This window comes from Pagrus pagrus (genome assembly GCF_965226575.1).
Source record: "Pagrus pagrus genome assembly, chromosome: 10".
In the NCBI taxonomy this organism is placed as follows: Eukaryota; Metazoa; Chordata; class Actinopteri; order Spariformes; family Sparidae; genus Pagrus; species Pagrus pagrus.
Window position 1 is genome coordinate 15,405,814 of NC_140194.1, and position 108,847 is coordinate 15,514,660.

Sequence of the window (108,847 nt, forward strand, 5' to 3'; positions counted from 1 at the left end):
GAAATTAAGAGAAAGTGCAGTGGCATAAAAGGGTTGTTCAAAGTTGTAGCATGAAGCCAAATGATGCTTTTATGACTTTCTGCTCTGGTGCTCAAAAGTGCTGTTCATTAGAAAGCAGAGCAGGAAAGACTGCAGCAGAAAGCTTTACAGAAAACGCTGCAATATTATGATACATAATCAGTGAGAGTGCCATCATTTTTATAATGCATGACAAGCACGACTAGGCTGACACCTGGAAGGTGATGGCTATATCTTTAATCTGAATTTCAATGAATTTGCATTTGATTTATAGGGGCTCAGTCAGGTTTCCTCTTATAATTAGAAATAGACAATGAGGAATATTTTTCACCTGCATGATCATATCCATTACTGGTTTGTTATGTGAATGATCATGTGGCTTAACAAGGATATTTTGCAGGTAATATTTACAAGCCAGGGAGACCAAGTGTTTACTCCTCATCTCATTGCAAACAGCAGCTGCTCAGGATCCTCATGCTCACAACACTGAATGTAGCTGCATTTCTGTGTGCAGACTTTTCACAAACAAACCACCTCACAATAGTATCATTACAATGGCTTTGCCAAACACACTGAAAAGTGCTTATTTTGCTAAATATCCTGTGCAGGAGCATATTTTGCCTATTCTCCTTTTATAGATTTGAGAAAGGATGTTTATTTTCTTATTTACAACACAATATCATTTGAAAAGTGCACAGTACATTGAAAGCCAAGGGGAAAAAAATCAGTAAAAGCCATTCTAAGAATAAGTAATGGTTTCAAGGTAAATCCTAAAGATACAAACCAAGGCCACATTGTAATTTCAGTCCATGTGCAGCCTGCTCAGGAGAATAATTAGATTGGAGGGATCATAAGAAAGGTCTTACCAATAGAATTGATTTTGGTTCCACAGAGCCATCACTGTGACACTGTGAGAAAGCAGCTGTCAACAGGTGCAGCCTCTGCAGACAGCTGCATTATTTGAATAATTCCATCTTTTAATTTTCCTCAGCAACAATGATTCATCTGTTCTCTTCTGAGGGGTCTTGGTGAAACACAACTGAGTCCCAGTGATTTGGTGTCTGATATGCAGTGAGACTGGTAAACTGCATTTACAATATTACTACCATCTTTTATGTACAAATGCAAGGCACATTAAACCAGTGGTTCTCAACTGGTCTCAACTCAGGAGGACCCAGATTTTCCCAACAACATTAACTTGCAATCCACTTTTAGGCTATAGAGTTAAAACCAAGCTAATTTATTCTTCAAAAATAGGCTGGGAAACACACATACAATGACATCATCACCTTTTTAAACATAAAAATTACCCATATTTTCATCCCTGTATTCACACACACTGTGAACCATACAGAATGAGTCTGTGACCAACTTTTGGATTGTGATCACACAGAAATAAATTGATCCATCCATTTATTTATACATTGTCTTTGTTCACTTGTTTTGCACAGTCACGGGAAAACATAGACAAAACAAGATGGTACTGTCGTCATCAAAAGAATCACATAAGTTGGTCATATGTTTAGATGAAAGTTAAGTCTTACATTTTTGTGCCTGGTTCTCCAGAGGTGAAGTCAACAGTCACTGAAAAAAATCCTCCAAGAGATGAAACTTTTACAACTGCAGTCTCACCTGTCAGTCAAGCAGTAGGAGGTTGAGGGCCTTGCTTACTGTAAGAGCACCTCAGTGGTGGTAATAAGCGCTGCTTCTCCACTTTCCTCACCCAGATTTATCCTTGACAGATAATAATTCAAACATTTAATTCAACATTATAGACATTTCCTTTGTATTTGCTGGAATAATCGTTCGATAGGATACTAGCTTGCTAAAACAACCACATTCCTACACACTCACTTTGGGGAAATTTAGATTATGTGCTCAGTAAATGATGATATTTTTGGGTCCTGTGGCTCTTTGGCCATTTAGCCTGATGTCTATTAGCCCCTGTGTGACTCATTTTAACAGTATATGAGTTAATATTTAAATACCAGCTCAGCGACAATAATGGCAGGAAGGATTATTATATCAGCGCTTGTGTGTTGGTGAGATAATCATTTGAGAAGCCTCCTGGATTATCCTCCAATGTCACACAGTAGACCTTGGTGATCTGCACACAGGATTAGAACTTAATCTTCTTATTAAACTGTCATTCACATTTTATATAAAGTTGCAAACGTTCTGCAAAATAAGCCAGTCTTTATTAGGAATGTCAAATAGCAGCTGCTTTCTGCATAATTTGTTCGTGGACTGTACATCCCTTTATCCTATTTGTCTAGAAGCACAAATAAATGATCAATAATTGAACAATCTCTTGTCTGATGTTATGATTCCAAGTAACACTTTGACACTTTTCATGCACATTTTAGTTTTCATACATTAAGTGTATTACTGCAAGAAAAGTAATCAATATTTAAAAAATATCCCTGAGCATTAAGTGTAAATGTTTCACTCAGTGTAACAATTTAGAATTGACTCCACATCACAGCTCCTCAATTGATTTCTCTTGAACACCTTTATAGGTAGAATATTGAGTGAACAGAACATTGAATGGCTTCTGGGTAAAGGTAAAAGGAAATCCATGCATGCAGGAGGGAGATAATGAAATAGAGTGAAGTCAGACCCTTAAGGCACGTGCCAGTGACTCGTTCTGGGTCCCATGACAATAAAGATTTTCCCCTTTAATTGAAATCTGGTTATTCTCTAGTCATGATGGACAACTTCTTAAATACAGCCAATGTCTCTTCTCTTGCTGTTACCTTCTCCGACACAGCAGTCGCTGCTCCTCTGACTCCGCTGTAGAGGCCACTCTACTTTGAAAGCAATGTTTTACTTTATGCAATTTTTTTTTTAGATATCGTTATCTCGAGATCTTAAGTTAATTATTTGGTAATCTCGTCAAAACACGCTTTGTTATCTCCAGATAACAAAAAAAATCAAGCCGTTATCACACAAAAAGGTTGTTTCCTCGTATTACTTGTAATGTTTATCAGAGATCTAGGCTGCCATGCCAGCATACATAGATGGTATCTACTGTAGCAACTGATTTAAGCTTAAAATGTCAGATCAAGCATTGCCCATTATTGGCCAATTCATCAGACTGAACTTCAATGTTACTTATTTATATACATATTTTATTATACAATTTAAACACCCATCAATATGGGTCATCTAATTCTAATTAAGTCTACTTAAACTTAAAAAGCAAGCTTTAATAACAAAGCCAAAGTCCAAATTATAAAAAACAAAATGCAAGCAATAAAAAAACTGGCAACAAAAAGGCAGACAGAAGAGAATCCAAGAAAAGCAAAAGAGTGATACAAAAAACTGAGAACAAACCAGAATGACACCGGGAACAAAAGCAAGAACATGGGTGACATACGAGGAGTAAACACAGACCGGGGAAAAAGACACAGGAAACACAGACGCATCAAGACTGAAGGAAAAACACAGACTTAAATACACAGGGGCTGATTAATTAATTAAACACAGGGGAGCAGGAAAAGGGGCAGGAAAAAAGACATAGACAGGAAGCAGAAAGTAAAACAAGACACATGAGCATCTACAAAATTAATCGGGAAACAATGAGGATAAATCCCATAACCATGGCAAATTCCTCCTATATGCCAACTACTGGACAGTAACACATCTGCTTTAAGTTGACAATAATTTGCCATAATGTAAATACCCTCATATCAAAGCACTAAGAAAACTCCCAAGTCCTTTCCAACGAGCAGTGTGCATATGTCATAGTCCACTCAATCTTATGAAATCGATTTCTTGTGAAAAATTATCTCATTATTTTCAGAAATTGGCCTTTCATTTTCTTGAGATTATAAGATACATTTATCTCAAGATTTTTAAAAAATGCAAGCACAGCCATTGATGTGGGGCTTTCACTTTATCTCGTGGCTCTTTGGGGCCTGACCAAGGATGGGAACCACTTGACTAAACCGATCCAAGTATACAGTGGTTAAGACTGCTTCAACTCAGCAAACATTATTACAGAGATGCTAAATTATGCATTGTTGCATAATAAAGAGTTTAATAATATCATAATAAAGCAATGCTTCTACTACAGCAGCCATTTCTTTCCCTGGAGAAACTGTATTTTTGCTTTTGATACTTTTAAGTACATTTTGCTGATAATTACCAATGAACTATGGAACTGGCTGAGTAAATATTTGATCATCTGTGATTGGCTGCTTTTTGCCCATGAGGAACACTGTGGTTTTGTTCTCACTCTGTCGGACCACATATCTTTTAACACAATAACACTACTTGTTTACATAATTGGAACACAAGCACCTGCTTTAAAAATGAGGAAATCATTTGTCCAGAAGACTTGAGGACCTGCCTTTCACTTTGACGTTGTTTGCCTTAAAAAATGCCATCTGCTTTAGTCAGAATGAGCTTTGTCTTGAGAAATATCCGAACAAATCTTCATGTGATCTACACTAACCTACTATCAGTCATATCACTGAGAAATTAGGTCCCCAGTTGCTCCAAGCATGCATAAATAATGATAATGACTTACAGGCGCTTTGATGAGTAACCATCCCTACATTTTGGTGGTCAAAGTGCCCTTGAAAATAACAAGGGTGTCTGAAAAATGGCTTTCTTGGAGCAATTTGTGCCCTGTTCCTTAGTTGGAACCATACAGCTCATTATGCATTTTGCAGCTTGGTGACCTTAAATTGCATTGTTGCTGTAATGTGTCTGATTAATCTATTTCAGTGTTACAAATGCCTTAGAGTGCAAGAAATAGAATGCTAAATTAGTTTGAGATTAGGTTTTTGTAATAGGTTTCACATCAGGGGCATGTCTACGTTTTTGCAGAAACCCCCAGCTCATTTAACACTTCCATCACGGCCAACAGTTCATGAGGTGGAGAGAGATTTGTGGTAAATTGTGGAGTTTGTGGAACAGCCCATTTAGCCCCGGGGATTTCCTTTGAATGTACTTTCAACTCCAAATGAGAGACACTTCTCTGGTCTAAAACCAAGCTTGGAAATCCACCCATTAAAACAATTGTTTGCACTGGCTTGGTCGCATTTTCAAGAAGTTCTCATTTGACCGTGAATGTTCTGAAAGGTACACAGGGATCGTCCTTTTCCGTGTCAGAGATAGATGTTCTGGCAAATCCATCATGTGTCTCTGGCTGTCAGACGGGGGGAAAAACAATTAAAGGTTTCACACGCAGGTCGAGCTGCTCCGATAGTCAATGAAGCCGCCTGCGTGGGCCTGAGGAGGATAGATTCATTAGGAAATGCCAGTGAAGGAGGGATGCATGGAAGACAATTAAATGACCCACAGTATATGAGGTTGAGGACTCGAGGGACTAAAAAGACGAAGGGGAAAGACAACTGATATGATAAACAAGAGTACAGAAGAAAGTTTTCTCTGCTCACAGTCATTTTTAAGCAATTAAAACAACATGGGGCAAAAGAGAAAAGGACAGACACTAAAATTGAAGCCACTGTGGTGAGAGAAGGTCACACAGGCAACAGGAGGTCCAGGGGAGCTTCAGTAAACAAACCAAAAATGTGAGCTAAAGCTAGCCCTGGGGTTTTGGCATGCATCCCAAAAGTCAACAGTCAGACACACAGACATAACTATACATTCATTTGCATGCAGACTGACAACACAAACACATTCTTGGCATTTGGCCAAGCCATAGACAATTTATGGCCACTGATGCTGCTGTCATTCTGGTGCATGCCCGTAATAGTCCGTGCAGTCAATCAGTTACCATGAATCACATGCTCAGACCATTAATGCTGCTTGTCAGTGGTGTCTGCGATGCAATCAAGAAAGTGGGCTGTATTGAATCACGGGGCATATTGTTCACTAACAATACTTTGCATGGCATTGATTTCAGCCAATATTCTTTAAACCCTCGGGCACTGGGATGTGGCTCATTGATGAGACACTTCATCAGGGGAAAAAAGGTCAGTTCAAGTGATTGATACCCTCTTTTATGAGCGGTAATACAGACGGTATTACTTGTGCATTTTGAATGCTCAATCTCAATGACATTTGCTCCGACTGGGCCATAAAAAGCCAATATAAGAGTGAGACTGAGTAATAACATACTTATTTTTGTGTGTTTGAATGTTACGCATCTATAAAACATGCCATGCTATCTTATATGCAATGGCAGCAGAGGCAAGAGCCCTTGGGGTCAATGTGGAAGCTCTTTGAGCTGTTGTTTATGGCTGGTGAGTGAGAGGAGAGGAGCCGCCACCCTCGGGTAGCCGGAGTATGGATTATTTGTTGAAACATCGATCCACACAGTGTGGCTGTATCACACTGTGTCATTATTGCAGCTCACCTTCTGTTCTTTGAGGAGTGAATTCAAATAAGTTGCCAGATTTGAATTGCAAAGTTTAGAAAAGTAAATTCAGGAATGCCCTTTTTTAACTACCTACCTGTGTGACTGTGTGATGGCACTGTCAGTCTTGCAGTCAGTCACCAAACTGACATCAAAGAACTAGTGGCGACAAAGGCCAACTGTTCGGCTTACGGTTTTTGCACTGTTTTTTGCTCACGTTAGCAGGTGCTGTGGATGCTTCAGCTGCGCTGCTTAAGTAGCCACTGACACTCACTGTCGTCAACCTCAGTTTCAACAGGCTTGCTTAAAAAATGATCCTCCTGCGTCCCACTCCTCTTCCCAATTGTTCTCATTTGGAGTCCCATAGATGCTCACCGATGGCCTGGCATTGGTCTACAGCCACCCGTCAGGACAGTGTGTCACTGCCTTTGAGTGAAAAATTTCAACAGCTATAGGAAGGATAAACTTTTGTGGTCCCCAGGTTTAGATTGAAATGGCTCGACAACTATTGGATAGATTGCCCTGAAATTTAGCAGATAACCCCGGATGATGATTTGTGATAACTGTGGTGATCCCCTGACTTTTTATTCACTAGCGTTGTTATCAGGTTTACCTTTTAATTTGTCTAATACTTTTGTGTTTGGCTAAATATAACACTAATGACCGCAGTCTCAGCCGTAATCTGGGTTAGCAAATGTTAGCATGCTTACATGCTAAACTAAGATGGTGAACATTTCAAGTGCTAAACATCAGCATGTTAATTTTGTCATTTATGTATTTTGCCATGCTGACTCAAAGCATTGCTGTACCTTGGTATAGCCATTAATGCATTGTGGGTAATGTAGGCACCATGTTTTGAAAAACAGGACACTGGTCTAACATTGCACTCACAGAACACTGTTGGATTCATTATGGAAAAACAAATGATTAAAATCGATACAGCAGGAACCAGAGATACCGCCTTTTTCATTCCATGCATTCTTCTTCCCTTTCAAAACCTGGAGCCTATGTTACCCACAATGCAAATTAGCTACTGAGTGACATCACTGGAGGCAATTTATGAGATTACATGTAGCTTCCGCTGATGCCACAAAAGGCTTTATGCTACTTACATATGCAGTAATGTTCCCCAAGAAATGTAAACACGTTTTAATATTTACAATTGGTGGAGTTACCCTTTAACTGAAACTAGGAAGGAGTCAGTTCTATAAAGTGGCAAGGTGATATCCATATACTTTCTGACTGTAGGCACTGAAGTAGCAATTTCATTTTATTTCCATATGCATATCTCTCATCCTGTTCTGCTTACAGTGGCAAATTCACTTCTCAGCATGATACTGAAGGATCCATGCATAGCTAATGCTCAACGGTAAATTACATTAATTGTTTTAAACCCTCACATATCAGCACAATTATACCTGTCTCAGCAGAGCTGGCAAATGTATTATTGACCAAAATGTTCACTAGTTAAATGATATCCTTCTGCAGCAGGAGGGGAGCAGGGAAATAGATGAACAGGAGGAGAACAGATTTTCCACCTGGTCCACTCAAGTGTGATAAACTTTCCTCTCATCCCCGCTCTGGTCTGTCACTATGTTCAGTTTATCAGACTGACAAGATACATGACTGGCTGTCAGGTTCATACTGGAGCCTCATCCTCACTCAGAAGTGCTGTCTTGCAAAATCAGCAGACTGAGTATCAGTTGTTCCTCAGAAGGACCCTTGATGAGCAAAACTTCTGTGCTGTTTTATCTATGAGAGCTCAACAGCCCTTTTATTGTCTTCCTGGAAGCCCTTGAAATACAGCAAGCTGTACAGTATGTTTGAAGCCTTTCTCAAACTCTGAAAACACAGTGAATCGTCACTAACTCTACCACTCTATTGGGCTTTAAAGCCTCTTTTTAGCCTCATCGTTTTGGTTTTGAGGCATGCACACATTTTCTTTCCACTCTAATCTACTCCATCACTTCTGCTTTCCCACGCTGCCAAAATCCTCATAAATTCTGACATCACCTTATCTTACAATGATCTTTTTTCCCACTTTCCTTAAGTCATAAGCCTTGTATTGACCAATCAAGCACCTCCAAATCACCAAAACTAGTTCCAGGATGTTCTGCAGGTTCAACTGAGAGGTTCACGGACGAACATGAAGACGCAGCTGCATTTATCAAACTGAAGCTCCAGTGGTCTTTCTCAGGAGTTGGTGGAGACCAAAATGGAGCTAAAAGGAGAATGAATATTAGTAATTTTTCAACATTCAGTCTTTTTTTGGGAAAAAAAACAGGATACCCCAGCTTCAATGCATTGTATTCTACTTTCTTGTGTTACCTTTAAGTACATCAGTACTTACAACGTCACTATATTTCTGTTATGGCAGTGGGAGTTCAGCCTCAGCAGACTGACACAGTTAGTAGCTAAAGAGATGATATTGCCTCGGGAGTTTGTAGAGACCAAACACAGAACTAAAATATTTGTTCCTATTGCCTATTAAAGTGGATGTGTAAAAAGGAAACTGAATTTCACAAGTTTGTCATATCAACTGGTGATATATCAATGTTGTGTTCACACCTTTTTTCTGCTGCCCCCAAGAGGTTGCAAGTTTATGTACAAGCTGTGCAATAATTAGCATATAATCTTCTTTTTTTTGTGAGAAAACTGCATGAATGCACACAGTCTCAGTGGAAATTCTAATAAATTCCAGTTTATGAGTGGGGAATGGTTTATGCATCGTTTTTGTGAGTACACATCATTTTTGCATCTGGTTCCAGATGTAATGGACTCTGCAGTCTGAAAAACAGATCCTGTCATCCTGAAACTCTAAACGTCCTCCGCACATTAACTGTTGATGGTGTGAGCTCCACACTCTCGTCAAGTAAAGGGGAAGTTGATGACTTTGCACTGCCTGTAATATTGCATAATCCTTACATTGTGACCCTTTTTACTCTGTGTTGGGCCATTCGCCTCCGACTGTTTTAATTTATGCCTGGGCCTTAAATCGCTATTGAACATTACGGAGGCCAAGTGGTGCAAGCAATAACATGAATAATCCATTGGCAGTTCCTGTTAGACGGATGGAGCATGAGACCTCAATCACCATTATACTCAGGGGGAGTGAAACCAGGCGGTAGTCGCATTAGCCTTTCCCCCTAAAAACTGAATATTCTTTGCATATTGAAGCTGTAAACATCTATCTTACTGAGGGTGTTGCTTGAAGGTATTCAATAATATTGTATTCTCATTTTATGGGAGAAATAAATTGACCTCTAGTGTTTTTTGTGCAGGGCTTTGTTGTATCTACTCTGCATCATAACGCTGAGTTTCAGATGTAAAAGTTGCAAAGGGATCATTCCTTCTTGAAATACAGAAAACTCAATGCATTAAGCTATCTGCAAGAAAAGTGAATACATCCATCAGCTTCTTAGAAAAGGGGCCATTTTAAATTCATCATGCAGATCTATTGTCTATTCCAGGCACGTCTGTCAATCTGCCTGTGAAATGAAGAGCCAGAGGCTACTGACCCAGACACATCATCTCCTTTTGGGCCATCTAACAACACTTTCTGAAGACTTCACACTCACACAATAACATCCTATTTGCAGCTTGCTGCTGCCTTCTAAGACATGGATCATATTCGGAGTTTGTGTGGAGTGAGTGGGCAACATGTTTATGCAGAGTGGTCATGATAGCTGAAGCAAAAGACTTCATCAGAATACAAAAATATAAAAGTGTAAGAACATTCCACGGTAAACCTTAAAGGAGGAATTTTCAAGTTCATTTTGGGTTACCTTTAGAAGAGGTTTTCATGCTTCAATGCTCATAAAACCCATCCGCAATGTCCAGTGTGGCAGCACTGTTTTCTCCCCGTCTGAGATGCTCTGTTTCAGCTCCTGTGTCTTTACCCAGTCTGCTCTAAATGGTCAGCTCACACACGCATGAGTGAGAATCTCTCACCGTGTCTCCAGTGAGCTCTGTCGTGATTTCAACTTCCTGTTCACTTCACTTCTACTGTGAGTAAAGGCACAATTCTGCGCGTGAGTGCGACAAAGAGTGACATGCTGACGCAGTGTGGTGTCAAGAAGTCACGGAAATAAAGTCGCGACTAGTGACAAGGCGTTTCAGACACTTCAGGAACAGTGTTTTCTTTGGGTTTTCGTTGACGCGGACTTTGGCCTTCTTAACTTTCAAGATCTTTTACATGCACAAGAAGCTACACAAGGAAGGAAAGGAAAAAAACTAAAAAGCATAGTAGGTGTCCTTTAAAGTAAATTCAGTCAAATAATTTCATCAGACCAGAATAAGGATTAGCCTTATTACAAAGGAAAACCCAAACCTTATCACATACTTTGAAGCTGTGTTGCATTTAAAATAATGACTTTCTCAATTAAACCTTATCACAAGCACACGCACAGTATTTGAGATAGTACATAGGCACCATCAGAATGCTTTTGATAAAATATTTATTTCCCATTCATTTGAAATACATTTGAATGTCTATGCTGGCTTTTCAGTATAACGCTAATATAACCGATATGATTTTGTTTTGTTACAATTCTTGATTGCTCAAATCAATAGTGCAAATTTTTGATAAACCTGTCATCTGGAGGCAGATTTCCTGATACTAGCTGGTTTGATTGAAAACTAACTGCTCCCCGTTACCTTTGTTCCAGTTTTAGGAAAACCTGTTGATATTGGTAAATACTAAAATACAAAAACAACGTACAGTAAACAATGCTTTGAAAAGTCCCACACCACAGTATGTGAAACGAAAGGAAAGTGCTTCCTGACACACATCCAACAATAATAAATACTGATCAGAATCTATAAGTTTAAAGTATTCTTAAAGAGCATTTGTTCCGTTCGGTAAAAAACAGGAAGAGAATTCCTGGAGAACTGACAAGTACCTGAAAATAACAACCACATTTTTTCATGATATACTGCAGTGACAAAAACACTATTACAAAGCCTGAATGCAAAATTATATTAAAACAACTCTAATAAAATACTCTCAATAAGAACAGCATATTGAAGTACCATGCTGCATTTCTTTTTTTCCCCAAAGACCTTTAACAATTGTACAAAGTGATGGCAGGTTCTGCAAAACAACAACATGACTGTTTGGACTACAGAAAGTGTCCCTCTCATCAGCTAGACAGCTAGACTAGATCAGATCAGATCAGATTGCAAACCGTATAAATGTAGTGAATCTGACAAACTGTTATCATTTCACTGTGTCCACATTAATCAGCAACTGAAAAGACAACAGACAGTGAACATCCGCAGGAACATCAGACCGCTTTTCAAGGTAAAACAGCATATTTGATGACCCATTAGCTTCTGTTAGACAACAGCTAACGTTAGCATTCAACCATTTACTACTAACTGGAAAACATTCATTTAAGCCTGGAAGTGAAACACACTGGATGTAATCGGTAATGTAAGCTAGGAAGTGGTTGAATGCTTACGTTAGCTAATGGGTTATCAAAAACTATGTAGTGTTACCTCAAAGTATGGCTCAATTTCTCTCCAGATTTTCATTGTCCAACAACTTTCAGTTTCTATCCAATTCGGGAAGTGATGAAATGACAACAATATGTCAGATTCCCGAGGTTTATACAATCTATATAAAGTCCAAAATCTCAACAGGGCAAAGTGGATTCAGTGCATTTTCCACCACTGTGAGAAAGCATCTGTGACCTGATTGTGTTCATTGGACAGAATTGTACAAACATTGGCTGTACTTAAAAAAAAAAAAATCTGTTCCACAGATGACCCCTCCCTATTTCCACAGTCGTGATGTGCAGTTTGTAAACAGATGATTGTTCAGTGTTGACCTGAGTCTGTTAATCATCCAGCTCATTGTCTCCACAGGAGTGTCTTAAATCCAAATCACTAATCAGACACTAATCATGGAATGATATTAGAGTGATGTGCTGATCATCTCCTCAGTGTGGCGTCTTGTTGAACAGACGCGATGCTCTGTTTTAACTTCTTGGTAAACAGGTGACTGGCTCTTCCACAGTAGCTGTTTGTGGTGGTCTGTAGTGACGCTTCCAGTGGCAAAAGCAGCGAAGTCTCCATGTTCTCACCGAACGGGTGCTGTGATGAAGAGGAAAATGAGCAGGTATTATATTTCTGATTTTTGAGATCAGAATTTATTACATGCGGTGTATCTCTAATGGCTGCACACACATACATTTCAGATACTCTCCTTCTGCTGAAATTACTCAAGAAATACTCAAAACATGCTTTTAAAACAAAATCCAGCAGAAGTGTGTGTTTACACACCTGTTACATCGTATGAGAGCCATGAAAGGACGTTAAGAACTGCATTCAAATCACATGAATTAAGTGCCACATTTATCACTGTCAGTTCAAGACAATAACAGTCTGCATTTGATTCATATCTGTCAATTCTGAGTGTGTTTGCATGATGAATATCTATGACCACAACTATACACGAATGGACTCAGTAAGGTGTGACAGTATTGGGGAGCTTGAGCCGCAGCTTTCCAGATATGCTTCATTATTGTGTGCTTTTGTGTTACGAAGTGAACAGCAAAGATAAAACTTCCAGCTCTCCAGCCACTTTATATTTGCAGCCAGGGCTTTGGTCACATACAGTATGTAAATACATTTTGTACAGTGAATAATGCCGGCTATTTGTTTATATATTGAGGCGCACCACTCTTTTACTGCTCTTGTAAATAAGAAATCACTATTTTACAGCATCTCATTTGACTCCGGCTTGGCCAAGCATTAGGTCACTCAAAGCACACTTTCTTTATTATCTTTCATATACTGCAGAAAGCAATAAAGCACCATTAACAGCCTCCTATCGATTTTTATGTGGATGCTGCTGGTGCGTTGTCCACACAGCCATCATGATGCCTCAAACTAGCATCAGCACTAAAAATTTTACAACTCTTCTGTGGGCTTGGCTGGGTAATGGTAGTGCCCTTTATTGCAAGCTCCTCTGCTGGCTGGGAGAGCCTGCCTTGGGAGCCGGGCTGACTAAGGAGCTCTTGGTGGGATGGAAATGAGAGTTTCCTCCAGAATTGCCTGCTCTAGGCTTTAGGATGCCGTCCTCAAAGGAGTGAGTGGGAACAAAGTAGGAGGGGGCCCGAGGAGCTGGAGCAACAGGAAGCGCAGATAAAAGCTTCAACAAAATATAGCTTAAAACAACAAAGGATGAGATGTTCTTCAGTAAGAGCAGGCTCTTTTTTTTCTAATGAGCTAATTGTATTACAAAGATCTGGATCTTACCGGGCGTGGAAATCTCCAGGCACCTCACGGTCTGACACCAAGAGCTACGATGCGGTTATAAAACGACTATGGCTTGATGGATCAGAATTTTTTATTTTTTATATTTTAAAACAGCTTATTTGTAATAATCCATGCCTAAAATAAACAGATGAATTTACTTTCAATATCTTTGCTCACACTAAGCCATCCTCACAAAAAAGTCAAGGAATAGACTATCTTAAAACGTAGACACGATCCACATCTTTTCACCTTCTAATTGGTGCAGCTGTAAGGAAAGTGCAGCCTGGTCTTACAAAATTGTTACAGGTGATAATGGGTTTTAAATTTCTGACTATTGACTTTTCTGCACCCAGACATCTTTAAGAGAGAATCACGATGCGTCTACGAATGGATTTTTTTCCTCTGCCTCTATATCTTACATTTATCTGCTTAATACAGGACTTGTTATGCTTACTAATGTCAAACCACAGCACTCCTCTACCTCCTATAATCTGGTGGAGTCTAATATATGCTGTCTTGGATGCTGTATGTGCGTTTGTGCTGTCTGAGAGACTGATGGAGGCACGAGGGCCGAGTGCCCCATAATGAAGCCTGCTCGTTTACCTAATGGCTGAGAACATTGCCCGCACTGATAGTGGCCAGGCTGGGCCCTGTGGCGGTAATGGATGGAGACCAGCTAATGAAGCTTCCCTTGCTCCCCCGATTGCTGCCTGCATGTTGACCAGTGTGCTGAAATCAACACGAGCAGATCGAAGGCGAGCAACCTGCGCAAGCAGAGAGAGAGCTCTCCGGATGACTTGCTCGCTCGCTGATGACGGATGCGTAGTGGATTTTTAAGCTGTAAAAGCTGAAACGCATTTAGAGTAAATCTGACAGATGTCATACTTTTTAAATCCAAGTTCTTTCTTCATTTTCGAGTGCCAGCAATGCACTGGCAAGTGCTCCGAAGGGTGTCATTCCAACTTAAGGATGCTACAATTCTGATAATGTTTAGATTTCACAGAAGGTGTAAAAGAGACAGCCAGACTTCACCAGCTGTTCCAACAAAGTGAAATCAGGCCTTTGCACAAACCCAAGAGGAGGATATCAAAGGATGACGTTGATTCTATATTTTTCTCACCGTCAAAAAATCCACTGAAAAAAATAAAACCAAAAATGATTTTCTCCTGCTAACCACTGGCTGTATGTAAAGATGGATGACATAACAGCTCCCCAAAAGTGAAGCCAAGCTGTAGAAGGGGTCACAAACCCCATCTCATCCATGTAAATAGGTGACAGCATCCAGACTAAAAGAAAGATGTTTTTATGTCTGACTTTCATCATGCTGATGCATGTTAAAGTGTTCATTATTCTAATAAGTTAAACTGTAATTATGTTATTTGAGACTATAAAAAGGGGGGTTTGATTTTATGACTGACAGCTGAACCCCGCTCACAACTGTGTCAGGCAGGCATTTTTGTAAAGTGGAAAGGAAGTTGAAACACTCTATGCTTCCTAAAACTAATCTATGTGTGTCAATTCTGATATATCTAATTTCTTCATCGTTGATTATTGTTGTCCCAAAACAATTGAAAGCGCATCAATGAGAAATACAATTGTGCTGACTGACATGTTTCCTCCTTATGACGACCAAGGGCACTGTAGTTTATTTTGAGTCAGTCCCACAGACACCATCCTGCTACTGTAAAGACTGACTAAAGCACCAAGTCTGCAGCAGAAAATAGTAGATCAGATACACTATTTACTCCTTCTCCAGTAATATTTGCTAAATAACTACACAGCCCAGGTGTTTTAGGAAATTAATTAGTGTTTTTAAAAACCTATTTTAGAAGATTTACGCTTTCAGTGGGGAGGAATGGACTCAGCTGGCTGCCGCAGACAGGCTGGGGAAGTTAGAAAGTATTGAGAGACGTAATAGCGCATTGTTGGTTTTGGTCTTTCCATTGGATTTGATTTGTGGACAGTTACAAAAACAGCCTTATCCTTTAAGTAGGCATTGGTGTTTTCTTTCAAATGTAACTTTGTTATATTGAAAAGCAGCTATTTTCAGAAGTAAAGACTGATCCTAGAATTTCAGTTTTGGACAGATTTTTTGTTAATGATTCTTGTTTACGCGGCACTGATACATTATGATGCTGATATTTTGACACTCCACAATTGGTCATGTTCTCAAATTTTTTTTAGAATTAACGCCTTAAATTATAAAAATGCATCAACTCTGAAACAAATTTTAGCCTTTTCCTTGACAACATCTCAAGTAGAGTGGGGCTGGTTGGTTCAGGAGAGCTAAGACAGGATGACGGAAATGTTTAACAGACTATTGATTAAGCACTGGTGGACGGAAGCATCCATGAGAGAAAAGCAATGGCCTGGAGTGCCTATTGATAATGTAATGACTAGCAAATGTTTCTCCAAATAGTCTGGTCTGCCTACACAACTGCCCTCTAAAGAAACAGAAGCACCCGAGAGAAAGTCTATAAAAATGATCACTCCTCACTGGAATAAACAAACCTTAGTTTGCCTTGCATTAAGTTTTCCAGTTGGCTGATGCTGGAATACTCACAACAAAAACTTTTGGAAGAATAAATATACTCTATTCTATTCAGAAACATTTGGCAAAATATGGTGACTATTAACAAATAAGAACCCTTGAGTAAAGACACATTTCTGACTTTACTGTAGAGGCTCAGAGAAACCACAGATTTTCGGTGAAAGAAGCTGGCTCTACCTTTTGGATGGCCTCGTAGACAGCTCGAAATGCTGGCTGCTTGTCATCATGGTAAACTCCCCTGTTACCATGGAGAATGAAAACGCCTTCTTGCTCAGCCTGTTGACAGTTGCTGCCATAGATGCAGTGGTCTGGACGGTAGTTCCACTGGCAGGGGAACACATACAGGCTTTCTGTAACAGAGCAAGAGGCATGGATGGGTTGATGGTAAATGTACCAAAGAACAATCATCTACAGTGAAGCCTTGTTTGTCTCATACATAACATACCATTCCTGACTACAATAATGCTGTATATGCCGTGTCACAGACCTGGGTTGTGGTGAAATATGATGTTAAGAAGGTCCTGGTCACCCCACGTGATATTGAGTTTATACTTTTGGAGAAGGGGCATCAGAATTTCCTCCCATCGCAGTGCAACTGTTGTCATGTCATTCTAGAAGGAAATACACAACATTCACAAGAGGATTCATGTAATTTGTATTAGGAAACCATAAACCTGCAAATTTTGGAAAAAATTATGCCTTTGTCACAACGTTACATCAACTTACAGAAACGGTTGTCTCCCAATTGAGGATGCTCATTGTGATGGTTTAGAAAGAATTACAAGAGTGACCTCAGCTGGTGAATATTGGTGGTGCAGCTACTCAACTATTTAACCATGTCTAAATCTCACACATCTCTAAATGTTTCAGTCATTAACTGAATGTAAAGATGTTTGTATTTAATATAACAGCATATCAGTCCATAGATGTTTATTATTCTTTACAACGCTGTTGATTGACATGACCTACCAACACTGACATGGCCCAAATGAAATGTTTAGTTATGTTTCCATCAGCACTGTGCCATGCTTTTCTCAAACATTTCTGTGGAACTATGAAAAAAATAAGACCTTAATAAATATCTTTTACATGTTGGATCTTTCTCACAAGGGGCATTAAGTTATAGTGTATTATAAAAGGGCAAGATGAAGTACACTTTTTTTAGCACATGGCAACAGCCTGACAGTAGTTAAAATACCGCAGACCCACATAAGAAAAAGAAAAGACTACCGAAACAATACCTTAAAAAATTTCTCCCTGAGGCGTGTCATGTTCATGAGCATGACCCCTGAGTTGATGCCCGTTTTGCCGTAGTAAGGGTGGCGGGCAAAACGGTTGTACCAGCCGATGCGTGGCTCCTCGTGCTCTGGAGCCATGGCAGCTAATTGGCTCGAATTGAACTGAGAAAGGAGGGCCCAGATGTCCTCTACCGGCCGCAGAAAAAGGATATCCGTGTCTACATAGAGCAAAGAATCGACCTCCTTCAGGATCAGCTGGAAAACAGAGCACAAAGAACTTATGAGCACATTTTTCAAAAGCTTAATTGTTACACGTTATATGGATGATGGATGACTCTAGACCTACCGGCAGGAAGAGCCTCTGAGAGGCACAAGGTTTGAAGAGCTTTTTCCACTCCTTAGCATTCTCCTTGGGAAAAGTAATCGGGTAGATGGTGAAGTTAAATTTGGTCTGAACTGTCCTGGGCCAGGAGTCCAGCTTTAAGAAAAGATAAGCACAAAGAAAAATATTAACAATATCTACATGTAAGTTTATAACTTAAAAAAAAAATAAAAAATGGGAAAAATGCTGTATCAAACTAAGTCTTTACTGTAAAAACATGCCTGAAACTGTGGAAAGCCAGAAAATGAATACGCTGATATATGAAAGTACTTACAGCATTTCTAAAGCTGACATGTAGCTCATCTTCAGCAAAGATGTAAAAGTGCAGAGGCTTTTTGCTTAAGAGAACAGCAGACTTCAACATGGTGAGAGTCTCCTCTAACCGGGGGCCACAGGCCACCACAGCCAGGTGACTTCTCCCATCACTGTGTTCCTTGACTGCTGAGCCTGACTTCTCTCTAAGAGCCAAGACAAAGCAAAATGAATCAGTAACCAACACTGGCTTTTATTCTAACAACAACATGGATACATTGACGAGTGCAGGAAAGAATAAAGTACAGAAGATATCAGCAGGCTCAGTGTCTGGTACTCAGCCCTGTAGGGTCAGAACTGTCATTAGGGTTTAATGAAAAGATGTAGAAGAGGACAATCACTCATGCTTCATGCTGCCTCCAAGCGCTCCTTGTAAACTATTACCTTTTAAATCATGAATATGACCATTTTGACCAAAAGAAATCTGTTTATTGCGTCTAGTCTGATTTTGCCAGCACAGGTTAAACTTTCAGACTCAAGACAGCCCAGAGACCTCTAACATCATTCTCCGCCCATGGGTGTGTTACTGTATGCAGGATAAGAGGTCGTAAAAAAGTTAGAAGATTCTGGCATGTTGTATATATGTGCATGTCGAGTATAAGTATATATAAGTATAAGTATATAAGTATAACAGACATTCAAGGTTAAAATATACTGTGAAACAAAGTATTTTTTCATCTTATTGATTTTTGAGAACTCAGGAGTAGTCACAAGGTTCACTGTGAATGCAGCGGCAGGCCCATCATTTACTGTGAACTGTGGACTTGGGAAGGAGGTGAAAGTTTTAAGATGAAGTCAACTGATTATTAAAGAGCAGAGGTATCTTTTTTATAGAGATGCACAAAATCAGTCATACCTAAGAGGTGATTCCAATAAGCAGTTCACTCCACAAACATCAGCAGGCAGTCTCCAATATGGATTCCAGTAAGAAACTGACACTGATTTACACCTGACAGAATAAAAACATGATCTTTTGGATCCTCAACGTTGAATTAATCTTTTGTGAAACATGTTTTGGGATTATGGTTACTTGTTAGATCTGTCCTGAAATGCCTCCTACAGTTAGTTGTTTAACAGATGGCGGTCCTTTAAATCCAGCTAAAAGCTAATGAGGCACAGAATTACTCAGGTTAGCAGTAACGTTAATGGTTAATCAATTATCTAGCTTAATACAGTAGACTGCTAACAGGTGGTAGCTAAAAGATTTGGACAAGATAGCATTAACACATTTGAACACACAACATTTTAAACAATGGACAAACAAAACGCATATTATATTATATATGTGCATTAAATAACATGTATCCAGCTATGGTTAAATTCCTATCAGCCCGGTAGCTAACATAAGCTAACATTAGCTTGTCATTTTGGTCCGACATCACAGGCTCACTAAACTTCATAGCAACTTCAAATGAGGCTAAAGCTAACTGCTAGGTTACATAACTAATGCGCTCAGTCGTGGAATGAAATTAATGCTACGTGACAGATAAACTAGCTAGCTAAGCTACCTGTCAAGCCCTTCGCGGTCTCGGAGGCCTGCCAGTCCTGGGCGTTTCCTGAGAAGGTGCCCGCTGTCATGACCGCTCCTGTCGGGTATCCCCTGTTCTCTCAGGCTCCAGTCGTCTCCCTCCTCCAAGGTGGAGGCTAGTTGATTGCACACATACAACAGTGAAAAGAAGGTGAAAACCGTGCACAGGAGAAATGCGTGGAGATAGCATCGCATTTTGTGTCTCGAGTTTTATGCGCTAACTTAACATGTTTGTTGATCTGAGCTAACGTGACCATCTGATGCCACAGCTAAGTCATCTATCTCATAAATCAAGTCAGAAAGTAAGCCGAAGAGCACAGTTGGTGTTTACAGTTCACCGCCCCACCCATTCCTATAACACGTGTTGGGTTTTGATCCACCATCTGTCACTACTACAGTGTGTACACACCTGACAGCTAGTTAATCCCTTAAAGTTACTCACTACTCAAGTAACTTTAACTAAGTACTTTTGTCCTTTAACTCAAGTTGTAATTTTAATTGATTTGAAAAGTACTTTTACTTAAATGTGGCTACTCTACCCACCTCTGTAGGTAGATAATAATCCGCAGGCCTTTATGTACCAAACATGAATATATCAATGGATTATAATTACAGATGTGTATGCAGCACTTTAATGTTGGAGCTGTTGATGGTTAAATCTATAACAATGCATTTTATCCCAAAAGTGGCCGTGATTTCTTTGGAAAGTCTTAATTTACATCAGAGGTAGACCGATTATCTGGGTAGATATTCAGCACTTTTCAGATTTATTGGTAGTGATGATGTATTTTTGTAGGCTAACCCGGAAGTCTGCATCGCCCTGGTTCCTGCATCAAAAAGCCTATGGGATTTTTGAATTGGATTTTGGATTATCGCCGAAATTAAGCTCTGTGGTCAAACACATGTGTATGACACTTACAGGCTTTGTTCAGCAAGATAATGTTCACAGATGAACACCACTTTTGTGATTTTTGAAGCCTAAATTAAATTGCTGTAAGTAAAAAGCTGATGTTAGGCTATGCTGGGGTCGCTTGACTTAAACGTCACCGGCACTAAGCATCTTGCTACACAATTATACACGTTTTCTATAAATTGATCAACCAACAAGTTGTAAAGTCAGAGTTCCAATGGTTTGAAACCAAAGTCAGCCTGTAAAGACGGACTAGGGAGCAGATGACCCTTAGTGTTCGGTGTGATGATGTTAAATGTCCTTGACAACATCTGTAGTCTCATTTAGCCACCTGTTAGCAGCCGCCGTTTTTTAAGACACGTAAGCGCTTTATAATTAGATTGCAGGACATTTAATGATGTAACATGTAAATATCTTGAGCCTGTGGTAACCACAGATCTTATTTTAGACATATAACTGAAAATCTATTCAAAACACTCAGACTTTGAGACGAGGGAACTGGATGTGCAAAAATGCTAACTGATTTCCGGGTTTTAGGACTACAAACTAATTATTAAATGTACCAAATAACCATTATGGAGAGGTTTAGGTTTATTCTATCATTGGTTGTTTTGACACAAAGACTTTCATTTTTACTGCAAATGAAGATTGGTCCCAAATATCTGTTTTCAGTCTCCTTGATTTCTAATGATCGTTATCGGCCCTGAAAATGCCACATTGGTCAACCCCTAAAATACAACATACCTGGCTGTAAGAAAATGTAATGAAGTAAAAAGTGCAATATAAAGTAGCAGGTGGTAAACTCAAGTACATCAAAGCTGTATGTTGAATATATGTGAGTAAATATAAAAAGTTACTTTCCGCAAGGGCTGCACAATTAATCGAATATCATCAAAATCACAATGTGACCAAGCACAATATGTAAATTGAAGAAACTGCAATTTTTTGATTAAGGTCAAATATGTGACGAAAAAGCACAATATTGAAGTACTACAGTACTGCAGAGATGCCCTGGCCTACAACCCAACATGTCACATTGTCATGATTTTAATAGATTTTAGTAAAAATGAAAACTGTGATTTAAAGATAATCATTCCAACTAATCATGTAAACTATAGCAATCATAATATCTGTCAAAATAATCATTCTACCATATTTTCTATCATATCCTGCAGCCCTACTTTCCACCACTGTTGTAAGGAAGCATACAGTATAGTGAAGCATGTGCACATAAGTAACTGATTTAGTCATTTAAATGCCCAGACTTTTGTCTTTTCATGTCATTCCTTGGTGGAACATAACAGTCATGATGTGAAAAAAGACAAATCCAAAGAAACAATCCATTAATAACTATAGAGATGTTAAAACAAATCATTTGTAAACACACCTTGTGTCTTACAAACTGTTCTGTTCACAATAAATAAATAAATAAATAAAACATATCAAAGTATCTACAACTTATTTTATTCAACATTATTTTACAATATAAACCATTCTATTGTTTAAATCATGCTTAACTCTACCAAGTGAAGGAGAAGCATAGTTAGAATAATTATTCAATAATTTTACTCAAATGTTAGACAGTAAAACAATTAACGGCATCTAATGGCATAAAATGAGAGCTGTAACCGACAGTGTTATGATTGACTGATAATGTTATGGAAATAATGCTAAAAAAAAATGTTATCATGAACGTAGGATGCCATTAAGTGCAAATAACGATAACAAAATTCAAGGATAAACTACAATTCTGAGATGACTTCTTCATATTTTCTTTCGTAATGTGTCATTTATTCTGTGCAGCAATGGCCTGTGCGGTGTGACGCTGATGTAACACTGAAGTGTTAAAACACATGTGGCACAGTCCACATCCGGGATTTAATGCTACAGTTCCTCTTTTCAGTTCATCACGATAGATCCTGCTGCAGCAGTTCTTTGAGTTGAGCATACAGCATACGTCCCGACTCCTGAAATCTTTACCATCATGGGAAGGCAGTGAAAGGTACAACCCCGAGTAGAAGTGAATGCTATCATATCGGCATTTATAGTATTATTAAAGAAACGTGCATGTTGAAGTTTAATCTCTGGTCGAGGCTGTTGAGAGTGCAGTAAAACAGGTTGTGCAGACTGGAAGTGTGAAGGTTAGTGAGTCTTTCCGTTAACCAATGAGCCTTCCCCGTGAGGCCAGGAGCATCTCGAGACGACTCATTCAGTGTTTTCAGAACTCGAGCCACTCTGACTGTGTTGGTCTGCTGAGGCAGCGCTTGGTGGAGTGGACATGGGTTTGGCTTTCTCCTTAAAGTCTGTGATTATTACAGTTAAGTCTCCAACTGTGACCTCTAGATGCTGGGCACTGCTCCTGTCGATGTTTTTTAACCTGGGCCTGGAGAAGACAAGCAGACAGACACAAGATTTGAAAACTGCTTGGAGGGACACTAAACATTTCAGTGGTTGCAAAACCCAAAGCCCCCCTGAATGTGATGAATTCATTACCTCAACTTTTTATGGCTTTTCTTTTTCAGCGATGGATCTTTATCACTTTTGTCTTTCTCCGATTTTTCTTTCTTGTCCTTTTTGGGGTGTGCGGATGGTGCAAATTGCTGATTTACTTGCTGTGCAACCAGCTGAGAAACAGGCCGTGGTTTTCTGAAAAACATGACAAAAAAGTTATTGGACTTGAGTTACATTCATACCTGAAGGACTGTGAAACTATTTCATGAAACCAGTAGCAGGGGGTTTACAATTACTTTCTCCTTTTGATTCAGTAGCACTGGTGAGAGGTATCAGACTGACTCCTGTTGGTTTTGGTTCAGAGCTCTCCATAATCAAAAGTACAGTTCAGTGGAAATAGTGAAGTCTATGTTAATTCAGGACTTCTCTGCTCTTCTATGCTGGCAAGTGATGAGGTTTGTACGGGATCTTTTGAGAAATGCACAACTCCCCTGTGCAGCCACAAATTAGCAAATAAAGGTATTTTGTGAAATCCTTCCCAGCAGATGGGAAAGATTTTTTTTACACCAAAATCTATTGTGAAGTGATAAAGATACTTTCCAGCGATTCATCAACTTCATATGGTCAACATGTACCAGTATAAGCATAATCACTTCACAAAATAATGTGGTATAATGTATATAGGGTTACTCTCAATTACATCTCTATGAACACCGTCATGAAGGGTCTCATGTTAGCATTTAAAGAGGTGCTGATTCAACTCTATGGTAGTTCTGGTGGCTGATTGTGATACTATTGATTCTACAGTTTTATACAGAGGAGTGTTTCTAATATTTAGTCTACCCTAACCTCAATGATATAAATAGGTTGGACAAGATATTAAAAACAAACTTGGTATAATGCTATAATACAATTAACAAACAGTACAGATGGCAAAGAGCCGCCTGGCTCTCGCTGCCGGGGACAGGCGCTGTTTTCTTGGCGGAAGTGTGACGAAGAGTCGGAAGAACAGACGGGATGACAGCGACTTTTCCACCTACAAGTTCTGCATTTTTTCCACATAAAAAGATGCCATAGACACCACCTGCTACCACATTACTGTTGTTTGGTCTTATAACTTTGCTTTAGAGGGTTGAAGTGTCGGCCATTTCTTTTTTATTGTGAGCATCCAGTGAAGGACCTGTGTGGTTGTCAGACGGAACGGCATCAAAACGGCACAACCCTGTCCCGCGCTGCCGGCTTACCCTTACACACAGACGTCAATTTGCCTCTATTGCCGTTTGTTACTGCCTCCACTGGCGGATTCCACCTCTGTAACTTTGACCCGGACGCTGAGGCGGAAGAAGAGTACAATATTCCCGCCTTGAAAAGGAAGTGTGAATGGTCCCCAAGCTCCCAGTCCGAAACCACTAGCTGCAAGGCTAACTAGCTAAGGACAGCTACAGTTAGCAGCAGTTAGCGGGTACTCTGGTGATTAAAATACCCCTATTTGTTTCGAGTATGAATTTCACAGGTGGCCTGTAGAGTGGTGTAGCGATGATGTATTTTTGTAGGCTTACCTTGAAGTTAGCCCTGGTTCCCTCGTCAAAAAGCTTGTGGGCTTTTTTTAATTTCACTAAATTACCCTGTGGCAAACACAACTTTTATACTTACAAGAATTGTTCAGCAAGATAATCTTCACAGATGAACACCACTTTTGTGATTTTCAAAGCGTAAATTAGTTCGCTAGAAGTAAAAAGCTAATGCTAGGCTATAAACAGACTACACATCACCACCACATCGCCACCACTAAGCGTCTTACTACACAAAGACTATACACGTTTTCTGTAAACTGATCAACCTACAAGTCGTAAAGTCAGAGTTAGAATAACTTGCAACTAAGTCGGCCTGTAAAGGCGGACTCGCGAGTAGATGAGTTTCCATGTTGGGCGTGATAACGTTTACTGTCCCTGACAACATCTTTAGCCTCATTTAGCCACTTGTTAGCAACTGCGTTTTTTAAGACACGTAAGCACTTTATAATTAAACTGTGGAACATTTAATGATGGATTGTATGTTGTAGAATACAAATGTGTAAATATCTTAAGCCTGTGGTAACCACAGACCATATTTCTGGCATATAACCGAAAATCAATTAGAAAGCCTAATAGACTTTGAGATAAGGGAACCGGATGTGCAAACCAGACCACTCTATTCTTACATACTGCACCTTTAAACCCTATACTCCCAAAGCCTCCAAAGGCCAGGAATGAAACTGTAGAGTGGCTAAATCCTTTATCAATGTTTAGTTTCTTTATCGAGGACCCACAAAACTACAAAATGTCCACAAAGTTGAATCAACAAAAAACAATAACCCCTTGATGAAGCCAGGATTTAAACCTGCCTCTACTTTATGTATCGTGCAGCTGACATTGAAATAGTTCTGTGTGTGCTGTGATTGTTAAAACAAATTAACAGCCACAGTGATTCGTACCGAGTTGACGTCCCCTTCCTGACATCACACATCAAGCACTTGAACGCCTCAGCGCTGTTCTTGAACGTGCAGACGCTACAGTCCCAGTACCCGTCATCGGAGGAGGGCTTCGACTGCCGCTTCGGCCTTCAGACAAAAACAAAACAAAAACACTGTCACAACGGCACGTTTTCAACGATTGTAAAGAAACCCTGTTAGATAAAGATTTCCAGAGCAGGAAAGAGAGGACTCTGAAAGATATGTTCCGCTCAGAAGTCACTGCGGATCGGGGAGCTTTCGGTTTACACAGGCGGCTGCCCCGGATTGAAGCAGCAGCCAGCCGCCATGAACACTTCAGTGAAACGGCTTCAACCATTGAGCCAGCTTTCTGTTAGCAAACGGCCCGATAAAGTCTTCATTCAAAGGCACAGGCGATAGTTTTTACCTTGTGGGGCTCTTCTTGTCTCCCATTTTGAGAAACTTGGACTCAGCGGAGTTGAAAAGGAGCAGTGTTACAGGTGAAAACACGCATTTAGCTGCTACTCAGCTGTCGTGGAAACTCCTGTCGAAGGACGAACACGTGACGCGGCGTCACCCAATCACCTTTAATGTAATCACAACAGAGGCGGCCGTGAATGTGACACAACGAGCGTTAAAGGCGCTTTGTACGTTCACAGCATGGCATCAGACAGCACAGGTCCCATGAGGACTGGGGAAGGATCAGTGTACACACATGCAGTTTATACATCTACCAATTCATCCACATATGGAGGATGAGTTGACATGTGCATAGAGATTTATGGGCAGTTTCTTTGTTGTTTGTTTGAAGACTCGATTAAATGCATTCACTCAAGTACTATACAAGATTTGAAAGTAAAAACAAGTTTTTTTTACCTGTGTATTTCTATTTTACTAGATTTTAAAGTAAAAAAAAAAAAAAAAAAAGCATAGAAACATCGGCTAGCCTACTGTATTTATTATGTGTCTCTGAACTGTGTCACATTATATTTGGGGACCAAAAATATTCACAAAACACAAAATAAACACGATAAATGATACAATATTATAAGATATTAATACAAACTCGGAACTATTTATTTGATACGTTTCTATTATAAAATAAGTCGTCCTTAGTGGGAATAGACCTGTTTGAAGCTAGGAAGGTGGCTACTTAAAGACTTCCGAAAATATAAACAAAGTAAAAGTTTGTTTATTCTGCTTATTCAGTCATGAAAATCAATCATGATGTTTTTCTTCCCCTTTCATCTTTCTCTTCTCTTTAAATGTATCCCCCAAAACTGCTTGAAATATACAACATGAATTATAATACTGTGATATAAATGCTGTCTAATAAGTACTTTTTTTTACTCCATCTTAATTCTACATTTTTATTTGCGTTATTGCTACTTTTATTGATCTTTTATTATCTTTCACTACTAACCCACATGTTAAGTTGTCATTACCATCAGTCGCCACCAGGGGGAGGCAGCGCATTGTTCCCCGGAAGCATGGTCAGCGAAGAAGAGAGCAGACAGGAAATTAAACAGGAAAGAGAAGAAGCAGCCAGGAAAACACTGGTGGTGTGGTTTATTTTGCTTTTATATTATTCTGTTTTCACTTGCACATTTTTTTAATGCAAGTATAAGTGTTTTTTGGCTATTGGAGAAATATGTCAAACGCGCCGTGCGGCCAGGAGGACTCAAATCAGTATTAGGTGAATGATTTTCTTGTGCCATGATGCTATTTAGCTAGGGTTGCTAATAACAGTGCTAATACCGTGAAAGTTTCTAATCCAGTTATAACAGCGTTTTAAATATCAGCTAAACGCTCGTCACTCGTTAAAACTCAGAGCTGTGAATCATTTATATGAAGTCTGTAGATACTTGGAAACTTTGGATATTTTAAATTAAAAATGTATAATTGAGTTCTGTCTTTACTTGCAGTGGTCCCCGTTTGGGGAAGTTAAGTATAGTAATGGCAGGTGACAGAATTCTGGCTTAAATAAATGAAAATCCAAAGGAATAAGAAAATAAGCAAGTGAAGGAATGAAATTAATAATAAATGAAGCAAATAACAAGCAAAACGCCACGGCAAGAAGTTATGGTGGAGGTGGAGTTGAGGGTGGGCTGTGGTATAGAAATGTTCCTGAACTGAGGTCAGACTTCTTGTGTGTTTGCCATGTGTGTGTTGGAAAGCTGTTTTTTCCTGTGTGTTTGGGTATGTGTCAAATAAAGAAGACTATGCTCTTTCCTTCTTATAGGTTCATCATTCTCTACGGGGACATCTTGAGCATACCAGACAGGGAACCAACAGCATTCCTTCAACAGTAAGTGGAAACAACTCAGAATTCATCATGGTTGGAAAATAAATCTCACATGTTGCATCAAGCCATTGCTGCACTGGATGATACACTGACTGCCCATTTTTTTCTGGCTCAGCTAGTAGAAAGTCTGGTCTGCTACTACAACCACGTAACAAAGCATTATTCAGTAAGCGCAGGCTTTTGTTGTGGGCCGTTCCCCCTCCAAACACATCTATTCAATCCTCCTCCAGCTCATATAAAGCTTTGTTGCCCCAATGCCCAATCTAAAGATGACATCATAGTTACAGCATACTTTACACTCATTGTCTGACCAACACACTCTTTTTTAATTTTTATTCTTTTTATTTTGCAGTGGCATATCGACATGGTCGGGTATCGGTTAGAGATGCATATGAAGATCACTTCTCAGGAATGGATGCAAGAGATTCAAGAGAGGTAAGCAAGGATGTTGTTTTGCATGGTTGAAATAAATTAGTTTGACTTAGCCCCCTTGTTAATTAGCGGGAAGAACTGATTAGTTAATAGTCTTTGTTAGCTTTTTATGACCATGGATGGTAGTAATAATATAATGAATTCACTTCTTTTTCTTTTGTAAGTCACAGTTCAAGGGGGATGTTGATGTTATATCCATTGACACATGACACTTTTTATGTCAGTATGTTTCATTTTGTCGTGGACGCTATTTTTGCTCTCTTAGTTTGGCTAAATTATGTTGAAAAACAATGAATTGTGTTCTACACTACTATGAACCAAGCTGTTCATTGAGCTGTTGAACAGGGTGACCAGTATCTTAAGTCTTTACTGGACTAGGGCTGCATTAAATTATCAAAATCTTGCAGAGAAAATAACTTGTAACATCATATCATCACATCGCACTACGGACAACTCCATGTCTGTTGTCATTGGTTGGGATTGGGATATTGAACTTTACGGTTTAAAATGGGGGTACTTCCAAACATTCTTCCTACAAATTTAAACCTGTGAAGAACGGCTATATTTGTAAACATTTAGTGTTTTGTTTCTGAAATGTCATCTACTCTGAGCTCTGGAGCTTAATCCAAAACTTTGCTATTGCTGAATTGTGTCATTTCAGGTGAAAGTCCATCGAGTCGTCAATATTGTTGAAAAGAGGAATCCTATTCCTCGGCCAGGGGTAGAATACGACAGAGGCTATGATGATGACCAGTGGTATGGTGGTCCTCGAAATTACCCGGGCGCAAGAGAATCTCACGGCGAAGATGGTTACCCGCCTAGTGATCGAAGATACTATGAGGACAGCCACAGTTATCGCAGAAGTTCTCCACCCCCACGAAATGTAAGACAAGCTTGGAATGCATAGTTTGTAAAATATGTTCTGTTTCACAGGTTTGACAACAATGTGTAAAAACAAATCATAGTTAAAGTGTTGAAGAAACTCTTCACTTTTAGTAACCCACATAGCAAAATAGCAAAACAATGTGTTTCTCCGACCTAAGTATGCCATAAAGTAAATAGAATGGCAAAGTGCAGTTTAATTGAGTTAAAGGGGCCCCGTGGAGATTTTTTCGTAAACAAATAATAGTTATGTTTACTATATTATTCACCAAAACTGATGCAGATTCTTATGGTGTGTTACAACTACCAGTCAGTCAGTCACATATTGTGAAACCATGCATCTGCGTTCGCGTGTGTGCAAGAGATTAATGAAACAGGGACCCACTCATGGAAAGCTGCCTTCATAGTCTACTGCAGGTCAAAAACTCCACAGAAAACCTTTAAGATTGATGTAATTGTGATTTTGTTTTCAGGAGGGCCCGTACTCCCAACAGTCTTACAGCAGAGACGATTTGAGGCATCAGTTAGGCTCAAGGTAAATCGTTTTTATTTGTCATATCTTTCTTATGTTAGATCGTCTGTTGCTCCACTGGATCTTTATGTAATTCAACAAACTGACCACTAGGTGGAGGCAGAGTTCAGTCTTTTTAAAAGTGAATATTACTCGCTTGGTAGAGATTTAATGATCCTCACAGTGAGTGGCATTCATCGCATGGAATATAATTGGAATAAAATGGGTTAGTCAAGCTCTCACTTTAAATGATTTTTAAAAATTCTGTACCTCCACCAGATAGTAAAGAATATACCATCTTTACGTTGTTGCTTTTGCAAATACCTTGTCAGAAAGGAACGTTTTGACAAATATATTTAGGAAGCATATTTCAATTTTCTGTGACCACACAGCTCTTAAGGTAACTCCACACAGGTCAGCTAACAGATGCTCATCCCCCCCTGGCCACTTCAACATACCAACAGTTTACAGGCCCAGGCTCCGCTTTCCAGGAGTCATACCAGGCTAGAGAGAGGGACAAAGGGCACTAGTGTCTACTCACTCTGCCAAATAACCACTCCACCCCTTACCCCACCCTGAGAGGAAAAACAGCTGGACCACTCCCTCTTCAGTCAAACACCCACACACTTCTCAGATATTCTGAGCAGTGTGTGTCTTGTGTCTAGTTTGGTCCTGTCTGCATTAAATTTATATTTTTAGTTGATATCACAAATTACTCTTACATTTTTCTGCTGTGGTAATGCGATATTGGAAGTCAGTAGCGTTTTGGTCAAATCATTTAGAGTGTGTGAAAAGCGTTCCTATTAAAAAGCATTTTACATGCCAAAAATGTACATTTAGATTGATAAGATACCTATGGATGCATTATTCATAAACATGCATCAAGAATACGCATTTTCTAACTTAACTATGACCTGTGAATGAATTTGCATATGCTTCGGTAGGCATTCTGAGGTGGCGATCACACTTTATTGATGAAGTGTTTGGGACACTGCATTTGAACTTCACGATCCATCTCAAAGTTGTTACTGCTTCAGTTTTTTGATGCTCACCCTGGCAAATTGACAATTTAGATTTATCTGAATATATTAGTTGTTGGCAGAGTACATAGAGGTGACACTGACTCACAACTTTTTGATCAAAGTTTTGATCCTAACAAACCTTAAATAACATTTTCTTAAAGTTGAAGAAATTATCTTTGCAGAATGACAAAACTTGTATGTATTAGGACAAGGGTCTGTGTAAAGGAAACATATAGATGGAATTATGCACTAAAAGACTGTAACTTCTGCAGACACCCACCTGATATGACTTCATATTAACTTTAGATGAACTATTTTTACACAGAAGGAGATCTGTGGATTAACTAACTTGGAAGCACATTAGGAACTGATCTTTCAATAGACGGTACTAACAGGAAGAATGGTTCCAATGACCAAACAGTGTTTTTCTGTGCATGTGGGCAGCTGACTGTTGTTTCCAGACATCAATTTCACCCATGTAATAATGCTTCTTTGGGTCAGAGAGTTTATGCTTCAGTTTCTCCTGCAAATATGCAGCTGATTCCCTCTCCCCTCATTCTATGTGTCCAACACTGCACGAAGAAGAAACTCTGAAAGGCCAAGTGACCTAGCTTCGACCCCTACGTACAAAGACTTCCTAGTTCACTGTACAACTATAAATAAAGCTTAAGGGGTTTGGGATAACAACAAACTGTTCAGAAACTTGATAATAATTAAGTTCTACAGTGGCGTCTTGGTAACAAAAGCTTGGATCAATGTTTCCGTGCTCCCTTGTGGAGGTTTTCTTCCCAGATTATGAAATTAGTGCCCAATGTGTTTCTTTTAGCACTCTGATTGAACCGTCCATAGCTGCCATGTAGCTTTGGATTATATTTTTAAATAGAAGGACACAGGGTGTGTCTTGCTTTTGTGAACTGACTTTTTAAATCCATTCATTAAATTGTGTTGTCATAACAAGCCAGCCCTTTTTTGTAGCTATCGAATAAAGCAAAGTTAATGCAGTGGGTATTATTCGTCATTATTTTTAGTTTGTTTTGTCTCTTGGGACCCACATTTATTTTTAGGCTTCATGACTCACCAAATTATTGCATCGCTCTGCTAATATCTTTGTTTAGTCACTGATACAAGAGTATATTTCATGCAGTATATCTCGGCTTTGCCAATACAGCATGGCGGTTTAAATGTGTGTAATTTTTGGGTAAGTTTCGGATAAATGCTTAGTTTGCTGTTAGTTTTTTTCCTGTATGTATGGCTATTCAGCGATGGCAAATTCAGTTTAGGCAAATGGCAGGCTGAGTCTTGGCTACTTCAAACAGACTAGGAGTCGTAAAAGATTGAAGCCTTGTTAGACCTGCTCTTTGTTTGAGATGCTGCTTGAGTTCAGGCAGAGGTCAGGACAACCAGGTGCCTTTGGGTCGTTTATACCTCTGGGCCTAAAGGTTGCTGTTCTGAAAACTTTGAGTCTGGAAACATTTAAAAATGAGGTGCAGTATTTGTGTCAGGCCTATCACATTATAGATGTATGGATGAATAATGCAACTCAGCTCACCTTTATATCATGCCTTTCATACATGTAGCCCAAAGTGCCTCTCATAGCAAAAAACAGACAAAAAAGTAACAATGGATTAAACTTTGCAAGACAAAACATTACACCACAGTAACAATAACATGTTCTAAATCAATAAATAAAAAACAATAAAAGAAATAACACAAATTATAGATTTGATGACAGTGCTACATGACTTCAGCTCCTTAATTGGGCTTAATCACGGCGCTGCCTGCAATTGAAAACAGATAGATTGGAAACAAAACCAAAATTGGTCCAAACGTGAGCTAACTGTTGCTTGTGCCAAACTAGAAGATTGCCTCCCTCCACAAATTGATCAGCGTGCCGCAGTGCCCCACTGAGTCTGAATTTGGTTTGGTCTATTTATTCTGTTTCCATTACCCATCTGAAGGAACTCTAGACGATTAGCTAACCCTTTCTTGTCTTAAACAAGTAATGATGAAAATGATGCTCTTTTAAATTTACACTAAACATGCTCCTGAGTTATTTATCATATTTTGTCTGGAGTTTTCTTCACCAAGCAGCCATTGATTTGTCTATATTTTTGATGTTTTTCAGGCACCGTGGCAGACCTGGCCCCCAATTCCGCAACAGAGGACGAGGCTCAGGTCCTCCTCGAAGGTCAGCGCCAGACAGAAAAGCCAAGTCACCACCTTCACATCCGCTGGGGTATCTAGTATAACAAACTGCCCACTCCTTGAGCTGGCATAGCCTGAAATCGGTTGTTTAGTTTTTGATTTCAGAAGTGGGCTTCAAATCAAAATTTATAAACATTTGTCTACAACATTGACCAAAGGAAACTGTATTAATTGACATTGAAACACACAAATTGGATTTCATTTTTAATATGTGCTGAGAAAAAGTCTTGAGAAAGTACTGTCCAGTGTAGAGACAGTCTAGAGAAGACAATCTCTAAAAGGCTAGCTTTTCAAGTGAAACTCCCATCAAAGGAATTGATGCCAAAGGTTTCTGCAGATATACAATAATCAGATTTCAAGAAAGTCGCAGAGATTCCCATGGCTAGTAGCTATATTCCTTGTTTAAAGCTCTGGTCTACGATCTGAGAAAGGTTTGAAAAAAGCATCCCCCCCACACACACACCCCTCCCCTCTGTGCTCCTTAACCCCTCCCCTCCGAGCTCGTATCGCTCTCCCCTCGGAGCCCCACGACACACCCCCTCCCGCAACAAGCTTTTTTTTTCTCTTCAACGAACTTTATACCTCCCGCAACAAGCACCAAGAGCAACAAGCCGGCCGGCAGAAACCAAATACAGCCCAGCTTTGAATGCGGAGTAACGATGTCGGATTCACAGATAAAGTTATTACAATGCACGTTGAAACTCACGCAAATCTTGTAAGTCATTACAATGTCCACAGCTAAGCTCCACAGCCAAGCTAGCGTAACGTCATTAGCATGTTACAGCTACGTTACCTTACAGCTACGTAATAAGTTACAACAGCTAAGTTAGCCACTTCTAAAAGTTATTGAGGGCCAAGAGACTAACAGATGCTGCCGTCAGCTTTCATCACAACGATCGCTTCCACATTGTGGCTGAAAAACAAACCCGTGTGAGTTTCGGAGCAACTGTGTGTGTCCCAGCTGCTGTCTGAGTAGCACCAGACCGCAGCTAGGACACACACAGCTGCTCCGAGACACAAACGTGTCCGTAAACCGTAATCTCTTGACTATGACAGATAAGACACACAAATACACACATCGTAACGCGTTTATGATAATCCATCATATTGATTTAGCAAAGGCTTCGTTGAAAACAAACGGACAAGACCGGGAGGAGGGTTAGCAAAACAGCTGAGCAGTGACCGGGCGAGAGGTTGTTATGGAGAAATAAATCCGGACAAATAAGATAAAAATCCGGAAATAAATCCGAAACCCCTCCGCTTCGCCTTGGGGTTTCATCCATCCCTTCATTCATCTTACTTGCTGCTTCATTTAGCTGCCACGAGCAAATAAATAGGCTGATTTGGTGTAAACATGTTAGCAGTGTTAGCTTGTTGTTAGCTTACAATGCTAGCATAGAGGCTAACGTCTCCGTCGAACAAGTAAACAAGTGTTGACAACACTGCAGGGACAGACACCGTCTAATAACACAGAAACAAACTAACGGCAGCTTTCACAGTCATCAGCAGCATCGGCATGAAACTTATCTGTGTCACAACATCCACAATAGAGACGAAGGTTACCTGCTCAACAGAAACGCCGCTGTATCAGCATCGGGTCCATATCTTCACGGACCTTTCGCCACCGTTCAAACGATGACCCGATGTTTATTCGGTTTGAGCCCTCTTTGTTTCACATCTCCGGTTTGTGTCTTTTCAGTGACACTTTCTTTCTTTGACTCTTTGTCGGTGGGGCAAGCAGAGGCAGCTGAACTGCTCAGGGCAAAACAAACCTCTTGTCCGCTTGTAGTTTCAAATGCGGAAGTGGGTCGGGACCAGACGTGAGCAGGAGCAGGAGAGTGAGCGAGGATTGGATCGGAAAATTGATCCAATAGGAGCCATCCGGGCCGGATGGTTCCTATTGGTCAATTTCTTTTCAGTTTTACAGACACTAGAGAGAATGGATTTTTTTGGTTCCTTTTACTCTCCACATTGTGTAGGTGGTACTATTGGGTCATAACCACCATCTAAATGATGTTATTAATAATAACAAATCTTTCAAATCGTAGACCATAGCTTTAAGTCATGTGACATAAAAATGGGTTCCTTCCTCAAGCGATCCTTTTATAGACCTGATTGACCTGAAGATTCATCTTTTGTTTAGTCACCAAAATCCAAGACAATGTTTTTGCGTAATCTTCGTAGACAAGACCGGAGTGATCACAGGAGCTCTCCGCCTGTAGTGGTCAAACGGGACCGCTCTCCTGTAAGCAGGGAAGCCCAGCCACCAGTCCGCTCCGGATCCAACACGAGCAGCAGGAGCTTCTCCCCCGACAGGGACAAAGGCCACACCCACCAGCAGGCCCAGAAAAAGCGTAAGTAATAAGACTTACAGCTAAAGGTTAAAGATTTGAAAAAGCCTCAGGTACAACCTCACATTGGGATCAGCTGAAAGGAATCACTAGATTATTTTAAGGAAGTGTTTTTGTTTTTGGGGTCCAGACAAGCTTTTTGTTGTACATTTCTCCACACCTACCAATCAATATCAATAATGAAACACAATAACGCACTGCCTGGCTGTTTAATAGTGTGTAATATACTGTATATGCCATGCTCTTAAAGGTCCAGTATGTAGGATTTAGGGGTACCTTTTTACAGAAATACAATATAATATTCATAAATATGTCTTCATTAGTGTATAATCACCTGAAACTGAGTCCTCCATGCTGCACCGCCATGTTTCTACAACAAAACATTCATGTATTTTGAGGTCACCATAGGGTAGTGTGAGACCAGGGTATTCAGTTAGTTGCAATCTGCAACCTCACCACTAGATGCTACTAAATCGTACGCACTGGACCTTTAACCTTGTACCTGAGAGCCCAGGACTCCAATCCCTATAATGATTAGTGGTCAGCAAATATACAATTTAACCTGAATTCACATATTCGCCCATATTGAACTGTTCACTGTCGTGTTCATATTAAAGCAGTTAAATCTTAGCTACACAAGCAATCGTTACATCATCTTTATCCGGTGGTTCTTTTTTAATTTTAGGCAGGCAGACTGTAAGTAGATATATTTTAAAACAGGCTGACAGAAGCGGAGAAAAGATCAAACTGTTGCAAAGAACTAGCAGTAATGGACCAAACTGTCTGACCTGCTGCCTGAAGGGATTGTATGACGGCCAATAACACACCACTCTGCTCTGAGCTACCTGACACTGATTGTGATTGGCCACAGCATGCAAAAACCTGAAGAAGCATAAATAATGAGAGTGCTAGAGTGGAGTTGTGAAGTCACCCGTATCTGATTCAGTGTTTGCAGTTCTTAAACCCTCTGTAATAACAACAATAGAGGTAATCTTCCCATTTCACAGAGTCATATGTGTAATTATGATGTAATTATAATGTCTAAAGTTATTAAGCCATTCCAGGTGAAGCATCTGTTTTCAGAGGTGGTGTGTAATGTGAAGGGTCAGGGTGTGCTGAAACACGCTAAGATGTTAATTGCACTAACACCACACACACTTTAAGAGGCTGGGAAAAGGATACCCTCGGTTTATTGGGGTGGTTTGGTTTTTGATTCAGAACCTGACCTTTTCTTCAGTGAGAAAGTAGTTCACGCTCTGGCTTAACGATGTCTTCAAAATCACTCTGGGTCTGTCATTTTACATGTTTCTTTTGTGAATTTTACAGGTTTTAGAACTTTAATTAGCAATCCCGGGCTAATTAAATTTATGGATTCACATTTGACATAATCTTGTTGTAAAGTGATCTGACGTAAGCAAAATTATTAGTCTGAGGCAAAGCAGTGTGGACAATAATTCCTCCAGTGCTTTGATTTCTGAGATGCTCAAACATATTAATGTTTTGAAAGCTTAGCTCCGTGCTGTACCACCCTTTGAAGATGCAATAAAACTGTGAGAGAACAGTTGAACCTCCCACCTCCACTCCCATCTGGGATAATAATTAGAACAGCACAGCAAAGTACACTAAAATAGGATTTTGCTGATTTGTTATACTAGGCTTTGTCAGGCACACAGAAGCTGTGGACAATGTCATTTTACAGATCTTAGTCAATGGTGACTATTATTGGCTAGAAACACAGGGGCGGCTGCCGCGTGGGGCCACTACCTGCCACATCAAACGTCATGTCATATTACCTAGTTTGTTTTAAGCGTACCCTGGCCTTGTATGTCTGCATGGTCCAAACTAGAATATCTGAGTATTCAGCCATTTTGGGACCCTGAAGAAAAGCACCAACTGGGGACTCGATAGTCCTGCTGAGGGACTAAAATTAAGATGGAGCTTTTACCTTGTCTGACTCTAATCACTATGGGGGATTCCTTCAGTAAAAACAAACAACTTGGCCATATTTGTTATTTTCTAGACTCGTTGGAGCCAGCGGAGGACAATATTTCAATTTAGGCACAGCTGAACTCCTCGACTTATTGTGTGGGAGGATCCAACAAGGGAGTACTTAAAGAAAACAGTGATTTGTACTCTTCAGCTGCAGCATAACAACTTTGCTTCACGATTGTTCACAATAATAAGTGAGTGATTGTTTAATGTCACATAGTAGAAAGTAATTGCCCTGCAGGGTATTTTTTGTTAATGTTATTTTATGTCATTTTGCAGTTATGAGACAACACAGTGGAGACAGCTCAGGAACATGTGTTTAGAGAGAGGGGGGGATAAAATACAACACAGGTCCCCATCGGGATGCTGCAGTTAACGTGGCATGCATCCCAGAACACTGACCCACCAGGATGCTCCCCCCAGAGCAAAATTAAATAAAAGAATGTGTTGCCCTCATTTTTTCCCTTATTATATGCCATAGTTATTGGAGGAAGTGCTTGTTTCCTCACTTTTCTGTCTGTTTCCATCTGTCGTGATACTTTCTCCACAGATAAGTCCAGTGTGCCCACGAGCCACACTCCCAGCAGCTCGGTGGAGGGCTCTCCTCACAGTTCAGGATCTTCAAAGGTAAAACCAGCTTTTGAGGGCAATCTCAAAAAAGTACTTGCACTGTTGCACAAAATGTAACATATAATCTCAGTTAGTGTCAGATGTGCACAGGTGTTCCAGAATGTTGCACCAAACGTGCACCAATGTACTGCAATTACACAAAATCATTGTCTTCACATGTCCTAAGCATAGACACACATTGTGTTTGTTGCATACGGTTTTTCTTCTGGACTTCTCCACTCCTCTTTCTTGTAATATTGATGAAGCATGTCCAACCTAGCTAATCCGTGAACCGGTAATCAGTTAAAGTCTTAACGGCTATTAATGATTCATCTTTAACATCCCTATCATGAATAAAAAATGTTTCTGCAGCAATTATTAAAATAATATTGCAATATATTTAGGCTATATGCCAATATATGATATCAAAGCTTAATTCTAGACCAAATACCTTTATTGATATTGCAGCAATATTGTCGGGATAATTATTGGTATTTTCGCAAAAAAGTAACACAGTGAGATTTTTGATGATGATGAAATATAGATATAGATAGATAGATATACATATAGAGAGTAAATACGTCAAAAACAGGCAAAACCTGTACTGGTACTGTAAAATAACATAAACAAAAAAGACTATTTGATTCATTGACATTTTTGTTGTGTTTCCTTTAAGTGTAAGTATAACTGTCTGATCTATTTGTGTCATTGGTCGTTTGATCTTTGTCTGCAAGGATCCTTTAATCAGTGAGAGGTACTGTACACGGTACCTCATTCCTGTTTACTGCTGACATGCGGCACACATAATGACACATGTACAAAAACAAGAACTCAACAACCATAAGGAAGCAGAGTTGTCTCTATTCGAAACACTTTGAAATCAGAACCAGCTTCTAAACCTGGTGACCTCAGCTCTAACCCCTTAACCTTTGGCCTGCCAGGAAAAAACTCCTGCATCTGTAGCGGAGACGGAGGAGGTGGTGGCTGCCAGCATGGAGCCAAAGCGGACATCAGAGGAAGACTTCAAGGCTCGCCGGTTGGAGGCCATTAAAGCTAAGGCTCTGGAAATCGAGAAGGTAGTAAGAGTTGCTCCACGAATGACCTGACTTCTGTGATTTCTCTTAACTCTATTTTACGTATACCATAACATGTTTTGTCTGAATCTTTGTCCATTTGGTATCACTAGGTTTCTAATATACTGTAAAAAGCTTCACCTTAACCAGGCACCAGCTATTACTGAGCTCTAAAATCTTATTTTCCTAAAACAAATAGAGAAATCTGCCCCTTAGGTAAGATTCTTTTCCCGGTTTCCGTCACAAACGTTTAGCTTTTGGCTTAGCATTTATCTGTCTAGCTACAGGTACGACAGACATATGCGACTTGTCTCACCTTATTGGAATTCTTTAATCATGATATTTATTTCTTCTTCTTGTATACTAACATGAAGCTGGCCCATGATTGACTCAGACAAACCACACCTGATGAACTTTAATGTGCTGAGGTCAGGGAGCTGTTCCCTGCTGTATATAATACACACATACTGAAGCGCTTTGATTATTTGGTTAAATACAAAATATATTTTTTACACTGCAGCTGTGACATTGTAACCCAAAAAATGGAGCTTCCTAATAGCTTCATCTTTATTGTGTGGTTGCACCCGTTACATGTGTGGGCTTTACCCAGATCTCAAGATGGGTCATGTATCCAGACAGCTCTTTTAAACTGACTTTATAATTTGGCTGAGAGTCGAGGGGTTGATGTAAAAGGTGTATAAATGTGCCTTGGCGTGCCATACGTAATATTTAAGAAACATTTCTGGGTGGAGAGAAGGAGGATAAGTCAGCAGAAAAGTCCTTAGCACCCGAGGTTGTGACGCCTCTTGTGGCCTGCTATTTGGAGTTGCGCTTTTTTCTTGGCCCTTCATCGCTCTGCACTACAGTGCCACTTATCTGTTCCCGTTAAAGCAGGGCAGGAATTGCCCTGCAGGATGCAGGCGGCCCACACACAGTGTGTTACGTCTCTTGGCATTAGCACACACATGCTTACCCTGCCATTTCCAACTGCTTCTACAGACGTGGTGAGAGGTAGAACCTTCCACTGTGTCTTTACTGTAACATCTTTCCCAGGCTCAGTGAAACTACCGCTGAGCCATCGCTGCTGTTGATCGCCATGAACAGATCAAGTAGTGGGCAAAGTAGTTTGAAAGACCAGCTCCACTCCACAGCAGTGGATCCATCCATTCATCCCTTCTTCTGCCTTTCCTGAACGAGCTATTTTTCTCAACAGCACTGCTGTTTGTTCAACCCTGTTAGCACGCGGTCAGATTAGTCCGAAATGGATTTGTCACACCAGCATAGCTCATTGTTTTTTCGGCAAAGAGCTTGCTGTAATGCATATTTTCTGTGGGTGTGTCAGGGTTTTGAATGAAATTAGAAACCTCAAACAAATTGATTGACACAGTAAACATCACTTCCCGTCATGAGATGTTTCAAAATATTAAGTCATTTCTTTACAGGCTCAATAAACGACATGCAGTTGTTTTGTAAACCTTCTTCACACTACCTCATTCTCCTTGAACAGGTGACAGATGGAGCAATTTATCATTCTTGGGACTAACCAAAGAACAAATCTGAGCATGTAAAATGGCAGAACAACAACAACAACATAGGAGCTCAGAATATATTCATTCAAAACTTTGCTAAGTGCCTGGGAGTGATTTTCAGAGTCCATTCATCATCTCAATCAGCAGAAATGAAACATATCCATTTCAACTATTAGCCCCTCCATCGAGAGGTCCGGTTTGCAGCTTGAGTGATTAAAATGGCTCTTTTAATATCCCCTAATGTGTACCAGCCCTCAAGTCATTACCCTACTTCCCTTATTATGCAGGACCCCTGCCTGCATCAGTGCTCATTTGAACAGAGCCACGCTAAACGTCCATGTGAGTACCTTATGTATAATCTCCCAACCCCCACATGGTATCCCAGTGCACACTCCTGTCAGTATGTTCACAATTTGGACCTCCACAAACATCCGATTTGGGCAGAAGCCCACTTTTTTAATGCTCCTCCTTAAGGCCCCTGGTGTTGCTGTTTCTCTTGGGGCTCCAGCCCGTCCTGTGTGGCCCCTTAGTATCAGGCTTAAAGATCAGCTCATGGCTCCTACTCCAGGGAGGGAACTTAGGCAGCACCTCCCTGAACCTTTTCTCAGAACTCATAGAGCACGCTCAGGTCAGAATCACCCTTCCTGTTTGTTCAAGTAACATTGGAGCAGTTTTTGACAAAAATAGCTGGCTGTTTAAAGTCCCCCAGCAATTGTTCAGTACTTTGATAAACATGGAGTGATGCTCTTCATCTCATACACATTTATATGCATAGTCATGAGCATGTAAGCGGATGATGGCTTCTAAGCTCCAGTCACATCAAGGGAAACTGCTTAATTTGAGTTCAGAGTTCATTTTAAGTCCACCTTTTCCGACCCTTTCCTCGTCCCATTTTCAAGCTTTCAAGTGTGTAAAACTGTGTTTCTGGGATATAATGAAGTGAAAATGTAATCACCGTCAACAAAGGCCGTAGCTTGGGAAAAGCTTAGGACGGTTTTGTTTGAAAGATGGCAAACATAATCAACCCAAAGCGATTAGAGGGGTACTGGTTTGTGGGACATAAACCACATGTTTGTCTCATTTAGCCCGTGTTTCCTCTCACATCTTCAAACCTGGAACCAATTTTTTTACTCTGCTTAATGATGCTTACTTAGTAAAAAAGTATAAAAAAGGAAAAATCTGCACTTAAGCAATAGCAGTGTGGAGATTCAACTGAAAACTAGGTTGTGTAATGTTAAATTAAGATGATATTAAAAAAAAAAAAGTTAAGAGTAGCCCGAGAAAGGAGAGCTCACACAGTATGTCAACACAAGGGAACCTGTGTTGTTGAATGAAGTTGACCCTGAGCTGAGCCGGCCACACGTGTCGTGCGTCTCTCGCTTCCTTGTGGTCGGGGCTGAGGACTATCATTATGTGGGGTGGCCAATTCGCTTGACATGAGCTGCAGACATTAAATCATCAGAGTCCAAACATCTCCCACAGTCTGGGATATTTCTGTTGGAGTTTACGTGACTCACCTTCCTCTGTGTGTGTACAATGCATGTTGTGATACACTGATAATAACCTGCATTGCTATAATATGCATAGTCAAAATAATTATTTTAGCCTACCATAACGGCTGATGTTTTTCCCTGTAACTGGAGCAAACATTGTTCCAAATGTGCTGTGGCACAGAATGTGGGTTAGGGATGCGGGAATGAACAGATAGGTGTGCATCAGCTATCTGAACATGCTCTAGCTAGTTCAGCAGGGAATTATCAGGGGGAGAGAGAAATGAAATTTTAAAAAAAGCCATGGAGGACAACTGAGGTGATCTATTAGCTGGAGACATTGCAGTTTTTGACATCATTGTAATTAGCAGGTAGAGCAGAAAATGAGACCCTTCATTTTCTACCGCTAATCTGTGTGTGTGTGTAATTCTATGATATCACATAATCTTATTTAGCCTACTTGGTCCTTGTCTGACACAACACATTGTGCACCTGGATTTTTTTTTTTTTTTTTTTAACATGGGGCCTTTTTTTTTGCTTGAAAACACAGTGAGTAGTTCCCATGTGGTAAATTGTTTCCATCCTCATTGTTCCAAGCTGAATGCTATATTGTTTTTATTTCTTTGACCTTTACTGTGCGTTCAAGGCACCACCCAGCTGATCTCCCTCCCTGATTCTGATGAAAAGATCTCGATACTGACTGTGGCAGATTTCACAGCTCTTAAATATTATAGACTTGCATTCCAGCATTTGATTTTCTTTCCTTTCTCTCTCAGTGTTGACGGTCAGTAAATCATAACTTACAGACACTTTTCATGCTCAAAACCTCTAAATGCTCATCAAGTACAGTTAAGCCATGTGACAGTGATGTGATGAATTTACCAAAGCGTCGTTATCACCATACAAATTGATGGATACACAAGCATAAGTTAGCCTAGATACACATTATGTAATGCGTATCTAGGCAAAGAAACAGCAGTTGTGGTTTTAAATTTCCCCATAACTGACAGAACCCTGGAATAAGGCCGTTTAACCGGTTAACCTCACATTCTGCTTTAGACTGGACACTGATTTAAGTTGACAGGCAGCATTTTTCTTTTCTAAGTTACGAAGGCTGACAGCTTGTGTTTTATTAAATTTAACCGACAGTTAATGTTTGATGAGATACCATCAACTTATTTTGTTCTAAAACTAATGTCTGCACAGCATTTTTGGAAGCTGCAAAAGTTTTATTAAACTTCAGTAAAATTGGTGCAAAGATTGATTATTTTTCCATCTAGTAAAGTGTTTACGTATAAAATATATGGCTTTGTTGTCTGTAAAAATACATATTTCATGGAGACAATATGTTTAATACGCCCTGTATGACAACATATAGCCTGTTTTTGTCAGTAGACATTTATGTAATCTAGTAATTAGATATGATTTCTTACTTGTAGTGGCCAATAGAGTGATTGTTTTAAACCACAGGGAAGCCTTCTGTCTGCGTCAGTGACTCTAATTTAAGGGGAGAGGTGATCTGGGCTGCATTAACTCAACCCTGTAAGACCCAGATGTCCCAGAATGCTCCTTGACATGCCGTTGTAGTCCTAAACCTCTAGATGGCTTTGGTGCAGGGCCCCACATTTAGCCTTTTCTCTCCAGGTGATAAAGATGTTGTGAGCTTGCACCTGGGACTCTAATAAAGAACTTAACAGCCGTTTTTGGGTCAGCAGTAAAATCTGAGAGGGATGTGAGAGCTTGTTACAATGTGGTGTGAAAGAATGCTACGGCACCGGTAACATACTCTGACACCTCATGTCCCTTTTGTGATGGGTGCACATGCACGTGAATAGGCTTGCACACACACATTCACACACCTGTTTCGTGGAGTGCACCAATTTACAACTAATAGGTTCATTAAGTTCACAGTTTGACGTTGACATAGAGTTGATCTGTAGAATTCAGAGAGTCGTCAGAGGTACCCACTTTATTTGTAAGATCATCTCAAATTGTTGCTCAATGGATTGATAATATAAATAAATTAATAGGTTATACAATTTTAGATTTCATCTGATATACTGTTTATACATATAAATGTTCTATGTGAATAAAATAACGATAACGATAATGAGGTTTGTGTTGGAACTTGACTTGCAAACTTGCAAACAATTCTTAACACAACCTGCTAACTTAGATTTAACAGTGACAGATTTCATACTTACCTTCATACGAACCTGCACAATCTAGCACTATTTCCTCATTTGAATCATAAAAACAAACCATTCATCATCATTTTTGGTCAAAGATTTGTGTTTGAAGAGACTCTCAATACCAGAGACAGCCTGTAAAAGTGGCACAGCAGTACTTAAAGGGTCCATATTTGTTCCAGTTTAAAACTAAAGTGCAGTCACACCAGCAAAATTCGAAACACAGGACTGTGTCACTCCGAAGTTGAGTGACAAGCCGGTGCTTTTGGTTATGATCAGATGAGGACCGCTGCAATTTATTAAATATCTGAATAACCCTTCAATCTATATTGTGTCAAATGATGTGTAAACACTTTACATGCCTCAGTGACAGACCAGTCTATAATGTGTCATGCTCTTTTTTTTCAATTTTGTTTTTTGTTTTTCTCCACTATAAACTTCTTTGTATCATACTGAATATTGACATTACTGACATCATCGTTTTGTTTTGTGCAGCATTACAGGCAGGACTGTGAGACATTTCGCACCGTGGTGAAGATGTTGGTGACCAAGGAGCCCAGTTTGGATAATCTGCTGCAGGCTCCACTGGATGCAAACCTGTCTGAGATCAAACAGCGCTGCCTTGATGACCTTAGGCATTTTGTGAAGGAGCTGGACGAGGTATTGGAAGCCACAGGTCACAAAACACTGAAGTGACAACATGGAGTCTTAAAATCTTTTAAATATGAAGTGTTAGGAGAGGGCCAAGGCCCAGAGTGCATTCTGTCACTGCTGCCAAACAACAAAACAAAAGGGTAACCAAGTTTAAGAGACCGAGAGACTGATGAGCTGAAAAAACATGTTCTAATTATGTCTTTGCTCAAAAACCAGGTACTTCCCACTGCTTACATAAATCATGCATGCGTACAGCACTCTGTATAACTAATGACAAGCTCTGTATTTAGTTTTTAACCATATATGGGCAAAAATGGGCTTCAGCTCCATATCCTTTCCCCTAGAAGGGGAATTCTGGTGTACCTGGTAGTTTTTTTGGTATCACCTCCGTCGAGGTTAGCTGAGCTCATGCTAAATGGTTGAGTAAAGACCACTGATTGGTCAGAAAATCGTCACTTGAAGTGTCACTTACACAACATGGACCAACCATAGTCATCTTGTCGTCTGTATTTCTGTTGTTTCCTAGTCAGTGCAGCAAGCTTGTCCATTTTATTTGATGGAAGAGAGAGTTTATAACTAAGCATCTCATGGCATCGGGTCGGAGAGCCCTATCAGTTGGTTGTGGAAACAAAAACCCTGGTCATGTTGGCATGACTCACTGACACCAGAGGGGAAAAAGAAGAACACCAGGAGAACCAGTATAAAATGTTTTAACTCTACAGTATCTATATTTCTAAGGTAAAATCCGAGTGATTTATATGCAGCAAAATACAGAAAGTAATGTGATCTGCTGCAACAGGCTGCAACAGGCTGCTACCAGAGCGGTGCCATCTTGGAAAAGATAAAGTAACACTGAGAGTGGAGGGAGAACATGGAAGATGGGCTTAGAAAGAGGAAGGCAGTACCCTTCACAGAAACCTTATTAAATAAAAGAAATATCAAGAATTTTATTGCTTTTACTCTATGAAATTTTGCACTAGCTGCTTTATGCCCTTTGGTAAATAAAACTAAGTAGATCATTTGATCTATTGAAAGACGAACACTGTGTCTATTTTGATCTCTTGTATCCTCTCACCCAAAGCTTCTTCAACAAAACTTTGGCAAGACCCCTTGTCTTTACAGTTCTTTAAAATGTCAGAAATGTCTTTGCTCCTCTAGAGAGGGACTAGCGTTAGAGCTGTTAGCACAGATCGAGGGATACCTAGAATTTTGGGTACACCTCTCTCTGGCTCTCTGTCTGATACTGATTACCTCTTGGCGGAGAGAAAGACCTTTTTAAACACACATAATGTTATAATGGAGACCGGTTATCAGGTGGTTAAAGACACTGGAGTGTAGGTATTCATTCTTGCTCACTGTGGTGCACAACTGTGTTGTGTCAATTCTACAACAAACCTTACTACCTTGCAATACGGCAAGGGGGTTGCGTATTTGTCTTAATGATAAAACCTAGGATGAAGGAAAAATACCCAGAAGTCTGCTGTTTACCACTGACCAACATGAAAAACTACCCCTTCCATGCCTCCCATCAGTACCCCCACTAGTCATAGAGAGCCCCCCACAACCTGGACTCACCCTGGAATGCGTATATCAATAGGTAACTGGAAAATCCTCTCTTTGTGTCAAAAAGCCATAGAAAATCTCACGTTGGCAAAGGGAGTATACATCCTGAAAGAAAGGAGACAGCAAGTAGCATGGACACCAAACGTCCGAGGACACTGTCTTGTAGCTCAGTCATAGTAGTAGGCTGCTAGAGATGCCCAGCTAAGGGAACACCCAAAGTAGTACCTGATGGAAAGTCTGTGAGTACAACCTTATGGACCACAGGCAATTTGCTGGTTCAGTAAGGAGATAACAGGTGATGAAACCTGTTACTCCTGTGGAATGGAAAACCATTTGTTCTTGTTGCCCACCTGCCAGAGTGGACTCAAAAGCCTTTTCTCACCAAAATTACAGTTATTGAGAACCATCTCCAGGTCATTTATTTTAAGACAATGAAGACTTTTCTATCAGACATGTTTTGCCTCTTATCTCAAGAATCAGTGAGTTAACTTACAAGATCCTCTGGAACAGTTCTAACCTGGTTTGGATACTATTCAGGACACAAAAATCACTAATGTGCTGTCTTACCCCTAGGCCATCACCCACGGAAGAGATGGGCCCAACCATGGCAGTTCCAACATATCTTCTGCCACCCATGTCCCGATGAAAGAGGATATTACAAAACTTTGTTCAATCACCCCAACCAGCACTGACAGAAAACAAGAAGGAGGAAAGCAACCTGGAAATACAGGGGACTCTGCCCATGTCACAGCCTGGAATCAAGGAGGAGGAAAACAAACTGGAAATATGGAGAACTCCTCCCTTGGCCCAGAAATACATGTACCTGCGAGACAAGAGAACCTGGCCACTCCTGGACCAGAAGACAGCTACTCCGAACCAAAAAAGTTGCTATCTGTGAGCACTCCACCTCCTGCTCAGCAAGGCCCCATAGAGGACTTTACAAAGCGCCTGCAGCTGTACAGCCACAGGGGTGAAAAATTCAGCAATTGTCAGCTCTCAGATCCCATTGCCTGGCCGGAAATTGCCTACGCCAGACCAGGATGGGTACCAGACAGCCTGCCGTATCTCCAGATTGGTGAACGTTACTGGGAACTCAAGGCTGAAAGCACTTTTTACTTTGCTAAAAACCCGGCACATGTAAAAGGTCAGATGAAGGAGAAGGTTGCCTGTGGATTAACCTTTTACAATCATGACGAAGGCCCTTGGTGCGAGGTCCAGTCTGAGAATGGGGCCAGGATCTGTATCCTCGCCGCCCCTCCATCAGCCACACACATCCCACCTATGACTGGGCAGGAACCAGTCAGAACAGAATGCGAAAGTGGGTGTTAGGAGAGGGTCGAGGCCAAGATTGCATTCTGCCAGTGATTCCTACCAGAGTAAACAAAGGGGGAACCAAACTTAAAGGTCCAGTGTGTAGGATCTAGGTGCAGAAATGTAATGTAATATTTATAATTTATAATATTTTAATCCATGTATTATAACCTTCTTTTACGGGGTCTGCCATGTTACACTGCCATGTTTCTACAGTAGCCCATAATGGACAAACCAGACACTGGCTCTTGAGAGGGCCTTTTGGATTTTAATGCAGCCCCCGTATGGGAGTGTGAGATGACGGGTGTACAGTTGGTTGCCTGCAACTTTATCCTGCTTACATAAATCATGCATGTATATTCTGTATCACCAGTGAGGAGCTTTGTATTAAGTTTTCACCATGTATTGGCAAAAACTCCTCCTCAGCTCCATTGTATAAAAGAACACAGGCGAGAGAAAACACCAAAAATAGCTTAGCTTTAATATAGAAGTGGCAAGCATTTTCACTTTTATTCTGTATGGTATTTTGCACACAATGCTTGAGGCCAATTGGTGAATAAATCCACGTAGATCATGTGATCTATCAAAAGACACACACTTTGTCTATTTTGATTTCTCAGTATGATCTTGTCGGTGTGTACTTGAGGTGTGAGTTAATGTCTCTTCTTCATTCTTAGCACAGAAAAAAACAACACAAATCATGATATATAGATATTTTTATTACAATTATCATCTATCTTAGCCTTATATTCCAGTTTGTACATTTTTACAGATTACAATGATTTTGCTTACAATACAGTGACCCATAAATACACCACTCAACCAAGCCTTTTAATACACACAGTGTTTCTTTTATGTTAGCGCTGCACAAGCATGGAAGAAAATGCATTTGAAGAGTTTGGGTCAGAGTCAATTTGTTATTAAATCTCTGACACCCTCATGGGAAAATGACTCTACCAACTGCCAATAGTTAAATGTTACTGCCATTTTGGTTCAAAGCATGTCATGTGCTCAAGGGTATAAAAATAGCCATTTTGTTTTTTTAATTCTACAATATATACATTAATATCTTCACTGTCACACAAACACAGTTAAGATGGTGGTTTATAAATATGTGTTACTCTAAAATGCTTTGTTACTCTACTGGCAGTTTGTAATACCACTAAATATTCAGAATAAGGACTTGTGTCTTACACAAACACCTTGATAAACTGAGTGCTGTGAATTATGTAATAGCAAGCAGACTGTTTAAACAGTGGACACAAAAGGCAGAGGTGAGTGGCAGAGCATAACCCAAAGCTGTGGATAAGAGTAATCACAGTTTATGAAATTATACAGTTTTTCCCCTTGTGCCCTTTCTTCTTTTTGGACTTAGTCCTTTGGCCATAAGGAGGAGAGGACATGCCTGCCACAGGGCTGGGCAAGTCATCAGTATAGTAGTATCTATGGGGCCTAGGCTGAGGGATGGGCTGACCTAGGAAAAAGCCTTCTTCCTCAGAATCAGAGGAAGACGAGGAGCATGTGGAGCACCAGTCATCATCATCCCCATACAGCCCCATGAACCTTTCCATGGCTGGGCCTTGTAAGCCATAGTCTGACATGGCAGCAGGACTTGGATGGCCGTGGAAGGCTTGGCGCCCCTTTGGGCCTAGAGCGTTGCCTCTATGGTCCACTTTGTAGCACATTTGAGCCCTATCTTTGGGCAGAAGGTTAAGAGCATTGTCAGAGCGCGACTTGCGACTGCGATGCCTCCTGTGGTGGTGATGGTGGCGACCAGAGTGAAGTTCCTGGCCCTGCTCCTCAAAGTGGTACACTCTCCTGCGAGTCCGTTCACTCATAGGTGGTTGGCGCACTGGAAGATCGCAGTAATGGCCATTGTCCACCACGTCATCAGAAAATTTGACTTGCTGCTGCCTAGATTGTGAACGTGTCCTCCTGAGGGCAGGGACATGAGGTTTGGGTCGATCCTCTGGAAGGGGCAACTCCACTTCCTTTGGAACAATTTCCTCCACCTCCCCCTGCTCAGATACAAGGCTCTTCAGGGAAGTTGCACTTCTGTGTAACATAGAAGAGTTGAGGGTTCCCATATTACTGGTTTTCTCACAGTCTTCGGTCTCTAGTTCGTGGAAACCTTGCAGGGAATATACCAAAGGTCTATCTTTACCATCACCATCTACTGAGGCCCCTGGAGAGGAGAGAGAAAAAATATTAAATGTTTGCACATGGACTCAAGACTTTAAAAAACAGCCATTGTCATCACATAAAAGATTACTTTCTCAATATCTGATCTATCATTTCTACCCACCGGTAATATTGGAGAGTGCTAGTGAGTCCATAGAGTCTCTGACACTCTGATCTGTCTTTTTGAACTCATCTGTTATGCACTCCAAGGAGTCATTATACCATTGTGGCTCCTCTCCTTGGAAGCCTCCTCCAGCCCCATGATCCAGCTCCAACTCTTGGATCTTTCTGCTGCTCGCTGGGCCTGGATGGCTGCCATAGGCTGAATCCCCTAGCCCATCCTGTGACTGGGCCCAGTACATTTCTGCCTGGTACTTCTTACTAGCCAAGCTCCCCCTTCCTCCTCCACCACCACTGCCAGCTTTTGAGGACTCCTGCTTTGACTTAACATCTTTTTCGGAGATCCAGAAATCTGTGGGTCTGGAGTCACTGGCTTGCTGGAAGACCCCATGTTCCCCAAACTTTAATAGCAGCTGGGTCATGTAGTCTTCATGCTCAGCCCATTCCTCCTCCTGGTCCTCAGGTGCCTCTGCTTCCTCACTACGCCCTCTCCAGAAATGTTCATCAGATAAGTTCATGTGGGCAAGCTTGTTGGTCAGGGTGTCATCAGCATTTCCACTGAAGCCAGGGAACTTATAGTTGACAGAGGGTGAGAAGAGGAGTGACTGTCGGCATTGGTCCGCTGAGCGACTGCTCTTGCCCATGCGCACACTGCGGCGGGATTCACGTGAGCGTGCTGACTGAAAGGCTGAGTCGGAGGAATCAGAGGCATGGACATCTTCCCCAAGACTGCAGGCCTTGGAGCAGTAAATGCGGCCCTGGTGTGGCAGGAAGGGGCAGCCCAATAGAGAGCTCTTACACTGGGCACAGCTGAAGCAGGTTTCAGTGGCATGCCAGTGGAGCCCATCATAGGTCATCTGAGCATGATCAACACCTGGAAAAGGGGAAATGTTGAGATGGTTATTAATACTACTCTAAGGGCTAGACAACCATGACAGGTGTTTTATTTTAACTCTAGAAAATCATCTTACCAATATGTTCTCCACAGGCCTCACAGTACTCGGCATAGAGAGACTCAAAGCAGCCACAACAGTATGGTCTGCCGTCCTTCATGATATAGCGCTGCCCTCCCAGAATTGTCTCGCATTCAAAACAGGCAAAGTGCTTCATGTGCCAATGGCGCCCCTCTGCCTCTGTGCACTCATCAGCGAAGATGATCTGTAGACATAGATATGCACTGGATGAGACACAGATGTACAGCCAACGTTTCCCTTTCTGGCTGTCATCACTTTTTATATATTTGTGTTGGATGTATCCAAGACAGTGGAAATATAAAATAAATGATATTGCTATCCCAGAGGAATTTGAAAGACCATAAAACTTCAGACTCTGGATGTTTTTCCTTCACTACAATGTTTTCTCTCAGTATTTCAGTCTCGTGGTTTTACCTCTTCGCAGGCTGAGCAGCGTGGTTTGAGTAGCTCAGCGTGGTGCCTTCCACAGTGGATCTTTCCATCATGGTAGAAGTAGATCAAATCCACCAGCAGTTCGCTACATGTAGAGCAGGCGAAGCATGCAGGGTGCCAACACAGCCCAGGGCCCGCCCTCGCGGCGAACACTGCCATTTCTCCACCATTGATGTTTTCACCACACTGTAATATGCAGACATTGTTGATTATAACATCCTGTAAAGACTCTGAAATTGTTCTTTAGCTTTAGTTCCCAAATATTCTGTGATAAGATTATCTGAATCCTGCACAGGCAATTACATCTATCGCACAACTGCATGGACATAGATTTAACTGCAAGTCCAAATTTGCGACTAATGTAACACAAATCCATAAAAACTAGAACATTATATGCTCTCCAAGTCCATTTGCTCTGTTGATGAGAGGGTAAATATGCGGCCCATCTGTGCATGTCAGCCAATTGGGTTGTCCTAACTGCAGTCCCAGACTTGCCAATTTGTTTTTCTTCCCTGACCTGTCATTCTTAGCAGTGTGTTATATGAGGACATGAGTTTTTAAATCAACTGCAGTGACTCTGGCTAAAACAAGAGAAAGCATGGGTGTGTAGTGGAGAGCTACATCTGACAGTTTGCAACCTCTGAGTGCACAACAATAATTGAGTGAAACACTGGCATGAACCACTCCACAGAGAAGACTTTTTAGTCATTTTGGCTGCAAATCCAGCTTGTGTTTAGGGATCTCTTAAATAGACTGGCTGATACTCAGATCTTTATTTCAGCTTTCCCTCTGGGTTTGAGCTAGAAATTGATCCAGATTAGCCGAATACCCACAGAGGAGACGTAGAGAGGACAGGCAGCAAATCTTTTTGTCAATACTGTACTTGGAAAAAGGTTTTTAGACTTGGAAATAATACGAAACAAAACTTCATACCACAACTCTCCCAGTCCCCAGAAAATAATACATTCAAGACAAACTTACATGCTCACAAATGCTGTTCAGAAGATTGCGGGGCAGCAGTTTCACTGTGCCCCTCCCCAGTGCTTCCTTCTTCCTCTGGACACTGAACATAAGTAGCTCCTTCTTCTCCTCCTCACTGAGGGACTGGCAGTAACGCACCTGGGAAGGAAAGTGATGAAGTTATGAGCAAAAAGATTTAATACTGTAAAAAGAAAAAACTGCTAGTTCAAGTGACCTTTTCATTAAAACACCCATTGAAAGATCTAATTGCAAGTCCGCTGGCCACTAATAAAAAGTTATACACTTAGGTAAGTATGAAAGAGGGCAGAGTGCATACCAGAGCATGCTGAACAAAGGCAACTCTTGACCCCAGCTTGCCCTTCCTACACCCCCTACATATCTCCACCCACAGCCCCTGATTGAGAACATCATTTTTACAACAGGCCTTTTTGATGTTTCCCAAAGCCTTAACAAGAGGGAAAGCAGACGTTTACACAAACAAGGCCTGTGTTTAGAGTGAAATCAAGAGGACGGGCAACAAAGGGAGAGAGACAGCCGAGTCGAACTGTGGTGCCACTGCGGTGGTGGCATCACATAAAGCCTCTTTCAACCAGCGTCCCTCTCTCCCGCTGAGCAGTCCTCGTAAAAACCACTGCTATGACAGGAATCCTGCTGGTGGGGGCTCCTGGCAAACATCATAAAATCATCAAGTCAAAAGTCACATTGTGCCCACACTACATGTCTACAAGATTGTGGAACAAAAATCCCCTAGTGTGATGTCAACGTGAATGCCAAGGGCTCACATTAGTGGGATGGCATGGAGATGGTGAGGCTGTTAACGCTGTGGGTTTAGCGGGTAGCAACAGATACGGCTACTCAAACAAAAATAGAGAGTTTATCTTTTCTGCAGCTGTGGTGTAAATGAGAGGACCTGCTGGGATGAATTTTATGATACTTGCATTTACGCACGTGCACACAAAATATTCTCACCTCATTATCATGTGGTGGAAGTTGGTAGAGGAGCTGCTTGATTCTAAACTTCTCTCCCGGACTGTTAACATAGGGGGTCTTATCCTCTGGCAGACAGGAGAAATATAACTGGACCTGGGGACAAGATGGCATGGAGTATTTAGATTAGACATTGGAACACCTCAAGACAAGGTGCTAGGGGTTTGTTTACACTGCTGAAAAACATTTTTTAAAAAACGAAGCAAAAAACATGTTATGCAGAAATGAAAGGTTCACTGAAGGCCCACACAAGACAAATTAAAAACCGTTCCAAATTATATATTTTCAAGCGTGTGCGGTCATGAATCTGAACATATAGCTGTGTTTTTGTTCCCCAAGACGTCTCGAAGCTTTTTTTAAACCCAAATTTTAGTCCGTGGAATTGCAGCAATATATTATTGTTATGATCTTGGACCGAACAGGCCATATTTATGAACACAAATTCTTTTCCAAGGAACCAGAGAACAAACACATCAATTTGGGATGAGACACATTCTGGGACAGCTCCATGTGAAATGTATGGAAGACTGACTTTGTGGAATCAAAGTGTTTGCTTGTGTTTTCCTAACCCCCGAATCAGCTTTAATCAATCAATGCTCTCTGATGATGACAAGAGGAATAATTTTCTTCATAAATCTGGACTTAACAAGTCAAAACAGGTCAACAGGTCAAATCAGTTTAAAGATTGTATTTTTCCACTCATATGCTCGTCTCTATAGGGACAGGACAAAGCAGCCTGTCGCAGTGGCACTTTGACCCTTGGGGCTGACCACTGAAAACTAAACTTTATGAGGAAGGGGCTATTACAACAGGCCAGATAAAGAGGTGGGATGTGCTCGTCTTGTGTGTTGGGGGGGCTTCCTGCAGCTTCAGCCGTCTCGAGGGGGGCTAACAGCAATTTACCCTGACAATCAACCCAACGTTTGCCCCCCACCATAAATTATGCACATTTTCATGCTGCTATTACCCCTCATCCAGCTCCCTAGGGGCTGGGGGAACAGTCAGCTATGACCCAGCCCCTATGTGTTTCTTCACTGTAATGATGACCCATAATACACGGCCCATTCAGGGCAATGGCTGCAGTAAAGACATTACAGTTGACCCATGCATTTCCAAAACAAAAGGCCCTGCATGTTTGGGATTTAAGGTTTTCTTTTGCTGTGAACCCGTCTTTCTTGCCCATCTCCCCCTCATTACTTCCATGTGTGTTGTTTAACAAGGGAAGTGGGATGGAGAGACATGCAGAGGAAGAGAGAAACAGCCAGAAAAGAGGAGAGAAAATGCAGCAGATTTGGGAAAAGTGCCACATCACACTGTCTGCCCCGCGGACACAACTAACAGCTCTGCCTGTGTTTGCGGAGGGGAAAGCTTGTTAAAAGGCGGCCTCTTGATTCCTTATGTTGCCAGCAGCAGAAGCCTCGACGCACCAAGTCCTTCTCTTAACAGATCCCTCATAATCACAAGCAGACTTTGCCATGCCGCAGTTTGTAAATAAAAGCGCACACATCCTGACTGTTAAGTGGCTGCCTGGTAGAGCCTGACAAGTCTGCCTCAAACAAAGGGACCAAGCAACAGCTTTATGAAATATATTGTCTGGTCCCATAGGTGCCATTATCCAGAGACTGTAGTTGGTATGTTATTCACCAATGTGCTGAATAGCATTTATCTGGGCCAGGCAAATGGGCTGGAAGGGAGTTAAAATCAGGTCAGAGCTGTTTTTATTCACCGTCAGGAGGATACATCATTATTCGCTGTGGTGATTTGGGGAAATAATGGTTGTGAACCAATGAAAAAGGTACCACAATTAAAGAGAACAAGCTGTGAGGTTTCTTTGTACAGCCTAGATTCCCAAAAAGTTGGGACGCTGTGTAGAACATAAGCAGATTGAGATACTAATTGGGATACACCCGATTAAAAACAGTTAAGTTTTGCCTGATCAACTTCACAGATTTTTGTAAATATATGCTATATGCAGGGGGCAACGAAAAGACTGGGAAAGTTCTAATGCACAAGCAAGGACGGGGCATTGTTATTTGCGTTTTATGTAGTACCTCAACTTTTTTGGAATCGAGGTCGGTTTACAAGGCCAAATTCATTCTTTACAACAAGTTTATTGAAGCTCGGTTTGGAACGCCTTTCGTGAATTTCATGAACAATCCCAATGAAAGTAGTCCATCCTTAGCATGTTTTGCTCACCTGTTCAGGTCTAAGGCCAGGTGGCACCCAGGCGTACTCCTCCAGCGCACAGCCAGAGTCATCATCGGAGGTGGAGCTGCGCTGGAAGCCAGAGGTCAGCTTACTGACTTTCTGCTCCATCATCAAGTCTCGCTGGCGTGCCCCACCCTGGAAGCCAGCCGCCGACACTGCCGCACTCGCCAGGCTCATCAGACGCTCTTTTTACTAGACAGGCGAAGCAAAAAAAAATGGAAAAGATGGGAGAGGAAAGAAAGGGGAATTGGGGTGAGGATAGGAGGCGGAGTGGGATTGAAACAGACATAAAAACAGAATCTTGGTTAACAAGCCATTACATCAACCAAACCCCACATAACGCTATCCTCACACCATCTAATCCAGTTCTCTCATGTCAGTGCTATTCCGCTGAATGTTAACCACCAGCTGAATCACACCATCACTGTCTCTTTCATGAGGCCCACAGCCCCCTTCAAAAGCCAATTATGGCATCTGAGCAAGCTTTTCTTGGTTCGCTTCTGGTGATGAGTCTACTTCATAAAGACACTCATAAAGAGAACTATACCCTTTCACTGCTGTTGTGGTGGCAGTTAAACATGTGCCCTCCTCATGTGGCTTTTGAGGATGTAGAGACCATTAGGAAATTCCCAAAGCTTCATGAGGTGACGTCCAATCTCATTATAGTGACAATAACAAGCAGTTTCCTATTCATAAATACACAGTGAATTCAGAGTTACTTATATGTTTGCCCAGTCTTGGGCAATGTTTCAAAGACCTCACATTCCTTTCCTATACTGTAATTCAGTTTGCCATCAACTTAAAAGCAAGAACAACACCAGACGCTGGCTGTTAAATCTTTAGGTTTCACCTTATCTGTGGAGCTGAGGTCTGAATGAGTCAGCCTGTTGAGGTGCTACATCATACTATGTCCCAAGAGGGGCCACCACGTGGGATCTGATGCTGGCTTGATCAGTTGAGCCTGTGGTCTGTATAAACACAGGCCTGGCCTTAGACAGGGCCACCATATGGGGAATGTCCACAATCCTGGTCTGTCCCTTCATCTCTGCTTTTTTCTTTAGGCTGTTTGTTTTCCAACCTGCTGCAGTGAGTGTCTGATCATCCTTTCATCTCTTAGATGGACAGAACAGTGCCAGACAGGTGAAGTAGTTGGACAGGGAGAGATGGATAGATGGACGGGGTCGACTGATACTCAGCTGGACATTGACAACGCAACAGAAGGAGGAAAATAGAGCAAGGGGATCAAAGACTGGCACAGTGTTGACCTATGTGTGTGGTGGCCGTAGTCTGATTTTTCTACTGAGCTACATGACTGTGGTGCAGTAGTTAAAACAAGATAGAACAAGATAAACAAGGGCATAGCTTGATAAAATAAAAAAACATTGAATTAAGGCAATATTTATCGTCAAGCGTGACTTTGACGCAACTTTGGAGCAGCAGCCAAATGTGACATACTGGGGAGTCAGTTTTTGTGTTCTGTGTGACAAACTGAGTTCAAGTTTGTGAAGCAGCTCAATACTAAAACTAGTAGCTAATTTTGAAGAATCGTCAGTTAATAATTAAATCACTTCATTCCCTGAGCTGCTGTAAGCTCTGCAGGACCAAGCAGACACAGAAATGATGAATGCGTGTCCAGTTGTGGCCATTTCTCACAGGCCACGGGCTCTAGCTGAGATCAAATGGGAGCCCAGCCAGCGTCCAGCAGCCTGGCCCTTACACCACCTCCCCCCGCGCCTCCACCCCCTATGGCCGACAAGGGCGCGGAGGGCCGTGGAGAGACAGCTGAGAAAACCAGACACACTCGAGTGCAGCCTTTGAACACCGGCGTGACAGTAGAGGGGCCTGAAAATCTGCGCTCTCTCCTGGAATGATATATATGCCCGGCTGCCCCCGGGAGTGTGCGGCTCCTATGCATGCATGAAGACGGAATGCACATATTTGTGCTTAAGCGTGCAGACATTTAGACACAGCAACATAAACACCCTGTCAGAATCAGCTGTACGTATCCAGCTTCTCTTTTAGCGACGACTCTTTCTGAGATAGCGGCACACGACACCCTCATGTGGATGATTTACTGCTGCACTCGCGGCATGCCAGGCCAGGGCAGCTACTGGCCATTTATATCAACTCATCTTCCTCAAGGACAAGACAGCCCGCTACTGCCAGCGACTGGCATGCCCCGCAGTAGATTCAAGGGCTTCTTTTGGCATTTGTTGATTGTACAACAAAGTGTCAAGTCAGGCGGATTGGCTTATGACACGTCCCATTAAAGCGCCTGATGTCCTGAACAATGGCGCCTTTGTGAAGGAATCCACTGAAGGCCTGTTCCATCAAGAGCCTGTTTATCTGCCTTTAAGTCTTTTTTTTTTCTCTCCTGAAGATGTGGTGTGTTATCTCCTCATGCATGACAGTTAAAGCCTTTAAACCCAGATAACCTGTCTTCAGATGAGAGACGGCGAGAAATGAGACACTCTCCTGTTCTTTTCGCATCTATTGACTTGCAAATGAGACCAAAATAACCTGCAAAAATGTGGCCTTGTTTGAGAGCAGCTTGGGTTTCACGTGGGAGATAGCTAACTATAGGCAGGTTCTATCAGGAGCTGAGAGACTTCACAGTCTCCCAATTTTATCAGGCACAGACTCACGCTCACTCACGCGCTACATTTGTTGGAAAGATGTTTGCTTTCACATGTTGGCCGAGCCTCCGTGAGGATGTATCACACAGCCAAACCTGACTCACAGGAATGTCAGGCTTGAACTTAGGCCAGGCCGAGAAAGAGGAATAAAGGATACACACGACTTGATGTTAGGCAAAGCCCCTTCCTCACACAACCACCATCTGCTCGGATGCTAATTGTCATGCAGCTAATTTCCTCTCTTTCCACTTTGCTTCCCTAACTTTCTGAATGACAGAAGCAGCAAGCCAACTAACCCAACCGAGCTTATACTGACTTACTTGCCAAGTCACTGACTCATCACTTATACCGGCTTTTAAAGTTTTTCTCCCAACAAGGGGCCTATGGTTTGTGAGATTAGTTTTGTACTCTCCCCCTTCTCACTCTTCCACTCCCCCCTGCACTGCCCTCCTCCCACACTAGCCAGACCCCTGCAGTCCTGAATGTTTAACAGCCCCTCACTCTTTTGTAAAGGTGCTTGTTAACATGGCTTTGGGAGCTGCAGGCCTGCATATCTTGACTGATCTGCCCACAGAGTGCCAGAGGGTGGTGGTGGTGGGGGTGAGGCTAAAACGGGGGGACTGACATGTATGAAAATGTTAATGTGTCTTGTTCAACAAAAGAGAGATGAAGTAAGTCAAGGCAGGTGAGAGAGCAGAGCTGGAATAAATGCTTGCTTTGAATGATTTTTCAGCGAGGGAAGTTTTTCAGACATCCCACAACATATTCTCAATGAATGAAGAGGCCTGTCTAGTCAAAAAAAGTGCACAATGGCTACGATAGTCTTGTTGCACAGAAAGCTTGTATTCCAACCAACTCTATCAGTGAACAAGTAGGTGCAAACGTGATTCATTAAGGGACAAATTATTCACCCTTAAGAAATCACTTTGCAGAATACCAACCCCTCACAGGACCTCATACCATGACCGACCAATAAATATTTCCATCAGTGAAACTTTTAAGAGTATTCGCCACCACTTCGACCAGAGTCCCCCCAAAAGTCCAGACACTGGAGCATTGGATTAACAACCCTTGAGAGAGTGCACAGGAAAAACAAGCAGCTTCTGGTCTGAATTACTGTCTATATTCCACTAGGAAGTGGATGATGGACATGCACACAACCCAACACAGTGCTCTCTGTCAGTTTGGTCCGGGCCGACATGTTTAACTTGGCTCACGCGAGGTCGGCATTGCAGGACAGGCTCTACTTGAAGAGAAAAACAAGATTTTCTGTTCATAGTCCCTTGCTTATTTGAGCTTGAACTCAGACAAATCTGTTTCTGTGTCTGACAAGATGTGTCTGAACTTTAGATTTACGCAGCATATTATTGCAACCTCATATCCCAATATACATAAATATATTCACATGACTTCCCATAAACCAACTGAGATCTGAGATGCAACACTTTGGATTAATGGAGTTTCTGTCTGCAGATGATATAAATCCAGTCAGTTAGGTGTAAATACTGCTCGGAAGTCTCAGTGACGAGAGAGCGAGAGAGGAGCTCGTTTTATGCAGTGTCGAGGTGATACATGGCTGGAGTTTGGTCAGCTTATTGAGGTCTCTTCTCATGGACGGGGGAGTGTTTTTCCAAGACCAAATGGATGGGAGTGACATCCCCACTGAGATCTACACTATGGAGACCACCTGCATGCGCTGGCCAGACTGAACTCAACACACACGTGCTGCTGTCGCATAGCAGGCACCAAACACATTTACATCCCAGTGTTTGCAGTATAAGTGACCTAAAATCAACTCTTTAATCACTCACACAGCCTCAGTGGGAAAAGTGTCATTCTAAAGGTGAAGATCTAACGTTACACTGAGCTCCAGGTATACATGTGATGTGATATATGTCATCATGCAAAATGCAAAATGATAGATTAATAATTAAACTGCCCTCCCATTAAACTAAATAATCCAAGAGATTTCAAATACATTTTTTAAAAGTCTGAACTCGGCAGTTCAAGAAGCTTGTTCCATCTAGTAGCAGAAGACTTTCAGAAGTTCAGGATGAGTTATGGTGCAATGCGTTAACATCTCCACTTGTTCAAGTAGTTTTCTGTCAGCAGAAACAAAGCAAATTCCTCCGAGAAAAAAAACCAACAAAAAAACAGATTACATCTTCTTACCTCAGCGTAGGCCAACTCTCCTGAGGCGAGCAAGAAAAAGGATCTTATCACCACCAAATCCAGTCCTAGATTCCTCTCCAGCCTCTGGGCTCCATATCTACACAAGATCCTCAGAGCTCTAATTCCAGGACAGAAGCAGTCAGCCTTCTCTATCAGCACTGTCAGCGCAGTAACAGCCCATATCAAAGCTAAGACTGTAAAAAGTCAGGGAGATGTCTGTCTGAGTGCGTGGGAGAGAGTGTTTGAGAGGGGTGTGTGCGTGTGTGTGTGTACATGGAGCAGCTCAACCAGATGGTCATCCCACCCTTGTCTCACTCACTCACCCTCCACCATTCCTCCTCCTCCTCCTCCTCCTCCTCCTCCCTCTCCCAACCCAGCCTTCTTAACCTCAGCCCGGCCCCTTAACCTCAGAGCAGCCACTCACGGCACAGGCTCTCCTCTGCTGACCCTCCCCTCGTACTTCAAACATATGCTTCCAAATGAGAACCACCGGTAGAGCTCCAGCTCACAGGAACTGCGCTTTTAAGTAGCACATCAGTGATGGCGGAGCTCGTTTTACCACACCGACCGCCCCATCTCCACAAGAGCTTTCACATGACATTCCTCTTTCTCCTTCCCTATCAACAGCTCAAAGATGTGGGGAAGGTGGTGGACGTTACAGTCAGGCTTTCGGTTATCTGGTGGTTCGTCTCTCTTCTCTCGTGCTAAAACGTCACTAAGTTACAGAGAGCCATCTGCTAACTACAGCTTCATGATTACAGAGTGATTGTTGGACCAAATGGACAAAAGATGCTTTATTTATCCCGCTGCAATAAAATGACTTCCTTGCGTCTACAACATCCTGGCTCAGCCTCACATAACCCTTCCTTCTAACTGAGCATGATGTCAGCAAGTCTAACTGAGGCCATCTAAGAGGCCTCTGACACATGATTCACAGAGGGCCTATACAAAGAAATGACTTATACCACAAAGCTGTTATTATCAGCTTAACGTGTCTGAGTGAGCGTGAAAGATGTCCAACTTTTTTCAGCTCAACTTTGATTAGACACAATGTACAATGTAGCTACATTATGGGAATCTGTGCAGTCATAGTGTAATGCATTCATGCAAGAAGTATTCAGGTCCTTTCCTGAAGTAAAAGTACTAATACCACACTACAAGTACTGCCCTTCAAGCAGTAAAATGGTCTTTTATGTATGTTGCATTTTACTGCTGTAGATGTTAAAGGTCGAGCTCATTTTAACTACTTTGTATAATGTTGGGTAGTTTAACCTACAGCAATGCATCATGTTCTATAAGATCATCATGTCAAATCAAAATCAAATCAATTTTATTTATACAGCCCAAAATCACAATCACATTGCCTCAATGGGCTTTACAATCTGTACAGTGGACGCCATCCTCTATCTTTAGACCCTCTATTCGAGTGAGGTTGCACAAAAAGAAAAACACTCGAGTAAAGTACAAGCAGGCTTGGAGAGTGATGGAATACATGTAACAGGATGATGTAATTAGGACACAAAAAATAACTGTATTCCGGTAAAGTTACAGAAAAAAAAAATGTAAATGAAATAAAGAATGTTATACTAGTCTGTAACTATTCTATAAGAATACACACTTGTGTATTTAGTTAGATGAAATAATCTTACTGACGTACTTTTTCTCTCGCCTTTATTTGCAAGTGTTTGGCATTGAACTAATCCAAAAGTAAGAGAAAGTAATCAAGTTACATGGCTTTAACATGTGACCCTACATAGTTCAGTACTTGGTTAAATGTAGTAAGGTTAAAGAAAATAGCTTGACGACCATGTCAGCTTTTTACTATTAAAGCAAAATTTCTTTCTCAGATATGATGATCTGCTGCTTTTATCTCCCATAAACTGAATATCTTTGTGTTTTGACTGTTGTTCAGACAAAACAAACTATTTTAATAAGTTAACTTGGACTCAGGAAACTCAGGCTTTTTTCAATGTCATCCCTAATTCAGCTGTATGTATCTTCAAATCCCACACATGAAAAACCTGAATATTCAATGTCTAATAAAGCAAACTTTCCACAGAGGATCATCAACACATTGCTATCTTTGGATAATATCCAAGCTTCCTGTTTGCCTTGACAGCGGAGTGGTGCTGTAGGACAGGAGCTAAAATTACAGGCATGTTCCATGAAGCCTACATGTACATATCCGCCCATCCAGTGAAACTCCACAGAAGGACGCAGTTGACCTCTGCGTCTCCTTCACCTCTGCAGGAATGTCAGAACGCGATTCTCTTCCTGTTGCCTCAGAAAACAAAAGTGACCAGTTCGGGTCAAACTCTGGCAGTTGCACCTTTTGCATGCTTTTGTGGTTGTTTGGTTGGAAAGTCCAAGTGCTACTTTCTCCCAAAAGGACACGTTTTATAGGGGAAATAATTGTGTGTCAGAGAACTAAAACGTCCATCCTTTTCAGCACAAGGTTTTGCTGCAGAGGGTTAACATACTTTAAGACTGTAAAACAAAGCAGTAGAACATTTTATTGGGAGGTAAGGAATCTATTAAACAGCTAGAATTGCTTTCTTTATTATCATTTTAGCAGCTGCTTAATTTTGTGGAGGTGACGTCAGGGTGTAATTCTGTGAACAAGCACACATGCGTGAAGCATTTACACTGCAGGGTTTTTATGTAGGGGCTGATATAACAAGGTTCACAAGGGTTGAGACTATTATGTAGCAATGAAATTGTTTCAAAGAAAGCGACACAAATGGAACAAGCACTACAGCATTTACCTGCACAATTCCACCTATTATTTGATCATTTAAGTCAGATCCGACTGATACGTTGAACTTAGTCCAGCAGAACATCATTGTCTGCCTGCTAACTGGTCTAAAAACGTCCTTTAACCTTAAAATATGAGCCAAAAAAGAAGCGCAAAAACATTCCTACTCAGTGCTTGCTTGGCTCACCTGTGCGTGACTGACAGCATGTGATTGATTGGCACTTTTTCCATCCTCGGCTTGCCTACACACACCTCACATTCACACCATAATGTGATGTGAAATATCAGCGTGGGTGGTGAATGCTGTCATTTAAATTTAAAAAATGCAGCTTTGACAGATGGATATTCCTATCACTGAACAGGAAATACGTTAAGGAAATGTATCTAAAACAGAAAAATGTGACTGAATAAACTGATGATTGACGTTCGTGGATTTACAGACGTCTGCATGGTGAATCTAGCCCGTATGGGTGTGTGGCCAAAGCCATTGTGGCAGCCAAGGCCAGAGAGGAGAGGCACCCCAAACCTCAGGCCTTTGTACTGGTCCTAAAGACTCTGCACACTGATCGATTAGCAATTCTTAGAGGGGAGGGACGACACAGCATCCTGCCTTTGAGGGGGCATTCATGAAATGCAAAGCTACAATGGTAAACTAATCTAGACAGAAGCTGCAGAGCCTATTCAGAGTAAACAGAATTGTTTTTAGGGGATGATTACTTCTACAATTAATAGTTTATTTCTACAAAATGTCCGAAAAGTCTCAAAAATGCTAATCACAATTTCCCAGAGCCCCAAGTTACATCTTCAGATTATTTCTTCTGTCTGACAATAGTCAAGATTCTTCACTTACTACTTGATTAGTTTAGCATAACTGATGGGGAGAAGCAGAAAATCATTAAATTTAAGAAGGTGGAACCAACAAATGTTTGACATTTTTGCTTGAAAAATTACAGAATCAATTAATCGTTTATCAAAAAAGTTGGAAACTAGCTTTCTTTCGATTTCTTTCCGCTAACCGTTGCAGCTTCATCCATTACCACTAAGTTGTCAAATAGTGATGCTTTGGGAGTGTAGGTCCGGTCGGCTGCAATCCCAAAGTGTCACTATTTGTCGAGTTCAACATCAACTTTCTTACAAATTTGACCTTAAAGGAAACAGTTGCCCTTCCTTTTAGTTTCTTCTCAAAAAAAAAAAAAACTTGAGTAGCAGGCTTTAAAGTTCAAAGAATAATTGTTGGCCTTTGACAATGAACTAAGCTAAGGACAACTATTCAAAGGCGTCTGTGGAATATCTTTAGTCTCTCATGTATCAGAATAACAACGTCCCAAGTCTCATTCTGAGATCGCACAACTCTAAAGTTAGAAGTCGCTGGCTGCGCAGTTCAAGGTTCGCCTCAGATGGTTGAATAATATTAAGTTGGACAAGTCATGCATCCCTGACCTCTGACCTTAGAGAGCACCAGATGACCCATAAATCTATGGCCCCGGGGGCTTTACTGCCCATTCCCCTGTCATAGCCACAACGATCTGAACAGCACCTCACACCTGGTCTGCACCTTCTCACCGCTGTAAAAAAAAAAAAAAAAGAAAGAAAAAAAAAGCGGTGAGGTACTCCATGACCAGCATGTCCTGACAACGACAGGACAGGGATGATCATCATCAGAACCAACGCCCGACGATAAAACTGCATTCTTTCCTGGTCCAAACACGCCCTTGAAGAAGGGGACCCATAAAACAAAGTGTCTCGTCAAAGCTGCATCTCACAGTAAGCATATAGAGACGGATCTAGCATGTTTAAATGAGACAAATTTGAGTCCCCAGAAATGCCATAAATTGGGGCAAAGGGAAGGTCAGTCTCTAACTCACCGTCACTGATGACCATTGTTAAGAGCAGCTCTCACTTGTTTGTGAGCTACCTTATAAAAAGTAGGCATTCTCAAGGTTTAAATGACCTGCCAGCGGGTATTAGCAGGACACAGGCCAAACAAAAGCCTCAGTTATAAAGGCCAATAAAAGCCCATCACTGTACTGTAACAACAATCCTTTTTACGCCTTGAAAGAGGGAGGAAAAGGTCAACTGGTGGAGCAGTCAGCGCATTGATATTGACTTAGCAAGATTGGCGCTGACAAACTCAGGTCAGACTGTGGGCTTGTTAGCCCTATAACCCTCACATAACCCCTTTTACTGTTTCACTCTGACACATTGGAGGCAGCTGAGGGCAAGGCTTAGATCTTAGCTTAGTTTCTGACAAGAGACATTTGTAGAAATTAAAGGAATATATCTGCTCACGTGTCACTCGCTAAAGATCAGCCGTTTCTCAAGAGCGCTGAGTGGGAAAAATCAAAACGAGGCGAGGAAAGGATTCAAGATTTAAATTAGTAGTGAGATACGGTTACATGTGAACTTTTCAACTCTGACTGAAAATCTAATTTTCTGTCTTGCCAAACGGCAACAAAAAAGGTCATAACTCTTCAATCCATGAAAGTCCGTAACCAAGCTGTCTGCGTTTAATTATCAAATTACAGTATGTAATGCTGTTGAATAAAACCAACAACTTATTACTTGTTAGGAAGATGATGTCAGTCTGGATGGCCCTGATTTCATGGAAGCAATCAACAAACATAATACTTATCAGCCCATTTATTTCTGCTTTATTTAATTTGCTGTAACCCCATTGTGTCACGTATGATGTAATACAACACGAATGTCCAGTTTCCATGGAGTAACCATGACGTAACACATCTCCGCTGAACAAAGCTTGCGGCGTCAGCGCACAGGTTGCTCCTTCACTTTTTTCAAAAGTACACCACTGTCTAACTGCTTCGCCAAACATCGCAGAGATGTACGATCGGGACCGCTCATATTTCACCCTCAATTTGACACCCTCTCACCTAGTTGTAAAAGCCGGACCTCATTGGGAACAATGGGAAGTGGAGCGACAGAGCTCCTGGGGCTGTTAAAGGGAGGAAGCCCCTTTATTTGAGGACACTATAACTCAACAAAAGCCTGTGGCTGTCTGCACACAGAGTGGGCCGAGGATGAATGAGGCTGCTCTTACACTACTCACTTGTGCTGACAAAAGCACTGGATCAGCAAAGGCCGAAGCCTGTCATGTGTGGTCTCCACGGACAAACTGGGGAGAACATAGACATAAAAGGTACAAACCAGTCCCATTGACACTTTAAACCAAAGAGTGTAACCGACATGTCTTTATTTTCTCCATCATTTTATTTCTTCACTTTTCTTCTTGTTCCTACACTTGAATGTTTGAGCTCACTGTGTAGAATGATGTGTGTGCAGTTTGATACTAGAAGGCTGAGAGTTTAAATGTTCTCTGTGCTTATTGAAGATTGAAAATAGTTTGAAAGGCAATAATGAGGCCTCATTTATAAAACGGATGTACCATCGACTGATCAACTGTACCATCATAACTTATGTAAGTGTAAAGTAGTTATTTATGAAAGCTTACACTGATGTGGAAATGATCTTTATCTCTAGCAAAGTTTAGACTTGATTTAAATTATCTTCCTGCTGGTTATATAAGGGTATTGCAGTTTGGGATGCATACACATCCAAGCCTGTGGCGAACTTTGCGTGAGCTTTATGAACAGTTTGCAGTGGCGACACACTCTCAAGCTCTGCGTTTGGCTTATGCCTCACAATATTACACACGCGATACGAGACATGCAGTGACCCTACCGCTGATTTGCACAAAAAAGGAAGAAAAGAAAAGACTATGGGTGAGAGGATGGTTCAGGAGGCTCCGCAGGCAGCAAGGATTATTTTTGCGCTGAAAACGTTAAACTGCCTACTCTCATTTGGTTTAGCTCGTTCCTGGTTCCCCAACCCATCTGCGACTCAACCAGACATTTCGCCTGTTAGATATCCAACAGACGTCAGCAACATGTCCCTGAGCCTCTAATCTGGGGCTTTTTGTCGGCGAGCTCCAGAAAAACGTCAGGGACAGCAAGATCAGGGCTAAAATCAGCTGCTGTTAATTTAAGATGAATTGTTCCCAACTAAGTTCAAGGATAAATCTAAGAACATTTTTATAGATGAGGCCCCCAGTCCAATAGTCCATATGCACAAGTGTGATGTGGAAACTTGAAGCCTCTGGTGCACATACACTGAGAATGGACTGTCCAGTGAATTAGGAGACATCCGGTGTCCAGCAGCCAAACTTGTGAAATTAATTTTTAATGAAAGAAAAGGAAAAGGTGCTGCTTTAGTGATTATTATTCAGCAAAACCACCATTCTCATGTATACCTTTATACATGGGTGGAGGCGATCTTTAATTTTTTTTCATTGACCAGGAAAACGGTCAGGTTTTCCATGCCGTGTAAAAAGGTTTGATCACTCTTGTTGAAACAGCCTCCCGTCAATGTCCAGGTCTAACACTTGTGACCCTGAAGACTCAACAAAATGTTCAGCTTATGACATCACACTTTCAGAACGTCCAACTCACACACCACTTAAACCTCACACCTCACACATCTGGGCTTTTCACCTCAACTTTCCTAGAAGTTCAACCGTATATCCTTCACATGGCAAGAAAACTATTTCCTGTGTGTTTCCAGCCCCTGGGCTTAAACGGACACATGAAGGAGACCGCGGTAACAAAACAGGCAATAATCGGGCGTGAGCACTACGAGCAAGTCAGTTTGGAAGGAGAGGATGTAGCCTTAAAAAAAAAAACACAGAGAAAGTTGGCAATTCCCACAACTGGAAGCATTTTCGTGCAGCTTCAAAAGGCAAACCATGGAATCCAACAATACTCTGAAACAGTTAAGAGCTGCTCAGTCAGGATCCCACTAATGATTAACATTCCTGGAGAAACACTCTGTTACAGTCTTTTTAGAGCGTTCTAATTAAACACATGCTCCAGTGCCACAGCACAGAGGGAACTCTGATGACTGAGAGCGGGGATGCGTCTTTCCAGCTCTGCTTAATTGGACACAATTTAAGTCATTAAGGTGGTAGTAAAAACAGCAGAAAGAGCAAAGGAGAGGCCCAATGATCTCCCCTGTAAGGCTCCCTGCTGCTCTGATGTTGTTGACCCCTTCACCTCTGCTACAGAAAAAAAAAATCTAGACCTACTTTCATCATGAGATGTCTGATGGAGATTAATGGCTATACCCTGAAAATGTATTGATACTGGTTGTAATACATATGTGTTATGTGTCTGTGCCTCTGAAAAGGACAAAGAGGCTATACATGTATGGAGGTCCTACATCGTGGGAGGCAAACCTATATCTGATTAGCTATGCATCTGTTTTCCACATTGAGTTGCCTTTCTCTGTGTTGATATATTGTCTATAGATGTATTGCTGAGACATGATCTTTTTTTTCATTCGTAAGTAAGTGATGGGTGAGTGTTGGGAAACAAATTGACTTCTTCCACTCTTTAAAAAGATTGCTGACATAGATTGGCAAGACCGAGTACAGTCAGATGATTGCGACATTTGTCTTGTTTTTATTTATTTTTTTGCACTTGTTGTACCATCTTAGGTTCATTCAAGTATAACAAAATGCAGTGGCGTACTAAGATTGTTTTAGGGGCGGGGGCAAAAAAAATAGGAAGGGCACCACATGTATGAGGGGGGCACCAGCGCGCAGAAAGTTGCGATGTATTTATAGTGAAGAGAGCGCACTTTCGCCCCTCCTGCAACACCCACCAGTGCCCAAGGAAGTTGAATGAAGTTAAACATCCAAATATGGTTCAGTGTGCAGGGTTTGTTGGCTGCTTTGGTCACAGAAGAGGCCAAAAACTACATTTTTATGTCCTTAAATATTGTAGCAAAGAGTTGGTTATGAAGATGATAAAATAATAATACGAAGCTCTGTAGACTGAACCAAGAAGGCAAAACATTTATTCCACTCTGTTTTTGTACCTTTCACAAAAAATTCTGATATTATTTCTACCTAATCCTTGCTAAACCAACTACCTATATTTTCAAAAAGATTTTTTTGCTGTTGCTTTAATTCAGTTCATGAAGTTGAAAATAGAATAGGAGTGTGTGTGTGTGTGTGTGTGTGTGTGTGTGTGTGTGTGTGTGTTTGTGTATTCAGGACTAGTGAGATCCAATCTGATGCCCTTTGCAGGCCTCACTCCAGGTTGTCAGATATACGGGCCAGACATGGGGTCAGTAGTGCCTGGGATCTGTGTGTGAGTGTGTATGCATGTGTGTGTTTTGGCACGGTGAATGTATGCAATGGAAAAAAAGACACAACTGGCTTCCTTATCACCCCCCAAATTAAGGATACCAGTCCTCCAGGGCTGAGCTTATTCTTAGAAACCTTGCCTGTAGTGCGTCTGTTTCTGCCAGCATCAGTGTGTTATTTTTGGAGCTGCTAATACTGAGGTCACTAATGACACCAAACCATTTTCAGTCAGCATCACAGGCCAGCATAAAGGAACATGTGACAGAGTGGGGATACATGCTGTGTGTTATAATAATAATAATAATAATAATGATTTTCCATAAAGTCTGAGATGCCTTTTCTTCAAGTTATATTACTTTCCAGCATCATAAAACATTCTCCCTGAAGGGTCAAATGTGTGTTTGCCTGCAGACAGGACTCAAACGCACAGATGTACACATCTGGTGAGCCACTGCTCTTGTTTTCTTTGGGAGCCCAGCCCCTAACAGGAAGACAGTGCGAGCACAGCAAACACAAACCCGACTCTTTGAACTGGCCTCTCACTAGGAGCTGCCGTCAGGTTGTTGTGGCCAAACGAACTCTTTCTGTGTCAGCTCAGTGGGCCCATTGTGGGCCTCAGGCTGCCGCTCTGCAAGACATGTCCTCAGTTAGCCTTTGTCAATATTGACCCATCTGTATGTTATCCCACAACACCTACCTTCACTGTGATGTATGACTATTTCCAACAGATAAGAACACATTCCTCTGTGTGGAGAGATGGACTATAAGAGATTACAAGGTAGCAAATACTAAACATAAATCCAGTGATAGTGAGCTTCATAATATCTGTCAAATCTCACAGCAAGTAAGGAGATGTGGGTGAATACATTGGGATAGAAAAAACATTTAAACACCATGTTTCATGATTTCTTGTTCACAGAAACGGTCGTTTTACTGCTAAATACTTGAAAGGTTGTCATTCAAAATAAGGCGTCCTGATTATATTTGCATTATTGCATTATTTATGTCATTATATTGTATATGTTATGTATTGAATCCGATGTGCAGCTGTGATTTTTGGTAACACACAGTATGCTGAGCGATATGAAGACGTTGCACTGGGCTCTGGGAAGTTGTGATGAGCATTTAATGATAAATCAGTTAGCGTGGATATAATCGTCAGAATGAAAATAATCGTTAGTTGCAGCCCTAATGACTACTGTCTTTTGTGAAGATTAATCTCACTTTTGAACACCAAATCTCACATACTTTGCTATATTTTAAATAATAAACAAGTACACTGAAACATGCATAATCTGAATTCAATGTAGGTCCAAACTCTGTTGTCAAAAAAGCTTTTCTTATTAGAAATCTGTACAGAGGGCTACGAGTGGGTTATAATAATGTAAATGTGCAACACCTCTCGAGGAACCTCACACGAAATTATCAGGGATGTCGTCTTCTTGGATGGAAGATCCTGTCAAGGAATTATCTTTTTGAATTAGCAGATGTGAAAAACTCGTCCAGTGAGAAACAAAGAAAAGAAGAAGCTGTTTAAATATTCTCCCCCAAGAGAACATGTAGGGGATAATGTATTGATTTATTGCTCTGTCTTCCTGCTAATCCCCTTAATGGTGTATTTTAGGAGATATTTTAAATGAGTTATTATAAATTCAGCACCGGGTGATTTGGGAATACGGCCAAGCTCTTAAATTCGTATCTAAACCTGATTAATGGCAGCGTAAAACAGGACAGGATCCGAGTTTTAATGAGTAAATGTTCTGAGAGGAATATCCTGGCAGGCATCCAGCGGCTGTCCCTGCGTGTCTGTAACTGTGACCTTTCAGAAAAATCTCAGGAAATACCTTGTTGTCAGTCCAAAAAAATCCCTTGCCCTGCAGAGTCCACTTTTAAACCCTGTTGACCTTTTTCCATATCATCCACGCTCACTGACTCCACCCCTGTGACAATGCCAACAGAGCTGGAGGAACAAGAGCCACAGGAAGGGGAGGGAGGTGTGTGTTTTGCATATTTCCAGCTGTGGGTCCGGAAAGCTTTAACTGAATCCCCTGTTGTGTCGCGGGGAAATGAGCTGGGCTTTTTAATGACTATCTCAGTGTAATATGTTTTCTTTTTCTTCCAGCCCTTGATGCTGCGATCGCTCGGATGGATCCCTATAGATGTAGAGGAGAAAACATGCTCTACTGCAGACAGCCGTGACTTTCCAAAAAGTTGCTGACACTTGGCATCTCCACATCTGTTATTCCCCTTTATCAAAGACAGACATGTCGATAATTACCACTTTTGTAGCACTCACTTCACCGTGGTTATTATGCAGTGCTCATCCAGAGCTGAGCATCATGCCTATACATGGTGGTGATAATGAAGCATGTGTGTCGAGTCTGACTTTCATCATCATGGTGGTCTGATGGTTAGTCCCGCAATTACGCTGTGCGGTTACCAGAGATCTGCCGGGGCATTAAACTCCAGTGTGAGAGCCAAACCCGTTTCCCTCTAACATCATCCTGCAGCTCCTAATAAACAGAGTTGTGCCTGGAAGCGCTAAATCACTAGCTACCTTTAATCACTTTAGAATAATGCTTAGCATGTGGATCCAATGTGTGCCACTGCTGCATGCAGAACCCACTGACTCTCATACATGATGCCGTTCGGCACACATGGCATGCGCTGCGTTATTATCTCTCACACAGACAACAGCATCCGCAGGGGATATCTCAATCTCGACAACCGCAGTGTAACAGTGCCCTAAATCTGACCATCCAGGCTGCCGTCCATTCAGCCTGCCCCAGTGACCACAGAACCAGGGACCACCGGCGTTTAAACAAGCCATACTTCATCCAGCCTCCTGCCAACCTACCACAAACAGTTTACAGTCAACGTGCTCTGCTCTCTGGAGTTTGTCTATGGCAACCCGACTCCATGCCACATCTCCCCGTCCACAGCCATGAAAGACTGGCCTCCTCTGACAGCTCCTCACAACACACGGCCCTGTGCCGCTCCGCTTTTAGCCCTACTGCGGTGAGCTGGACCACGTCTGGGGATAAAAGGCTGCCAGAGTGTTTGGCTTGCAGGCGATTTACACGGACGCGAGGGTGATTCATTCTAGCTTTGCACAAACAGGCGTCTGTGTACATTTCGCTGGTACTGGGCTTTTAAATCAACAGTGGGGACCGTATACACACGCGCACTGGGACCTACATTCTGCTCATTCACACTCAGCTGGTCGACTGCCACACACGCGCACACTCTCCGACACCTACAGACAGTCACACACACGTATAGGTGAACACTTTGTCTCCGTTCATCTGCTCCTCTTGGATAAAAACACACACACGCACACACCCCGACATGCCCCACTGTTTATGTCTGAGACTGGCTTCATGTCTGTGATTCGTCTCCTCCTCCACCACTCTTGCTGTGCACTAATGCAATGGCACACAAATGTGATAATGTTGTAGCTAGCTTCTCCAGTTGAAAGGTGCTTTATGAAGTGCTATAATGCTGCCAAGTCCTGAATCCTCCAGTCTCTGAAATAAACCATCAACATATTACACATTTATTAAAGGGTAATTCCACCCTTCTACACATTAAAATGTGTTTACAGGTCTTGGGGAGTACTACTGCATATGTGAAAAAAAGTAGTATAAAGCCTCTTGAGCCACCAGAGGAAGCTGTATGTATTCTGAAGAAATGCCTGGATGGGTGACTGCACGGCTAATTGAGCTAACTAGCAAACAGCAGTTACAGTTAGCAGCAGGTAGCAGTTATGTCATGTGATATGTTGCTTCCTATTTCTTTTGACAAGTGGCCGATTGTTACATATTGCACTTTTAACATTTCTATAATGAGTCCAGTGTTATGTGAGTGAAGTGTTAGCCAATGGACTGCTTTTGAAAGCCTGGTGCCTACATTACCCACAATGCAACTTGGCCACAGGTGAAATCAGTGGGGGAAAATTATCAGATTACATGCAGCTTCCTCTGGATCCACAAAAGGCATTTATACTACTTTTTATCACATAAGTATTAGTACTCATTACTCTATATGTGAAATATGCAGTAAGAGTTTAATAGTTAATTGTTCACCCTTTAAGTGAGCACTTGCGCACCAAATTGGCCGAACTTATCAGAACCGTGTCCTAGACTGTTTCTGATGAGGCCGTCTATTTCAGCTCCCAGAACAAAATGTTCCTTGGGTCTTATGATTCTATTAATGGTACCTTTGACTCACTTTGACGGTTTTTGAAATGAGACATGAACAAGCACCGCGTGACATGTGGAGCTGCTCCCAAGACACCACTTTTAAATCATTTGCTCTATAAATAACTTAACTTTCTCAGAGAATTCTCACCTGCAGCAGATCAGTGAAAGTAGAAGCTCAGCCCCTAACACATGCCTGGTCTGCTAGATCATCTAAACATTAAATAACTGCAGCTGTGAAGTATGAGATCCAGATCTCAGCAGCGATACAGTATGTTGGTCCAGCCAATAACATTTACAGTAAAGTACATTTAATTCATCGATTATAATTTGTATGAGAAAGCAGAACTTTTTATTATTAGTATTATTGCTGGCTCTCAGATGTAGGCCAGCATGCCCTCATTTTCTATTTATGAGCACAGGGTTTAAATGAAAGAATAAGGCCTGTGTTGAACAGCTGTTCTTAGCTCAAACGAAATATTTTTTGATTACTTTTATTTGGATGAAAATAAGAAACAGTTTGTAAATACAATGCTTTCTGTGACTCCTGGGCAGAGCAGGTGTCAACCTCTATTCTAGCCACTAGGTGACACCACCACCTTGGTTCTGGGCTCTGTCCTCCCTGTATCTCCACAATCACTCTGAATACTTCACCCTCTTCCTTTACTGGCCACTGTCCCAAGAGGAGAATAAATACATAACAGTGACAGGATGGTTAAAAGTGCTGTAATCATGGATGAAAGTGACCACATTTCAAAATACCTCCCGTTGCAATTTCAGCAGCGTTTTGGTCTGGTGAGATACATTTTGACAGTACAAAGAAGGAAGAAGGTTCTGCACAATGTCAGCGATGCCACTTCAAAGTGCTCCGAGGTATAATTTTACAATATATCCACCATGCACATAAAGAGATCAGGGCACCTCCTGAGTCTGTGCTCTCACCTAGCTGTCAGGCTTCAAGCTGAACCATCCTGAGCACTCTGTTTTTGTCAGCTGTGGCCACAGTGACAGATTTCAGGCCGGTCTGACTCTGCGCTCTTGTGCACTCTGCCTGAGCCAAGTGGGTTTGTCATCCTGTCAGCCCCTGAGAGGGCTATGCACGGGACTTAATGGCTTATGGCGATGTTTACCGTGCTCCAATGAGAGCAAAATATTGTCTTGGACTGCCATGGTTAAATATAACAGCAAGTGCTCTCCTGTGCCTTGCAGATTTAGCACTTTGTATCACAGCTGAGAATGGAAATGTTTGAAACTTGTTTCATTGTTCTGCAAAGGAAAAACTTTATGGCAGGTTTAGCTCTGAGAGAGGTCCACAAGGACTGATGAATTCACTGAAGCAGCTTGCAGGGTTATTTTTATTTTAAAGAGCTGACTGCACTGGGAAAATATCCCTCCTAATAAGTCTTTAAGGCTGATGCTCAGTCTTAAACACCTTTCACCACGTTTCTGTTCTTTTTGTTTGATTCTTATCTAGAAAACAAAATAGTGCAGATCTAAAACATTTCAGGACATTTTTTTCTTAGATTTCGTCAGAATGTGTGGTTCCCATCTTATCCATTATGGTCAAAGTGAGAGTGACTTGTACTGTATGTGGCCGGAGTGTGCGACCACATTCTCCCTCACTCAACAGCACTCTTGACAGCTATGGAGCCCTGCAGTGGCGGACAAGCAGCGGTCACGGAGCGCCGACCAGTTGTCACCAAAGTGACAGGCGACAGCTGAGTCCATACATCTGGAGGCCCCGGGGGACTCCACACTTCCACCCAGCCCACGTCTCTGACCAAGTTTTTTCAGCGTCAGAGAAATGAGGCTGCTCTGGCTTCACGCGCAGGGGAAAGTGAAACGTGTCTCTTTGGTGATGTTGATGCGTAAAAGCGCAAAGCAGCATCGGAGGATTGGGGAAATAAAGCCAGTTTGATGACTTTAAAGTAGCCAATGACCTCTAGGCTCCTCGTAGAGTCTCTACCAGTGCAGCTGATGGAAGTTGGCTCGTTTTAACTTTTAAAGAGGTCGTTTTGATTCTTTTCCACTGCACCATTTTGAGTGCGATAAACCTGAAACTGAGGTGACCACAAAATAGGACAAATAGACCGGAGCAGCAGTGAGATTATCTAAATACTGCACACACTCTTCAGATTAATGTGCAAAACTGTTAAAAAATCACTTAATTGCTTGCTCCACTCACCCCCAACGCGTTCAGTCGCAGCACACCGAGTATCCAGAACCAATATTCCCGAAGCGAGAAAAGCGACTCACGCTGCGTCTCATTGGCATAAGATGAAAAAGTCCAGAGAGGGTGCACCACTGTGCAAACAAAGCTGAACCCAGAGCTGTGCAAAGCGATAAGCTTAAACTCCAGAGTCTGGCTGCATCGGTCTGGTCTGGTCTGGTCTGACTTCACCCGCTGTCACCACATCTCACTTGAGCGGCGCACGGTGCGCAGTGTGGTGCTCCTCTCGGCGGTCACAGGGAGATGACATTAGCGTTGCTCCCTGCCCATTGGCTTAAACAAGCAGCCCCCACCAATCCTGGAGAGACGGTGTGGAGCACGATGGACAAACGCTCCTGTGAGTTTAACTCCTGCTGCTGCTGGTGCTGCTGCTGCAGTGGGGAGTTTAAGAGGAGCTGTTTGTGTAATTTAAAGTACTTGAAAACTACTAAGTGAGTTAATCTTCCTCTGTTGCCTTTACCTGAAGGCGGGCCTTACCTTTGTATGAACCTTTGCCTTTATATACACTATATAAGAACCAAAAAAACCTTTTTAACTTTAAAATGTCATGAGCCTGTGTTTCAAATGTTACCCACAATTCAATGACAAAGACTTGATGTGCAAAGATGTCCTCATTTGAACCTCCATCCCCACACAGTTTGTCATGGGTGGAGACATATGATCTCTCTCTCTCTCTCTTTTTTGCAAACTCATGCCATCAATATGAAATTTTCACAATGTGCTTTATGTTCTTCCAGACAGACTGTGTAACATTACTCCTATTTACAGTGCGCCATGAAAGGTAAGTCTATACACTGAACCGTCTACACCGTCTATTGAGTTAAACAAAATGTTCAGGGACGATCAAAGATTTGAAGAGAATGGCCACCACCCATAAATCAGAGCTCGAGCACAACACAACAGTAAAGATACATGTTCGTGCTCGTTCGAAGGTTGTTTGCTGTGGATTTTAATGATGTGTTGTGCTATGTGTAGCGAACGTGCTCTTGTCGTACTTTGGAAAGAAGCAAAAGGGAAAATTCCACCAAGCTGGACAATAAAGTTACCAAAATTCAAGTTGCATAGTCCACAAAACATTTCTGGAGCTTCACAGCAAAACAGCGATGCAGCATTCTCTTAACAATTGAAAAACAGCAGAATAAAAACATAAAAAGGCTTCATACAGCATGTTTGGTGTAATCCAAGTCTCCAGAAGCCCTGAGATCCCAAATTGATGTGAGAAGATATAATTTACACCCTTTTTAAAAGCCTTAATCTTCACTGGAACTGCTTCTCTAAAAGCGTTGCGTGCACCCTGTCTGAAGTGGGTGCATGAGCTCGAAGTCACGTCGAGGGTGTAAATAATGCCTTTTCAAATCAATTTGGGACTCTGGAGACTTTGATTGTGCCATATAAGCTGTATGGAGCCTTGTGGAGCCACAGACATACTGATTACATTTTCATTTTGGGGTGTTTTAATCCTTTAATCTAATTTTGCTTGCAGAATCAGCCATTTGTTTCTCTATTTGTTAATTTTGTGGTATCCATCCAGTCCTCAGTACTAAAAACAATACAGTGGGTTCACATGAACTCATGTGTTTTTTTGTTTTTTTACTCTAGTGAACCATTAAAGAGCTCTCTGACAAAAATACGGCTTTTCATGACATCAAGCGTGACACTGCCCCCAAAACAACTCAACCAAATCTGGCTCGTATGTCGTATCTGAAATCGGGATCTGAAAATGTCGCCTGAAATGTGACAAATGCATCGATTTAATTTCTTGCCCTTTGACCTTGTTCCCTCTCCCTCCCTCTCTCCCTCTCACTGGAGCAGACGCTACATCTTTGGCTGACCTGGGTTACGACCCACTGACTGTCACATAGATCTGACTGTGTGAATGTTCGTTAAGTAAGAACAGGTTTGGTGAGCTCAGACCTGTCAGTCATTCTCGACACAGCCTTGGCAGTCAGCAGTGGAACACATTGCTGTGCCAGTTCTTATGTGGACCAGATGGATACAAGCTCCTATTTGGTAGCACTCTTCGCTGTAACCACTCATTTTGTACCTTCTTTATCAGCGTTGCAGATATGAAGATACTTTAGAGAATTCAAGCTAATCTAAATGAGGTATCACATTAGTGGTAGCTCATTTAACCCATCACTTCAACTCGTGTCAAAGGACTATATTAAAGTATCTTAAAAGATTTATTTATTTGTGTTGTGTCTCATTTTAGCATCAGAGCTGACATTTGATCTAATTCTGTTCTATATTTTCCGGCTTCACGTTTCAAAACTACACCGAAGATAAGTCTAAATAAGAAAGAATAGGCAGACAATGCAGCCGTGCAAAGCAAAACACCTGAAAGGAGGACAGTTATAAACGAATGGGGTGTGTATGTCAGGTTTCAGATACATCATGGACCTGTGATTATTTTGCCTTAAACCAGAATGTTCAACCGGCTAAACCTGAATCTTAAACCCCCTCTCGATCACTTATCTCGCCTCTTTTCAGAGCTTATCTCCAGCGTTTCTAATGAGATATTTACGGCGTTGTCGGCAAAAAACGACAAAAATCTGAGCAGCATCGCTCGGATGACTTTGGACCATAAAGATGCTCGGCATACTTTCCAGCGTACCTCTCATTAATGTGGCATGTGACTTTCCCCTCCTGATTTTAATAACATAGAACTTGATTGCTGTGCATCAAATGTAATCCCTGCGAATTGCTGAGCATCAGGGGCATCGACTGGCCAACAAACCAAGATGTTTTTTTCCCATCACAGCTGCTATTTGTAGTGCTGTGGGACAGAGCAGCGGTGAATGTGTTGGTTAAATTGTCTATCCCTCTAACAGGATTAAGAGCTTAAGGCACTGTAAACCCTGAAACAGGAGCTCACCAACAAATCTGCTTTAATTACAGAAGATGACATCTTCTTTTTTATAACTCATATTTACTGTCTGTATGTAGACGTATGTATGACGGCCTCTCTTTGCAATCTTCTGTCTCTGCCTTGCAGAACATCTGTCCATCAATGGAGGCTCTCTTTCATTAAATATTAAAAGAAAATTCCTACTATGAGCCTATGTGTTTTCAGCTGCGTGGAAGCAGTAATGGAGCGTTTCTCAAAGTCAGGCCTCGGACTCGGAGACCCAGTTTTACAAGCTTCTGGGAATTCTGGGATTCAGCTTCAGTGAATCCTATCTGCATCTATATTTCATACTCAGGAAGTGTAAATGCATCCGGGTGGGTGGTAAACAGTGGCATACATACATAACATGAGTTTTACCACTGGAGTTGTTTGATATTTGGTCTGAAATTACGGTAATTAGGCTGTCTAAGTGATACAAGTCTCTATTTAACACCTCGAGCCATGAACACTCATGCAGTTGTAACCTTGGTTGCCAGGTTGAGTGAGAATATTTGCTGGAGTGTTAGTGTGGTCTTAATCAAGTGGCTTGCTCTGCCTTTCATGTTTGCTCTGCTTTTATGTGTGGCTGCATGTTTGCTCGGGCCCAGCGTGAGTGAATATGAAGCAGCAGCGCATGTGTACACTACTTTTGCTGAGATAGTTAGATTTTTTACTACACGAGTAATGACTTCCTGTAACCTATCTAGCGGGGTAATTGCATATTATGAGAATAAAGAGATGCAGATAGAAACTGCGTCTGCCCCAGAAACATATTCCATACACATACTTCCCTGTTCCATTCGAGATATGTGGTAATTGTTTGTTGCTGGTACATTACTCCCACAAAGAGAGAAAATAAATCCACATTGAAGTGCATTCACACAATTTGGGAGGGGATTCTTTCTCTAAAGGGATCTTGTTTCTTGAAGTTTACACAGGAAATCTCCAGTCCAAACAAAGGCAGGAAAACAAACAAACAAGTGACTGGGATAGAGACTGATGGCTGATGGCTGAAGGCAAAGGCGGGACCAGTCAACAGAGCAGCTGGACCTCTTGACCAGTCACCTAGCTGCTGTCCATACTCAAACACTGGTGACCAATTAGGGACCACTGGTCATCCCAGAGCACCAAAAGGCCCAACTTTACTCAATCTGTTGACTCGATTTGTTGTTGGGCAGCTTGTCACGGTTTGACAAATGGGATCATGTTACTAAAAACAACAAGTTAATGCATAAGCTGGAGTAACGGTGTCAGTAAGTGCCCGATAGGTCTCTACTTTTTCTGAAAAAAGAAAGGCAGTCATAGCCATTATACTGCCTCGCTGTCCCATTTGAAAAACATGCAAAGACAGAATAGGGCTGCATGGATGTTCTTCCTCTTCGTCTGCGTAAAAAGAACGAGCCAGAAGAATGGGACAGTGTGATAACATGTTATGTGTGCGACCCACTGCTCGGGGATTTAACAAACAGCCGGTGGCAGTAAGCAGCTAACTTGCGGAAGAACTGAAAATGTGGGGAGACAACAAGGTAAGGGAGCTCCTTGCCCTCCGAGCAGAGGACAAGATAAACCAGCATATAAAAAGAGAGGTAAATGATTGTTATCGCCATGTTATGCCATTGTAATTGTTTTAAAGCGCTGCCAGACCGATATGTTATATGTCACAGCAGATGCCATCGCTGTTGTGTTAAACGTAACACCTCTTTTGCGTATCGTAAATCACACACTCAGAGGCAGCATGCCATCGTTGACTGGCTCAGTGTAAAAAAACACCAAGCCAGAATAATGGCCGGCCTTCATCGCAGCAGTGTTGCAGAAGCTCTGTGAAAAAAAGACTCGCGAGCTTACATGAACTGCTACAAGAACAATAGGCTATTGGCATTTTGTTTGGCTTGTTGATGAAGCTTTCTGTAAATACCAGACTACTGTAATTGATATGCTACACTTTAGCCTTTGTAGTCTCTAATTGGGTCTTGCTTAAGCACTCCCAAAATAACTACAAACAGCCAGGGAAACAAGAGAAGGCTTGTTTGCTGACAGCATACTAAGTATGGAATTGTTACAGGGCAGAAGTACTAACTGACTGCTCATATTATATGTGCTGGACTCCTGCACTGTATCGGTATTAGGGTTTTGTTCATATTATTATTATTGTTGAATCCCTTACACTCCAAATCTTTAAAAAAGGATTTTCCTATAGAAACAATGGATAGACATACAAATATAATCCCTCTCAATCATCATTCATGACTCACTAGAAGTGTGTGGCAGTTTGTGTATCTACAGAAACGCTGCCCTCTGCCTGTATTTTCTTATTTAATTAGTATTTGCTGCATTCAGGTTATTTCTGGGTGTCTGTGTAGCAAACAGTCAATAACAGCGTGAGGTTGGTAATCTATAAAAATGTAGTGACCAGTTCACATCACTGTATTTGTCCCTCTCCTCTACACTCGATCTGTGTGTCTGTTTGAATGAGGGCGGGGCGAACTACACAAACACAGCCAGGACAGAGAGGCAACATCCCAAATCAAGAGGGTCGTGTGGAGCTCTGGTCGTGTTTGTTTGTGCTTTAGAACATAAATGCTGTCAAACAATCAGAAAATAATGTATTAATTTTTTGACTGCGTCGCTCCCTCTCTTCATTCAGTCTCTTGCTCGTTGGACCACTGCTGCTTTCTCTCTCTCTCTGTCTCGTCCATTGAGCCGAGGAGGAGGGGCCTACTTTGAATACAAATCTTGTAGAATATGCCTTTAAAGGAATAGCTGAGGGAAAACAGCTTACCTCAGAAATAGTCCGAAACATAACCCTTTAGAAAACCTGCAACTTGTCATTTTTACACAACAAGATATAACACATTAATTAGTGAGTTTTAGTATGTTTGTAGTTGAATTTGTTACCTTTGTACAAAGCTGTTTCCCCTTACTTCCAGTCTTTATGCTATACTAAGCTAAACGTCTCTTAGCTTCCAGCTTTATATTTACACACACATACACACACGAGAGTGGAATCAATCTACTCATCTAGCTCTTGAAAGGAAAGTGCATTTCCCAAAATGCCTCACTAATCCTTTCAGTTATGCTCTGACTATTGAGGTTACAGAAGAACACATGAGATTTTAGTTTACATTGGATTGGAGAAGCTTCTCGCAGCAGTAATTCAACATTAATGTCTTTTCCTGCTATTGTATCTGCCATCTGCAATCATACTTCTACATTTCTCCTCAAAAGTCATTTAAGAAAGAGCTGCATCCTTGAAAATCTTTCAAATAGAAATTCCACTCTTTGATTTAGGTGTACCCCGAAGGAAGTTTACATATGCAATAATCCTGCTCCCTGAAGCATATATTGTTTAACAGAGTAAGATTTCCACCTTAAAATAAGGCTAAGTATGACCAAATTATGATGAAATAACTGTTATATACCAATACACTATTCTTGAACTGGTTCTGCATACAAAACTAGGCACTTTTACAGATGTTTACCTGCCATACAACCATCCAAACTCTATTAAAGGCTGGGGAGAGGTGTTGTTTCTGCATCTGCATAACATGACTTTGATCTCTGGCCAATTTGAGGGGTTTAAAGTGGGGTAATTTCAACAGGGAATGTGCACGTGCAGGTGGAAAGTCTGAGGGGATTGCGCTAGCTGACATACACACTGCTCTCCCAGTATGAGGCACCCTGACTGAGGAGGGTTTGTAGGTCTCCAGGCAGGAAAACCAAGAAGCTGGGGGAAAGACAATCAGTGCATTATCTTCCCCTCTCTGACAGTTTGGTCTGCATCTTTGTTCGTGTGAGCAAACTTCCCTGCTGAGTTTTTCATGCCCCTTAAATGTTATGCCTCAAATACAAATTGTCAGAGGATCGGACCCTGATTTTAGCTGGTTTCCATTGTTTTTCTTTCCAGTCTCTGTGTCCTCCGTCAAGCTTTTATTCTCATCCCAGACATTGAAATGCTTCTGCTATTAATTCCCCAGCCGTCGACTGAAGCTCCTTTAGGCATGCTGCATTCCCCAGGCCGGTCTTCTGTCGCCTGTGAGATAGCGCAGAAACACAAACTGCACTACTATTAAGATTCCTTATGTTACCCAGATAAGGGACATAAGAGGGCCTCTGCTTTTTCTCTTCCTCTACTTTATTTTTGCTTTATAATGTCTTCCTTCCTACCCTTTCTCCCCTGTGTCTTCACTAAGGAATCCTTATGCCTGTACTTGCTCCATCTCTCTCTCTGTCTGAGTTTCCAGACCTTGTCCAATCGGAACAAGCACGCCAGCTCTGGTGTTTGGTTTCGGTATCGCTGTTGGTGGCTCTTTGACACTCTGCTTTTTTGACACCCCAGACTGCAACCAACACCTCCTGAGGGATCTCTCAAGCAGCACTTATCCCCTTGTTAAAAAGAACTTGGGAAGACTGCGGGTATATCTATACATGAAACATTGCCTGGAGTATAATGTCAGTGAGTGACGGCATGTGACGGCATGATTGCAACTCCAGGGGAGAAACTGATGAAGAAATTCACACCTTTAAAAACTCAAACACAAGCTCAAGAACTGCTGTGGTTGAGAGATGTCGCCTGGAAGCTATTTGTATAAATTCTCACCCTGCTGTATATAATCCCTTTTCAGCATTATCCTCTCTTTGCTTGGCAATGGGAACCATTTGCAAAGGGCCAACCCAGTGGATAGTGTCTGTTTCCCTCATAACAGGGGCTGTACATCTTCAACTGCAATCCTGTGCAGCTTCCAGCAGCACTAGGCTGTAATTTAATGTGTGTCTGTGGAATTCAGGGCCGGGTCATATTGCTTCAGTAAAATACCATCAACAGCTTTGTTCCGCCACAAAAAAATACATTTACAAAATGAGGTCAGGCGCACTCCTGGGTGACACTTTACGTACAACACATTACTTTTTACAGACTTGTTAGAGGCTGAAAAAGGCCAGATAACCTGATTTATAGCCCTGGTTTTCGTATCAGCACTAGCAGGCACAGGTTTCTACATTTTTCTTCAACTTGTGGCACTGTGATCGTGGAATTTGCTCCGATGAAAGGGTCTCTTTCCATGCAAGGCTTTTGTACATGTTCTTGTAGATAAGTATCCCGAGGATCATCAACGTGGGGCTGCGCCAGTACAGCTCTGTCTGCACCTCTGCACGACTGACAGGCTGATGGAGGAATGTTTTTTTGGGGGGTGAAAGGTAGTCCGAAGGTAGAAGCCTCTCAGAGGAATCTGCCCCATTCCCTAAATTCCTTGCAACCTGCTACAGAGGAACATGTTTCAGGCAGAAGCAGGAGTTTTTGTGCAACACCGGCAAACTTGGGGCTCTTGCTCCGCACCCCGTTCCATAATCAGTTAAACTCTTTCTCCCTACCTCCCTCCTCTCAACCCACTATCCCGTGGAAATGCGCCATTGACAGATCTTTATCAGCAGCCCCATCCCTGCTCGGGCTCGCCGTTCGCCTTTGTTTTATTTCACCGACCAAGCGCTGAGCCAGGATGAGGGATTTGTGTGCGCTTCCCTCTGCAGCTCTGCAGCCCTAATGTGAAACTGGTGTATTTGTGGTCGTGACAATCCTTTTCCACTCTACGAATGTTGCTCTGGATGATAATAACATGGGTCCGTGCCTGGGGGACAACGCAGTGTGGTCAGGGTCAGCCACAGATGGTTGTGCCTGTGGAGGATATAAACAGCGGAAATGTCAAAACAACCCTCGGACAAGTAAATGCAGAGGGAGCGAAATACTGAGAAAGTGAGACAGAAAGGGGGTATTAAAAATGGCAATGAGCAAGAGTTAAAGACAGATGGAAACAGGCATTACAAAGAGGAAGACTAAATATAGACAGCATGTAGAAGACATGTAAAACTGCCCACTCGTCCTTGATGGTGTGATTAATTGGTGATGGTGAATGGAAAGTATGTTGAGCAGTATATAAAAACACAGGGCTGTGGGCAGGAGGTGTCGCCTTTCATCCCCCTGGGCTGGAAACAAACAGGCTGGATGAGTCTCCAGAGAGGACCAATTCCACCAAGCTGCTCAGGCCTCAGCGGGCTCCAAAACTACACTACATTACCCAGAAAGCACGGCCCACCCAGGCTTCTAAAAGTTGGAGAGGACAGTCAGAGCAAAGTGTTAATCCTTCTCAGCTCTCTCTTTTGGCAGCAACTACATGACACCATATGTGAAGACAACTGCTTGTGATCTCAATTTAATCTATCCGTTTCCATCCAGTCCATTTGTGATTATCTCTCCATTCACTGTCCATGTAGTTTTCCCCTTTGCAGTTGGTAAAAAGGAACAAGTTTTGAAGATACATGGCCTTCCCTCGGATATAAAAGTAGCACTTGGCTTGCAAAAAAACATTTGAAAAACTCAACTGCAATGCCTCTTTAAAAATCACGACTCTGTTGCTCGTGATAATCCAGACACTTTGTTGTGAGCAGTTTCATGTTCATGTAGGAACGATTTTCTCTCTGTATCACCTCACAGAAGGGAGCGTGCAATTACTCATGGACGAGATGCCAGCTAACGTTACAGCTCAGCCAATCTGGACGCCCTTCAATGTTCACATCCCACACTGTCACATGCACAAGCCTCTCGAAGTGGCATCTAATTTCAGAATATTTGAGGAAAGGCAGACATATCTCAAGAACTTGACAACTCACACAAATATGGTATAAAATTGAATCAGGAGGTCAGACTGTTTGTGTTTCTGGTTCTGTCTGACTTCTGACGCTATGTTTCCAGATCCCTGCAATTAGTTTATGTTTTCATTACTGAGTAGAATGATGGCTGTAAAAGCCCAATTTGTAATACACTGGAATTATATTAAGAGGCTCCTCTCAGTAAATAATCTTTATTTTTAACGTGTATTTTTCTTAAAGAAATGTTTTTATTTGCTTGAACTCAGGGAGGTCACTTGGAAGAAAAATGTATCTACAGGTCAGTTCAGGCATTTGAACAAACCACTGATGCTCTTGTTTTTCTGGTCAGGATAGTGTCCTCTCCTTGACTTCATGTTGAAAAATGGGTTTCAAAGCTGTCTGGTTCTTTCATTATGTCTGAGTGCTCTTCTCACATTTGATGGCAGTGAACACGGCGTCCTTGATGTGCTTTTGCCAACCAAACACTGACGACCAGATGCGTGATTTGAAAGAAGGGGCCTGGAATAGAGATGGGGTGACACATCTCATTGCACCTCCTTTCAGTCTGTGTCGCTTTGGCTCGCTTTCTGTTTCTTATGCACAAACCCACACACACACACACACACACTTGAGGTGGGATCAACTGCATGACCGGGAATGTCGCCTCACGAAGACAGTTTGCCTGTCAATCAACGCTTTCCTAATTAGACGCAGTGTATCTGTGAATGTCGTCTGTTTTCATTGGGGCGTCATTGCTTTCAAAACGATCTGCGTTTCTCACTTAGTTTGAATTTAATGAGGTGGGGACAATGAAAGAAAGCAGGACCATGTGCACGGCTTCTGTGCTACTCTTAATGACCGAGCTATTACTACTGTCACAGCACATCATTACCATTTCCACTGTGTGATTTCTATTGTGCACTGTGCTCATTAGAAGTGTCACCAGAGAGATTTCACTTCTTTAGCCTGGGATAAGCCAACTTGTGGCCTTTGAGGGACGGATCCGTCTAATTAGCCAAAAAGAGGACTTTCCCCCCCTGAGATCAGCTTCTAAAAACACACACTTGACCTTTCGAAACTCAGAAAAACAATCCAACACCTGTGCCAGCCAGGGAATTACTTGAATCTGATATCCAAGGAAACAATCATTTCCTTTGATCATGCATGTGTGTGTATGTGTGTGTGTGTCAAGGTCGGTCCCTGTAAGCACACGCCATTTTAAGGTGTAAATGGAAAGTCTTGTTGTGTTGCATGTGGCTGCACACACAGAGAGTCGGGGGTCATGCTGCCCCATTAACAGCCAGTCTTCTGTGACGTTCAGAAACAAACACTATTATAATATTTATGACTCATTTTCAGAGGCTGCCATGTGCGGGAAAATTAGATAAATGCTTTCTGGGGAAATGACGTGAGGGTGATTGTGACTCAGGAAACAGTGATGGATTGTGACCATCTGATGAAATGCATCAATCAAACGCTGGTTTCAGTGTTCCGCACCGAATACTCATATCACAGACTGCAGATGAATAATGTTTTTCATGTTTCTTTTTTTAGTATGGGTCCAACCTTGACAGTAAACTCAAAATAAAGGAGTGTCAGAGAGCATGAGCTGAACTGGAGTCTTTTTGCATGCTGCTTTCTTTTAACAACCCCACAAATTAGATAATACATCAATAAAGATCAAATAGGGCAGAGAAGTGTTGAGTCACAAACAAATTACGCTGCGCAACACAGCTCAACACATTATTAGGATGTGAAGCTGACTCCATGCAGAAAAGGTCCTGGACAAGATAATGTGTTAAAGTTTTATTCATGTTGAGTTTAGTCACGTTTGCTGACATCCCTCTTAACTCTGATGTGACATCCGATGTTTCCCAGGCGAACAAATGAAACGCATGAATTTGAATATTGTTGTAAAAATTTGGGATAAAGTGGTACAGAAACAAAAGACAGCACTTCCAAATCCTCAGTGCAAACAAACCCTGTAAGTCAAATGCGCATATCTCAGCCTGTTTAAGAACCTCATTGTATACAGGCTATACTGGGCCTCATCTGCATAGCAGGGCGTACAGAGGTCAGTCCTACTGTAGGTTTCCTTCAAGGATGTATTACGCAAAACTCTGAAATTGTGCTCATATATTTATACATTCAATTCACACCTTGCTTTCATATTGCTAAATACTATTAGGATCACAAACGTGGTAGTGGCTTGAAGGTCCAACAATTAACAAAAATGTATGCTAACCAAATCTTTGCTCTACATCACCACATTATAATTTGAGCCCTTGAGGATCTTTTAGCTCGTCATACAATAGAGACAGCAGCCACTTGGAGATCAGTTATGGCGAAGTCTGAGGAGCTGTCAGGGGAACAAAAGGTGTTGCCACTCAGGTGGTGTAGCATAACGTCTGTGTATACACCCTTGTCAACTGTCCTCTTTCTCTTGTTCAAGTGCATGTCCATCAGTTTAACCCAACACTACTTCACTGTCTCCTGCACAAAATACCGGTGAGGAGTGATTTGAGCAGCCAGACGGGATCAGCCGGGAGCAGCGGAGAGTGTCATCGCTCTCCTTTTACCTACTTCAGGCATGAGGCATTTGAGACACTCTGCAATGGATCATGTGTGCATTTACACACATACATGCGAAACTACAGCTACACACTCAGGTCAGCGAGGTGACGGTTGGAGTGTTGGAGCTGTGTCCATCACTGCGGATATAGTCTGTCACCATCATAATGGGGTGGGATTTAAAATATGCCTGCAAGAGAGAAAAGAGAGCTCTCTACAGCTCGGATGGAGGAAGCTTGTTTAAGTGTTCACATTGTCTGCAGGCACTTTTTGATGAAGACAAATTATCCTCTTTCAGCCGGCACTGAAACAGCAATTGAGTGGGACAATGGGGCCGATCAGGCTAGTATGAAGATATAAATACAGGGTAAAGTAGAATAATTCATTGTCAGGGAATACATATTGTTCTGGGTTATATTAAGCAACGGTTTATTCCAGAGAGTGAGCGTGGGCCAAAAGAGGATCACGCTGCAAAAAATATCCATCTTTGAAAAGGCACATATTCTTTTACTGTCTAAAAATAACCACCCTTTTTTCACTTGTTTGGAGGGAAAGACTATTTTTAGACTTAGTCCAAAACAAACTCACTTGTTTAGTTCTTTTTGAAGACCTGCAAAGAGAAACAAAGCAGTGCTTCGACTGGACTTCTTCAAACTGTTTACTGTGAGGCTGGAAGCTTGAAAGCCGTTTTTAAAACAATGGGTCGACTGGCATGGTATGTAATGTGAAATGAGTTGCAGGAACAAATCAATGCATACAGAATAACCAGAAAACTCTGTGCTGTTCTCAGTTTTTTCGGAGCATTTTAGTACCTTTTAGCTCATTGTTTTGCTTTTATTGCCCACAACTTCACTGTATGTCTTACTCTGTCTACTCTTATGTACTTTGTTTCCAGCTGCAGCAGGTAGTTTTCAAAAATCAAAAACTAACTGTACACTACCTTTCCAGCAAGAAATGACAAGACAAAGCTGGCTGGTGAACACAGTGAAGCATTCTCCATTCTAATAAGACAATGCTGACAGAAACAGAGCTCAAATGAAAGTAAATATTGGACTTAAACGACTTAAATTGGAAACACGATTCGAAAAATAAATCTATTGTTGCTCCATGTATGCTGAATGTAAATTGCTAACATGTTAGTTATAATGCCAGCCTGTTTTGGAGTTCTTGCCCCACGTGGACCAGAAAATGCATTAATAAGTGTTATTCAGACATACAACTTGCAAACTAAATTAAAAAAACAACACTGTTGACACGCTCCACAGTGCTACTTTTGTCTTTATTGTTGCGAAACTGTGCATGAAAGGTGACTCCAAGTTGAGCTAATGTGAACAGCTCATGACTTCCCTTCAGGGCAGTCAAACTGCACCAATCATTACAATAAGGCATCTGAGGAAAATGAGACTTGTTCCAGTCTGTTATTATGGTGATACCACAGTACAATGCCAGACGGATGTCACTGTGAATGAGACAAGCTATGATGAGTGGATTGAAGCGGTGTCATGTGTGACTCATGTCTCCTAAACTGTTTCCTCACTGTTCTTTCGCACACTCAGCCATCTGACTGGCTCCTTTGCCCAAGCAGGACATGTCAGCAACATAGTTCTGGGCTGGCAGGGCAGACGAGTGTGTGTATGTGTGTGAAACTGAGAGAGAGAACAAAAGAGAAAGAAAGAAAAGAATTGATTGTGTTTGAACTGAATGTATTCACTGTCATTAGTAAAGTCTTCCTGAGGACTAGACTGCAGACAGTTAAATTAGTGGTTGCAAAAGATTGTGGCAGCACCATGCTGGGAAGAAAAAATCATTTAAAAAGAGTAATAATGTTTAGTCTGAGCAAAACACCCAAACCAACGAAAAAGTTTGCAGCTACATATTTTCTTTTGGAAATGAGTCATGGAGTATTTCTTTTAATTAATAAGATGCCATCTTATTTATTTATGATTAATCTTAAATTACCCCTGCTGCGCCAGTCGCTCCAAGACATCTCTGGTTGCCCATAATGAAATACAAAGCACATATCAAGTGCACTGTGTCATAACACCAAATTGGAAACACAAGAAGGTCTGACAGTCAGTACAGATTTATGTTGAGTTCACGCTCAGAGGATTTACACCCTTTTGCCTGAGCACAAACCACAGCTGAAATAACCCAAAATGGTCCAAACCCTCAAGCAGTCCATACCACTCCAAGTGGTGCAAGAAAGTAGCATGAATTATATGGAACGTTCTCTTTTTATGTGCTATAACGGTATGAAGAAGAAGAAAGAAGCGTTAAAAAAGTCGTCTTTGCAGGATGTCATAATAATAAAGCAGAATAAAGACTTATTCTACCGTCAAGGAGGGTTTGTCTGTTATGTTTTGTGGAAAGAGGGGAGGGACCTGGGATGCTTGCTTCGGTCTGATCTCTGTCAGAGCCCGCGGCCTGTCCACCAGCTGTGTCCAAACAACCAACACCCCTCTGCCTGTGTCTGGGAGCTTTGACTGGAGCTGGTGGTGGTGATGGAGGGAGGGGGTCGAGGTTGTGGGTCAGCTGAGGGTGTACCAAAAGCTCTTTCTCTCTCTGTCTCCACGCTACAGTAACTTCTGCTTCTGACATGTGGAGGCTCTGGGCCCATCCATCCTCCCCCTGACAGCTCAGCTGCTCTTACAGGCAGAGGAAGGTGGACAGATTTGGTATACGGTAGACTTGCTGCTTTAAAAGTCATAATCTGTGACATTTTTTCATTGATAGGAATGTCTGTTTTCTCTCTGCCAGTAAAATCTAACACTATGATTCGGTTGTGATTTCCCATACGAAGCCAATAAAACACTTTTTTGCTGCTGTAAACAGCTCATAGTCCACTGCAGTGCAGAAACTGTGAATTTTACACTTGCAGCTGAAAGTAAAACTGGGTTTCTCCGGCAATAAATAAGACACAAGAGTCAAGTAGGAAAACGCAGGGAAAGACAACCCGGTACTCCCCAAAATAACGCTTCAGAAAACACTTAATTCACAGGTGGAACTAAACTCGTGAAGCTCCTGATTTGGACACGTTTTGGCCAGCTTCACAAAGTTAAATAAGCTCTGCATGCTGAGAAAAGAGAGCAATAATAAAACCCATCCTCAGCAGGCAAGCTGACTTGTCAAAAAATTCACTCCCCATCACACACAGATCCTCCCTCTAGAAGGAGCCAGGGGAGAGACAGTAAGAAAAACCTGGACGAAATAAGAGAGATGTTGCAGTGCAGATGGTGTATCATAATAGATGTGAGCTCAGCGAGCTGTGATAAGGGACCATGTCTACTTTGAACAGGGAGAACAGGCAATCGCTGCTCAGGGGGTTGTGCAGCATCTGCAGCCAGACTTTAATAGATGACTGCGAGTATAACATTGACAAATTGAATGCCACCGATGAGTAATGGCAAGAGACTTGTAAAAAATAGAGACTGTCAAAGGACTCAATTGTTCCCAAATGCACTGGTGCATGCGCACAATAATAGAGAAGGGATGCAAGTAAAATACAGAATGCAAAATTCATTCGACTTTGGAGTTTATTTAAAAAAAGATTTTATTTTTATTTTATTCAAGAATGAGCAGAAAATGCGTTCTGCCTAAACTGTAGAGACCTGCCTCTAACCGAGAGAGTAAGTCTTTTATATGTATGTTGTTTAAAGCAACTATCATCAATATTTTACACAAAACTATGTGACAATGTTAAACTAGTGCTCACAGTTATGAAGCTAAAGATATTATCAATTAATTTCCCCCTCTTCAACTTTATGGAGCTTCATAACGAGTTTCAGCTCATTGTTTACCCATCTGGTCTTCAACTTTACTGTTGTGCTTCACTCTCTTTCAGATGCAGCAGGCAGCTGTTTTCATTAAAAAAGCTCCAAAAAACCCACTTTATATTACCTGCTCTGCACCAATCGGCAGACGGATCCAAAAACTTGCTGAACTTAGTGGAGCTTTTAACAACTAAAGAGCCAGATATTTCCCTCAGGAGTTGGTATAGATCACAACAGGGCTAAAAGAGAGTAAAGTTAATTTTCTATTTGAAATGAATTAATTGGTTTGCAAGGCGAGACTCCTGATGAGACCAAATCAGTAGAATAAATGTTGGCAATGTACATTTCTGCTAATCACAGGTATGTTGCAACTTTATGTTTCTTTAGGTGTCATTTTCTATTCTATGTTGTGACAGTGGTCTGCCTACTGTCCGGCTAGGTTTGGGCAAAAAAAACCCCACTTGGTTACGATTCGTAAAAGATCATGTTTTGGCTCAAAATACTGGGCTGCCAGATGACTCATGACTGACTGAGTTAAATGCTGAAAATGTTACATTTTTATCTTTTTCAAATTTCAGATTTTGTTCAGATCAAACAAATTAGACATAATGTGTTAATTACAAAGCTTTATAGGTGCTCTGGTAGGTGGATTTTGGAGTTCCCCAGTGCATGTAGTCTTTGTGCTAAGCTAGGCTAACCGGCTGCTGCCTGTGGCTTTATTTTAAGCATATAAATAAGAAAGTGATATTGATCGTCTCATCTAATTCAAGGCAAGAATTTATTGAGAATAATTCTCAAAATATCTAATTATGCCTTTAATAGTTGACTACTACCAGCAGTCCCAAACAACTGCATACACTCATGCCTTCAGACTATAGGCAGATATTTTGATTTTGCACAGGACCATGTAGTGCTGACTGCCTCTGGTCATGCAATAGCTAAACTTACATGGTGGCTTTGGCCCTCTATAGCGTTTGACAGTAATCTTTCAACATCTTTGTAAACTATGTAAACACAGAAACCTGTGGCTGTGAATGGGCTAAATGTAGTCTCAATCCAATCTCTCCTCACACTAGGAGCTGGGGTTACTGTATTACTAAGTGCAAAGAAGCTAAGGACCACGCTCAGCTTGCATAAATGTGTGAAGACCATAATAAACTTTCAGTTGCTGTGTGCTGAGAATAGTTCTGTGTTCCCCAACACCTTCCCCCCTGACTGGCGATGTCGCAGCTAAAAACATAGCGAGGGATTGAGTCATATGGTTTCACTTTGAGGAATATACTTTCCTACATGCTCTCTGAAAAGCTCATGTTTCCATTTTCGTAGGTGTGGTCTTCTATTTAGGTCACAACAGAACTCAGAAGAGAGGAATTCCCTGTGTATTCATGTGAGGGAGGGTTTTTAATGAACTGCTCTGTGATCGAAATGGAGCGAGTCAGCTTACTTTTTAAATGAAGGCATGACTGTTGCTGCTTCGTTTTGGGAACCAGAGGTACAAGCTTATTACACTAAGAAGAAACAGAGGGTTCTGCCCTGACATGTCTGATCAAGAATCTGGTAATATTCATAATGAGAGATCACAAGAAAATCTGTGCTGATGATGATGATTATCCACATAAAGGAAAATGTTTTAAACCACATCCTCTATTCTTCATCAGGTTAGCACAAGCTGCAAACCAAATAGTTTTTCATCTGTGCAAAAAATGTACATGTGGAGGTCGAGGGTGGAGGATCCATGAGTTAAGGCCAGAAAGTGTGCATGCAGTCCAGCCAAAGCTCCCACTCATACCCCAGGACAGCTTTCTCTGATGAATAAAGAGGATGCTTTATGGCCTCCGGTCCTGGCCAGTCACGCACCGCAGCGCTGTAGCTTACAGTATTCCAGACAGCCATTATCAAAAAGAAACTATTCCAAAGGCCCGCAGAGAGCAAGTGGTCTCATTAAATAAAAAGTTGGTTTGCGAGTGAGTTTGTTACATACCACATGTCTGTTTACTTTGAGTCTTGGACATTTAACAGTAGCTTGTAGCAGATATGCTCTTTTCCAGTCCTCAGAGGGTGTAAAATGTAGGAGAAAAAAGGAAAGGGAGTGATTTCATGACTTCATCCAGCAGAAACGAAGAATATTCCAGTTCCCAGTGTGTCATCATCAGAGCATCACCTTGCTGGAATGCTTTCCAAACCACTAAACTATCAGCAGATGTCAAACATGTTGGAAAAATGTTTAAACCCATCTTTTGGCTTCTTGGAAAATATTCCAAATATTTTATGCTTACCTGGATAGAATGGTGAAAGAAGTATCAATATGTTTTTTGTTTAATTATCAATAAAAATATGAAAAATAACCTTACTTACATAAACAATACATACAAGTCTTAGTAGTGAATAAACTTTTCTTATAAATAGCATCTTCAAAGTGATAGCATTCCTTATGCAAAATTATTTGTAGATTTTAACAACTTTATAGACTTTTTACCAATGCATATTTTCTAAACATTATATGTTTTAAATGTAAAATGTTCTGATCTGAAAAATAACTAGTAACTATAGCAAATACATGTTGCAGCCGCATGGCCTTGGGTATGCCACCTAAATCTAAAGTTGGCACACCCAGCAAAATCAAAAGACATATGAGTTAGCAGCAACCTTTTTAAAAAGTATTATTACACTTAAACTTAACGTAAAAGTTAAGTAAAGTTCAAATGATTTGGGGGTTCGCCTTAGCACATGAGCTGCCTAAGAGCTATTAAATTGGCAGTCAGTGACAGATCATTTCTGCAAACTAGCTAGCGAGATCAGACGTAGAAATCTAACAAAATATGCAAAGATCTCAAAACAAAGTTCTTTTGACAAGATTTTTAAGAGGCATTAAGAAGGAGAAACAGATAACGGTAGTTGGAAAACAGCCGTCTTGGCAAAACTCAGATGCTGATGTTGGGGACGCTCCTTCAACATCCAGCACAACTTAACCAAAACCGAATGCTCCAACCACATCCCTGGGACACGATGCCGCCGTATTCGTTACAGATCTATCAGCAAGAGACGGACGTGCAGATGTTTAGTGAGTAGACCACTGCAGTCACCACAACTCAAAGTTTGACATCGCTGTGCTATAATGGTACTTGTGAATGTATCACAGCACTGACTGAAGAAATACAGATGCAATCCGCCTCCGCCACCTTATTTCTTGAAATAAGTCCAAACAAATCCAGTAGCCTGTAAACGATGCAATATATAAAACTATCAGGCTGCAAATGCTCTAAATAATGTTTTAAGATCTTAGAATAAAGAGCAAAAACCTGTTATGGTTGATCTACATACAACTTCTTACTTTGGTTCTTGTACACTTTATATTCCCCAGGCCCACCTATATTAATAAAGTATGTAGTATCATAAAAAAGAAATACTCAAGTAAAGCACATCAAACTTTTGCTGTCCACTTTGAGATTCAGCAAAATAACTTGAAAGACTGGTGTCACATTTTGCCCTCCACGCCATTTGACTTTGAGTTTTGAGCCACATTGGCAGTTTTCTGAGCTGTTTGTGCATGAGCAGGCACTTTTCTGCATGTATGCATGTGCTTCTGTTCGCTCGAGCCGGGGAGTGTGGATTAGGTCTGGTCTCTGGCTCTCGTCAGCACATGCCGGACACGGCGCTCTGAGGCCCTGCATTCATTCCACGTTGTTTTCATTCCCCCCACCTTCGCTATAGGTGTACAAAAAATGTTTTCTCAAGTCTTTGCATTCCAGCAAAAAAAAAAAAAGCACCAGCATTTACTTTTACACACACCTGGACTGTGGCCTTTCATTTGATACCCGACATTTTTCAATTATGCAGCACGGCCCAAAAATATGCTCCATTTCTTCCTCTGCACTAACTCGTTTTGGCACACGGGACAAGCAAACAAACCGTCGGTGAAGCTTTATTAAACACATATTTCCTCATCCTTCATTAATCAGAGAATTCTACATTTATCTTGGTCATTAGTGCTGCTGAAAATAGCCGTAGGAACATGATTTTTGTACTCACAGAGAGGCCCCTATCACTCTGTTAGCACTGTAAACTAGAGCAGGAAATATCAAGGCCTGTAATTACAGTCAGATACAGAAGGTAAGGAAGTGAACTAACATTCCTGATCAGAGCGCAGCCGGGATGGAAGACACATAAGACTTCCTCCAGTACACATTCATTTATTAGCTTTTCATTAGCCAACTCGCCCTCGGTTTGATCCTTCCCCAAATAAAGCTACACTGATTTTCCAAGAAGCAGTTTCAGGTTTTCTGCTCCTTTGTCGACAACCTGGGGTCAGGATTTAGACCTCTGCTTTCACTTTAAAGCTAATAAGATAACTCGATGACCGACCACTCTATAAACACACACATTATGGTTTCATCGAGCCTGGCATGAGATTGTTATTTCACGTTGATGCTAATGACCCTTTGATCCAGATGACATCCTCCGACATTCTGGGACTGGGCAGCCGACAGGAAGCAGTTGGCATGCTCTGGCACATCCTGAGTCTGGCCAGCAGCTCTGCAGATGGTTTGAGCTGAACGTGTTGTGTCATCTCACAGCCCTCTTACCGGAATCAGACTTGGCTGAACATCTTCTGCCCTCAGCAAATCCAGTGTACTACAATATACTAATCATCTACAATTACACTTGTCATTCTACTATGATTGTTGGCGGCCTGGTTCTAAATTTGGATTTAATCATGTCACATCGCTTATGGGAAATTTCTGTTATTCATCTGTCTCTTTTGTTTTAGTTACTTTTAATCACACTTTAAAATGTATTTTCACAGACAGGTTGTACATCGTTTCTGGATTGCAACCAGACGTAATTTAGATCGTAAGTCATTTTACATCTTTTGGGCTTTTAACATACAACAAAGTGGGCAATATTGTGGGTTTGGATTGGGTTCAGTCAGTCGATTTAATCACTCTTACCCTTTGGTCTTTGTGTTCATTTTGGCCCTCAGCTGTACTATGTCACTTTAGTTACTGCACATCCAACCTGCATAATGATGGCCCAGTTGGTTTTTCAGCTGGTTGGTGCCAAGGATGTTTTAATTATACCTGGACACAGCCATGGAGGCAAAGTCCCAGTCATTTCTATAAAGGCTGCTCAGTGGCGCGTGAAGCAAAAATGACTCAACTGTCTTCCGCATAGCTTCGGCACTGTGGGGCCCATAGAGCATACGCACTACAGACTTCTACCGACCGAGTCGGCTAACTTCCAGTTTAACGCCCGGCTAACTTGAATGGGGATAAAATAATTGAATTGTGTGGCTCTTCTAGACGTTGCAAATTACTCTGGACCAAATGGCTCAAATTACGACAGTGAAATCAGTCATTTCACAGGGGTTGTGACAATCAAAAAAATATATCCACCCTTTTAAAGATGCTTCTTTAACAATGTTAGCTTATCGGAAAAAGTCTTTTTGGGCCCCGGTGCATCACGTGACCATGTAATTACATGGTTTGGCCACTACGAAAGTTGGATGACATACCTCACTAGAAGCAGGAACCAACAGTCAGAATTCTTACAGACAAAAACAAAACTATCATTTTGCACCATTTTTTAATATTTGTTTACGTAAGAGTGTTAGTAATATGACCTTCAAACATCCTGTCAAGCTAAGTGCTGTATCGTCAGCAACTGGATTTGTTTCAGTTTCTTGAAAACTTTTCAAAAAACTATTTATTCAAGAAAACTACAGGTGTAGTTTCTTCAAGAAACTGAAACAAGTCTGGTTGCCTATGATACAGCACTTAGATTTACCATGACCTGGATGACTGAGAACCTTCATCAACATCCTGTCAAGCATTGCTTTGCTAAGTTTTAAAAGGAAAACAGAAAAGTTCATTTACTTTAATCTTCTTGAAAGTACTTAATTGGATTAAAATGTAAAGCTTGCATCAAATTCTTCGCAAATAAAGCACTTTAGTCATCATTTCTCACCATAAACACTTGAAAAGTCATGCAATTCACAGCGCGTGACTGTTGTCATTTGTTTGTGTTATACGAGCATATTTACCGAACGATTTCTGCGATCGCTGGTGCGATAAAGGGATAAATGCCTCTGCATAGCTCATTGCCAGGAGCATGCATGACTGTCTGTCTCGCACTAGGGTAGTTGCCCCTATGACACCCCGGATCACACAGACGACCTCATACCAGAGAGATGCGCTGTACTGACGAGGAGCTGAGATTCTAGCACCACACAGACAGCCCTGAACAGGGCAGGCTTTCATAACAACACTGCCTGTTCCGTTTCCTCTCCCTGATGGTGTGATTTGTGGATGAGTTGAACAAGTCTCCACTGTACCAGAAGAAGGTTATAGGAGGCCACGACTCTGCTTTACACTGCACACTTTTTCTTCCACTGGTCTTGTCTTTACGTTTAATATTTTTGAGCATTCCCATTCGTCCGCAGAACATTGAGAAGTTCAGTTCGGAGAGCTAAAATCACTCCCTTCATGCAGGATCTTGATATGATTCAGAGCTCAGTTTCCAGCGGATACATGCTCACATAGTTTTTGCTGGAGTATTGGCCTTAAAGCAGGAAGCCCCGGGGTGCTTTGTTGTGGTGGGAAGCAGCGCTGCTATCCCAACAGAGATCTCAGTTGCATGGATTTCGGACAGCAGGAAAGCCAACAAGAGGGGCTTTCACATGAAATCCCCTGAACTGGTTGCTACTGTATCATCACACTTCCCCTATACCTTACCCAGCGGAAACAGATCCTATCTTTCCTTATCGTGGGAGGGGGGTAACTTAACCCATATTTATTTAATTCCATCAGTTGACTGTTTGCAAAAGCAACAGTGACTCATATCATTACATCATATGAGCAGATACAGTGATACATTGTGCAAACTCATTAAGGCTGAAACTTTCCCACACACCACGATGATGCTTGAGGCACCACAACACATCCGAAAACCGTGGTGAACTTTGGGCCTGACTTAAAGGAAAATGCAAATAGCAAGCAGAAAGGGACGAGCTACGTCTCCCTTTAGCAAGACACTCACTTGGCTTCATGAGTCGGACTAACTATTGAAACAAACTGAAGGCGAAAGTGTCGGCTCAGAATGAAGGGGAAAATGATTACAACCGCGCAGACTTTGGCTTGGACGTGATGGGTTGTTTACTGCCAAGAACAGCAACTCAGCAGAGGGAACAAGATCATTCTGACACTCTCTGAACGAGTCCCCAGCTCTTGTGGAACAAACTATTTACTGACCAAGTTTAATTAAGAATAAATTGATTTGAAGTTTTATGAGGTTGTAACTTGGATGAACACACTGCGGCACGCACAAAACATAACTCACTGGAAGGGAGTTATGTTGGGATATTCTCCCATAATATCTGAACCCTCTACAGCTTTGTAAATAAGTACCTGCTCTTGACAAGATAATATCTAAAGCACGGACATGCGTTTTAAGGGGCTGCATTAGAGCTCAGATAAAAATCATAATGCTGGCTTGCTTTTCAGCCAGCAACTCTCAAGAGAAAAAGCTGACATCCTATTTAATAATTCCATCAGTGTTGAACATGTGAAAGGCTTAAGCTTGTTACTGCCTTGAGGTCTGTATAGTCCTGACTCATATGGACGCAGAAGCTGATGTCTCTCCTCGGCCCTTGGGGCGTCTGCCTGGTTCCCAACCGGTCGTGGAGGGTCTGCCCTCAGAGCCACAAGGTTCACCACTCAGCGAACTCAGTGCCTAGAGGTCAAGGGTCAAGAGCCCAGGGCCAGGCAGCAGCCCCAGCAGCTGACAGTTATGCTTGAAGATCATACTCAGCATGCTGATTTGTGAGGTTTACATAGGGCATGGGCGGGATTGTCAAACAAAGCTGTTTATGGCCTAAGTGTTTACCTGTGTCCTGCCTCTGGAACAAAATTTACAACCTATTATTCTCAAACTACAACACACAAGATATTTAACAGCAATGACAGGAAGCTTCGAGTAACTAAGTCACAGCGAAGTGAGAAAATATTCGTCAAACAGCTTCTTGAATTCACGGCGGCTTTTATCTCCTGCCAGTGTAAGGTGGGCGTACAGTAGAGCAAAGCTTTTAAACTTTTAAACCCGCTACGGTGAGCTAATTATCTTTTTAAGAGGGACAGCAACAACTAAGTGGCCCATTGCAAATCTTGTCAAAGCTTTTTGAAGAGCGCTCTCATAACGCCTGCTGACCCCGGGGTAGAGTAAACATTCCATTTGGCCTTCATGACTCGCCAGTAATTACCCAGACTGCCCCAGGGCCTTGCTCGCTGCCTGGCCGGCTAACTGGCTGGCTGATTTTACTAGCTAGCAGACATACAAAGAAACATGCATGCATTTCCTAACAGGTTTACCCCACATTAACGAATCGGAGTGTGTTCACAAGGGGCTTGTAAACTCACCTTCATAAATGTCGGACTCAAAGCAGAGGGGTTCTTTCTAATGGAAAGCAGCTTATAGGTGTTTTAATGGATGTGTTCAGCTTTTTCCATTCTTGTCAGCTATCCTATTTGTTTTTGAATGACAAATGTGTATCAACTGAGCGAATTGCAGCACTGGAGCTACAATCGTGAAGGTGTGTTGACTGCTGTCGGTTGTGGTAGTCGCAACCCAATCGCCAGAATATATGTTGGCAAAGTATGTTTACTTTTTTAATGTCATGTTGTGACAAGGCTGTGCTTATGGTCTGGTTAGGCTTAGGCTCAAAAACCACTTGGTTAGGGTTAGGACAAGATCTTGTTTTGGCTTAAAAAAATACATGATTTTGTCTCAAACACAGCTGGAGATGTTTTTCCGAGGTCTTGTTAAAAACAGCCAGTTTTTTAATCAACAAAACGGCTGAAGATTGTACTGAGGTCTCCTTAAAAATCCATTTGTCCATTATCCAGTGATGTCCTGAAATGTTAAGCGCAGTCTTGAACTTTTGCTTGGCAGCCTTCTTGCCTGTAACTCCACCACCATCCCCTCCACCTCATGACAGGAAAGTCAGGTCATAAAGATGTAATGTGAGCACGGTATGACATGTATTGTAGAAATGTAAATATGGCATGTAAGCCTGTGACATGTACAAATGCTAACACATCAGTGGTTTGCAGAGACATTAGGTGACGACATTTTATTCTGCCGACTGGGCTGGGTAGTCGTGGCTGTCTGCAAGTCATGATGTTGGATTGACGCACTGATGGCTCACACACACACACACACACACACACACACACACACACACACACACACACACACACACACACACACAAACACACAGGCCTGATTGTCCCCTGCCCGGCTCCACTCCCTCATTATCTGTATAACTGCATGTCTGAGACCTTTAGCTCAGCAGCCAAGCTGCGTCTCCACAATGCAGACAAACATCCCAGTCATGATAATTCACCTATGGGAGATGAATACGTTAGTCTGGCTTCACTGATTTGGTTAAGATGTTCATCCTGTTCCGATGTTCATTAAATTGGGTGGAAAACTTTCAGTAGGAGGTCTCATATCGACTATTCCGAATAAAGTCTGTCAATTCAAAGATACTTTATTGTAATTAGTTGTACTGCAAGACACTTTGAACCAGTTTTGCAGTTTATATTGATGCCTCTATATGACATGGACACAAGCAGACGAACCCATCAGTAGGAAGATTGGCTGTTTCTGTTAGTTACCGTAGTTATTCTTAATGCCTCACTGGGTTAGTTACGATTTGTATCCCACGTTTATAAAAGAAAAATTGTATCAAAAATATGTTGCCTCTTTCCTCTTCCTTGAACTGAAGTGATGGTGCAAGTACCAATTTTGTCCACAGGGGCCGCCAGAATCAACAACAAATAAAAGTTTGCTGTAGCTGCTTTAAGTGACCTTTTCCCAAAACACGCAGTGCAAGTTTTTCAATGTCAGTTTAGTCTTTCAGTTTTTTCTCTCCCCCTCTCTCTCCCCTCACACACACACACACACACACACAAATACACACACACACACACACACACAAAACACGCCTCCTTCATTGCCCCTAGCTACATGTATGGTGATGCTTCTACATGTCTGTGTGTGCGAGATTGTGACTCCCCTTGAGCAGGTGATTCACAACGGGGGATTGAAACAAAGCCTGAATGAACCTTGAGAGACAATGCTGAAGGAGTCTGGGTGGCCAAATTAAAAAGCACTGAGGAGTTTTTGGCAAAGAAAGAAAGAAAGAAAACTGCACAGAAAAAAACAAAAAACATTATGAATTAGCATCATCTGCCAAGCTAATGTTACTGAATTAGTTCAATGATGCAAAATGTGAAAAACACAAAAATCCCAAAAAGAAAAAGAAAGCATGACGGGAAAATAGTGGCAGAATAAAAAGCTTTTAATGTAATGCAACTTGTGACCCCATTACAACAATAACAACGTCCCTCACACACAGTTTTCCCTCAAATGTAACTTGTCACAGCACAGCAGCCCTTTCAGCCAATCAGAGTGACCCGATCTCCAGCCTAAATGGTAAATGAACATGTTGTTAGCTTGATGGATGTGCGTTTCCTGAGAGCCGGCACTCGTCTCAACATAAAACCATACATCATTTTTAATTGGCTGGGGTAGACTGGAACCTGTGATAATTAAAATGTAAAGTCCTGGCAAATGAGCTGCTGCGGCGGCCGCAAAGCCTCACAATCCCGTTACCTTAAGTTCCATTAGTGGTTTACTAATAAACCAAGCATGTGTGAGCCTTTAAGCATGTTAACTATCTGAGGAGGATCTGGAAAAATGTCTGGCTGATAAAACAAGAAAGGAAAAAGAAAACAAAAATCTATAGCAGCTGTGGTGGAAAACAGGTTTAATCCCTTGTATGTTTTGCATTAAAACCTTGAGAATCAGCTTAAAAACTCTTCAGAATAATTTTCATTGTAAAGACGTGTGTCACCACGTGTTGTAGCAAGTGGTTTAAAGAGACGAGGGGAGACTGCTGAGCTGAATGCAGGTACTGTTCCTCTCTGAACACATGTTTACTCAACCAGTCACATGTCCAAATCTAAGCAGGAAAAAAAGTCATATTACCGTTTTCCAGACAGATTAACCCTAAGATTCAGGTTAACAGCCCTCCAGCACAGGAAATTCCTGTTTCACATGCTACAGTATGAGGGACTCTGTCATTTCTGCACGAGCCACGGTATGAATTTTGATCTGTGCTGTAACGAAGTCTGTGAATGTAATCTATACATTTAAGTCATTCAAGTCTCATATATAGAAGAGTTTCCATGATGTTTGGCAACATGTCAGACATTTACCATTTCATATATGGTTGAAATACTGAACCACACACATACATACATTTACAACTCTTTTTAATGGAAGGGCATGAAAAAAATCCATGCACAGCCCGTTTAAAGGTTCAACATAACTTTGTGTAAATCAAATCTTCTGACACAAAATTGAAAGGACATGAAAAGAATGAAACAAGTCTACAGTGGCTGGTTGTGCCACATAACAGTGAATGACAATAAAGATATTCCTGGAGCTTGCAAAAGTCTGATAGACTGGTGGATTTTTTCCGTGCTTGTGTGCACCCACAGTCTGTGTAAATAAAGGGAAAGGGCTGGTAGGGCTCTCTCAAGGCTTTGCTCTCTCTGCTCCGACCTTATAAGGAGGCTTGCTGATCAACAGAGCAGTCGCCTGGACATTTGATCCACAGAGACAAATGGAGAGCACTTGCACTGGAAACAGTGGGCAGGCAGCCTGGGGGAGGGGGGAGCTATCATGGTTAACCATCCTGCATATATCACTGACATTTCCACCACCCTCTCTCAATTCAACGACCTGTGTCTCACTAATTCAATCACCTTCGCAGATTCATGTAGGTGAGTCTAACCCCTTTCTCTCACATTTCTCTTCCATTTGCCTTTTTTTTCTCTCCACTCTCTCCCTACTTACAGGGTGAGTAGTTAGGTTCCTCAAACCCTTCCAACAACACTGTCTCACAGCAAGAAGGTCCTGGATGTGCATGTTCTTCCCACCATCAAGGGCGTGTGTTAAGGTTAGGGCGCCACGCAATTATCGTGGCCAAAATTTTATGCCGGTCAGCATATTATTAACACGATAACACGATATATTTTAAATATCATGATTATCATCAATATCCGTAGAACACAACATCCCTAATGAGGGTTAAAACTTCCATCTCAGTAATTTTCTTCAATTCTCCTGTAGGAACAACTGGATGCTCCAGTCAACCATCAAACACAAACCTATCTATCCTGAATCCTCTCGCCCTTTGCAAATAAAACTATGCTCTACAATAGTGTGGTCTTTCTAAGTGAAATGTATGAAGGGGTGACTGCATCTGGGAGTAAACATTTTATTATATTGAGTCATGAATTAAAAACATGAATTATTTCACTTTGTAAGTGACAAGAAGGTTTAAGGAAAACAAATTACAATCTCAAACTTTTCAGCTGACTTTGTAACATGCAGGATCAGCTTACTTTGCCCTGCAGGCAACAGTTGCTGATTCACACTGAAGCCTGAAAGCTGCTGGGATGAGAAGGTGCTGCAAGTGTCACCGAGACTTCAAGATGAAAGGGATGAACATGTTAATTCCCATGAGCTGTTGACAGCAGAGCTGACTTCCAGGTCACGATGGGTGACGATCATCCACGGGGTCCAGACCTTTGCGGTAACCATCAGGAAAACAGCTGGTCCCGGGCCGTCTTTCCACTCATCCTCCTACACTCATCTCGCTTAGCAAGAGCTGACTCAGCTAGATGACATGGACACTCCCCTTACCGCCAACCACAATCCCAGACAGTTTACTGTTATCTCAAGCTTACACCATCAATGGGAGCTTTCACAGTCTTGAATGATTGCAGGGTGACTGCAAGGGATTTCTCAGGACATCTGTTTGTGAGAAATCCTCCTGTTGGTGGTATTTTCTTGTCCGCATGTTGAACCTGAGAGAGTGACAGCGGGAGGTCTGGTAATGCAGGTGTATGCGGGGTCTCAGGTGGCACAATGGGTGTGAAATAGCAAAAAAAGTCAAGCAAGACGTGTAGGAGGTAAGGGAAGGGATGACCACCAATTGCACAGCAGTGAAGCGAAACATTAGACATTAGCTGTGTCGGTTCACTGAGTGGCCTTGCGTCGAAAGCAGCCCAGTGGATGGAGTATTCTTGGCGACCCGGCACCCTTATCAGTGACTGTGTGTTTTGATCAGTGATCACTCAGTGGAGCCCCGCAGGTTCCACATCATGTAAGCGCAAGGGGGTGAATACCTGTGATGCAGAAACGCTGTTAAGACATGGTGTGAAGTGAGTGACAGTGCTGCGGTGCAGCTGTGTGGCTGGATGCAGAGGCAGGTGTGAGGACCAGACCACCTACAGTACGAGCTGAGAGGACACACTGTTGAACATTCCCCTCCCAGTCAGTCATAAACAGTGCAGGTGTACCAACACTTAGCAGTCAGCTCTTCTTCTGTCTTTACATTGGTACTGACCCTAAAATTGTCTCCTTTTTGCTTTGTGGCCCCTCATGCTGCATTCACATCATTCTCAAAACCGGCTGTTTATTTACGGTAACCTGGGGAACATGTCAACCCATTTTCGTGGCGACAAAAGCAGGTCCTTTTTTTAAGGAGACGCACTTAGCTCAAATGTATTCTGCTGGTTGTGTTGAAAAAAATATAGAAGGAATTGAGAAAGAGTCGACAGAGTTGTGGCAAAAACTGAAAGGCCTCCATCACCGGCAGTTATGTCTGAATAAAATCTAATATTTAAAAAGGGACTATACACCACTGGGTTGTATCTGGCTTCACTTGTTACCAAATGGCTACAAAAACAAAGGACAACAATGTTAGCTAATTAAGGCTATTTATCTGGTGTGTTGGAGTAATTCATTATTATTTCATTTTGCTGATATTGTGCTGATAACCCTAACCCAAAGCAAAATACTACTTGCAACCCTGCATCACTACACATGTTTACTGATTGTGACCAGTTGAGCCCAAAACAAAAATTTGATTGTTTTGTTTGAATATGTTTTAGAGTCAAAAAGAGGTGAAATTATTCAGCAATTCAAAAAAAGAAAAGAAAACGAGGAGAGTCTAAATTCTGCGGCACCTTGTGGATGAAGAGATGATGTTGCTGTAAACAGAAGGGAAACATCAAGATCTCTTTGCTACATTCTGATTATTGTTCTGTTCCATTTAATTCTTCTTAACATAATAATGAAGTTCAAAAATTCAAAAGTCGATATTTAGATTTAGATATTTAGAAATTGATACTGGAGACTAACATCCTGAGTGTTGCGTTGCCTTTGGTTGAGTTGGTCAGGGGAAGATCACAATTTCGGTTAAATGTTTATAAAAGTCAGTTTTGATTGCTTTGAGCGGCTTCACATAATCACTGAAACTATTTTCAATTGAAACTGTTAATCATGCTCGAGTTGCAATGAGGGGAAGAGCAGATATGAAGACAACAGATGAAAGATCGTTTGATTTGATGTTTTGCAAATATGTTAAGAATGCACATCTTGTGGCTTCAGAGAATTCTTCATTAATCATTTATCCCTCATTATGTTCATAACAATTGAACAGCAGCCATTACATCTCTCTCACAACATGTTTCCTTTTGCAGTTCAGCAGGGTAAGCAGACTTTCTCGGTGACGGACTGCCCTTAATTTAAATAACAAATAATTATTCTGCTTTGTAAGTGTCAGAATCATCAACAGAAGAAAGTAATTTGATAGTTTTTCTTTTTCAGTGTAAACTCCTGTTCTGCCCTGAAGTCGTGATTTACACAGCAAGAGGCCCCTCAGTAAACAGAGGGAGCAGACGCACTGCTCAAGGGCTCCTCATTCATCTCGTCATCCCAAGGACACTGACAGCTGGCCTTCGTGACGGGACAATAAGTCCGTGAGGGGCTCCAGCAGAGAGACGCTGGCCAAGGGCCCTTTCTGCTCCAGAATGAGACTCTCTCTCCGAAGGGGTTAAAGTCTTAATCCTCCTCTATTCTCTATGGCATAAGGATTAGCCAGACAAAGTTAATGCGCACACCTTCAGGTTAGGGACTAGAGGACGATCCCAGCTCTGCGGCTGCTAAGCCTGTCCGCTGTTTGCAAACAACGTGCGGCCCTCGCTGCCCTCATTGGCTGTGGCCGGTACAAGAGGCCATTTTGACCAGAGGGGCGACCACCCCTATTTCAAAGCCCTTTATGTAGAAAGAACAGATTGTTTGACTTGTCCCTCTGCACTTTATGCGTATGCATTTTGCCACCACTTAACCCCTGAGCTGGGTCATGATTGAGATAGAATTTGCATTCATTCAGCATGAAAATATTATAAGTGTTATGTAAACAGGCTCATAAATAGAACGATTTCACAGCTCACACTGCTGACCCTCAAAAGGGGGTTTGTTTGCCGCTGCTCACCAGTATATAAATATTCAATTGCCTGTTAGCCACGGCTGCTGCTAATCCTCAGCAGAAGTCGCTGCCAAGTTGGAACATATTTGAGGGCAGCTGGATAATAAATCATAGGAGCTAAAACACAGGAATATACCGAAGGGCTTGCTGTTTACGCCTTTTGTTCAGAAGCGATGAAAGTTGTGACAGAGGGCTCGTGAGACGGGACAAAACCCACCAGGATCTTCAGGCTCTGTACGGACTGTCAGTGCTCTGCAGTGTGCAAGACGAAAGAAGAGCAACACTCATGGCACAACAAAGCATTTACTGTAGACAGAACAGTGTTGTATTTTTTAAATCATCCAGATTTGCGGCTGTGGATGATGCCCACATGATGTTTGATGTGTTGGTGTTCGTCAATCGCAGAATGAATCACTTATCTCATTTCACTTTTCTCCAGAGCTGTTCCTGATTCAACCCAAAAAGCAGAAGTCGAAAAAAATGGTGACTGTTTTGCAAGAGATGAACTTTTAAAAATAGTTTCAAGTTTAAAAATATTTCTGTGATGAGTGATTTAGTCACCATGATTGCTGATTGCAGGCGTCAGTGCTGCAGTGTCTACGCAAATGTGAAAGAAGTGACTATTCGTTTCTCCCCGCTGTGTTATTTATATGTCCACAAAAGTTGTAAAAATCTCCACATCTGAAGATTATTAATCAAAAGCTCTAATCAGAGAGGTGGAAAATTGTTATTCTCAAACACTCAAAGGAAAATGGCATGCTCCCTGCTCTTACTTTTACTTTTTACAGTACAATAATTCACTCAAACTGTTTATTGGCTCAAGCAAGTGGATACTGGTATGTTGTGTAAGTGAAAACAGGTGTCCAGTGTTGTGGCTGGTATGGAGACATACACAGTGTACTGTCTGTCTGTCTGCCTGCCTGCCTGCCTGTCTGTCTGTCTCTCAGTCTGTCTATCTATCTATCTGATCTGATCTGATCCGTCTCTGTTATTGCTTACACCGCTGTTCACACGCTCTTAATAAATAAAAGTTTGGGAAATTGTTTGACAATCTACAATCTTTACCAGAGGTACTTTATCTATCATGGGACACATAAAAATGATGTTTACAATAGCAAATTTTAGTTTATGGGACAAAGAAAGACCACATATCCCACAGAGAAACACGGTGGCGACACTCAGGGTATTGAGGCATATTTGTGTGACATTCAGAGTCGTAAATTGGCGCCTGTGCTCACACCACCGCTGTCAATCATGTCGGATGGCCAGTGAGTGAGCATGTGTTTGCTGAGGAACTGTCTGCCACAATAACATGTTTACATTGTGGGGAAGGAAAATCTATTGGGCTTCTACAGAAAACAGGCTTGTGTCCTGAAAGATTTGTGATTGTTGAGTCTTTTTTACGGAGTCAGATAATCACATGCAGGAAAGATATTGTTTCAAACTTTATTTATAAATGAAAAAGTTTGGGGTTTATGTGACTGTTGCCTTTCAGCACTGCTGTATCCCTCATAGAGTTGAAAAGTTTACGTGAAAAGCTGCCTGGTACAACCTAATGCGCCGCTGTTGTCCAATCAGCAGCTCCGCTGCAGCAGTTGAAGGTTATGTCAATTTTTCATGGGCACAACAGGAGACCCAAGAGAGAGAGGAGTTGCATTGTTTAAACACACCGGCAATCACTTGGAATGAGAGTGACTTCTTCACACACCACTGCATTGTAAACTGGAAGCCACAGTCAAGAATGAAGCGAGGTAGTGTTTAAGAGTAGTTCACTGATGCAGCATTTCAGCCTTGCAATACTGTCAGACTCATGATGGACACTCAAAAAATCAAAATACAGAAAAACCAGACATTGACTTTTTTATTTAATGCATATTCTGGTGCCTACATTACCCACAATAAAATGTGGCCAGTGATAATCCTGATGGTGTGTTATGCTAGTAACGGCTAGCGTAGCCTCGAGCTACAAA

General features: G+C 41.6%; 4 protein-coding genes across 7 annotated transcripts; 1 reads left to right on the top strand and 3 right to left on the bottom strand.

The window, feature by feature from the left end:
* Positions 1-10,789: 10,789 nt before the first annotated feature.
* Positions 10,790-19,950, bottom strand: gxylt1a (glucoside xylosyltransferase 1a). Its single transcript, XM_084364741.1, has 8 exons — positions 19,604-19,950; positions 18,952-19,044; positions 18,058-18,241; positions 17,748-17,879; positions 17,405-17,656; positions 16,651-16,774; positions 16,341-16,513; positions 10,790-12,445 (listed from the first exon to the last, which is right to left on the bottom strand). The coding sequence occupies exons 1-8, from the start codon at positions 19,816-19,818 to the stop codon at positions 12,284-12,286; spliced, it is 1,335 nt and encodes a 444-aa protein (XP_084220867.1). The 5' UTR covers positions 19,819-19,950; the 3' UTR covers positions 10,790-12,283.
* A 2,025-nt stretch (positions 19,951-21,975) lies between these two features.
* On the bottom strand, positions 21,976-26,028 carry LOC311263572 (YY1-associated factor 2-like). Its single transcript, XM_084363756.1, has 4 exons — positions 25,882-26,028; positions 25,458-25,583; positions 23,027-23,179; positions 21,976-22,916 (listed from the first exon to the last, which is right to left on the bottom strand). The coding sequence occupies exons 1-4, from the start codon at positions 25,905-25,907 to the stop codon at positions 22,739-22,741; spliced, it is 483 nt and encodes a 160-aa protein (XP_084219882.1). The 5' UTR covers positions 25,908-26,028; the 3' UTR covers positions 21,976-22,738.
* A 921-nt stretch (positions 26,029-26,949) lies between these two features.
* LOC311264110 (periphilin-1) lies at positions 26,950-56,611 on the top strand. 3 transcript variants are annotated; one of them, XM_084364699.1, is made up of 11 exons: positions 26,950-27,150; positions 27,697-27,762; positions 28,112-28,194; positions 28,853-29,074; positions 29,547-29,608; positions 32,732-32,842; positions 34,996-35,165; positions 37,702-37,778; positions 38,702-38,836; positions 44,537-44,701; positions 46,832-48,214. In XM_084364699.1, coding segments are annotated over exons 2-11 (1,782 nt in total). In that variant the 5' UTR covers positions 26,950-27,150; positions 27,697-27,761; the 3' UTR covers positions 47,588-48,214. The 3 variants fall into 3 exon arrangements, with proteins under 3 accessions (XP_084220825.1, XP_084220826.1, XP_084220827.1); XM_084364700.1 differs by having other exon boundaries at positions 32,732-32,794; XM_084364701.1 differs by lacking the exon at positions 46,832-48,214 and adding an exon at positions 56,570-56,611 and having other exon boundaries at positions 26,953-27,150.
* On the bottom strand, positions 48,268-75,857 carry prickle1a (prickle homolog 1a). 2 transcript variants are annotated; one of them, XM_084364697.1, is made up of 8 exons: positions 75,563-75,857; positions 55,441-55,644; positions 53,227-53,340; positions 52,258-52,395; positions 51,259-51,462; positions 50,842-51,028; positions 49,875-50,744; positions 48,268-49,754 (listed from the first exon to the last, which is right to left on the bottom strand). In XM_084364697.1, the coding sequence occupies exons 2-8, from the start codon at positions 55,627-55,629 to the stop codon at positions 48,892-48,894; spliced, it is 2,565 nt and encodes an 854-aa protein (XP_084220823.1). In that variant the 5' UTR covers positions 55,630-55,644; positions 75,563-75,857; the 3' UTR covers positions 48,268-48,891. The 2 variants fall into 2 exon arrangements, with proteins under 2 accessions (XP_084220823.1, XP_084220824.1); XM_084364698.1 differs by lacking the exon at positions 75,563-75,857 and adding an exon at positions 60,261-60,524.
* Between the last annotated feature and the right edge of the window lie 32,990 nt (positions 75,858-108,847).

Bases quoted from the DNA above. Each gene is read 5' to 3' on its own strand.
- gxylt1a (XM_084364741.1), bottom strand. From the start codon at position 19,818: ATGCGATGCTATCTCCACGCATTTCTCCTGTGCACGGTTTTCACCTTC. The intron at 17,880-18,057 runs GTAAGTACTTTC...CTTTTCTTAAAG, and splicing joins ATGTCAGCTTTAGAAATGCT to CTGGACTCCTGGCCCAGGAC. The intron at 17,657-17,747 runs GTAGGTCTAGAG...TCTGTTTTCCAG, and splicing joins CTCAGAGGCTCTTCCTGCCG to CTGATCCTGAAGGAGGTCGA.
- LOC311263572 (XM_084363756.1), bottom strand. From the start codon at position 25,907: ATGGGAGACAAGAAGAGCCCCACAAG. The intron at 25,584-25,881 runs GTAAAAACTATC...TTTTGTCTGAAG, and splicing joins GACAAGAAGAGCCCCACAAG to GCCGAAGCGGCAGTCGAAGC. The intron at 22,917-23,026 runs GTAATGAATTCA...TGTCTTCTCCAG, and splicing joins AAAAGCCATAAAAAGTTGAG to GCCCAGGTTAAAAAACATCG.
- LOC311264110 (XM_084364699.1), top strand. The intron at 28,195-28,852 runs GTAAGCAAGGAT...GTGTCATTTCAG, and splicing joins ATGCAAGAGATTCAAGAGAG to GTGAAAGTCCATCGAGTCGT. The intron at 29,609-32,731 runs GTAAATCGTTTT...GATGTTTTTCAG, and splicing joins AGGCATCAGTTAGGCTCAAG to GCACCGTGGCAGACCTGGCC.
- prickle1a (XM_084364697.1), bottom strand. From the start codon at position 55,629: ATGAGCCTGGCGAGTGCGGCAGTGTCGGCGGCTGGCTTCCAGGGTGGG. The intron at 51,029-51,258 runs GTAAAACCACGA...CTATGTCTACAG, and splicing joins GCTGCTCAGCCTGCGAAGAG to ATCATCTTCGCTGATGAGTG. The intron at 50,745-50,841 runs GTAAGATGATTT...CCCCTTTTCCAG, and splicing joins GGCCTGTGGAGAACATATTG to GTGTTGATCATGCTCAGATG.